This window comes from Heptranchias perlo, chromosome 5 (assembly GCF_035084215.1).
Source record: "Heptranchias perlo isolate sHepPer1 chromosome 5, sHepPer1.hap1, whole genome shotgun sequence".
Taxonomy (NCBI): Eukaryota; Metazoa; Chordata; class Chondrichthyes; order Hexanchiformes; family Hexanchidae; genus Heptranchias; species Heptranchias perlo.
In genome coordinates, this window is record NC_090329.1 from 25820337 (window position 1) to 25964515 (window position 144179).

General features: G+C 46.1%; 1 protein-coding gene across 1 annotated transcript; it reads left to right on the top strand.

The window, feature by feature from the left end:
* The first annotated feature begins 5744 nt into the window (after window positions 1–5744).
* Window positions 5745–79287, top strand: LOC137322140 (sialin-like). Its single transcript, XM_067985254.1, has 7 exons — window positions 5745–6032; window positions 25386–25619; window positions 35319–35406; window positions 50066–50152; window positions 50690–50808; window positions 54493–54639; window positions 79120–79287. Exons 1-7 carry the CDS (start codon window positions 5745–5747, stop codon window positions 79285–79287), a joined length of 1131 nt encoding a protein of 376 aa, XP_067841355.1.
* Window positions 79288–144179: the final 64892 nt, after the last annotated feature.

Here is a 144179-nt window from a genome sequence, read left to right on the forward strand (position 1 = left end):
CATTGTGAAGATGGTTAATGATAGTATAAGCTCACCGGGGATTGGAGGCCTCAACCGAACACATTCAAATTCTACGGCTCAACATTACTTCAAGAAGGTACGTGAATGGGCTAAGGGACAGAAAGCAGACAGTAATGGTGAACAGTTGTTTTTCAGACTGGAGGGAAGTCCATAGTGTTGTTCCCCAGGGGTCGGTATAGGACAACTACCCTTCTTGATACTAATGACTTTGACTTGGGTATAGGGGGTATAATTTCAAAGTTTGCAGATGACACGAAACTTGGAAATGTAGTAAACAATGAGGAGGATAGTAACAGACTTCAGGAGAACATTGACAGACTGGTGAGATGAGCAGACACATGGCAGATGAAATTTAACGCAGAGAAGAGTGAAGTGATACATTTTGGAAGGAAAAATGAGGAGAGGCAATATAAACTAAATGGTACAATTTTAAAGAGGGTGTAGGAATAGTGAGACCTGGGGATGTAGGTACCCAAATCTTTGAAGGTGATAAGGCTGTTAAAAAAGCATACGGAATCCTTGGCTTTATAAATAGAGGTGTAGAGTACAAAGGCAAGGAAGTTATTGTAAACCTTTATAAAACGCTGATTAGGCCTCAGCTGGAGAATTATGTCCAATTCTGGACACCGCATTTTAAGGAGGATGTCAAGGCCTTGGAGTGGGTGCAGAGGAGATTTACTAGAATGGTACCAGGGATGAGGGACTTCAGTTATGTGTAGAGACTAGAGAAACTGGGGTTGTTCTCTTTAGAGCAAAGAAGGTTAAGGGGAGATTTGATAGAGGTGTTCAAAATCATGAATGGTTTTGATAGAGTAAATAAGAATTCTGCTGTTTCCAGTGGCAGAAGGGTTGGTAACCAGAGGACACAGATTTAAGGTAATTGGCAAACAATCTAGGGGAGAAATGAGGAAATTTTTTTTATACAGCATGATGTTATGATCTGGAATGCACTGCCTGAAAGGGTGGTGGAAGCAGATTCAATAGTAACTTTCAAAAGGGAATTGGATAAATACTGGAAGGGGAGAAATTTGCAGGGCTATGGGGAAAGAGCAGGGGAGTGGAACTAATTGGATTGCTCTTCCAAAGAGCCGGCACAGGTACGATGGGCCGAATAGCCTCCTTCTATATTGTAAGATTCTATGAACTGTCAGTAGCACCTTTAAGGACTGATGCTGAAACTCACGCTTTCGGCAGAGAATAGTGCTGGAATTGTGGGCACACACTCACTGTTTGGCTGAGATTACTAGTTTGGCATTAATAATGCTGAATTGTGAGCAGTTTTGTGGTAAATTTGTGCGCACTGGAATTGGACTGATATTATCAAACATTTTGTACTCAGGGCCCTTACAATCAACAGACTTTTATCCAGGCACTGTGACTGGGCTCCAATCCAGCTCTCTTACCCATGCCCAGGCAGTGTGACTGGGCTCCAATTTTAGCTGGTATGGAGTGCACACTCTCTCCCAAAGAGCTCAGGTGCAGGCTGGAAGGAGCCAAGGTTTGGGGAAATCTAAATGTGTGCATGAATACTGCTGAAGTTTAACCTGCTAAAACCAGGCCTCTTACCAACACAGAACACATGTCACAATCATCCTTCCCATTGCAGAATCCCAACCACTCCAATTCCCATAATCCCATTAGTGAGCTAGGCTGGTTGGTCAATCACTAAAGATACCCTGAAGTACTGTGGACCTGATTAGCTCAGTATTAGATTACCAAGTCTGTCACAGACTCAGTTCCAAACTTCCATCAACAGGCACACCATTTGGGAGCCATCTCAACTCTAAAGAGACCCACCTATCTCTCAGGAGGATGGCCATTGGACAATTGACAAGTGTGAATTTGAGCTCTCGCTGGGTAGACCGGGAACTCCTGATAAGTGGTTTGGTAAATGTGTGAATGAATTGCCAATTTCCTCCTGACCACAGCATGAACACATCTGCCTTAGATCTACCATCTGGACCATCTGCAGAATCCAAGTAGACCTCCTAAATATTTATAGCTTTACATCAATAATTCCTTTCAAAATAAGGCAGTCAATTATTATCAAAGCAACAATATCACAGATTCTCATCATATTAAATTACAATATTATGAAAACGATCTCTTGGAATGTTAATGAAAAGGTAAACACACAGGGGGCTAAATTGGGCCGCACAGCACCAGTTTTGAAGGTGCTATGCGGATTCCTAAGGACCCAAAATGGCGTCCGGAATGCACGCACACACTTCTAGCGTGATGTGTGCTGGACGCCATATTGATAAAGGCATTTGCGCATATGACGAATGCTGGCAGCATGTAAAGTAGGGAGATTATGCGGTAGATCAGTGTGCAAGACTGATTTAAAGGGACAGATGCGATTTTGGAACTCAATGGTCCAGCCAACGCACTGTCTTAACCTCGCACAGTTGAGCAGGTCTTAAACAGCATGGAGGACTGTAAGAAATACAATTTCTAGATCAAATTATAATCATGTATCCCATCCTGCAAAGCTAACAGGACTAGACAGACTAGATGCAGAGAGGATGTTCCCGATGGCTGGGGAGTCCAGAACCAGGGGTCACAGTCTCAGGATACGGGATATGCCATTTAGAACCAAGATGAGGAGAAATTTCTTCACTCAGAGGGTGGTGAACCTTTGGAATTCTCTACCACAGAAGGCAAGTCATTAGATGTATTCAAGAAGGCAATAGATATATTTCTTAATGCTAAAGGGATCAAGGGATATGGGGAAAAAGCGGGAACAGGATACTGAGTTAGATGATCAGCCATGATCATTTTGAACGGCGGAGCAGGCCCGAAGGGCCGAATGGCCTACTCTTGCTCCTATTTTCTACGTTTTCTATGTTCCTATGCTTCAGGCGCTTGGCTAAAAAGCGAGGCTGTGGACAGACCTTGGGTCTGTGAGAATACAAAGGGAGCCAGCATTCCTCAGGGAATGATTATCTGACATCAGGCAAAATTATTGGGAATATTGCAGAGACAATAGAAGTGTGAAACAGACACATTGAAGACCAATTGTCAGAAACAAATAACAAGGAATCCCAAAGACTCAGGACCTGGACAAAGACTAATCCTGTTATGTTAATTGCAGGAGTTTTGTGCAGATAATTAGGTAACCTTCGTGATTGGCATATACAGGATGGGTCATCTTAAATGTCTGCATCCGAACAATCCAAATACCCAGAAAGATAAGGACAGGTCCCTCCTCCATAAGCTAGATAGGATTGACAACAGTTAACACCATAGAATGGACATCGGAAAGGTGTCTGGGATAATGGGCACCCTGAGGGGAAGTTATCCGGGACAGATGACATCATGAGACTAATGTCGTTAAGCTACTAGAAGCAACTATGCTTCAGAAAGATATATAAACTGGGACACCATCCCACTAAAAGGCAGAAGCAGCTTCTCTGGATGGCAGAGGCCCAGACACCCTACGAACCAGGTCTGATCAGCTTGAGATTTCCTAAGGACAGGTTGTACCATCCTCGTTTATTTGATATAACTATATTAGAAAGTTGTTATATAAATACTTTTGTTTGATATGACCGCATTAGAACGTTGTTCTTGTGTCTATAATAAAGCTTCAGGTTCGGTCACACTCGGGCCCGAATCATCGTGGGAGTTATTATTAAGAAGGATTACCAACACTTGGTAGCATTAAAATAGCATATTTCCAACATTTCTGGCATCCCTGGGTGGGCCCGAGTTTTAAGTGATTGTAATATGTGAGATTTATTATAAGATGACTCTGTGATAAATTAGATGTCTCAGAGGAGTGTACGGTTGTAGCCGATTCCTCTGGGGGAGTGTACGGTTGGAACCGATTCCTCTAGGGGAGTGTACGGTTGTAGTTGATTCCTCTGGGGGAGTGTACGGTTGTAGCCGATTCCTCTGGGGGAGTGTACGGTTGGAACCGATTCCTCTGGGGGAGTGTACGGTTGGAACCGATTCCTCTGGGGGAGTGTACGGTTGGAACCGATTCCTCTGGGGGAGTGTACGGTTGGAACCGATTCCTCTGGGGGAGTGTACGGTTGGAACCGATTCCTCTGGGGGAGTGTACGGTTGGAACCGATTCCTCTGGGGGAGTGTACGGTTGGAACCGATTCCTCTGGGGGAATGTACGGTTGGAACTGGGAAGCGGTGACCGATTCTTCGGTTAAGATATAGATATATACATATATCTTTACGGAAACCATGGCAAAGATTCAAAACGGTTTGGTGTCGACACTTCAGAAACTTGTTGACGGTGAATTTGGGTTATGTGGAACCCTGGTAAAAGATATTGATAATATTGAAGACTTGGAGGTCCTGGTACGGACCCTCACTAAGGAAAGGAAACTTAAGAAAGGTAGTTGGAAAGCTGTCCTCTTGCTGTGGCAAACTCTGCAGAGAAGCAAGTTAAAGACAGAATCAAATAAACGTGAAGTAGAAGCGGAAAAATGTCAGAAATTACAAGCTGACAAATCCTTGTGTTGTGAAACTCTGACGGCCTCAGTATCCTGGTTGCAGACAGATCGTAGTTATAAGGCACAAAAACTAGTATACCAGGCAGCCCTAGAGGAGAAAAACGGAGCTAGCGGAGAAACCCGAGGTGAAAGTGGAGGAATTAGGGCCGCGCTGCGAGGGACACTTAGTCAGAATCAAGAAGATCAGCATAAGGCAATCAGGGGCAATGTCAAAAAGAGATTAGTGAATTAAAAGAGCAATTGAAACAACATAAGGGTATAATGTTTGCAGTAACCAAAAGGCAAATTAGTCCCGATAATAGTGGGAGTGGGTCCCCCTGAAAGGAGATACACTATAAGGATTTGGCTGAGGCAGTTTATGAGTATGAGAACAGGCAGGGGAAAGAAAGAGGGAGGGAGCCACTGTACAAGGGAGAAACTGGCCGAGGTCCCAAGGCTAGAATGATGCCGATAAAGGCACTTAAGCTGAGTAGGAGAGGGGGGCCCTTTGGGGAAATGACCATCCCATACGATAGCCGGCAGTTAAAAGAGATGGCACCTGACATCCCGATAATAAAGAGGGTCCTGGTATCAGCCTGGCTACGATCAAGCAAGCCTCCAATCTACCCCAACATGATAACAAGGAAAGGATAATGTTATTACTTCATGTATGTCACCCCAAGGTATATAAGGCACTACCAGGAGACCTTAAAAATGGGAAAGGTACCCGGGAGGAAGCAAGTGGAAGGGTATGGGCAGCCACAGGGCACGGAACAGATTCAAACCAGACAGCCTTGAAAGAGTTACTGGAACGTAGGCAGGAAAATAACAAAAGGCCAGAGGCTTTTGCAGACATGTTATGAAACCATTATAAAGGTGCCTTCCCAGGGGAAGACCGTCCCGGCACAAGGCAGTGGGTCCAGAATCTCCTAGAGGCATAAAATGATAAATATGGGACCATTAACAACATTTATGATCCCACGGTAGCAGCCCATGATGATGCATGGGTAGTGGAGGGGATGAACCGCAAACGGGAACAGTATAAGGCGGGGCAGCCAAGATATATGCGGTACAACCCCAGAGAGGCCTATCGGCCCCACCCTGGAGGAACGAGGGAAGATGCCAGTCCTGTCCTGCCCCATCGGTCCCACTCTGGAGGAACGAGGGAAGATGCCAGTCCTGTCCTGCCCCATCGGTCCTACCCTGGAGGAACGAGGGAAGATGCCAGTCCTGTCCTGCTCCATCGCTCCCACCCCAGAGTAACGAGGAAAGATGCCAGTCCTGTCCTGCCCCATCGCTCCCACCCCGGAGGAACAAGGGAAGATGCCAGTCCTGTCCTGCCCCATCGGTCCCACCCCGGAGGAACAAGGGAAGATGCCAGTCCTGTCCTGCCCCATCGGTCCCACCCCAGAGGAACGAGGGAAGATGCCAGTCCTGTCCTGCTGCATTGGTCCCACCCTGGAGGAACGAGGGAAGATGCCAGTCATGTCCTGCTGCATCGGTCCCACCCTGGAAGAACGAGGGAAGATGCCAGTCCTGTCCTGCCCCAACCAGAGACCGGTCAGGACCAGAGTGTTGGTGTTGTGGTCAGGCAGGTAATTTGTCCCGGCAATGTCCTAAGAAGGTGGCGGGTGCAGCTTGCCCACGCAGAAATAGTAAGTAAGGGGAGTCAGAGATAGAATGCTGGAGGAAAAAGGTGGAGGAACTGGAAAGGCATATGGGTAATTCTGGAAAAGGGAGCCGGATAGACAGCACCCAGCTGATCAATACAGATGATCATGGCCAGCAGACAAGTTGACAATCCTTGGCCTCGCTGGTAGAGGGTCCATTAGTCGATTGCATATGTACCCCTGTGGTAGGCTCCATGTAGATGCATAGGTAGGAGGCCGTCCCAGAGTATTACTAGTCGATAATGGGGTACCTCACACGTATCTGTGGAGAGACAGACCACAACAGTTTGGTTTGGAAATCAAGGGATAGGGGGATCGGGCAGGAAAGTGGAGGTCAAAGATCAACCATGATCTTATTGAATGGCGGAGCAGGCTCAAGGGGCCATGTAGCCTACTCCTGATCCTATTTCTTATGTTCTTATGTTTTAAGGGATTTATAGAATTAGGAGGATTTGGAGGAGGTGGAGAGAAAGGGGAAATAGTGGAAACAGGCCTAATCATAGGAAATATGACGACGTGTCATTATATAGTGCACAGTAGAATGCAGGGAGAGCCAGAGGATGGTAAATTGGGAGTTTATTGGCTGGGTAGCCATGACATTATGGTGAATCTGGTTAACCGCTGACTGTGGCAAGTGGAAAAAAGGGCAAAACAAAGAGGAATAGTTATCAAACGAATGTATGACGTGGGGAGCGTTTTACGAAATGAGTGGGTGGACATTGAGACCATATTGAGGAATGTGGGTTGCTGGGCTACACATAAGAACGTGTGCAGTAGGGTGGATCGCGAGGTCCAGATATCAGGACCTCATCCCCCGCGGCCGGTGTGGCAATACCGCTTCCCAAGGGAGGCGGAAGGGCCAGTCAGGATCAGAGTACACTCCCTTGTTGAGCAGAGCGTACGAAGCAAAACAGCCAGCACCTGCAATTCCCCAATCTGGCCAGTCAAAAAACCTGACGGTTCATGGGGTTTGACCATAGATTACAGGGAGATTAATAAATACACCCCGGCCATAGCCCCAACACTTGCCTCATCCCCCGAGATCCTCATAAAGACCTCAGCGGAATCAGCCGTCTTCTCAGTGCTGCAGGTTTCAAATGAATTTTGGTCCATTCCACTGACCCAAGAGTGTCAGTATAAGTTCACTTTTCCCTAAAGCGAGCAGCAATATATATGGACCTGTTCACCTCAGGGATTTCAGAACTACCCATCCACCTTTCATCAAATTTTGTGAGATCAATTGTTAAACTTCTGGCGACCACGAGCCCTAGTCCAGTATGTAGATGACCTTCGACTCCACACCGAAACCTTACAGGACCATGTGGAACTGCTGCAAGAACTATTAGTCATAATGGGGGAAAAATTCGCTAAGGGTCAGTTTTGGGCGGTGGTAACGCGATGTGCTAACACCCCGCGCCCGACGGACCCTGCGCAGGCAGGACACAAGACCTTCCGTTCCAGGCCTTGCACGTGGAATCAATGCAATTCACACTTTCCACCACCAGAGGGAGCTCAATCTCTTAAAGGGAGGATGTTTCTTAGAAATTTCTTAAAGGTAGCATGTACCTGTTATTTGCTGAAAATAATAGTCTACTGTCTGCACGGAGTCTGAACAGAGATCAGACATTGCACATGTAAAACACAGATGCAGGTCCCATCCCTATGTTTACACACTGATGAGTTATGTTAAAACATTGAATAAAGGTTGCGCACTACTAATTCCCACATCCTCCAATCTGCACACCAGACCTCACCAATCTGCCGATCTGAGTTAGTACCAGGCCTGCGAGAGTGCATGCACCAAGGTTCTCTGCCGATGCACTAGAGACCTTGGGTGCAAGAGGTGCACAGAAGGAGGGACATCCTATATCCACAGGGGGGTGGGGCAAGAGGCCCTCCAGACATATACTTAAAAGGCAGTGGGAGGCAGCGGGGGATGAAGTCAATGCCAGGCGCACAGCATCATGAACATGGATGCAGTGCAGGAAGAAGTTCAATGCTTTGTCATGAGTGGTCAAGGTGAGTGAGGTCAACTGTCAAGTGGCGTCTCCTACCAACTGCACCACGCACTACACCCCCCCATCCCCCACATACCAATAAACTCTTTCCATCAGTACTCAACTCTTCCAATCAGATGCTTCCTCTCACCCTTACACATTACCACTGTTTCAAGCCGTCCACCCACAACTTACAGGCCACACACACTGCCAGCTATTCAACTATGACAGGCATATCACCCAGGCACATGTCCGCTTTCTTGCAGGAGAAGGTGGCGCATATCAAGAGGCAGCAAGTGGCTGTGGCATTTAGCCCCTCGAGCCTGTTCCACCATTCAATGAGATCATGGTGGACCTGTGACCTAACTCCATATACCCGTCTTAGCCCCATATCCCTTAATACCCTTGGTTCACAGAAATCTATCAATCTCAGATTTAACATTCACCCTTTGTGTGTAGATGCAGTTCCTAACTTCACTCCTGCACGTCCTGGCTCTAAATGTTAGGCTATGTCCCTGTGCCCTAGTATTGAAGTCTAGGAGACCTCCAAAAACAGTTACAAATGTCTTGGCAGCATTGGGAATAATCCAGCCACTAACCTGTAAATCCTGCATGGTCCCTTTAAATAGCATTGGCGGGGCTCCTCCAGGCAATCTAAGGCACGTTCAGATGGTCGGGGGTTAAGACTGTGCGTTGAGTTGAGCGTTAAGTGCCAAAATGGTGTCTATCACTTTAAATCAGCGTTGCACACTGATTGAAGCCATTTTCTCCCTACTTTACGTGATTCCAGCGTTCATTATCTGCGCCTGCGCAAACTCCTATACCAAGATGGCGTCTGGCGCACGTCACGCAGGAAATGTGCGTGCGCATCCAAGACGCCATCTTGGATGTCGAAGATGCCGTGTAGCGCCAAAACAACGGGCACTCCACGGCACAATTTAGCGTCCAATAACTCAGAGTGGATTAAGATTAAGCCCACATAAGGCGCAGGTTGCTCGACCGCAGTTAACCTTCTTGGGGATAAAAATAAGCATGGGATGCTGTCAAATCACAGAGGAAAAATAGCCGCAATAAAAAACATCCCTACCCAGCCAATATCCCCTCCCTAAGGTTGTTTTTAAGGATGATGGGATACCACAGGCAGTTTGTGGAAGATTTCGCAGCCCGATCTGCCCCATTATACGCGCTATTAAAAAAGGGGCCCCATGGGAATGGGGACGCCAACAAGATCAAGCGGTGAGAGCTATGAAGCAAGCACTTTGCCTAATGTTAGATAATCATTCCCTGTGGAATGCTGGCTCCCTTTCTATTCTCACAGACGCAAGGTCTGCCCACAGCCTTGGACTTGGCCAATCCACTTTTTGGCCAAGTGCCTGAAGCTTTGCAGGATGGGATACATGATTATGATTTGATCGAGAAATCGTATTTCTTACAAGGATTCTCCCCCAGCACTATTTAAAGGGATCATGCAGGAGTTACAAGTTAGTTGCTGGATTATTGCTTCTGGCTGCTGATGCATTTGTACATGTTTTTGGAGGTCTCCTATACTTGAATACTGGGACTAGGGGACATAGCCTAAAAATTAGAGCCAGAACTTTCAGGAGTGAAGTTAGGAAACGCTTCTACACACAAAGGGTGGTGCAACTTTGGAACACTCTTCTGCAGATGACAGTTGATGCTAGCTCAATTGTTAATTTTCAATCTGAGATTGATAGATTTTTGTTAACCAAAGGTATTAAGGGATATGGGGCTAAGGCGGGTATATGGAGTTAGGTCACAGATCAACCATGATCTCACTGAATGGTGGAACAGGCTCGAGGGGCTAAATGGCCTCCTCCTGTTCCTATCTGTCTATGTTCCTATAATAAAGTTTCAATACTCTACAGGGAGTGGGCTGGCTGGCTGACAGGCAACAGAAAGGGCACTGGCAGAGTGGCAGGGATGGGACAGGAATGCTGTCATCCTGAGAGAGGACAGCAGGTTCATGTTCCATGGAGCCACTGCCACTTGCTGCCTCCTGTTATGCGCCACCTTCTCCTGCAAGAAAGTGGGACGTATGTCGGTGAGTGTCCTGCAGGATGTTTGGGTGATATGCCTATCATGGTTGAATAGCTGCCAGTGTGCGTGACCTTTGAGTTGTGGGTGTGTGGCTTGCAACAGTGGTAATGTGTGAGGGTGAGAAGAAGCATCTGACTGGAAGAGTTGAGTACTGATGGAAGGAGTTTGTGGTAGATGGGTGATGGGGGTGTAGTAAATGGAGCAGTGGATGCGGCTAGTGGTGCAGTTGGTAGGAGATGCCACTTGACAGTTGACCTCACTCACCTTGACCACTCGTGTCAAAGCATTGAACGTCTTCCTGCACTGCATCCATGTTCATGGTTTATGCGCCTGGCATTGACTGTATCCCCCACTGGCTCCAACTCCCTTGGGAGTATATGTCTGGAGGGCCTCTTGCCCCACTGCAGACATAGCATGTCCCTCCTTCTGTCCACCTCTTGCACCAAGGCCTCTAGTGCATCAGCGGAGAACCTTGGTGCACGCTCTCTCTCAGGCCCGCTACAAACTCAGATCAGCAGATTGGTGAGGTCTGGCGTGCAGATTGGAGAATGTGGCATTTAGTAGTGCACAACCTTTATTCAGTGTTTTAATATAACTCAACAGTTTGTAAACATAGGGACGGGACCTGCATCTGTGTTTTATATTTGTGATTTCTGATCTCCGTTCAGACTCCGTTCAGACCTGTATCTTATATTTTTCAAATATCAGAGTCCCGCAAACTTAGAGCAGCCAAGTTGTTGCTCATTAAAAATTCCAGAAGTCCATCATCACCGTGCTGCACTATATTGCAGCACAGATTCACTCCCCAATTCACTTCCATCACTTCCTGCAGCCACAGTGCACCTTCCCTTTAAGAACTGCAGGCTGCCTTAAAATGGTGATAACCACTCGTGATATCTGGGCCGCCTGCTGGTGAGCAGCTACTCAGCAGTGCAGGTAGCACTGGCCGCACGCAGCAATAAGGTAAATCACCAGGTAGCACGAATGTTTTCATCTGGCCCTCCCATCCAGCTGGTCAGCCATTAATGAAAATTAGAAGTGTGGTAGACTATTAAAATAAAGTGAGAAAAAATTATTTAAGTGGCAGGATGAGGGTTTTTCACTTATTGGTGAAGGATTAGTAGAATCACGAAATATCACCGAACAGTAAAGGCCCTTTCCCCATCAAGTCTGCACTGGGAGTTTTCCTCTACATGAACAACCCAGTCTAATCTGACACACTGTATCCTTTAATATCCCATCCAGTCTATTCCCACTCTCCTGCTCACTCCCCATACCGTTTAATATCCCACCCAGTCGAATTCCACTCTCCTGCTCACTCCCCATCCCCTTTAATATCCCACCCAATCTAATCCACTCTCCCCTCACTCCCCATACCCTTTAATATCCCACCCAGTGTAATCTTACTCTCCCACTCACTTCCCATACCCTTTAATATCATAACAGCACTGTGGGAGAATCTTCACCACACGGACTGCAGCGGTTCAAGGAGGCGGCTCACCACCACCTTCTCAAGGGACAACTAGGGATGGGCAATAAATGCTGGCCTTGCCAGCGATGCCCACATCCCATGAACAAATAAAAAAGAACTCACTTCCCATACCCTTTAATATCCCACTGAGTGTAATCTTACTCTCTTGCTCACTCCCCATACCCTTTAATATCCCACCTGGCCTAATCCCACTCTCCTACTCATTCTCCGTATCTTTTAATATCCCACCTAATCTCATCCCATTTTCTTGCTCATTCCCTGTAACCTTTAAGTCTAATTCCACTCTTCTGTCATGCTCCGTACCCTTGTATGGATATCGTAATTGGAAATAAGGAAATGGTAGACTTACTGAATAGCTACTTTGTATCAGTCTTCACAATAGAGGAAGAGGGCGAAATATCAGAGATACACGGAAAACTAAAAATAAATCAAGGGGAGGAACTAACTAGGTTCAATATTAGTAAACAAATGGTGATGCAGAAACTAATGCTATTAAAGATACACAAATCTCCAGGACCTGATGGTTTCCACCCCAGGGTATTAAAAGAAATAGGTGAGGAAATTATAGATGCTCCACTCATGATCTTCCAAAACTCTCTCAATTCAGAAATTGTCCCCTTGGATTGGAAAATTGCCAATGTCACTCCATTATTTAAGAAGGGTATGAGAGATAAAGTAGGAAATTATAGGCCTATTAGTCTAACGTCAGTTGTGGGGAAGTTACTAGAATCCATTATTAGGGTAAGAGACTGTGCATTTGGACAAATATGAGCTGATCAGAGAGAGCGAGCATGGATTTGTAAAGGATAAGTCATGTCTAACGAACCAATTTTTTGAGGAGGTAACAAACGTGATAGATACGGGAATGTCTATGGATGTTATTTATATGGACGTCCAGAAGGCATTCGATAAAGTTCCATGTAAGAGACTATTAACAAAAATGAAAGCACATAGAATTGGAAGCAATCTATTGGCTTGAATAGGGAATTGGTGAAGAGGTAGGAGACGGACAGTGGGGATAATGGGTATGTACTCAAATTGGCAGGATGTGACAAGTGGTGTCCCCCAGGGATCTGTACTGGGGCCTCAGCTTTTCACTATATTGATAAATGACTTGGATAAGGAATAAAGAGCTGTATTTGCAAGTTTGCTGATGACACTAAGTTAGGTGGTACTGTAAATAGTGTAGATGGGAGCAGAAAGTTGCAACATTGATAGATTAAGTGAGTGGGAAAAACTGTAGCAAATGGAGTTCAATGTGGGGAAGTGTGAGATCATCCATTTTGAACCTAAGAAAAATAGATCAGAGATTTTTCTAAATGGCGAAAAGCTAGGAACTGTGGAGGAGCAGAGAGATTTAGGAGTCCAAGTACAGAAATCATTAAAAGCTAGTGGATAGGCACAAAAAGGAATTAAAAAGGCGAATGGAATGTTGGCCTTTATCTCAAGAGGGCTGAAATACAAAGGGGTGAAAGTTATGTTACTGCTGTAAAGAGCTCTCCTGCTCTGCGTTCAGTTCTGGGCACCCCACTTCAGAAAGGATATATTGGCCTTAGAGGGGGTGCAGCGCAGATTCACCAGAATGATACCAGGGCTAAAAGCTTAAATTATGAGGACAGGTTGCGTAGACCAGACTTGTATTCCCTTGAGTTTAGAAGATTAAGGGCTGATCAAATCGAGGTTTAAGATGATTAAAGGATGTGATAGGGTAGATAGAGAGAAACTATTTCCTCTGGTGGTGGAGTCCAGAACAAGGGGGCATAATCTTAAAATTAGAGCTAGGCTGTTCAGGAGTGATGTCAGGAAGCACTTCTTCACACAAAGGGGAGTGGAAATCTGGAACTCTCTCCCCAAAAAGCTGTTGAGGCTGGGGGTCAATTGAAAATTTCAAAACTGCGATTGATAGATTTTTATTAGGCAAGGGTATTAAGAGTTACAGAACCAAGGTGGGTAGATGGAGTTAAAATACAGATCAGCTGTGTTCTAATTGAATGGCAGAACAGGCTCGAGAGGCTGAATGGCCTCCTCCTGTTCCTATGTTCTTCCTATGTTCCTTTAACATCCCACCCAGTCTAATCCCACCCTCCTGCTCACTCCCCACACACATTAATATCCCACCCAGTCTAATCCCACCCTCCTGCTCACTCCCCATACCCTTTAATATCCCACCCAGTCTAATTCCACTCTCCTGCTCACTCCCCACACCCATTAATATACCATCCAGTCTAATCCCACTCTCCTGCTCACTCCCCACACCCTTTAATATCCCACCCAGTCTAATCCCACTCTCCTGCTCACTCCCCACACCCTTTAATGTCCCACCCAGTCTAATTCCACTCTCCTGCTCACTCCCCACACCCATTAATATAACATCCAGTCTAATCCCACTCTCCTGCTCACTCCCCATACCCTTTAATATCCCACCCAGTCCAATCCCACTCTCCTGCTCACTCCCCACACCCTTTAATATCCCACCCAGTCTAATTCCACTCTCCTGCTCACTCCCCACACCCATTAATATAACATCCAGTCTAATCCCACTCTCCTGCTCACTCCCCATACCCTTTAATATCCCACCCAGTCTAATCCCACTCTCCTGCTCATCTCCCATATCCTTCAATATCCCATCTGGTTCACTAATGTCCTTTAGGGAACAAAACCTGCATTCCTTACCCGGTCTGGCCTATATGTGACTCCAGACCCACAGCAATGTGGTTGATTCTTAATCGCCCTCTGAAATGGCCTAGCAAGCCATTCAATTGTACAATCTCACTCCAGAAAGTCACTATGATTAAAACCAGATGGACCACCCGGCATTGGACCACGAGGCACCGGACACGACAAAGGCAAACCAAGCCCAGTCGACCCTGCAAAGTCCTCCCAGCTAACATCTGGGGACTTGTGCCAAAATTGGGAGAGCTGTCCCACAGACTAGTTAAGCTACAGCCTGACAAAGCCATACTCACAGAATCATATCTTTCAGCCACCGTCCCAGACTCTTCTATCACCATCCCTAGGTATGTCCTGTCCCACCGGCAGGATAGACCCACCAGAGGTGGCGGTACAGTGATATACAGTCAGGAGGGAGTGGCCCTCGGCGTTCTCAACATTGACTTTGGACTCCATGAAATCTCATGGCATCAGGCCAAACATGGGCAAGGAAACCTCCTGCTGATTACCACCTACCGCCCTCCCTCAGCTGATGAATCAGTCCTCCTCCATGTTGAGCACCACTTGGAGGAAGCACTGAGGGTAGCAAGGGCACAGAACGTACTATGGGTGGGGGACTTCAATGTCTATCACCAAGAGTGGCTCGGTAGCACCATCACTGACCGAGCTGGCCGAGTCTTGAAGGACATAGCTGCCAGACTGGGCCTGCGGCAGGTGTTGAGCGAACCAACACGAGGGAAAAACCTACTTGACCTCGTCCTCACCAATCATTTTTTTTATTTGTTCATGGGATGTGGGCGTCGCTGGCGAGGCCAGCATTTATTGCCCATCCCGAATTGCCCTTGAGAAGGTGGTGGTGAGCCGCCTTCTTGAACCGCTGCAGTCCGTCTGGCGAAGGTTCTCCCACAATGCTGTTAGGAAGGGAGTTCCAGAATTTTGACCCAGCGACGATGAAGGAACGGCGATATATTTCCAAGTCGAGATGGTGTGTGACTTGGAGGGGAATGTGCAGGTGGTGTTGTTCCCATGTGCCTGCTGCTCTTGTCCTTCTAGGTGGTAGAGGTCGCGGGTTTTGGAGGTGCTGTCGAAGAAGCCTTGGCAAGTTGCTGCAGTGCATCCTGTGGATGGTACACACTGCAGCCACAGTGCACCGATGGTGAAGGGAGTGAATGTTTAAGGTGGTGGATGGTGTGCCAATCAAGCGGGCTGCTTTGTCCTGGATGGTGTCGAGCTTCTTGAGTGTTGTTGGAGCTGCACTCATGCAGGCAAGTGGAGAGTATTCCATCGCACTCCTGACTTGTGCCTTGTAGATGGTGGAAAGGCTTTGGGGAGTCAGGAGGTGAGTCACTCACCGCAGAATACCCAGACTCTGACCTGCTCTTGTAGCCACAGTATTTATATGGCTGGTCCAGTTAAGTTCATGGTCAATGGTGACCCCCCAGGATGTTGATGGTGGGGGATTCGGTGATGGTAATGCGTTGAATGTCAAGGGGAGGTGGTTAGACTCTCTCTTGTTGGAGATGGTCATTGCCTGGCACTTGTCTGGCGCAAATGTTACTTGCCACTTATGAGCCCAAGCCTGGATGTTGTCCAGGTCTTGCTGCATACGGGCTCGGACTGCTTCATTATCTGAGGGGTTGCGAATGGAACTGAACACTGTGCAATCATCAGCGAACAATCCCATTGATGGAGCAGGTGAAGATGGTTGGGCCTCGGACACTACCTGTCGCAGATGCATCTGTCCATGACAGTATTATTAGGAGTGACCACCGCACAGTCCTTATGGAGATGAATCCCGTCTTCACACTGAGGACACCATCCAACGTGTTGTGTGGCACTACCACTGTGCTAAATGGGATAGATTCAGAACAGATCTAGCAGCTCAAAACTGGGCATCCAAGAGGCTCTGTGGGCCATCAGCAGCAGCAGAATTGTATTCCAGCACAATCTGTAACCTCATGGCCCGACATATTCCTCACTCTACCATTACCAACAAGCCAAGGGATCAACCCTGGTTCAATGAGGAGTGTAGAAGAGCATGCCAGGAGCAGCACCAGGCATACCTAAAAATGAGGTGCCAACCTGATGAAGCTACAACACAGGACGACATGCATGCTAAACAGAGGAAGTAACATGCTATAGACAGATCGAAGCGATTCCACAACCAAAGGATCAGATCAAAACTCTGCCATCCTGCCACATCGTGTCGTGAATGGTGGTGGACAATTAAACAACTAACGGGAGGAGGTGGAGCATTTGGAACCCCCTTCAGCCAGAAGTGCCGAGTGAATGATCCATCTCGGCCTCCTCCAGATATCCCCAACATCACAGAAGCCAATCTTCAGCCAATTCAATTCACTCCTCATGATATCAAGAAACGGCTGAGTGCATTGGATACAGCAAAGGCTATGGGGCCTGACAACATCCCGGCCGTTGTGCTGAAGTCTTGTGCTCCAGAACTAGCCGCGCCTCCAGCCAAGCTGTTCCAGTACAGCTACAACACTGGCATCTACCTGACAAGGTGGAAAATTGCCTAGATATGCCCCATCCACAAAAAGCAGGACAAATCCAATCCGGCCAATTACCACCCCATCAGTCTACTCTCAATCATCAGCAAAGTGATGGAAGGTGTCGTCGACACTGCTATCAAGCAGCACTTTTTTTTCATTCGTTCACGGGATGTGGGCGTCGCTGGCAAGGCCGGCATTTATTGCCCATCCCTAATTGCCCTCGAGAAGGTGGTGGTGAGCCGCCTTGTTGAACCGCTGCAGTCCGTGTGGTGACGGTTCTCCCACAGTGCTGTTAGGAAGGGAGTTCCAGGATTTTGACCCAGCGACAATGAAGGAACGGCGATATATTTCCAAGTCGGGATGGTGTGTGACTTGGAGGGGAACGTGCAGGTGGTGTTGTTCCCATGCGCCTGCTGCCCTTGTCCTTCTAGGTGGTAGAGGTCGCGGGTTTGGGAGGTGCTGTCGAAGAAGCCTTGGCGAGTTGCTACAGTGCATCCTGTGGATGGTGCACACTGCAGCCACAGTGCGCCGGTGGTGAAGGGAGTGAATGTTTAGGGTGGTGGATGGGGTGCCAATCAAGCGGGCTGCTTTATCTTGGATGGTGTCGAGCTTCTTGAGTGTTGTTGGAGCTGCACTTATCCAGGCAAGTGGAGAGTATTCCATCACACTCCTGACTTGTGCCTTGTAGATGGTGGAAAGGCTTTGGGGAGTCAGGAGGTGAGTCACTCGCCGCAGAATACCCAGCCTCTGACCTGCTCTCGTAGCCACAGTACTTATATGGCTGGTCCAGTTAAGTTTCTGGTCAATGGTGACCACCAGGATGTTGATGGTGGGGGATTCGGCGATGGTAATGCCGTTGAATGTCAAGGGGAGGTGGTTAGACTCTCTCTTGTTGGAGATGGTCATTGCCTGGCACTTATCTGGCGCGAATGTTACTTGCCACTTATCAGCCCAAGCCTGGATGTTGTCCAGGTCTTGCTGCATGCAGGCTCGGACTGCTTCATTATCTGAGGGGTTGCGAATGGAACTGAACACTGTGCAGTCATCAGCGAACATCCCCATTTCTGACCTTATGATGGAGGGAAGGTCATTGATGAAGCAGCTGAAGATGGTTGGGCCTAGGACACTGCCCTGAGGAACTCCTGCAGCAATGCCCTGGGGCTGAGATGATTGGCCTCCAACAACCACTACCATCTTCCTTTGTACTAGCTATGACTCCAGTCACTGGAGAGTTTTCCCCCTGATTCCCATTGACTTCAATTTTACTAGGGCTCCTTGGTGCCACACTCGGTCAAATGCTGCCTTGATGTCAAGGGCAGTCACTCTCACCTCACCTCTGGAATTCAGCTCTTTTGTCCATGTTTGGACCAAGGCTGTAATGAGGTCTGGAGCCGAGTGGTCCTGGCGGAACCCAAACTGAGCATCGGTGAGCAGGTTATTGGTGAGTAGGTGCCGCTTGATAGCACTGTCGACGACACCTTCCATCACTTTGCTGATGATTGAGAGTAGACTGATGGGGCAGTAATTGGCCGGATTGGATTTGTCCTGCTTTTTGTGGACAGGACATACCTGGGCAATTTTCCACATTGTCGGGTGGATGCCAGTGTTGTAGCTGTACTGGAACAGCTTGGCTAGAGGCGCAGCTAGTTCTGGAGCACAAGTCTTCAGCACTACAGCTGGGATGTTGTCAGGGCCCATAGCCTTTGCTGTATCCAGTGCACTCAGCCGTTTCTTGATATCACGTGGAGTGAATCGAATTGGCCGAAGACTGGCTTCCGTGATGGTGGGGATATCGGGAGGAGGCTGAGATGGATTATCCACTCGGCACTTCTGGCTGAAGATGGTTGCAAACGCTTCAGTCTTGTCTTTTGCACTCACGTGCTGGACTCCGCCATCATTGAGAATGGGGATGTTTGCAGAGCCTCCTCCTCCCGTTAGTTGTTTCATTGTCCACCACCATTCACGACTGGATGTGGCAGGACTGCAGAGCTTTGATCTGATCCGTTGGTTGTGGAATCGCTTAGCTCTGTCTATAGCATGTTGCTTCCGCTGTTTAGCATGCATGTAGTCCTGAGTTGTAGCTTCACCAGGTTGGCACCTCATTTTTAGGTACGCCTGGTGCTGCTCCTGGCATGCTCTTCTACACTCCTCATTGAACCAGGGTTGATCCCCTGGCTTGTTGGTAATGGTAGAGTGAGGAATATGCCGGGCCATGAGGTTACAGATTGTGCTGGAATACAATTCTGCTGCTGCTGATGGCCCACAGCGCCTCATGGATGCCCAGTTTTGAGCTGCTAGATCTGTTCTGAATCTATCCCATTTAGCACGGTGGTAGTGCCACACAACACGTTGGATGGTGTCCTCAGTGCGAAGACGGGATTTCATCTCCACGAGGACTGTGCGGTGGTCACTCCTACCAATACTGTCATGGACAGATGCATTTGCGACAGGTAGATTGGTGAGGACGAGGTCAAGTAAGTTTTTCCCTCGTGTTGGTTCGCTCACCACCTGCCGCAGGCCCAGTCTAGCAGCTATGTCCTTCAGGACTCGGTCAGTAGTGGTGCTACCGAGCCACTCTTGGTGATGGACATTGAAGTCCCCCACCCAGAGTACATTTTGTGCCCTTGCTACCCTCAGTGCTTCCTCCAAGTGGTGTTCAACATGGAGGAGGACTGATTCATCAGCTGAGGGAGGACGGTAGGTGGTAATCAGCAGGAGGTTTCCTTGCCCATGTTTGACCTGATGCCATGAGATTTCATGGGGTCCAGAGTCAATGTTGAGGACTCCCAGGGCCACTCCCTCCTGACTGTATATCACTGTACCGCCACCTCTGGTGGGTCTGTCCTGCCGGTGGGACAGGACATACCCAGGGATGGTGATGGAAGAGTCTGGGACGTTGGCTGAAAGATATGATTCTGTGAGTATGGCTATGTCAGGCTGTTGCTTGACTAGTCTGTGGGACAGCTCTCCCAATTTTGGCACAAGTCCCCAGATGTTAGTAAGGAGGACCTTGCAGGGTCGACTGGGCTTGGTGTTTTGCCGTTGTCGTGTCCGGTGCCTAGTGGTCCGATGCCGGGTGGTCCGTCCGGTTTTATTCTTATTATGACTTTTCGTAGCGAGATTTTACAACTGAGTGGCTTGCTAGGCCATTTCAGAGGGCAATTAAGAATCAACCACATTGCTGTGGGTCTGGAGTCACATATAGGCCAGACCGGGTAAGGGCGGCAGGCTTCCTTCCCTAAAGGACATTAGTGAACCAGATGGGTTTTTACGACAATCCGGTAGTTTCATGGCCATCATTACTGATACTAGTATTTTAATTCCAGATTTTTTTTATTTAATTAATTGAATTTTTTTCACCAATAACCTGCTCACAATGCTCAGTTTGGGTTCCGTCAGGACCACTCGGCTCCAGACCTCATTACAGCCTTGGTCCAAACATGGACAAAAGAGCTGAATTCCAGAGGTGAGGTGAGAGTGACTGCATTTGACTGAATGTGGCACCAAGGAGCCCAATTAAAATTGACGTGAATGGGAATCAGGGGGAAAACTCTCCAGTGGCTGGAGTCATACTCCTGCTCACTCCTCACATCCTTTAATATCCCACCCAGTCTATTCCCACTCTCCTGCTCACTCCCCACACCCTTTACTATTTCTATTTTTCACGTAACCACAATTCCCTTTTAAAAGAGCCTATATACTCTGCTTCAGCAACGGTTTCATAGAATCATAGAATCCGACAGCTCAGAAGGAGCTGTCTTTGAAAGAGCTGTACACTTTATTCCCGCAACCCAGCTTTTTCCCTGTAGCCCTGCAAATTAATCCTCTTCAAGTACATGTCCAATTGCCTTTCGAACATTCCTTTGCAATCTGTCTCCACCACCCTTTCAGGAGGAGCGTCCCAGGTCTTATCAACCATCCCTGTGTAAACATTTCTCCTCATTTCCCCTCTTGTTCTTTCCCACTTATTTTAAATATGTGACTTCTGGTTAGCGACCCAATTGCCAGAGAAAACAGTCTCTCCCCATTTGCTCTATCAAAACCCCTCATAATCTATTAGGTTCCCCTTAACCTTCTCTGCTGTAAGGAGAACAATCCCAGCTTCTCCAATTTCTCCACATAACTGAAGGCCCTCATCCCTGGCGCAAATAGCCACATGGGAATACGATGACGTGGCGATAACGGAGACCTGGCTTAAAAAAGGGCAGGAATGGGTACTAAATATTCCTGGATACAAGGTGTTCAGGAAAGGTAGAGAAGGAAGGAAAGGAGGTGGGGTGGCAGTATTGATTACCGAGAATATTACAGTGCTGGAGAGCGAGGATGTCCCGGAGGGGTGAAGGACAGAATCTATTTGGTTAGAGTTAAGAAATAAAAGAGGTGCCACTACACTACTGGGTGTATTCTATAGGCCACCAACTAGTGGGAAGAATATAGAGGAGTAAATTTGCAGGGAAATTACAGAGAGGTGCAAAAGCTATAGAGTAGTGATAATTGGGGACTCCAACTTTCCTAAAATAGACTGGGATAACAATAATAAGGGGCACAGAAGGGGAGGAATTTTGGAAATGTGTTTAGGGTAACTTTCTTAACCAGTACGTTTCCGGCCCAACGAGGATGTAGATATTGCTGGACTTGGTTCTAGGCAATGAGGCGGGCCAACTGGAGCAAGTGTCAGTGTGGGAGCATTTAGGGAGCAGCGATCATAGTATCATAAGGTTTAGAACAGCTATGGAAAAGGACACTGACGACGCTAAAGTAAAAATACTCAATTGGAGGAGGGCCAATTTAAGTGGGATGAGAACAGGTCTGGCCTGGGTAAATTGGAATCATAGATTGGCAGGCAAAACTGTAATTGAACAGTGGATGGCTTTTAAGATGGAGATGGTTCGGGTACAGTCGAGGCACATTCCCACGAGGGAGAAAGGGAGGGCAACTAAAGCCAGAGCTCCCTGGATGACAAAAGAGATAGTGAGAAAGATGAAATGGAAAAAAGAGGCGTATGACAGATGTCAGGTTGATAACACAAGTGAGAACCAGGCAGAATATAGAAAGTTCAGAGGGGAAGTGAAAAAGGAAATAAGAGGGGCAAAGAGAGAGTATGAGAATAGACTGGCAGCCAACATAAAAGGGAATCCAAAAGTCTTCGACAGACATGTAAACAGTAAACGGGTAGTAAGAGGAGGGGTGTAGTCGATTAGGGACCATAAAAGAGATCTATTTATGGAGGCAGACAGGATGGCTGAGGTACTAAATGAGTACTTTGCATCTGTCTTTACCAAGGAAGAAGATGCTACCAGAGTCTCAGTAAGGGAAGATATAGTTGAGATACTGGATGGGCTAAAAATTGATAAAGAAGAGGTACTTGAAAGGCTAGCTGTACTTAAAGTAGATAAGTCACCCGGTCCGGATGGGATGCACCCTAGGGTGCTAAGGGAAGTAAGGGTGGAAATTGCTGAGGTACTGGTCATAGTCTTCCAAACATCCGTAGATACGGGGGTGGTGCCAGAGGACTGGAGAATTGCAAATGTTACACCCTTGTTCAAAATAGGCTGTAAGGATAAACCCAGCAACTATAGGCCAGTCAGTGGTGGGGAAACTTTTAGAAACGATAATCCAGGATAGAATTAACAGTCACTTGGACAAGCATGGATTGATTAGGGAAAGCCAGCATGGATTTGTTAAAGGCAAATCGTGTTTAACTAATCTGATAGAGTTTATTGATGAGGTAACAGAGGGTAGATGAGGGCAATTCAGTTGATGTGGCGTATATGGACTTTCAAAAGGCGTTTGATAATGTGCTGCACGCATCAAGATTGCGGCCCATGGAATAAATGGATCAGTAGCAACATGGATACAGAATTGGCTAATAACAGGAAACAGAGAGTGGTGGTGAACGGTTGTTTTTTGGATTGGAGGGACGTGTACAGTGGTGTTCCCCAGGGGTCAGTGCTGGGACCACTGCTTTTCTTGATATATATTAATGACTTGGACTTGGGTATACAGGGCACAATTTCAAAATTTGCAGATGACACAAAACTTGGAAGGCTCGTAAACAGTGAGAAGGATAGTGATAGACTTCAAGAGGATATGGATAGGCTGGTGGAATGGGCAGACATATGGTAGATGAAATTTAACACAGAAAAATGCAAAGTGATACATTTCGGTTGGAAGAATGAGGCAAGGCAATATAAACTAGAGGGCACAACTCTAAAAGGGGTACAGGAACAGAGAGATCTGGGGGTACATGTGCATAAATCGTTGAAGGTGGTAGGGCAGGTTGAGAAAGCAATTAAAAAAGCATACAGGATCCTGGGCTTTATAAATAGAGGCATAGAATACAAAAGCAAGGAAGTCATGATGAACCTTTATAAAACACTGGTTTGGCCACAACTGGAGTATTGTGTCCAGTTCTGGGCACCGTACTTCAGGAAAGATGTGAAGGCCTTAGAGAGGGTGCAGAAGAGATTTACTAGAATGATTCCAGGGATGAGGGACTTTAGTTATGTGGATAGACTGGAGAAGCTGGGGTTGTTCTCCTTGGAACAGAGACGGTTGCGAGGAGATTTGATAGAGGTATTCAAAATCATGAAGGGTCTAGACAGAGTAGATAGAGAGAAACTGTTCCCATTGGCGGAAGGGTCAAGAACCAGAGGACATAGATTTAAGGTGATTAGCAAAAGAACCAAAGGTGACATGAGGAAAAACTTTTTTACACAGTGAGTGATTAGGATCTGGAATGCACTGCCTGAGGGGGTGGTGGAGGCAGATTCAATCATGGCCTTCAAAAGGGAACTGGATAAGTACTTGAAAGTAAAAAATTTGCAGAGCTATTTGGAAAGGGCGAGGGAGTGGGACTAGCTGGATTGCTCTTGCATAGAGCCGGCGCAGACTCGATGGGTCGAATGGCCTCCTTCCGTGTTATAACCTTTCTATGATTCTATCATCCTGGTAAACCTCCTCTATACCCTCTCCAAGGCCTTGACATCCTTCCTAAAGTGTGGTGCCCAGAATTAGACACAATACACCAGCTGAGGCCTAACCAGTGATTTGTAAAGGTTTAGCATGATTTCCTTGTTTTTGTATTCAATGCCCCTATTTACAAAATCCCATATGCTTTCTTAACCGCCTTATCAACTTGCCCTGCCACCTTCAAAGATTTGTGAATATACACCCCCAGGTCCCTCTGTTCTTGCATCCTCCTCAAAATAGTACCATTTAGATTAGATGCCTCTCCATGTTGTTCCTCCCAAAGTGCATCACTTCACACTTATCTGCATTAAATTGCAACTGCCATGTGTCTGCCCGTTTCACCAGTCTGTCTATGTCCTCCTGCAGTCTGCTACTTTCCTGCTCACTATTTATTTCTTTGCCAAGTACTGGATTAGGAGAAATTTCCTCCAACTAAACATTGGGAAGACCGAAGTCTTTGTCTTCGGTCCCCGCCACAAACTTTGTTCCCTAGCCACCAACTCCATCCCTCTCCCAGTCCACTGTCTGAGGCTGAACCAGACCGTTCGCAACCTTGGCGTCCTATTTCACCCTGAGCTGAGCTTCCGACCCCTTATCCTCTCCATCACAAAGACCGCCTACTTCCACCTCCATAACATCTCCCGTCTCCGCCCCTGCCTCAGCTCATCTGCTGCTGAAAATCTCATTCATTGCCCCAGCCTTTGTTACCTCTCGACTTGACTATTCCAATGCTCTCCTGGCCGGCCTCCCATCTTCCATCCTCCATAAATTTGAGCTCATCCAAAACTCTGCTACCCTTATCCTAACTCACACCAAGTCCCGTTCCTCCATCACCCCCTTGTGCTCACTGACCTACATTGGTTCCCGGTCCGGCAACACTCGATTTAAAATTCTCATCCTTGTTTTCAAATCCCTCCATGGCCTCGCCCCTCCCTATCTCTGTAACCTCCTCCAGCCCTACAACCCTCCGAGATCTCTGCGCTCCTCTAATTCTGGCCTCTTGCGCATCCCCGATTTTCATCACTCCACCATTGGCAGCCGTGCCTTCAGCTGCCTAGGCCCTAATTCCCTCCCTAAACCTCTCCACCTGTCTCTCCTCCTTTAAGATGCTCCTTAAAACCTACCTCTTTCCTGTCTGGATATCTCCTTATGTGGCTCTGTATCAAATGTTGTTTGATTACGCTCCTGTGAAGTGCCTTGGGACGTTTTACTATGTTAAAGGTGCTTAGAAATGCATGTTGGTTGTTGTTGTTGTTGTTGTTGTTGTTGTTGACTTCCACCTTCTTACTACACCCTCTTTATTGCCCTTCAATTCTAATTGCATTAATACTAAATTCACTTTACTGGATAAAAGCATTAATGGCCCTGAGTACCAAGTTAACAACCAACTATTTCATGCAAAGTAAATCAATTTTAAAAGTCCTTGAAACAAAGCACTTCCATCTGTCTCAGGGTCTCCATTTGGGGATCTCAGGGCCCAGAAGGCACAGTGTACCAGAACATAAGTAAAACCTCTAAAACTTTCTGAGTTACCTTTGTTTCAGGGTAAGGTCTACGACTGGAGTTTTGATACCCAGGGATGGATCCTAAGTGCCTTCTTCTATGGCTATCCTGTTTTCCAAATTCCCGCTGGGTTCTTTGCTGACAGAGTCGGAGGGAAGCTAATAGTTGGTGTTGGAGCACTTGTCAGTGCAGTTTGTACACTTCTGATTCCCCTGGCAGCAGACCTGGGAGCTTCCTACGTCATTGCACTGAGATTCCTAGCAGGTCTCGCAGAGGTACGTTGTATGCCATTATATTTACCTTTCTCTTCAATTGAACTTTGAATTAAGGTCAGCAATTTTGGGCCCCAATTCAGCAACTGTTTAGAGGTTAGATGTGTTGTTTTCAATGGGTGTTTGTAAATATTTTCCAGACACCCAGATTGTTCCCATCACTGCGATTTGGGCGTGTGGGGATTGGGGAACTGGGTGCTGGTGATCTCAGCTGGTCCCGCAAGTATCCCTCTACCCCCTCAACATGCGATTGTCTATTTGCCCTGAACGCCCGAGTAGATTACTCCAGTGCAAGGCCGGGACCCAGAGTAAGTGGGAGCGTCCTTGAAGGGCCACAGATATTTGGGGCCACAGTGAGTGAGAAAGCTTTTTTGAGCAAGAAATTATCTGCTCCCCCCAGTCTCAGTACCCTTCCCCCCCTGAATACCCACAATAATTTCTTTAGAAAAGAGAAGGCTGAGGGGTGACCTGATAGAGGTCTTTAAGATAATGATAGGGTTTGATAGGGTAGACATAGAGAAAATGTTTGCACTTGTGGGGAATCTAAAACTAGAGGTCATAAATATAAGAGAGTCACTATTAAATCCAATAGGGAATTCAGGACTTTACCAGAGAGTGGTGAGAATGTGGAACTCGCTACCACAAAGAGTGGTTGAGGCGAATAGCATAGATGCATTTAAGGGGAAGCTAGATGAACACATGAGGGAGAAAGGAACAGTTGATGGGGTTAGATGAAATAGGGAGAGAGGAGGCTCGTGTGGAGCAAAATCACTGGCACAGACCTGTTGGGCCAAATGTCCTGTTTCTGTGCTGTACATTCTATGTAATTACTCAATGCCCATTATACAGCTCCAACTATACACTTTCCCCAAGATGAAGAAGGACTAAGGGGGGGGAGACATCTAACCCAAAAGGTTGTAGCTGTTGGATGGAGCGACATGAAGAAACTAGCCCCACGAGGCCAGATGTTGGGGTGACCACAATAGTGCCAGCGTGATTTTAGCTATTTTAAATCTCACTGTGTTGACTCCCGCCTGAAGACAGTGGGGGTGACGTGGAGGCTGGTGGGATTTCAGGCAGCAGGAGGCTGCCACTGGGGTCCAGAGGGAACAGCACTCCCCTTGTGGGGAGGGGGGTGATCCAAGCAAATCGTGGCTGGGGAAGGAGGGGGAAGCCCATGGCAGAGGAAGCTCAAGATTTCCTTCTGGGGCCAGGAGGTGCATTCTTGCACGTCTTGGACCACAGGAAACTTTTTTTAAAAATGTAAACAACTACTTACCTGGGCCTCTTCTGGCCCTCGACCCTGTGAGCTGCCAGCTTCCCTCAGTGTCTTCAGCATTGCAGCAGCAATCCCCAGTTAAAATCACGTCCAAGTCCGAATAAAGTCATCAGAACCCAATATATTAATGTCGCCGTCAGCTTGTGGCAGGCAGTCTCGACACTTTCAAAAACACGGAGTTAAAATTGCAGGGAGTGTGAACACAGTGGGAACATGTTCTACCATCCTAAATATTAAAGAGAGGAATCACTGCTGGATCTATTAACGGGACATGAATCAGAGCAGATAAGAGAAGTCAGCGTAGGGGAACATCCAGGCAATAGTGATCATAATATAATAAGGTTTAAAATAATGATTGAGAACGATATAAGTAACACAAAGAACAAAGTAATAGATCGGAAAAAGCTAATTTTGAGGGGATGAGAAGGGAACTAGGGAAGATAAACTGGAAAAAAATTTTGACAGTCAAACAGAGCAATAGTGGGAAATATTTAAAACGGTGAACAATAGAGTTAAGGAGAAATATATTCATCTAAAAAACAAGAACAAACTAGCCAATAATGAAACACCATGAATGCATAAAGAGATAAGGGTAAAATTGAAACTAAAGATAAAGGCATACACTAAGTACACACACAGTAAAGGAGAGGATGACAAAGGGAATACGGAGAGGTTAGGAAAGAAGTCAAAAAAACAATTAGGAAAGCAAAAAGGAACTATGAAATTAAATTATCATAAATATAAAATTAAATAGTAAAGTATTCAACAGACACATAAATAATAAAAGAAAAATCAGGATGGGGGAAAGGGCCACTAAGGAATACACAAGATAAACTCACAAGTAAAGACAGCGAAATGGCAGAAATATTAAATAATTACTTTGCTTCATATTTACCAGGGAGACTGACAAGGTGGGCATCACATTAGAAGAAGAGATCAAAAGAGAAATAAAGACTTTTAAGGTAGAAAGCGGGGAGATAATTGATAAACTAATCAAACTTAGGGAGGATAAAAACCCTGGTCCAGATGGACTGCATCCACCCAAATTAAAAGAAGTTCGGGAAGAGATAGCAGAAGCACTATTACAGATATATAAAAATTCATCAGAAAAGGGAATAGTGCCAGAGGATTGGTGGACAACTAATGTGATTCCTATATTTAAAAAGGGAGATAGATCAGTTATCATAACGTCAGTGGTAGGAAAGATCATGGAATCTTTACTCAAAGATGTAATAGAAAAACATCTAGAAATCGAAAATATAATACAGAATAGTCAGCACGGATTTCAAAAGGGATTTCAGAATGTTTGACCAAACTTATTGAATTCTTTGAACAAGTAACAGAAAGAGTAGACAAGGTTAATGCAGTAGATGTAATATATTTGGATTTTCAAAAGGCTTTCGATAAGGTACCACATTGTAGACTCATGACTAGGGTCAGAGCATGTGGAGTCAGGGGACAGGTAGCAGAATGGACAGCAAGCTGGCTAGAAAACAGAAAACAGAGAATAGGGATTATGGGTAGGTACTCAGACTGGCAAAAGGTGGGAAGTGGTGTTCCACGGGGATTGGTGCTGGGACCACTGTTCACAATTTATATCCACGATTTGGACTTGGGAATTGGAAGTATAATTTCAAAGGTAGAGGAGCAAAGGGATCTCGAGGTACAGATACACAAATCACTAATAGTGAGTGAAAAAGACAAGGCTGAAGCAAAAGACAAGGCTGAAGTGTTTGCAACCATCTTCAGCCAGAAGTGCCAAGTAGATGATCCATCTCGGCCTCCACCTGATATCCTCACCATCACAGAAGCCAGTCTTCAGCAATTCCATTCACTCCACGTGATATCAAGAAACGGCTGAGTGCACTGGGTACAACAAAGGCTATGGGCCCCGACAACATCCCGGCTGTAGTGCTGAAGACTTGTGCTCCAGAACTAGCCGCGTCTCTAGCCAAACTGTTCCAGTACAGCTACAACATTGGCATCTACCACAAAGTGGAAAACTGCCCAGGTATGTCCTATCCACAAAAGCAGGACAAATCCAATCCGGCCAATTACTGCCCCATCAGTCTACTCTCAAACACCAGCAAAGTGATGGAAGGTGTCGTCGACAGTGCTATCAAGCGGCACTTGCTCACCAATAACCTGCTCACCGATGCACAGTTTGGGTTCCGCCAGGACCACTCGGCTTCAGACCTCATTACAGCCTTGGTCCAAACATGGACAAAAGAGCTGAATTCCAGAGGTGAGGTGAGAGTGACTGCCCTTGACATCAAGGCAGCATTTGACTGAGTATGGCACCAAGGAGCCCTAGTAAAATTGAAGTCAATGGGAATCAGGGGGAAAACTCTCCAGTGACTGGAGTCATAGCTAGCACAAAGGAAGATAGCAGTGGTTGTTGGAGGCCAATCATCTCAGCCCCAGGACATTGCTGCAGGAGTTCCTCAGGGCAGTATCCTCGGCCCAACCATCTTCAGCTGCTTTATCAATGACCTCTCCATCATATGGTCAGAAATGGGGATGTTCGCTGATGATTGCACAGTGTTCAGTTCCATTTGCAACCCCTCAGATAATGAAGCAGTCCATGCCCGCATGCAGCAAGACCTGGACAACATCCAGGCTTGGGCTCATAAGTGGCAAGTAACATTCACGCCAGACAAGTGTCAGGCAATGACCATCTCCAACAAGAGAGAGTCTAACCACCTCCCCTTGACATTCAATGGCATTACCATTGCCGAATCTCCCACCATCAACATCCTGGGGGCACCATTGACCAGAAACTTAACTGGACCAGCCACATAAATACTGTGGCTACAAGAGTAGGTCAGAGGCTGGGTATTCTGTGGCGAGTGATTCACCTCCTGACTCCCCAAAGCCTTTCCACCATTTACAAGGCACAAGTCAGGAGTGTGATGGAATACTCTCCACTTGCCTGGATGAGTGCAGCTCCAACAACACTCAAGAAACTTGACACCATCCAGGACAAAGCAGCCTGCCTGATTGGCACCCCATCCACCACCCGAAACATTCACTCCCTTCACCACTGGTGCACCGTGGCTGCAGTGTGTACCATCCACAGGATGCACTGCAGCAACTCACCAAGGCTTCTTTGACAGCAGCTTCCAAACCCGTGACCTCTACCACCTAGAAGAACAAGGACAGTAGGCACATTGGAACACCACCACCTGCACGTTCCCCTCCAAGTCACACACCATCCCAACTTGGAAATATTTTGCCGTTCCTTCATCGTCGCTGGGTCAAAATCCTGGAACTCCCTATCTAACAGCACTGTGGGAGAACCGTCACCACACGGTCTGCAGCGGTTCAAGAAGGCGGCTCACCACCACCTTCTCAAGGGCAATTAGGGTTGAGCAATAAATGCTGGCCTTGCCAGCGATGCCCACATCCCATGAATGAATTTTTTTAAAGTAGCGACGCAGGTTAATAAGGTCATTAAAAAGGGCAGACCAAGCAATGGGGTTCATTTCTGGAGGGATAGAATTGAAAAGCAGAGATGTTATGTTAAACTTGTATGGAACCTTGGGTAGACCACACTTGGAATATTGTGCACAGTTCTGGTCTCCATATTATAGAAAGGATATAGAGGCACTGGAGAAGGTGCAAAAAAAATTCACAAGGATGATACCAGAACTGAGAGGATATAATCATCACAAAAGGCTGAACAGGCTGGGGCTCTTTTCTCTAGAAAAAAGGCTGAGGGGTGACCTGATAGAGGTCTTTATGATAATGAAAGGATTTGGTAGGGTAGACGTGGAGAAAATGATTCCACTTATGAGGGAATCCAAAAATGGAGGTCATAAATATAAGATGATCACTAATAAATCCAATCGGGAATTCAGAAGAAATTTTACCCAAAGAGCGGTTAGAATGTGGAATGCGCTACCACAAGGAGTAGTTGAGGCAAATAGCATAGATGCATTTAAGGGGAATGTAAGAACATAAGAAATAGAAGCAGGAGTAGGCCATACAGCCCCTCGAGTCTGCCCCCCCCCACCTCGAGCCTGCCCCCCCCCCCCCCCCCATTCAATGATCGTGGCTGATCTTCGACCTCAACTTCACTTTCCCGTCCAATCCCCATGTCCCTTGATTCCCAAAAATCTATTGCTCTCAGTCTTGAATATATTCAATGACTGAGCAGCCACAGCCCTCTGGGGTAGAGAATTCCAAAGATTCACATCCCTCTGAGTGAAGAAATTTTTCCTCATCTCAGTCCTAAATTGCCGACCCCTTATCCTGAGACTGTTGTACGATTTATATCAATTGGTGTTACTTATATTCATGTGGTGGGTATCAATTGGGGACTCTCTTGTATCTATTTTATAGGAGAGCTTATCTAGGATGTGGTGTGTGTGCAAGAGGAAACTCTGTGAATAAAGGCTTGGAAGCAACTAAAGCTCAGGCTCTAGTATTCCTTCCTTCACCACACAGTTATCCAGTTTTAACAGAGGCGATGCCCCCTAGTTCTAGACTCTCCAGCCAGGGGAAGAAGCTTCTCAGCATCTACCCTGTCAAGTTCCCTCAGAATCTTGTGTTTCAATGAGATCACCTCTCATTCTTCTAAACTCCAGAGAGTATAGGCCCATTCTACTCAGCCTCTCCTCATAGGACAACCCTCTTATCCCAGGAATTAATCTAGTGAACCTTCATTGCACCCCCTCTAAGGCAAGTATATCCTTCCTTAGATAAGGAGACCAAAACTATACGCAGTACTCCAGGAGTGGTCCCACCAAAGCCCTGTACAATTGCAGCAAGACTTCCCTACTCTTGTACTCCAACCCCTTACAATAAAGGCCAACATACCATTTGTTTTCCTAATTGTTTACTGTACCTGCATGTTAACTTTCTGTTTCGTGTACAAGGACACCCAAATCCCTCTGAATATCAACAGCTAAGAGTTTCTCGCCATTTAAAAAATATTCTTTTCTATTCTTCCTACGGAAGTGAATAACCTCACATTTCCCCACATTATACTCCATTTGCCACCTTCTCACCCACTCACTTAACCTGTCTATATCACTTTGCAGATTTTTTGTGTCCTCCGCACGGCTTACTTTCCCACCTAGCTTTGTATCATCAGCAAACTTGGATACATTACACTCGGTCCCTTCATCTAAGTAATTAATATAGATAGTAAATAGCTGAGGCCCAAGCACTGATCCTTATGGCACCCCAGTAGTTACAGCCTGCCAACCTGAAAATGTCCTGTTTATTCCTACTCTCTGTTTTCTGTCCATTAACCAATCCTCTATCCATGCTATAGTATTACCCCTAACCCCATGAGCTCTTATCTTGATATGCTACATAAGCACACGAGGGAGAAGGGAATAGAAGGATATGCTGATAGGGTTAGATGAAGAGGGGTGGGAGGAGGCTCGTGTGGAGCATAAACACCGGCAGAGACTAGTTGGGCTGAATGGCCTGTTTCTGTGCTGTAGACTCGATGTAACTCGATATAACTTGATATAAGTAATAGTCCCTTCCTGGATTTTTTTTTGTCCCCATTTGAAGCACGTTACATTTCTCTACATTGAATTTCATCTGCCATCTGTCTGCACAATTCCCAAGTATATTCGAATCCTTCTGTAGTTATCCCGTTCAGCTTTGGCGCCTCCCACCTTCATTAGCTTTGCATCATCTGCAAATTTAGCCACTGTGCTTGTGACTCTTAACTCCAGATCATTTATAAAGATATTAAATAAAAGAGGCCCCAAAACAGACCCCTGTTGGACCCAACTGGTAACATTCTCCCCGGCTGATGACAATAAGAACATAAGAACATCAGAAATAGGAGCAGGAGTAGGCCATACGGCCCATTGAGCCGTATGGCCTACTTCGCCATTCAATCAGATCATGGCTGATCTTCGACCTCAACTCCACTTTCCTGCCCGATCCCCATATCCCTTGATTCCCCTAAAGTCCAAAAATCTATCAATCTCAGCCTTGAATATACTCAACGACTAAGTATCCGCAGCCCTCTGGGGTAGAGAATTCCAAAGATTCACCACCCTCTGAGTGAAGAAATGCCACCTTATCTCAGTCATAAATGGCCGACCCCTTATGCTGTGATGATGCCCCCTAGTTCTGGACTCTCCAGCCAGGGGAAACAACCTCTCAGCCTCTACCCTGTCAAGCCCCCTCAGAATCTTATATGTTCCAATGAGATCACCTCTCATTCTTCTAAACTCCAGAGAATATAGGCCCATTCTACTCAATCTCTCCTCACAGGACAACACTCTCATCCCAGGAATTAATCTAGTGAACCTTCGTTGTACCGCCTCTAAGGCAAGTATATCCTTCCTTAGATAAGGAGACCAAAACTGTACGCAGTACTCCAGGTGAGGACTCACCAAAGCCTTGTACAATTGTAGTAAGACTTCCTTACTCTTGTACTCCAACCTCCTTGCAATAAAGGCCAACATACCACTTGCCTTCCTAATTGCTTGCTGTACCTGCATACTAACTTTTTGTGTTTCTTGTACGAGGACACCCAAGTCTCTCTGGACACCAACATTTAACAGTTTCTCACCATTTAAAAATATTCTGTTTTTCTATTCTGCCTACCAAAGTGAATAACCTCACATTTCCCCACATTATACTCCATCTTCCGCCTTCTTGCCCACTCACTTACCCTGTCTATATCCCTTTGCAGACTCTTTGTGTCCTCCTCACAGCTTACTTTCTCACCTAGCTTTGTATCATCAGCAAACCTGGATACATTACACTTGGTTCCTTCATCTAAGTCATTAATGTAGATTGTAAATAGCTGAGGCCCAAGCACCGATCCTTTCTGTACCCCACCAGTTACAGCTTGCCATCCTGAAAATGATCCGTTTATCCCTACTCTCTGTTTTCTGTCCGTTAACCAATCCTCTATCCATGTTAATATATTACCCCCAACCCCATAAGCCCTTATCTAATGTAACAACCATTTATGTGGCACCTTATCGAATGCCTTTTGAAAATCCAAATATACTACATCCACTGGTTCCCCTTTATCTACCCTGCTACTTACATAGAATCATAGAAGTTACAACATGGAAACAGGCCCTTCGGCCCAACATGTCCATGTCGCCCAGTTTATAACACTAAGCTAGTCCCAATTGCCTGCAATTGGCCCATATCCCTCTATATCCATCTTACCTCAAGAATCCTCAAGAAACCCTAATAAATTTGTCAAACACGACTTCCCTTTCATAAAACCATGTTGACTCTGCCTAATCATATTATGATTTTCTAAATGCCCTGTTACCACTTCCTTAATAATGGATTCCAACATTTTCCCAACAACCAATGTCAGGCTAACCGGCCTGTAGTTCCCTGTTTTCTCTCTCTCTCCTTTCTTGAATAGTGGGGTAACATTTGCTACCTTCCAGTCCACTGGAACCCTTTCAGAATCTAGAGAATTTTGGAAGATCAAAACCAATGCATCCACTATCTCTGCAGCCACCTCTTTTAGAACCCTAGGATGTAGGCCATCAGGTCCTGTGGATTTATCGGCCTTTTAGTCCATTAGTTTCTCCAGTACTTTTTCTCTACTGATATTAATTACTTTAAGTTCCTCACTCTCATTAGACCCTTGGTTCCCCACTATTTCTGGTTTGCTTTTTGTGTCTTCTACTGTGAAGACAGATACAAAATAATTTGTTTAACATATCTGCCATTTCCTTATTCCCCATTATAATTTCTCCTGTCTCAGTCTTTAGGGGACCAACGTTTACTTTTGCTACTCTTTTCCTTTTTACATACTTGTAGGAGCTCATACAATCTGTTTTTATATTTCTTGCTAGTTTACTTTCATATTCTATTTTCTCCCTTTTTATTAATTTTTTGGCCATCCTTTGCTGGTTTCTAAAATTCTCTGATAGAGGCTGGTGGTACAATCCTTGGACCACCACCCTCTATTGATCAACCAATTACGTATCCATTGGAAAGTATTTCCACTCATTCCCGCTTTCTTGATTTTCAGTACCAACCTATCCAGAGGAACTATATCAAAGGCCCTACTGAAATCCAAGTACAACACATCCACTGCCTTACCCCTATCAAGCCCGATTTCCCCGCCCTCCCAGAACCGGTGATCTGCAGTGGGATGTCTGCTCAACACCCCCAGCTCACCGGCACCATGCTCGGGCCTCACGGTGGCGAGAACAGGCACCTATCGCCCGCCCGTTCTCACTGGTAGGTCAAATGGTCCCTGCGGTATTCTGGCAATGAGCAGATGCAACACCGGTATTATAACATTAGTACTGGCAGCACCTCTTGGGCTTGTGGGATGCAGAACAGAAGCAAAGTATATTCTGAGCATGATCCAGGTATCATTAGGACTTGGTTCATGATGTTTCAATTGTTTAACAGGGTTGAAAGGTTTGCAATTTTCTAATGTTTGTTTTAAATGTCACCAGAGTACAATCCTTCCCGCTGTAACTGCTGTGTGGTCAAAATGGGCTCCTCCGCTTGAACGCTCCACACTCCTCGGTATAGTGTTTTCAGGTGAGTGAGCGCATTCTGTGGCATGGGAATCATCCCGAGTTTGTGAGCTCATTTTAATTATGTGAACATATTTAAGAAACATTTCTGCTTTTCCATCCCAGGGTTTTGAAGGAAGTGGGTGAGAACATTGCAGATGCCTTAACTATAATCTTCCAAAGTTCTCTCGATTCAGGAACCGTTCCTTTAGATTGGAAAATTGTACTTGTCACTCTGCTGTTTAAGAAGAGAGAGGGAAACCACGGAGATATAGACCAGTTAGTCTAACATCTGTTGTCGGGAAATTACTAGAGTCTATAATTAAGGATAGAGCGACTGAACACCGTGAAAATGTTCAGCTGATCAGAGAGAGCCAGCATGGATTTGCAAAGGTTAGGTCATGCCTGATGAGCCTGATTGAATTTTTTGAAGTGGTGACTAATGTAGTGGACAGGAGAATGTCTATGGATGTTGTTTATATGGACTTCCAGAAGGCATTCGATAAAGTCCCTCATAAGAGACTGTTAGCTAAAGTTGCAGCTCATGGAATTGAGGGCAAATTATTGACCTGGTTAGGAAACTGGCTGAGCGGCAGGAGACAGAGTAGGGATAATGGGCAGGTACTCAAATTGGCAGGATCATAGAATCATAGAAAATTTATGGCACAGAAGGAGGCCATTCAGCCCATTGTGTCCGCGCCGGCCAAAAATGAGCCACCCAGCCTAATCCCACTTTGCAGCTCTTGGTCCATAGCCTTGTAGGTTATGGCACTTCAAGTACATATCCAAATGTACTTCTTAAAATGTGATGAGGGTTTCTGCCTCTACCACCCTGTCAGGCAGTGAGTTCCAGAACCCCACCACCCTCTGGGTGAAAATATTTTTCCTCACCTCCCCTCAAATCCTTCTATGAATCACTTTAAATCTATGCCACCTGGTTATTGACCTCTCTGCTGGGGGCAATAGGCCCTTCCTATTCATTCTATCTAGGCACCTCATAATTTTATACACCTTAATTAAAACTCTCCTCAGCCTCCTTTGTTCCAAAGAAAACAACCCCAGCCTATCCAATCTTTCCTCATAGCTAAAATTCTCTAGTCCTGGCAACATCCTCATAAATCTCCTCTGTACCCTCTCTAGTACAATTACATCCTTCCTGTAATGTGGTGACCAGAACTGAATGCAGTACTCAAGCTGTGGCCTAACTTGTGTATATACAGTTCTAGCATTAGCTCCCTGCTTTTATAGTCTATGCCTCGGCTAATGAAGGAAAGTATCCCGTATGCCTTCTTAACCACCTTTTCTACCTGTCCTGCTACCTTCAGGGATCTGTGGACATGTACTCCAAGGTCCCTCTGTTCCTCTACACCTCTCAGTATCCTCCCATTTATTGTCTATTTCCTTGCCTTGTTTGCTCTCCCCAAATGCATTACCTCACACTTCTCCGGATTGAACTCCATTTGCCACTTTTCTGCCCACCTGACCAGTCCATTGATATCTTCCTGCAGTCTACAGCTTTCCTCCTCACTATCAACCACACGGCCAATTTTTGTATCATCTGCAAACTTCTTAATTATGCCTCCTACATTTAAGTCCAAATAATTAATATATAGCACAAAAAGCAAGGGATCTAGTACTGAGTCCTGCGGAACCCCACAGGAAACAACTTTCCAGTCACAAAAACACCCATCAACCATTCCCCTTTACTTCCTGCCATTGAGCCAATTTTGGATCCAACTAGCCACTTTCCCTTGGATCCCACAGGCTTGTACTTTTATGACCGGTCTGCCATGTGGGACCTTGTCAAAAGCCTTGCTAAAATCATATAGACTACATCAAATGCACTACCCTCATCGACCCTCCATGTAGACTATATCAAATGCACTACCCTCATTGACCTCCTCAAAAAATTCAATCAAGTTAGTCAGACACGACCTTCCCTTAACAAATCAGTGCTGACTGCCCTTAATTTCTCTGTGCCTTTCTAAGTGACGTTTATCATGTCCCTCAGAATTGATTCCAATAATTTGCCCACCACCAAGGTTAGACTGGCGTGTAATTACTCGGTCTATCACTCTCTCACTTTTTAAACAGTCCTCCAATCCTCCAGCACCTTGCCTGTACCCAGGGAGGATTGGAAAATAATGGTCAGAGCCTCTGCTATTTCCTCCCTTAACAGCCTGGGATACATTTCATTCATGCCTGGCAATTTATCTACTTTCAAAAATGTGAAACCCCTTAATACTTCCTCTCTCACTATGTTTATCCCATCCAATATTTCACACTCTTTCTCTTCCTTAACTACAATCTCTGCATCGTCCCTCTCTTTTATGAGGATAGACTAAGGGCTCGATATTAGCAGGACGGCGGGTAACGCGCCCAGTGAAATCAGGGTGCTCCGCACGGGATTGCAGCTTGATTGGAGCCACTTACTTTTGCTTCTGGGTTTCACGCTGGAAAGCTGCGCAGCGGGTGGACTGCGCATGCGCAGCATAGGCTGTCAGCTGGAGGAGCCCTATTTAAAGGGGCAGTCCTCCACTGACTGATGCTTCAGGAAATAGGAAAAATTACAACATGGAGCAGCCCAGGGGGAAGACTGCTCCCAGGTTTAATGATGCCTCACTCCAGGTATTACTGGATGGGGTGAGGAGGAGGGGGAGGACAGAGATTCCCCCCCCCCCACAGGCAGGCGGGAGGAGGCGGCCTGCCTCTGCCACCAAGAAGGCCTGGCTCGAGGTGGCAGAGGAGGTCACCTGCACCACCAACATATCACCCACCTGCATACAGTGCAGGAGGCGCTTCAATGACCTAAGTAGGTCAGCCGAAGTGAGTACACTTACTCATTCCCCTACACTCCGTCTGCCACATCACAGCCCCCACCCCACATCTCCTTCTGCACTGCCAACACTACTCTATCACATCACTCCTCACACCCACTCAAAGCTCATCCTCATCTTATCTGCACTTACTCACCTCGCCAGTACTCATCCCGCCACTACCACTCAACCCAATCCTCATACAATCTCATGGCTCTATCTCTTATGCACCCTCTCGTGCATCTCTTTCACGGTCAGCCTCACTCAACCTGCCACTACCTGTGCTGCAGCCACGGGGCATGCATCACATATGTGCAGTAGGAAGCGTAAGGCAAACGTGTTGTGAGCATGAAGGGGATGCACAAGGGTGTTTGAGGGTTTGTCTATATTTGAGTGTTTACCTATATTTAATCTCTGATCAACTCACATTACATATTATATTGTCACCACTACTGCCACGTCTCTGCGAATCTTGTCTGGTTTGTGCAATAATGCCCTTTCCTGAGGATCACAATGAAGACCCACAACTGATGCCACCCATTGTGTCACTGCAGAGTGGGTGTAGGTGTATTTGCAGGGCTCTTTTGTGCAGACGGCTGAGAGACGTCGGCAATGTCCCCGGTGGCACCCTGGAAGGATGCGGAGGAGAAGTTGTTGAGGGCAGTGGTGACTTTGACAGCGACAGGTAAGAAGATGGTGCTCGGGCCAGCTGGGAGCAGCTCGGCATGAAGGAGGCTGCAGATGTCCACAACTACATGTCGAGTTACTCTGAGCCTCAGTGTGACTGCTGCTCAGTGAGGTCCAGGAAGCTGAGCCTCGGTCTGTAGACCCTGTGGCGAGGGTAGTGCCCTCTGTGACTCATCCCTCTCTGCGGTTGCCCTCCCTCCTGCTGTGCAGGTGGATGTGTCACAGCACTGTGTTGTGGAACTCCATGTGTCAGAGGTGGCCGGCGAGGCTGGTGATGCTGTTCGCCCTCCGAGGAGGTCATGACTGCAGCTACAGCGGCCCCCATCCGGAAGATGTATATCTGAGGGGGTCCGCAAGGTAGGTAAATGTGTCTGGACACCGGGGAAGTGTGCAAGTTGGTGAATTTAATTGTTAGCAGGAGGGTGGTGGAGGTCAAACTTTGTCCAAAGTGACAGAGTGGCCTCCTACAATGTGTGAGGGTCTCCCCCTCCCACCTGTCAAATGGACCTTTGCAGCTGCCACAGGCTGATGGCTGCAACACGTCCATTTGAACTGGGAATGTTTCCCCCAGTACGGGAAACAGCCTCAGTTAATTTCAAAATCCCACCCCTCCTAAAATATCAGGTCTCTAAACGACCTGAAGTACCTGTTTAAGTACTTAAAGTGGCACCCCGCCGGCTTTAATTGCCGGCGGGAGTCCCACATGCGGGGCCTGAGCGCGCATGTCAGCGCGTCAGTGGGGAACCCGGAAGTGGGCGGGTTGGAGCCGGGCTCCAGACCCGCCCCGGGAATCCCCAATTTTCACAGCCCCCCCGCCACGAACGCACCCGATCGGGGGTGCGAAAATCGAGCCCAAAGTGTTCATTAAGAACCATACCCACATCTTCCCCCTCCACACACAGGTTACCTCTTTGATCTCTAATAGGCCCTACTCTTTCCTTAGTCACCCTCTTGCTCTTAATGTATTTATATAACATCTTTGGGTTTTCCTTGATTTTACTTGCCAATATTTTTTCATGCCCTCTCTTTGCTTTCCTAATTTCCTTTTTAATTTCACCCCTGCACTTTCTATACACGTCTCGGCTTTCTGCAGTATTGAGCTCTCGGTTTCTGACGTGAGCTTCCCTTTTTTGCACTATCCTACCCTGTATGTTCCTTGACATCCAGGGGGCTCTAGATTTGGCAGCCTCACCCTTTTTCTTTGTGGGAACATGTTTATTGGGATGTGACAGAGATCTGTGTTGGGGCCTCAACCATTCACTGTATTTATTAACAGATCAGATGACTCGATAGAGAGCCACATATCCAAGTTTGCCAATGACACAAAGATAGGCAGCATTATAAGCAGTGTAGATGGAAGCATAAGATTACAGAGATATTAATAGATTAAGTGAATGGGCAAAACTGTGGCAAATGGATTTCAATGTCGGCAAGTGTGAGGTCATCCACTTTGGACCTAATAAGGACAGAGCAGAGTATTTTCAAAATGTGAAAAGCTCGAAACAGTGGAAGTTCAGAGAGACTTAGGGGTCCATGTACATAGATCATTAAAATGTCATGGACAGGTACAGAAAATAATCAAAAAGGCTAATGAAATGTTGGCCTTTATATCTAGAGGACTAGAATACAAGAGGATAGAAGTTATGCTACAGCTATACAAAACCCTGGTTAGACCACACCTGGAGTACTGTGTTCAGTTCTGGGCACCGCACTTTAGGAAGGATATATTGGCCTTGGAGGGAGTGCAGTGTAAATTTACTAGAATGATACCTGGACTCCAAGGGTTAAATTAGGAGGAGAGATTAAACAAACTAGGGTTGTATTCCCTAGAATTTGGAAGATGAACATTTACCTGAGGAAGGAGGAAGTCTCCGAAAGCTTGTGAATTTAAAATAAAATTGCTGGACTATAACTTGGTGTTGTAAAATTGTTTACAATTGGAAGATGAAGGGTGACTTGATCGAAGTTTTCAAGATATTAAGGGGAACTGATAGGTTAGATAGAGAGAAACTATTTCCGCTTGTTGGGGAGTCTAGGACTAGAGGACATAGCCTAAAAATTAGAGCCAAGACTTTCAGGAGTGAAGTTCTACATGCAAAGGGTGGGAGAAGTTTGGAACTTTCTAAGCTTTCAGTAATCATTTCCAATGTCACTTCATGGTGGAAATAGATAGAGGAGCAGGTGCTGGGTCATGCAGGGAGAGACTGGGAGTGGTGGATTTTGGTGGAAAGATGGATTTTAAGTAGGCAATTCAAGGTGGAGAGAGACGTTCATTGTTCCTATGCTGATGATGTCAGATGTCTCTACTCACACCTAAACAATCAGTAGAAGGTGAGTCGGAGGAGGTTATACTCAAATAGGACAGTGCTCTAGTCAGACCACGCCTGCAAACTGTGTCCAGTTCTGGTGACTGAGACACAAGAGCAGACATTCAATGGCTGGGAAGGGTTATGGGGCTGAACCCCGGCACTAGAGAACTGAAGTATGAGGACAGATTGGAGAAAGAGCTGAAAGAAAGCAACTGAAGGAGGACTTTAGCTAAGTATGGGAAAGGTCCGCTGGGTATGATAGTGTAGTGGTTACTTACTGGACTAGTAATCCAGGACCCTGGACTAATAATCCAGAGTTTGAATTCAGTTTGAAGTAAAAAGCTGGTATCAGTACAAGTGACCATGAAGCTGTCGGATTCCCGTAAAATGTCATATATGTGCCTCCAATGTCGGACACCAATGTGGTTCACTCTTAACTGTCCTCTGAAGTGGCCGAGCGAGCCCCTCAGTTGTATCAAACCTCTACCAGCAGTTTAAGAAGAAGGCCCACCACCACATTCTCAGGGTAACGAGGGTTGGGCAATAAATGCCGGCCTTGCCAGCAACGGCCACATCCCGAGAATGAATTTTTTTTTGAAGTGTTAAATGCTAGAGAAATGTTAAATGCTAGAGAAAAGTTAACACAATGCCCCAGGGCATTGCTGCAGGAGTTCCTCAGGGCAGTGTCCTAGGCCCAACCATCTTCAGCTGCTTCATCAATGACCTTCCCTCCATCATAAGGTCAGAAATGGGGATGTTCGCTGATGATTGCACAGTACTCAGTTCCATTTGCAACCCCTCAGATAATGAAGCAGTCCGAGCCCGCATGCAGCAAGGCCTGGACAACATCCAGGCTTGGGCTCATAAGTGGCAAGTAACATTCGCGCCAGACAAGTGCCAGGCAATGACCATCTCCAACAAGAGAGAGTCTAACCACCTCCCCTTGACATTCAACAGCATTACCATCGCCGAATCCCCCACCATCAACATCCTGGGGGTCACCATTGACCACAAACTTAACTGGAACAGCCACATAAATACTGTGGCTACAAGACCAGGTCAGAGGCTGGGTATTCTGCGACGAGTGACTCACCTCCTGACTCCTCAGAGCCTTTCCACCATCTACAAGGCAAATGTCAGGAGTGTGATGGAATACTCTCCACTTGCCTGGATGAGTGCAGCTCCAACAACACTCAAGAAGCTCGACACCATCCAGGACAAAGCAGCCCGCTTGATTGGCACCCCATCCACCACCCTAAACATTCACTCCCTTCACCACCGGCGCACTGTGGCTGCAGTGTGCACCATCCACAGAATGCACTGCAGCAACTCGCCAAAGCTTCTTTGACAGCACCTCCCAAACCCGCGACCTCTACCATCTAGAAGGACAAGAGCAGCAGGCACATGGGAACAACACCACCTGCACGTTCCCCTCCAAGTCTCATACCATCCCGACTTGGAAATATATCGCCGTTCCTTCATCGTCGCTGGGTCAAAATCCTGGAACTCCCTTCCTAACAGCACTGTGGGAGAACCATCACCACATGGACTGCAGCGGTTCAAGAAGGCGGCTCACCACCACCTTCTCAAGGGCAACTAGGGATGGGCAATAAATGCCGGCCTCGCCAGCGACGCCCACATCCCATGAACGAATAAAAAAAACTGAGTAAACCAAGACAAGGAGACAGGTTCAAACTGGTGAAAGGGTTACTGAGGACTTTTGCCAGGAAGAATATCTTCATAGTTCCAGGAAGCTTCGATATTAACCTAAGCTGCTGGTGAGAATGGGACGCGTTCGGGTTGGATGCCTGTTTTACATTCCGTCTGATCTTACTCTCCCATCCTCGCCGGACGGGTTAGGTTGAAATCGGGGCACTAGAGTCATTCAAGAGCCTGGTTGATGGTGTATTGGGGGCACTGCGGGTAGATGGAGTTAAGATACAGATCAGTCATGATCTAATTAAATGGCGGAACAGGCTCGAGGGGCTGAATGGCCTCCGCCTGTTCCTATGTTCCACTGGAGGGCTCTTGGTTGAGCCAAGTTAGCCTTCCTCATTTTAAAATATGTTTAGAAAAAGACAAGCTTTAGGACATGTTATTCTTGTCATTCCCTTCGTAATGCGAAGAGCACAGCACAGGAATATTGGTGCAATCAAATCAGGTCAGTGGAGGAGGGACATCCATAGCGGCAAACTCCCATAGCCACAACCCTCGGAGAAATCCTTGGATAAGCTGTGGTCAAGGATCAGCACATACACCCACACACAATACCTTAGGAAGGAGATCGACACACTTGGGAGCATTGAAGGGAATAGGTAATCTCCAATTGGGCTATCTGTCAGAACGCTTGACCCATTGATTGTCCAATACTAAAGAGCTGATGGAGTAATACAGTAAACACAGCAGATCGATTGAATGGGCCACATTGGAGTTGGGGCTACAAAAAACCCCAGCAAATTTAGGAAGTCTGAAGTAATAACAGATAATGCTAGAAATACACAGCAGTCCAGTGAGCATCGGAAAAGAGAAAAGATGGGCTGTTGTTTAGTGTGTAGGCCCTTCATCAGACGCTCACTGGGAGATCAAAACACAGTGGGAGCTAAATTGGGCCGTGTAGTGCCCGTTGTGTAGGCGCTACTCAGACTCCTAAGCCCCGAAAATGGCGTCCGAGATGCATGCGCACACTTCCGGCGTGATGTGCGCAGGACGCCATTTTGGTAAAGGCGTTTGCGCACGTGCAGCTAACGAACGCCGGCAGCATGTAGAGTAGAGTGAGTATGACCTCGCACAGCTGAACAGGAGTTAAAGGGCATGAAGGACCTCCCCCACCAGCGCTATTTAAAGGGATCATCCAGGAATTACAGGTTAGTTGCTGGATTAGTTATTCTGGCTGCTGGTACAATTGTGGGTGTTTATGGAAGTTTCCTATACTTGGAGAAAGTTGCAGTATTCTATAGTGTGGCCTGGCTGGTCGTGCAGTACTGTTAGTGGTGTGTAAAATAGTGTGCTGTACATGGTTGCTGCCAGACATGGGTGGCCTGCTAGGGGTTCCTCTGGAAATTGAATATGACTGGGAGCGGAGAGGCCACACAGAGCAGGACAAGCTGCCAGAAGAGGGAGGAAGAGGAAGAGGAGGAGCAGGGCACTCAGCAGGAAGCCATATCCAACGAGGGTCTTCAGGGAACCAATTCTCTTACCGCAACTTCAGTGACGGCCAGTGTATCCGACTGCTGCAGTTCACGAAAGAAGTCGTGACGGAGATTTGTCAACTGCTGCAGCCACAACTGCAGCATCAGAGCAGGGCAAGGACAGCATTGCCTGTGGCTGTCAAGGTAACCGTGGTGCTTAATTTTTACGGCTCTGGCTCCTTTCAGACTGCTGCTGGCGAGGTAAGCAATATTTCGCAGTTTGCAGTGCACTGCTGTATAAAGGGAGGCCACGGAGACTCTGTACACACTCAGAAACAGATTCATCTCATTCCCTCTGGACAGAGACAAGCAGCAGGAATGAGCACGAAGGGTTTGTTCCCATTGCAGGCTTCCCCATGGTGCAGGGAGCCATTGACTGCACGCATATTGCCATGCATGCTGCTCATCTCAACTCGGCCATATTCATCAACAGAAAGGGATTCCGCTCCCTCAGTGTGCAGCTGGTGTGCGACCACAGGCAGCGCATCATGCAGGTCAATGCCCTCTATCCTGGCAGCAGTCATGATTCCTTCATCCTGCGGCAGTCCAACATGCCAGCTATATTTCAACCAGCACGGCAAATCAGAGGCTGGCTATTGGGCGACAAGGGTTATCCCCTCATGAAATGGCCCATGACTCCAGACCGGAACACATGCACATGTGCACAGCAGGCATACAACGGCAGCCATGCTGCCGCAAGGAACATAATCGAGCACACCATAGGCGTCCTCAAATAATGCTTCTGCTGCCTGGACTGCTCTGGAGGAGCCCTGCAGTACTCAGCTGAACAGGTATTAAGATTTGTCGTTGAATGCTGCATGCTGCACAACCTCGTCATTATGAGGGAACAGTCCTTGCCACCGTCTATTGGGCGAGAACCTGAGCAAGAGGTGGAGGAGGGAGTGGAGGAGGAGGAAGAAGTGCAGCAGGAAGTGGAGGAGGGAGGGAGGGAGGGAGGCAGTAAGGTAGACAGGCCCTGTCTGCCAGGGCTCTGCGTGATCACGTTATTAATGAGCGATATCAGTAACCTCAACGACGCCTCCCCATTCACCGTCAGTCCCACAATCATCTTTCCTCTCTCACTGACCATCACATCATCCTCCTGATGATTACGCATTGCTTCGTCCCTCAGCCCATCGCAGAAATGAAAACCAACACCAAATGCAAATTCAAATGTCATAATTTAAACAAACTGATACTATTCACCCTTGTGCATTCCCTTGGTGCTTTTTGTTCATGTGCCTTTACCTATCCTAGTGTTCTTATGAGGTGCTTCCCCAGTGGCTGGAGCCTGGGTAGTGGGAGGCTGCTGACCAGCTGGTTGGGACTGCGCTCGCCTGGTTCCATTCTTATCTACCCAGTCATAGCCATGGAATCACCTGCAATGACTTCTCTTCCCATTCCCACACCGTTACCTCTGGAGTCCCCCCAAGGATTTATCCTTGGCCCCCTCCTATTTCTCATCTACATGCTGCTCCTCGGTGACATCATCTGAAAACACAATGTCGGGTTCCACATGTACGCTGACGACTCCCAACTCAACCTCACCACCACCTCCCTTGACTCCTCCACTGTCTCTCATTTGTCACATTGCTTGTCTGACATCCAGAATTGGATGAGCAAAAATTTTCTCCAATTAAATATTGGGAAGACCGAAGCCATTGTCTTCGGTCCCCAACACAAACTCCGTTCCCTCGCCACCGACTCCATCCCTCTCCCTGGCCCCTGTCTGAGGCTGAACCAGAACGTTCACAACTTTGGCATCCTATTTGACCCTGAGATGAACTTTCGATCACATATCAGCTCCATCACCAGGACCGCCTACTTCCACCTCTGTAACAGCGCCCGTCTCCGCTCCTGCCTCAGTTCATCTGCTGCTGAAACCCTCATTCATGCCTTGGTTACCTCTAGACTCGATTATTCCAATGCTCTCCTGGTGGCCTCCCATCTTCCATCCTCCATAAACTTGAGCTCATCCAAAACTCTGCAGCCTCTATCCTAACTTGCACCAAATGCTGTTCTCCCATCACCCCTGTGCTCGCTGACCTACACTGGCTCCCAGTCCGGGAACATCTCGATTTTAAAATTCTCATCTTTGTTTTCAAATCCCTCCATGGCCTCGCCCCTCCCAATCTCGATAACCTCCTCCAGCCCTACAACCCTCCGAGATCTCTGCATTCCTCCAATTCCTGCCTCTTGCACATCCCCAATTTTAATCACTCCACCATTAGTGGCTGTATCTTCAGCTGCCTAGGCCCTAAGCTCTGGAATTCCCTCCCTAAACCCCTCCGCCTCTCTACCTCTCTTTCCTCCTTTAAGACACTCCTTAAAACCTACCTCTTTGACCAAGCTTTTGGTCACCTGTCCTAATATCTCCTTATGTGGCTCGGTGTCAAATTTTGTTTGATAATCGCTCCTGTGAAGCACCTTGGGACCTTTTACTAGTTAAAGGTGCTGTATAAATGCAAATTGTTGTTGGCCTTCAATGGAGGAGCGTGCAGACAGCCTCGAGCAGCTCTGGGTTGGGAGGGCACGGCTTCAGAGTGCACCATCTCGGCCTGGGCTGCAGCAGTCTGGCCTGACTGGCTGACAGGCAACAACACTGGCGGAGTGGAGGGTTGGGAGCAGGAATGCTGTCGCCCTGAGAGAGGACAGCAGGTCCGCCTGCCATGGTGCCACTGCCATTCTCCCGGGGCAACGCCTCAGCAATCCTGGTGATCAGCTGGAGAACAGATTGCTGGAGTGCTGTGACGCCCTGGAAGCCCCGTTCCACAGTGGTCCCCAGAGATACAATAGCAGCAGTCTGAGCTTCCAAGCCAGCAGTCTGAGCTCCAAATGCAGCAGTCTGAGCTTCCAAGGCAGCAGTCTGAGCTCCAAATGCAGCAGTCTGAGCTCCAAACACAGCAGTCTGACCTTGGATGCCAGATGTTTGTGCTGCAATGGATGCTGTGACATCGGTCATCGGACACTGCATCATGGTGGGTTCCACAGGTGCTCTGATGGAGGTGACCGCCTGTTCCATGTTGGAAATGATGGGCTCCAAGCTATGCTCAAAGCCATGTGCCGAGTTGGAGCTGGACTCCTCCAGGCCCCTTCTCATTGTGCGCAGGCTTTCTGGCAGGCTTTCCAGTGCTCCAAGCATTTGGTGGTGTACGCCCATCAGCCGTCTTCTGTAGCCTGGCCCATTGCAGTCATCATCTGACTCCTCAGTAACAGAACTAGTGAGCGACCTCACCCTCCGGCGAGCTGGCACCTGTGGTATCCATTCCTCCCGCCCCGGCTCCTGCGCACTTGTGCTCGGTGTCTCAACATGTGCAGATCCCTCCTCTAACCTAACCTCTAAAGTACGTGCAGTGTCAGTCTCTGAGCTGGTGGCTGTGAGTGTAAGATCAAGGTGATGTTGTGTCTGTATCATCACTGTCTTCTTCCTCTGCCTCCCCTGATGATGTCGATTCCAGTTCTTGGGTGTCTGCAGTGACAAAGGGACAAGGGTTGAGTTGTGGTGAGGTGAGAGGAGAAAGTAAGACGTGCGAGCTCGCACCATCTGCAGCACGTGAGTCAGAGAAGATCGTGGGCTGAGGGAGAAGTGGGAAACGAGGAGGATTCGGTATATAGAGACCCTTATTGTCGATCCCTTCAGCACCGTCAGTGACCATGGCCGCAGCGACGGACCACCCAATGATAGCCAGAACCGTCTCCTTCATGGGGGTGAGGACATGTAGGCGAGCCTGTCCTCCTTCAGATCTTTCCTGCTGCCAAATCATTGAACTTCTTCCTGCACTGCATCCATGTGTGTGGTGCGATGCTCCTTCCATTTACCTCATCCGCCATTGCCTCTCACGGCCTCTTCAGCACATATCTGGAGGGCCTCCTGCCCCTACTGCGGGTAAAGGATTCCCCTCCGTGCATTCATCTCTTGCATCAAGGCATCTAGTGCATCATCGGAGAACCTTGGTGCAGATTCTCTCGCAAGGCCAGCCATTCCTCAGTATATTCCAGCACAGAGTTAGTTGCCACACCAATTCCAGCTCTCCCTGCAGCACGGTGCACCTCCCCTTTAAGAGTTGCACGCTACCTTTAAGAGGCGCGAGCCACTCCCGATATCGGGCTCCCTGCTGGTACGTGCAGCCAATCAACAGCGTAGGTAGCGCTGGCTGCACGCAGCAATCACAGAAATCACCAGGCAGCACGAATGTTACTGCTGCCTGCATCTCAACGACCGGGCACGGGACAGTTGTGCACCGTGATCCTAGTGCCCGTTTTTGGGGGTTAACCAATATAACCCCCAGAGAGCCCCCCCAGGGACTGGAGTAAACTGTATCAGGAAAATAGTCTGATAATTCTGGAGCTGAGCATGTGAGCAAAATATGGGGGAGAGCCTGATCTCATCACAGTCCCTCCAATACGTGGCTGACATTTCGAGGATTGAAGTTCTTCCACACAGACTAGATACAGGGAGGATGTTTCCGATGGCTGGGGAGTCCAGAACCAGGGGTCACAGTCTCAGGATACGGGGTATGCCATTTAGAACCGAGATGAGGAGAAATTTCTTCACTCAGAGGGTGGTGAACCTGTGGAATTGTCTACCACAGAAGGCAGTGGAGGCCAAGTCATTAGATGTATTCAAGAAGGAGATAGATATATTTCTTAATGCTAAAGGGATCAAGGTATATGGGGAAAAAGCGGGAACAGGGTACTGAGTTAGATGATCAGCCATGATCATTTGAATAGCGGAGCAGGCCCGAAGGGCCGAATGGCCTACTCTTGCTCCTATTTTCTATGTTTCTATGTTTCTATGTTTCTAAAGCAGAGAAAACACAGTTGCTTTTCAGCCCGTGTTTGTGAAGAATGTTGCTGGTCATGTTTTAATCTGTTTTTAAAGTATAACAGTAGGACTCTCAAAAGGTGATTGCTTGGTAACTCCCTGAAGTTGCTGCAAGTTGCAGGAGCCATTCCTTCACTCAGGGTCCCAGTGGGAGAAACTTTCTGTCCTCACAGCCACAATGATCCTGTCACCCAGTTGGCCTGGGGAAACAAATGTAATCACAGCAGATCAGCTCAAAAATGTACATTCCTCTCCTGGAGGTGACTCACGCTGGGAATAACTCCAGCCCTGGCCCGAGGCACCATTCTTCATGTGTAAAACTGGGCTGTAGGGGTAATGTTAAGAGACTCTGCTTCCAGCGAGTGTGGGTTGGAAAATTGAGGCTACCATCTCCACTACCATGCGCGCTGTTGGTAAGGTTCCAGGGAAAAGAACCCCCTATCTGTCAGCAAGGTGAGGCAGGCAGAGGCAATCCCAGTCTTCATCTGACATGCAAATATATGCACTTTCCAGCAGGGGCCCGTGGACAAGGGCCCAAACAGTAGGCCTGGCTGATCATTTCATCCTTTCTTAGGTCAGTGGAGTTGAGGCCCACGGAATGCCTCCATCAGCCAACTCAGACCAAGACCCTTCTCAGACCTTCCTGGGCTGCATGGCTCAGTGCCACACCATCTGCCCTGTGAACTGCTTTACTCGCAGCTACTGGGCAAGCCTCCAATGTAGGGGTTTTGTTAGCTGTGGCTGGAGTCCTTGTTTAAGGAGAGACACAGGGCCACACAACCTGATTATAACCTGGCTTTAAGGATGCTGCGTCTCCGGTTCAGTGCAATAAGATATTTTCCTTATTTTGTCTTCCTAGGCACATTCTTTGGAGTTGCTGTCTCCCTGCCTCTATCTGGGACAATTTGCTATTACCTGGGATGGACGTACTCATTCTACATAATTGGTCAGAGTTTAAATCAGTTTTCCCTAAATATTTGAGCTCATCAAGGTGAGGTTGTTAAAGGACACCCAGTGTCAGCATCGAGTACTCCCAGTGCACATACAGTACAGCTGGGGACCCAGATACAGACCCCGACTGTACCAGCAAGGCATCATATTCTATCTCCTTGGTCACTGAGTGAGATTGCAATCAGTGTCAGTTTGTGCTGGGGGCTCATACCTACGAGGAACTGGGCTGAGACTGACCAAACTTGTCTCACCTAGGACCCTGCACACAGAGGGCATTTTCAGCCCATCGTTCTGGGCTGGGTTTGAACTCAGGACCCCACAGTGAAAGGCCAGCGTCTAACACACTGTGACACCTAGTTCCTTTTGAATAATTTATTATTGAAGATATACAGTTTGGAGATGATAATTATATTTGAAAGTTCTGTTTTATGTACTGTAATAATGTATGCATTTCCTTTCTGAACATAAATTTTCAAGATTTACTTTTCACCATTTCTCTGTTGAATTGTTGTTGAATATTTCCTTATTTTAGGTGCGTGTGGTGTGGCCTGGTGCCTGCTGTGGTTCGGGATGGCGAGTGACACGCCAGAAACCCACAGGACCATTTCTGATGTTGAGCGGGAATATATCATCACTTCACTTCATGGTCAGGTCAGTGAGGCTCTGAAGACAGATACAGTAGATGATGAATTAACAAGCACAGGGTCAGTCCCCTGGAATGGAGATCCTAAAGTTTTAACTGTCGATCTGAAGGATAGCACACAGGTCCCAGTGTGATAGGACATTAGCAGCTTTTTAAAAATGGAACAATTTGATTGCTCCCTTTGTCTGCTGTATATTTATTCCTTATTGCTACTTAGCTGAATCAAACTCCTTTTGATCTGTTCCATGTTTACTCAGTTGGATATCTGATTGATTACTTAAATCCTCACTAATTTTTGCCAACAGATGTGTGATGTCGTGAAGTTACATAGAATTACACAGAAACAGGCTGTTTGGCCTAACTAGTCCGTGTTGGTGTTTATCCTCTATACGAGCTCGCTAATCCATGTGTCTGCTCTGTGCCCAGATCCCTTTATTCCCCTTTCTTTCAACCACCTATCTAACCCATTCGTAAATGTTGACATGGTCTCTGCTTCAATCACTAACTCCAGTAGTTCATTCCACAGCCTCACAACCCTCTGTGTAATAAGAGTTTCTCCTGTTCTCTGTCCTAAATCTCTTACATTTAATCCCATACATTATACGGCTGAATTCCTGCCCAGCTGGTGGAAACTGGGAGACAGGCAGTTCATGTGGCTAGTGTGATTTACCCACACCCATCCCATGAGTAGGCAAGAGGGACACCAGCCATGCCCCAGATGGAAACCTAGGGCCTCCCCTTCCCTCTAACCACTTCCCTGAGTGTTGGGGACCAGGCTGTGCCCTCCTCCTGCTCCCGCCTGCTCCCACCCGCTGGCCAGCTGACACTTCCTGCCGGGTTTCACTGATGGAGTCCATGCAGATGCACGACTCCCACCAGGAGTTAAAATCACCCTTTTATCAGTATCCTCGTTCTAGACCGTCAACCACTGCCAGCCCTTCGTAATGTTAAGCATGTCTATCAAATTACCCTGTAATCTCCTCTTAAAAAAACAGCCCCAATTTTTCAAGTCTTTATTTATATTTTTTTCCCTCAGATCAGGCAGCACCCTGGTGAATCCGCACCATATTCTCTCTATTGCCTCAACAACCTTCCTATAAAGTGGAGTCCAAAACTGCACACAGAACTCCAACTATGGTCTTACTAAAGATTTTATATAGATTTACCATTACATTGCAACTTTTACATTTCGACACCACTTGCCATAAATTCTAGAATTCATTAGCTTTTTATATGCTTTTATCTACTTGAGGTGCTGCTTTTAAATCCCTCCTCTTTTCCATATCACCCAACTGTACCCCATTCAATGGATAAATGTTTCTTTAATTTTTTTACTAACATGTACCACCTCACATAACTGACATTGATCATCAATATCTCTTTGCAGTTTCCTTTGGTCCACAGAATTATTAACTGTGCCTCCTAATTTAGTATCATCTGCAAATTTGGACATCACTCCCTCTAAACCCAATATCTGAATCATTGATGTACACAGTGAACAGAAGCGTTTCCAGAACAGCACCCTGAGGGACACCACCACCGACTTCCACCCACTCTATACAGTCTTTTATCGCCCTTTGACTCCTAACGTAACTCAAAAAAAAGATTTTCCTATTGTTGCTGCAGTTATCCACCACCTCCTTCTCCAATAATCTTTTGGCCGCTCTGTCAGCAGCTTTGTTTGCTTTTGGCTGAGCTTAATACCTATCCCTGTTCGCCTGAGAATTATTTCCTTTTAGTCTGTAAAAGTATTTTTTTTAATTCTGGTTTGTCCTTGCCCTTGACCAGTTTTACTAGGTGCCCTTCTTTTGACTCTCAGGAAGTGCATTTTGCATTAAGATTGTTTTAAAGGTATTTCATTTTTCTTCAGTGTTGGTAATTTCCTTGCCTGGTAGGACTGTCTCCCTTCCTGTTAACACAGTGTCTCCTCTCAGAACCAGTTGGTGCTTTACCTGAGAGGCTCGAGCGTTTGTTGCAGACTCTCCTCATGTCCAACCTTTGCCTCTAAATATAAGAACAGTGTGGATAGTGGCAGAGTGAATTGGACATTTCAAATTCAATCCAATTTTTAGAAGCTGCAAGAGCTGATGAGTTTCATACACAGGAGCACAGAAGTGTTTGATCATCTCACACAATACCTATCCCTATCGAGGGATCAACATTGGCATCGTGAAGCCATTCAACGCAAAGCACGTGAACTGGTATGGAAGCCTGTTGGGGACAGTGAACTTAGTCGCTTGAATTTCTTTCAGTTATTTGCTGAGGGTTTGAGTACAATTCAGTATCAGTTTACAGTAAAAGATTTCATGAATTCAGTTTTATAAATTCTCATCAGTGTTAGTGTTTAATATCTATCTTTATTTATTTCTCAAAACTGTTCGAAGTCAAAGATGGTGAAATTTGTCTTGGGAAACAGCAAATGGGCACCAGTAAATGGGCACCAGTAAATGGGCAACAGTAAATGGGCATCAGTAAATGGGCAACACCGCAAAATGGGCACCAGTAAATGGGCACCAGGGCAAAATGGGCACCAGTAAATGGGCACCAGTAAATGGGAAACACCGCAAAATGGGCACCAGTAAATGGGCAACAGTAAATGGGCACCAGTAAACGGGCACCAGTAAATGGGCAACACTACAAAATGGGCACCAGTAAATGGGCAACAGTAAATGGGCAACACCGCAAAATAGGCCACAACAATTGGGCACCAGTAAATGGGCAACAACGCAAAATGGGCAAAAGCAAATGGGCAACACCGCAAAATAGGCCACAACAATTGGGCACCAGTAAATGGGCAACAACGCAAAATGGGCACCAGTAAATGGGCAACACCGCAAAATAGGCCACAACAATTGGGCACCAGTAAATGGGCAACAACGCAAAATGGGCAAAAGCAAATGGGCAACACCGCAAAATAGGCCACGGCAAATGGGCACGAGTAAATGGACACCAGAAAATGTGCAACACCGCAAAATAGGCCACAGCAATTGGGCACTATTAAATGGGCAACAGTAAAATGGGCAACAGAAAAACGGGCAATCCATTTTACACTCCTCCTAATGTTCTCCCATTTTACACTCTGCCTAATGTTCTCCCATTTTAAACTCCTCCAATGTTCTTCCATTTTACAATCTGCCTAATGTTCTCCCATTTTACACTCCGCCTAATGTTCTCCCATTTTACACTCTGCCTAATGTTCTCCCATTTTACACTCTGCCTAATGTTCTCCCATTTTACACTCTGCCTAATGTTCTCCCATTTTACACTCCGCCTAATGTTCTCCCATTTTACACTCTGCCTAATGTTCTCCCATTTTACACTCTGCCTAATGTTCTCCCATTTTACACTCTGCCTAATGTTCTCCCATTTTACACTCTGCCTAATGTCCTCCCATTTTACACTCTGCCTAATGTTCTCCCTTTTAACACTCCGCCTAATGTTCTCCCATTTTACACTCTGCCTAATGTTCTCCCATTTTACACTCTGCCTAATGTTCTCCCATTTAACACTCCGCCTAATGTTCTCCCATTTTACACTCTGCCTAATGCGCTGCCGATTTGCTATCATCCATTTGTCGTACTGCCCCAGACGGATTTCACCCCCTCAACGTCACATTAAGATTCACGATATTATTAGTGTTAGATTTTACTGATGTGTCCAACCTCTAACTCCCACAGATTTCTCCTACTAAGCATGATATACCCTGGAGATTCATGATGAAATCTTGTGCAGTGTGGGCTATAGTTATGACTTATTGGTCTTGCTGCTGGACCTTTTTTACATTTATGACACTATTGCCAACGTACATGAAGGAAGTTCTGCAATTTGGTGTTCAGAAGGTAAGATAAGAATATAAGAACATAAGAAATAGGAGCAGGAGCAGGCCACCCAGCCCCTCAAGCCTGCTCCGCCATTCAATAAGACCATGGCTGATCTTGTACCTCAACTTTGCTTTCCCGCCCAATCCCCATATCCCTTGACTCCCTTAGTGTCCAAAAATGAAGCGATTTCTGTTTTGAATATACTCAACGACTCAGCATCCACAGCCCTCTGGGGTAGAGAATTCCAAAGATTCACAGCCCTCTGAGTGAAGAAATTCCTCCTCATCTCGGTCCTAAATGGTCGACTCCTTATCTTGACTCTTAGTTCTAGACTCTCCAGCCAGAGGCAACAGCCTCTCAGCATCTACCGTCAAGCCCTCTAAGAATTTTATACGTTTCAACAAGATCACCACTCATTCTTCGAAACTCCAGAGAATATAGGCCCATTCTACTCAATCTCTCCTCATAGGACAACCCTCTCATTCTGTGTAATGGCCCAGAATTTCCTGAAATGGTATAAGTGGCAAGTCACGTAGAAATATACGCCAATCTTTGTGTTGGATAGATATGTCTAAATATACACTGATCTTTGCATTGGAAAGATATGTCTAAATATACAATACACCGATCTTTGCATTGGATAGATATGTCTAAATAGACACTGATCTTTGCATTGGATAGATATGTCTAAATATACACCGATCTTTGCATTGGAAAGATATGTCTAAATATACACCGATCTTTGCATTGGAAAGATATGTCTAAATATACACCGATCTTTGCATTGGATAGATATGTCTAAATATACACTGATCTTTGCATTGGATAGATATGTCTAAATATGCGCCAATCTTTCCATCGGTAAGTTATGCTGAAATATACGCCGACCTTTCCATTGGAAAGTTACATCAAAATATACACTGATCTTTCCATCTGCAGGATACTCCTAAATATACATTGACCTTTCTATTGGCAAGTTATACCGAAATATATGACGATCTTTCCGTCGGCAAGTTACTCCGAAATATACGCTGAAATATTGGCCGCAGATGTGATTCCAGGATGGTCTGCTGCCTCCCTGGTGCCAGGGTCAAGGATGTCACTGAGCGGCTGCAGAACAATCTGAAGGGGGAGGGTGAACAGCCAGAGGTCGTGGTCCATATCGGTACCACCAATATAGGTAGAAAGAGGGATGAGGTCCTGCAGGCAGATTTTAAGGAGTTCGGAAAGCGATTAATAAGCAGGACCTCAAAGGTAGTAATCTCCGGATTACTGCCAGTGCCACGCGCTAGCGAGTATAGAAATAGGAGGATAGAGCAGATGAATGCATGGCTGGGGAGATGATGCAGTGGGGAGGGCTTTAGATTCCTGGGGCATTGGGGGAGGTGGGACCTGTACAGGCCGGACACCTCAACAGAGCTGGGACCAATATCCTTGTGGGGAGGTTTGCTAGTGCTGTGGGGGGGGGGGGGTTTAAACTAGCTTGGCAGGGGGATGGGAACCTGAGCATAGATTCAGAAAGGAGAGAGCAGAGCTGGAAATGGAAGGCAGAAAATTAGTAAGTGAGTTTGGAAGGCAGAGGAAACGAATGTTAGAAACTAGACAACAAAGGAGTTTGGCAGTGCTTAATGCAAGGAGTCTAGTGAATAAGGCAGATGAGCTGAGGACACAGATAGACACGTGGAAATATGATTCATAGCTATTACTGAAACATGGCTTAACCAGGGGCAGGAATGGCAGCTCAACGTTCCTGGTTGCAGAGTTTTCAGACGAGATAGAGAGGGGGATAAAAAAGGAGGAGTTGGCAATATTGGTTAAAGGAACAATTACAGCTGTGAGGAGGGATGATACGTTAGAAGGATCATCAAATGAGGCCATATGGATTGAACTGAAGAACAAAAAAAAGGGCAGTCACACTGCTAGGAGAGTACTATAGACCCCCAAACAGTCAGAGGGAGATAGAAGAGCAAATATGTGGGCAAATTTCTGAGAAGTGCAAAAACAATAGGGCAGTAATAGCAGGGGATTTCAACTACCCCAATATTAACTGGGATACAATCAGTGTAGAAAGTATAGAGGGCGCAGAATTCTTAAATTGCATTCAGGAGAATTTTTTTAGCCAGCAAGCCCAACAAGAGAGGGGCAGTTCTGGACTTAGTTTTAGGGAATGAAGCTGGGCAGGCGGAAGGAGTATCAGTGGGAGAGCATTTTGGTGGCAGTGATCATAATTGAGTTAGATTTAGCATAGTTATGGAAAAGGACAAAGATAAAACAGGAGTGAAAGTTCTCAATTGGGGAAAGGCCAGTTTTACTAAGCTGAGACGAGATTGAGCAAAAGTGGACTGGAAACAGCTACTTGAAGGTAAATCAGTGTCAGAGCAGGGAAAGGCATTCAAGGAGGAGGTAGGGAGGGTTCAGAGCAAATATATTCCCACAAATGTAAGGGGCATCATTAAGAAGTTTGCAGATAATACAAAAATTGGCCGTGTGGTTGATTGTGAGGAGGAAAGCTGCAGATTGCAGGAAGATATCAATGGACTGGTCAGGTGGGCAGAAAAGTGGCAAATGGAATTCAATCCGGAGAAGTGTGAGGTTATGCATTTAGGGAGGGCAAACAAGGCAAGGGAATACACAATAAATGGGAGGATACTGAGAGGTGTAGAGGAACAAAGGGACCTCAGAGTGCATGTCCACAGATCCCTGAAGGACAGGTAGATAAGGTGGTTAAGGAGGCAAACAGGATACTTTCCTTTATTAGCTGAGGCATTGAATATAAGAGCAGGGAGGTTAAGCTAGAACTGTATAAAATATTAGTTAGGCCATAGCTAGACCGCTGAGTACAGTTTTGGTCACCACATTACAGGAAAGATGTGATTACACTAGAGAGAGTACAGAGGAGATTTACGAGGATGTTGCCAGGACTGGAGAATTTTAGCGATGCGAAAAGATTGGATAGGCTGGGGTTGTTTTCTTTGGAACAGAGGAGGCTGAGGGGAGATTTAATTGAGGTATATAAAATTATGAGGGGCCGAGATAGAATGGATATGAAGGACCTATTTCCCTTAGCAGAGAGGTCAATAACCAGGAGGCATAGATTTAAAGGATTAGAACGGAGTTGGTGGGGGTCTGGAGCTCACTGCCTGAAAGGGTGATAGAGGCAGAAACCCTCATTGCATTTAAAAAGTACTTGGAAATGTACTTGAAGTGCCATAACCTACAAGACTACAGACCAAGAGCTGGAAAGTGGGATTGGGTTGAATAGCTCTTTTTAGGCAGGCACAGACATGATGGGCCAAATGGCCTCCTTCTGTGTCGTAAATTTCTATGATTCTATGAATATGATCTTTCCATCGGCAAGTTATTCCAAAACATACAGTTATCTTTCCATCGGCAGGTTATTCCGAGATATACAGTTATGTATCCATCGGCAAGTTATTCCGAGATATACACCGATCTATCCATCGGCAAGTTATTCCGAAATATACACCGATCTTTCCATCGGCAAGTTATTCCGAAATATACACCGATCGTTCCATCGGCAAGTTATTCCGAAATATACACCGATCTTTCCATCGGCAAGTTATTCCGAAATATACACCGATCTTTCCATCGGCAGGTTATTCCGAAATATACACCGATCTTTCCATCGGCAAGTTATTCCGAAATATACACTGATCCTTCCATCGGCAAGTTATTCCGAAATATACACCGATCTATCCATCGGCAAGTTATTCCGAGATATACACCGATCTTTCCATCGGCAAGTTATTCCGAGATATACACCGATCTTTCCATCGGCAAGTTATTCCGAAATATACACCGATCTATCCATCGGCAAGTTATTCCGAAATATACACCGATCTTTCCATCGGCAAGTTATTCCGAGATATACACCGATCTTTCCATCGGCAAGTTATTACGAGATATACACCGATCTATCCATCGGCAAGTTATTCCGAAATATACACCGATCTATCCATCGGCAAGTTATTCCGAAATATACACCGATCTATCCATCGGCAAGTTATTCCGAAATATACACCGATCTTTCCATCGGCAAGTTATTCCGAGATATACACCGATCTATCCATCGGCAAGTTATTCCGAAATATACACCGATCTATCCATCAGCAGGTTATTCCGAGATATACACCGATCTTTCCATCGGCAAGTTATTCCGAGATATACACCGATCTATCCATCCCCAGGTTATTCCGAGATATACAACGATCTATCCATCGGCAAGTTATTCCGAGATATACAACGATCTATCCATCGGCAAGTTATTCCGAGATATACAACGATCTTTCCATCGGCAAGTTATTCCGAGATATACACCGATCTTTCCATCGGCAGGTTATTCCGAGATATACACCGATCTATCCATCGGCAGGTTATTCCGAGATATACACCGATCTATCCATCGGCAAGTTATTCCGAGATATACACCGATCTTTCCATCGGCAGGTTATTCCGAGATATACACCGATCTATCCATCGGCAGGTTATTCCGAGATATACACCGATCTTTCCATCGGCAGGTTATTCCGAAATATACACCGATCTTTCCATCGGCAAGTTATTCCGAGATATACACCGATCTATCCATCGGCAAGTTATTCCGAAATATACACCGATCTATCCATCGGCAAGTTATTCCGAAATATACACCGATCTTTCCATCGGCAAGTTATTCCAAGATATACAGCGATCTATCCATCGGCAAGTTATTCCGAAATATACACCGATCTTTCCATCGGCAAGTTATTCCCAGATATGCACCAATCTATCCATCGGCAAGTTATTCCGAGATATACACCGATCTTTCCATCGGCAAGTTATTCCGAGATATACACCGATCTTTCCATCGGCAAGTTATTCCGAGATATACACCGATCTATCCATCGGCAAGTTATTCCGAGATATACACCGATCTATCCATCGGCAGGTTATTCCGAAATATACACCGATCTATCCGTCGGCAAGTTATTCCGAAATATACACCGATCATTCCATCGGCAAGTTATTCCGAGATATACACCGATCTTTCCATCGGCAAGTTATTCCAAGATATACAGCGATCTATCCATCGGCAAGTTATTCCGAAATATACACCGATCTTTCCATCGGCAAGTTATTCCCAGATATGCACCAATCTATCCATCGGCAAGTTATTCCGAGATATACACCGATCTATCCATCGGCAAGTTATTCCGAAATATACACCGATCTATCCATCGGCAGGTTATTCCGAGATATACACCGATCTATCCATCGGCAGGTTATTCCGAGATATACACCGATCTATCCATCGGCAAGTTATTCCGAAATATACACCGATCCATCCATCGGCAAGTTATTCCGAGATATACACCGATCTTTCCATCGGCAAGTTATTCCGAGATATACACCGATCTTTCCATCGGCAAGTTATTCCGAGATATACACCGATCTATCCATCGGCAAGTTATTCCGAGATATACACCGATCTATCCATCGGCAGGTTATTCCGAAATATACACCGATCTATCCGTCGGCAAGTTATTCCGAAATATACACCGATCATTCCATCGGCAAGTTATTCCGAGATATACACCGATCTTTCCATCGGCAAGTTATTCCAAGATATACAGCGATCTATCCATCGGCAAGTTATTCCGAAATATACACCGATCTTTCCATCGGCAAGTTATTCCCAGATATGCACCAATCTATCCATCGGCAAGTTATTCCGAGATATACACCGATCTATCCATCGGCAAGTTATTCCGAAATATACACCGATCTATCCATCGGCAGGTTATTCCGAGATATACACCGATCTATCCATCGGCAGGTTATTCCGAGATATACACCGATCTATCCATCGGCAAGTTATTCCGAAATATACACCGATCCATCCATCGGCAAGTTATTCCGAAATATACACCGATCTATCCATCGGCAAGTTATTCCGAGTTATACACCGATCTATCCATTGGCAAGTTATTCCGAAATATACACCGACCTATCCATCGGCAAGTTATTCCGAAATATACACCGATCTTTCCGTCGGCAAGTTATTCCGAGATATACACCGATCTATCCATCGGCAAGTTATTCCGAAATATACACCGATCTATCCATCGGCAAGTTATTCCGAAATATACACCGATCTTTCCATCGGCAAGTTATTCCGAGATATACACCGATCTTTACATCGGCAAGTTATTCCGAGATATACACCGATCTATCCATCGGCAAGTTATTCCGAAATATACACCGATCTATCCATCGGCAAGTTATTCCGAAATATACACCGATCTATCCATCGGCAAGTTATTCCGAAATATACACCGATCTATCCATCGGCAAGTTATTCCAAAATATACACCGATCTTTCCATCGGCAAGTTATTCCGATATATACACCGATCTTTCCATCGGCAAGTTATTCCGAGATATACACCGATCTATCCATCGGCAAGTTATTCCGAAATATACACCGATCTATCCATCGGCAAGTTATTCCGAAATATACACCGATCTATCCATCGGCAAGTTATTCCGAAATATACACCGATCTTTCCATCGGCAAGTTATTCCGAGATATACACCGATCTATCCATCGGCAAGTTATTCCGAAATATACACCGATCTATCCATCGGCAGGTTATTCCGAGATATACACCGATCTTTCCATCGGCAAGTTATTCCGAGATATACACCGATCTATCCATCCCCAGGTTATTCCGAGATAAACAACGATCTATCCATCGGCAAGTTATTCCGAGATATACAACGATCTATCCATCGGCAAGTTATTCCGAGATATACAACGATCTATCCATCGGCAAGTTATTCCGAGATATACACCGATCTTTCCATCGGCAGGTTATTCCGAGATATACACCGATCTATCCATCGGCAGGTTATTCCGAGATATACACCGATCTATCCATCGGCAAGTTATTCCGAGATATACACCGATCTTTCCATCGGCAGGTTATTCCGAGATATACACCGATCTATCCATCGGCAGGTTATTCCGAGATATACACCGATCTTTCCATCGGCAGGTTATTCCGAAATATACACCGATCTTTCCATCGGCAAGTTATTCCGAGATATACACCGATCTATCCATCGGCAACTTATTCCGAAATATACACCGATCTATCCATCGGCAAGTTATTCCGAAATATACACCGATCTTTCCATCGGCAAGTTATTCCGAGATATACACCGATCTATCCATCGGCAAGTTATTCCGAAATATACACCGATCTATCCATCGGCAGGTTATTCCGAGATATACACCGATCTATCCATCGGCAGGTTATTCCGAGATATACACCGATCTATCCATCGGCAAGTTATTCCGAAATATACACCGATCCATCCATCGGCAAGTTATTCCGAAATATACACCGATCTATCCATCGGCAAGTTATTCCGAGATATACACCGATCTATCCATTGGCAAGTTATTCCGAAATATACACCGACCTATCCATCGGCAAGTTATTCCGAAATATACACCGATCTTTCCGTCGGCAAGTTATTCCGAGATATACACCGATCTATCCATCGGCAGGTTATTCCGAAATATACACCGATCTATCCATCGGCAAGTTATTCCGAAATATACACCGATCTTTCCATCGGCAAGTTATTCCGAGATATACACCGATCTTTCCATCGGCAAGTTATTCCGAGATATACACCGATCTATCCATCGGCAAGTTATTCCGAAATATACACCGATCTATCCATCGGCAAGTTATTCCGAAATATACACCGATCTATCCATCGGCAAGTTATTCCGAAATATACACCGATCTTTCCATCGGCAAGTTATTCCGAGATATACACCGATCTATCCATCGGCAAGTTATTCCGAAAAATAAACCGATCTATCCATCGGCAAGTTATTCCGAGATATACACCGATCTATCCATCGGCAAGTTATTCCGAAATATACACCGATCTTTCCATCGGCAGGTTACTCCGAGATATACACCGATCTTTCCATCGGCAGGTTACTCCGAGATATACACCGATCTTTCCATCGGCAAGTTATTCCGAAATATACACCGATCTATCCATCGGCAGGTTATTCCGAGATATACACCGATCTTTCCATCGGCAGGTTATTCCGAAATATACACCGATCTATCCATCGGCAGATTATTCCGAAATATACACCGATCTTTCCATCGGCAAGTTATTCCGAGATATACACCGATCTTTCCATCGGCAGGTTATTCCGAGATATACACCGATTTTCCATAGGCAGGTTATTCCGAGATATACACCGATCTTTCCATCGGCAGGTTATTCCGAAATATACACCGATCTATCCATCGGCAAGTTATTCCGAGATATACACCGATCTTTCCATCGGCAAGTTATTCCGAGATATACACCGATCTATCCATCGGCAAGTTATTCCGAGATATACACCGATCTATCCATCGGCAAGTTATTCCGAGATATACACCGATCTTTCCATCGGCAAGTTATTCCGAGATATACACCGATCTTTCCATCGGCAAGTTATTCCGAGATATACACCGATCTATCCATCGGCAAGTTATTCCGACATATACACCGATCTATCCATCGGCAAGTTATTCCGAATTATACTCCGATCTTTCCATCGGCAAGTTATTCCGAGATATACACCGATCTATCCATCGGCAAGTTATTCCGAAATATACACCGATCTTTCCATCGGCAAGTTATTCCGAGATATGCACCGATCTATCCATCGGCAGGTTATTCCGAGATATACACCGATCTTTCCATCGGCAAGTTATTCCGAGATATACACCGATCTTTCCATCGGCAGGTTATTCCGAAATATACACCGATCTATCCATCGGCAGGTTATTCCGAGATATACACCGATCTTTCCATCGGCACGTTATTCCGAAATATACACCGATCATTCCATCGGCAGGTTATTCCGAGATATACACCGATCATTCCATCGGCAGGTTATTCCGAAATATACACCGATCATTCCATCGGCAGGTTATTCCGAGATATACACCGATCTTTCCATCGGCACGTTATTCCGAAATATACACCGATCTTTCCATCGGCAGGTTATTCCGAGATATACACCGATCTTTCCATCGGCAAGTTATTCCGAGATATACACCGATCTATCCATCGGCAGGTTATTCCGAGATATACACCGATCTATCCATCGGCAAGTTATTCCAAAATATACACCGATCTTTCCATCGGCAGGTTATTCCGAGATATACACCGATCTATCCATCGGCAAGTTATTCCAAAATATACACCGATCTTTCCATCGGCAGGTTATTCCGAGATATACACCGATCTATCCATCGGCAAGTTATTCCGAGATATACACCGATCTATCCATCGGCAGGTTATTCCGAGATATGCACCGATCTTTCCTTCGGCAAGTTATTCCGAGATATACACCGATCTATCCATCGGCAAGTTATTCCGAAATATACACCGATCTAACCATCGGCAAGTTATTCCGAGATATACACCGATCTTTCCATCGGGAGGTTATTCCGAGATATACACCGATCTTTCCATCGGCAAGTTATTCCGAAATATACACCGATCTTTCCATCGGGAGGTTATTCCGAGATATACACCGATCTTTCCATCGGCAAGTTATTCCGAAATATACACCGATCTTTCCATCGGCAGGTTATTCCGAGATATACACCGATTTTTCCATTGGCAAGTTATTCCAAAATATACACGGATCTATCCATCGACAAGTTATTCCGAAATATACACCGATCTATCCATCGGCAAGTTATTCCGAAATATACACCGATCTTTCCATCGGCAGGTTATTCCGAGATATACAACGAACTATCCATCGGCAGGTTATTCCGAAATATACACCGATCTTTCCATCGGCAAGTTATTCCGAGATATACACCGATCTATCCATCGGCAGGTTATTCCGAAATATACACCGATCTTTCCATTGGCAAGTTATTCCGAGATATACACCGATCTATCCATCGGCAGGTTATTCCGAGATATACACTGATCTATCCATCGGCAAGTTATTCTGAAATATACACCGATCTATCCATCGACAAGTTATTCCGAAATATACACCGATCTATCCATCGGCAAGTTATTCCGAAATATACACCGATCTTTCCATCGGCAAGTTATTCCGAGATATACACCGATCTATCCATCGGCAAGTTATTCCGAGATATACACCGATCTTTCCATCGGCAAGTTATTCCGAGATATACACCGATCTATCCATCGGCAAGTTATTCCGAGATATACACCGATCTTTCCATCGGCAAGTTATTCCGAGATATACACCGATCTTTCCATCGGCAAGTTATTCCGAGATATACACCGATCTATCCATCGGCAAGTTATTCCGAAATATACACCGATCTATCCATCGGCAAGTTATTCCGACATATACACCGATCTATCCATCGGCAAGTTATTCCGAGATATACACCGATCTATCCATCGGCAAGTTATTCCGAAATATACACCGATCTTTCCATCGGCAAGTTATTCCGAGATATACACCGATCTATCCATTGGCAGGTTATTCCGAGATACACACCGATCTGTCCATCGGCAGGTTATTCCGAAATATACACCGATCTTTCCATCGGCAAGTTATTCCGAGATATACACCGATCTATCCATCGGCAGGTTATTCCGAGATATACACTGATCTACCCATCGACAAGTTATTCCGAAATATACACCGATCTATCCATTGGCAAGTTATTCCGAAATATACACCGATCTTTCCATCGGCAAGTTATTCCGAGATATCCACCGATCTATCCATCGGCAGGTTATTCCGAGATATACACCGATCTATCCATCGGCAGGTTATTCCGAAATATACACCGATCTTTCCATCGGCAAGTTATTCCGAGATATACACCGATCTATCCATCAGCAGGTGATTCCGAAATATACACCGATCTTTCCATCGGCAAGTTATTCCGAGATATACACCGATCTATCCATCGGCAAGTTATTCCGAGATATACACCGATCTATCCATCGGCAGGTTATTCCGAAATATACACCGATCTATCCATCGGCAGGTTATTCCGAAATATCCACCGATCTTTCCATCGGCAAGTTATTCCGAGATATACACCGATCTATCCATCGGCAGGTTATTCCGAGATATACACCGATCTATCCATCGGCAGGTTATTCCGAAATATACACCGATCTTTCCATCGGCAAGTTATTCCGAGATATACACCGATCTATCCATCAGCAGGTGATTCCGAAATATACACCGATCTTTCCATCGGCAAGTTATTCCGAGATATACACCGATCTATCCATCGGCAAGTTATTCCGAGATATACACCGATCTATCCATCGGCAGGTTATTCCGAAATATACACCGATCTATCCATCGGCAGGTTATTCCGAAATATCCACCGATCTTTCCATCGGCAAGTTATTCCGAGATATACACCGATCTATCCATCGGCAGGTTATTCCGAAATATACACCGATCTTTCCATCGGCAAGTTATTCCGAGATATACACCGATCTATCCATCGGCAGGTTATTCCGAAATATACACCGATCTTTCCATCGGCAAGTTATTCCGAGATATACACCGATCTATCCATCGGCAGGTTATTCCGAGATATACACTGATCTATCCATCGGCAAGTTATTCCGAAATATACACAGATCTATCCATCGACAAGTTATTCCGAAATATACACCGATCAATCCATCGGCAAGTTATTCCGAAATATACACCGATCTTTCCATCGGCAAGTTATTCCGAGATATACACCGATCTATCCATCGGCAAGTTATTCCGAGATATACACCGATCTTTCCATCGGCAAGTTATTCCGAGATATACGCCGATCTATCCATCGGCAAGTTATTCCGAAATATACACCGATCTTTCCATCGGCAAGTTATTCCGAGTTATACACCGATCTTTCCATCGGCAAGTTATTCTGAGATATACACCGATCTATCCATCGCAAAGTTATTCCGAAATATACACCGATCTATCCATCGGCAAGTTATTCCGAGATATACACCGATCTATCCATCGGCAAGTTATTCCGAGATATACACCGATCTATCCATCGGCAAGTTATTCCGCGATATACACCGATCTATCCATCGGCAAGTTATTCCGAAATATACACCGATCTTTCCATCGGCAAGTTATTCCGAGATATACACCGATCTATCCATCGGCAGGTTATTCCGAAATATACACCGATCTTTCCATCGGCAAGTTATTCCGAGATATACACCGATCTATCCATCGGCAAGTTATTCCGAAATATACACCGATCTTTCCATCGGCAAGTTATTCCGAGATATACACCGATCTTTCCATTTGCAAGTTATTCTGAGATATACACCGATCTATCCATCGCAAAGTTATTCCGAAATATACACCGATCTATCCATCGGCAAGTTATTCCGAGATATACACCGATCTATCCATCGGCAAGTTATTCCGAGATATACACCGATCTATCCATCGGCAAGTTATTCCGAGATATACACCAATCTATCCATCGGCAAGTTATTCCGAAATATACACCGATCTTTCCATCGGCAAGTTATTCCGAGATATACACCGATCTATCCATCGGCAGGTTATTCCGAAATATACACCGATCTTTCCATCGGCAAGTTATTCCGAGATATACACCGATCTATCCATCGGCAAGTTATTCCGAGATATGCACTGATCTATCCATCGGCAAGTTATTCCGAGATATACACCGATCTATCCATCGGCAGGTTATTCCGAGATATACACCGATCTATCCATCGGCAAGTTATTCCAAAATATACACCGATCTTTCCATCGGCAGGTTATTCCGAGATATACACCGATCTATCCATCGGCAAGTTATTCCGAGATATACACCGATCTATCCATCGGCAAGTTATTCCAAAATATACACCGATCTTTCCATCGGCAGGTTATTCCGAGATATACACCGATCTTTCCATCGGCAGGTTATTCCGAGATATACACCGATCTATCCATCGGCAGGTTATTCCGAGATATACACCGATCTATCCATCGGCAAGTTATTCCGAGATATACACCGATCTTTCCATCGGCAGGTTATTCCGAGATATACACCGATCTATCCATCGGCAGGTTATTCCGAGATATACACCGATCTTTCCATCGGCAGGTTATTCCGAAATATACACCGATCTTTCCATCGGCAAGTTATTCCGAGATATACACCGATCTATCCATCGGCAACTTATTCCGAAATATACACCGATCTATCCATCGGCAAGTTATTCCGAAATATACACCGATCTTTCCATCGGCAAGTTATTCCGAGATATACACCGATCTATCCATCGGCAAGTTATTCCGAAATATACACCGATCTATCCATCGGCAGGTTATTCCGAGATATACACCGATCTATCCATCGGCAGGTTATTCCGAGATATACACCGATCTATCCATCGGCAAGTTATTCCGAAATATACACCGATCCATCCATCGGCAAGTTATTCCGAAATATACACCGATCTATCCATCGGCAAGTTATTCCGAGATATACACCGATCTATCCATTGGCAAGTTATTCCGAAATATACACCGACCTATCCATCGGCAAGTTATTCCGAAATATACACCGATCTTTCCGTCGGCAAGTTATTCCGAGATATACACCGATCTATCCATCGGCAGGTTATTCCGAAATATACACCGATCTATCCATCGGCAAGTTATTCCGAAATATACACCGATCTTTCCATCGGCAAGTTATTCCGAGATATACACCGATCTTTCCATCGGCAAGTTATTCCGAGATATACACCGATCTATCCATCGGCAAGTTATTCCGAAATATACACCGATCTATCCATCGGCAAGTTATTCCGAAATATACACCGATCTATCCATCGGCAAGTTATTCCGAAATATACACCGATCTTTCCATCGGCAAGTTATTCCGAGATATACACCGATCTATCCATCGGCAAGTTATTCCGAAAAATAAACCGATCTATCCATCGGCAAGTTATTCCGAGATATACACCGATCTATCCATCGGCAAGTTATTCCGAAATATACACCGATCTTTCCATCGGCAGGTTACTCCGAGATATACACCGATCTTTCCATCGGCAGGTTACTCCGAGATATACACCGATCTTTCCATCGGCAAGTTATTCCGAAATATACACCGATCTATCCATCGGCAGGTTATTCCGAGATATACACCGATCTTTCCATCGGCAGGTTATTCCGAAATATACACCGATCTATCCATCGGCAGATTATTCCGAAATATACACCGATCTTTCCATCGGCAAGTTATTCCGAGATATACACCGATCTTTCCATCGGCAGGTTATTCCGAGATATACACCGATTTTCCATAGGCAGGTTATTCCGAGATATACACCGATCTTTCCATCGGCAGGTTATTCCGAAATATACACCGATCTATCCATCGGCAAGTTATTCCGAGATATACACCGATCTTTCCATCGGCAAGTTATTCCGAGATATACACCGATCTATCCATCGGCAAGTTATTCCGAGATATACACCGATCTATCCATCGGCAAGTTATTCCGAGATATACACCGATCTTTCCATCGGCAAGTTATTCCGAGATATACACCGATCTTTCCATCGGCAAGTTATTCCGAGATATACACCGATCTATCCATCGGCAAGTTATTCCGACATATACACCGATCTATCCATCGGCAAGTTATTCCGAATTATACTCCGATCTTTCCATCGGCAAGTTATTCCGAGATATACACCGATCTATCCATCGGCAAGTTATTCCGAAATATACACCGATCTTTCCATCGGCAAGTTATTCCGAGATATGCACCGATCTATCCATCGGCAGGTTATTCCGAGATATACACCGATCTTTCCATCGGCAAGTTATTCCGAGATATACACCGATCTTTCCATCGGCAGGTTATTCCGAAATATACACCGATCTATCCATCGGCAGGTTATTCCGAGATATACACCGATCTTTCCATCGGCACGTTATTCCGAAATATACACCGATCATTCCATCGGCAGGTTATTCCGAGATATACACCGATCATTCCATCGGCAGGTTATTCCGAAATATACACCGATCATTCCATCGGCAGGTTATTCCGAGATATACACCGATCTTTCCATCGGCACGTTATTCCGAAATATACACCGATCTTTCCATCGGCAGGTTATTCCGAGATATACACTGATCTTTCCATCGGCAAGTTATTCCGAGATATACACCGATCTATCCATCGGCAGGTTATTCCGAGATATACACTGATCTATGCATCGGCAAGTTATTCCAAAATATACACCGATCTTTCCATCGGCAGGTTATTCCGAGATATACACCGATCTATCCATCGGCAAGTTATTCCAAAATATACACCGATCTTTCCATCGGCAGGTTATTCCGAGATATACACCGATCTATCCATCGGCAAGTTATTCCGAGATATACACCGATCTATCCATCGGCAGGTTATTCCGAGATATGCACCGATCTTTCCTTCGGCAAGTTATTCCGAGATATACACCGATCTATCCATCGGCAAGTTATTCCGAAATATACACCGATCTAACCATCGGCAAGTTATTCCGAGATATACACCGATCTTTCCATCGGGAGGTTATTCCGAGATATACACCGATCTTTCCATCGGCAAGTTATTCCGAAATATACACCGATCTTTCCATCGGGAGGTTATTCCGAGATATACACCGATCTTTCCATCGGCAAGTTATTCCGAAATATACACCGATCTTTCCATCGGCAGGTTATTCTGAGATATACACCGATTTTTCCATTGGCAAGTTATTCCAAAATATACACGGATCTATCCATCGACAAGTTATTCCGAAATATACACCGATCTATCCATCGGCAAGTTATTCCGAAATATACACCGATCTTTCCATCGGCAGGTTATTCCAAGATATACAACGAACTATCCATCGGCAGGTTATTCCGAAATATACACCGATCTTTCCATCGGCAAGTTATTCCGAGATATACACCGATCTATCCATCGGCAGGTTATTCCGAAATATACACCGATCTTTCCATTGGCAAGTTATTCCGAGATATACACCGATCTATCCATCGGCAGGTTATTCCGAGATATACACTGATCTATCCATCGGCAAGTTATTCTGAAATATACACCGATCTATCCATCGACAAGTTATTCCGAAATATACACCGATCTATCCATCGGCAAGTTATTCCGAAATATACACCGATCTTTCCATCGGCAAGTTATTCCGAGATATACACCGATCTATCCATCGGCAAGTTATTCCGAGATATACACCGATCTTTCCATCGGCAAGTTATTCCGAGATATACACCGATCTATCCATCGGCAAGTTATTCCGAGATATACACCGATCTTTCCATCGGCAAGTTATTCCGAGATATACACCGATCTTTCCATCGGCAAGTTATTCCGAGATATACACCGATCTATCCATCGGCAAGTTATTCCGAAATATACACCGATCTATCCATCGGCAAGTTATTCCGACATATACACCGATCTATCCATCGGCAAGTTATTCCGAGATATACACCGATCTATCCATCGGCAAGTTATTCCGAAATATACACCGATCTTTCCATCGGCAAGTTATTCCGAGATATACACCGATCTATCCATTGGCAGGTTATTCCGAGATACACACCGATCTGTCCATCGGCAGGTTATTCCGAAATATACACCGATCTTTCCATCGGCAAGTTATTCCGAGATATACACCGATCTATCCATCGGCAGGTTATTCCGAGATATACACTGATCTACCCATCGACAAGTTATTCCGAAATATACACCGATCTATCCATTGGCAAGTTATTCCGAAATATACACCGATCTTTCCATCGGCAAGTTATTCCGAGATATACACCGATCTATCCATCGGCAGGTTATTCCGAGATATACACCGATCTATCCATCGGCAGGTTATTCCGAAATATACACCGATCTTTCCATCGGCAAGTTATTCCGAGATATACACCGATCTATCCATCAGCAGGTGATTCCGAAATATACACCGATCTTTCCATCGGCAAGTTATTCCGAGATATACACCGATCTATCCATCGGCAAGTTATTCCGAGATATACACCGATCTATCCATCGGCAGGTTATTCCGAAATATACACCGATCTATCCATCGGCAGGTTATTCCGAAATATCCACCGATCTTTCCATCGGCAAGTTATTCCGAGATATACACCGATCTATCCATCGGCAGGTTATTCCGAAATATACACCGATCTTTCCATCGGCAAGTTATTCCGAGATATACACCGATCTATCCATCGGCAGGTTATTCCGAAATATACACCGATCTTTCCATCGGCAAGTTATTCCGAGATATACACCGATCTATCCATCGGCAGGTTATTCCGAGATATACACTGATCTATCCATCGGCAAGTTATTCCGAAATATACACAGATCTATCCATCGACAAGTTATTCCGAAATATACACCGATCAATCCATCGGCAAGTTATTCCGAAATATACACCGATCTTTCCATCGGCAAGTTATTCCGAGATATACACCGATCTATCCATCGGCAAGTTATTCCGAGATATACACCGATCTTTCCATCGGCAAGTTATTCCGAGATATACGCCGATCTATCCATCGGCAAGTTATTCCGAAATATACACCGATCTTTCCATCGGCAAGTTATTCCGAGTTATACACCGATCTTTCCATCGGCAAGTTATTCTGAGATATACACCGATCTATCCATCGCAAAGTTATTCCGAAATATACACCGATCTATCCATCGGCAAGTTATTCCGAGATATACACCGATCTATCCATCGGCAAGTTATTCCGAGATATACACCGATCTATCCATCGGCAAGTTATTCCGCGATATACACCGATCTATCCATCGGCAAGTTATTCCGAAATATACACCGATCTTTCCATCGGCAAGTTATTCCGAGATATACACCGATCTATCCATCGGCAGGTTATTCCGAAATATACACCGATCTTTCCATCGGCAAGTTATTCCGAGATATACACCGATCTATCCATCGGCAAGTTATTCCGAAATATACACCGATCTTTCCATCGGCAAGTTATTCCGAGATATACACCGATCTTTCCATTTGCAAGTTATTCTGAGATATACACCGATCTATCCATCGCAAAGTTATTCCGAAATATACACCGATCTATCCATCGGCAAGTTATTCCGAGATATACACCGATCTATCCATCGGCAAGTTATTCCGAGATATACACCGATCTATCCATCGGCAAGTTATTCCGAGATATACACCAATCTATCCATCGGCAAGTTATTCCGAAATATACACCGATCTTTCCATCGGCAAGTTATTCCGAGATATACACCGATCTATCCATCGGCAGGTTATTCCGAAATATACACCGATCTTTCCATCGGCAAGTTATTCCGAGATATACACCGATCTATCCATCGGCAAGTTATTCCGAGATATGCACTGATCTATCCATCGGCAAGTTATTCCGAGATATACACCGATCTATCCATCGGCAGGTTATTCCGAGATATACACCGATCTATCCATCGGCAAGTTATTCCAAAATATACACCGATCTTTCCATCGGCAGGTTATTCCGAGATATACACCGATCTATCCATCGGCAAGTTATTCCGAGATATACACCGATCTATCCATCGGCAAGTTATTCCAAAATATACACCGATCTTTCCATCGGCAGGTTATTCCGAGATATACACCGATCTATCCATCGGCAAGTTATTCCGAGATATACACCGATCTATCCATCGGCAGGTTATTCCGAGATATGCACCGATCTTTCCATCGGCAAGTTATTCCGAGATATACACCGATCTATCCATCGGCAAGTTATTCCGAAATATACACCGATCTAACCATCGGCAAGTTATTCCGAGATATACACCGATCTTTCCATCGGGAGGTTATTCCGAGATATACACCGATCTTTCCATCGGCAAGTTATTCCGAAATATACACCGATCTTTCCATCGGCAGGTTATTCCGAGATATACACCGATCTTTCCATCGGCAAGTTATTCCGAGATATACACCGATCTTTCCATCGGCAAGTTATTCCGAGATATACACCGATCTTTCCATCGGCAAGTTATTCCGAGATATACACCGATCTATCCATCGGCAAGTTATTCCGAAATGTACACCGATCTAACCATCGGCAAGTTATTCCGAGATATACACCGATCTATCCATCGGCAAGTTATTCCGAGATATACACCGATCTATCCATCGGCAAGTTATTCCGAAATATACACCGATCTTTCCATCGGCAAGTTATTCCGAGATGTACACCGATCTATCCATTGGCAGGTTATTCCGAGATACACACCGATCTGTCCATCGGCAGGTTATTCCGAAATATACACCGATCTTTCCATCGGCAAGTTATTCCGAGATATACACCGATCTATCCATCGGCAGGTTATTCCGAGATATACACTGATCTACCCATCGACAAGTTATTCCGAAATATACACCGATCTATCCATCGGCAAGTTATTCCGAAATATACACCGATCTTTCCATCGGCAAGTTATTCCGAGATATACACCGATCTATCCATCGGCAGGTTATTCCGAGATATACACCGATCTATCCATCGGCAGGTTATTCCGAAATATACACCGATCTTTCCATCGGCAAGTTATTCCGAGATATACACCGATCTATCCATCAGCAGGTGATTCCGAAATATACACCGATCTTTCCATCGGCAGGTTATTCCGAAATATACACCGATCTATCCATCGGCAGGTTATTCCGAGATATACACCGATCTTTCCATCGGCACGTTATTCCGAGATATACACCGATCTTTCCATCGGCAAGTTATTCCGAGATATACACCGATCTTTCCATCGGCAAGTTATTCCGAGATATACACCGATCTTTCCATCGGCAAGTTATTCCGAAATATACACCGATCTTTCCATCGGCAGGTTATTCCGAGATATACACCGATCTTTCCATCGGCAAGTTATTCCGAAATATACACCGATCTTTCGATCGGCAGGTTATTCCGAAATATACACCGATCTATCCATCGGCAAGTTATTCCGAAATATACACCGATCTTTCCATCGGCAGGTTATTCCGAGATATACACCGATCTTTCCATCGGCAGGTTATTCCGAGATATACACCGATCTTTCCATCGGCAGGTTATTCCGAAATATACACCGATCTTTCCATCGGCAGGTTATTCCGAGATATACACCGATCTATCCATCGGCAGGTTATTCCGAGATATACAACGATCTATCCATCGGCAGGTTATTCCGAGATATACAAGGATCTATCCATCGGCAGGTTATTCCGAGATATACACCGATCTATCCATCGGCAAGTTGCGCCAAAATTTTCTGAGAATCTCATTAGTATACACAGGAAAGCAAAATAATCGTGTTAATCAAGTGAAAATCAGCATCGAGAATCGGAGCCCCAAGAAAGCACTGAACTAACACAATATTCCTCCTTTAAGCCCTCTCTTTATGCATGAAAGTTAAAGTTTGAAGCCAGTACTTATGCACATTAGCCACAGCAGGTTTAAGAAAATGCAATCGTGGAAGTTTTTCAGTTTTTAATGCAAATCATTCTGATGCCAGAAAGATTCATTTCGTATTTTCTCCATCTCAGCGAGGGCCCCCTTTGCCTCCTTCTAGACTGTACAGCTTAAGAATTGCATAGCTCTCTGGTTCTCATAGTTCTCATAGCATGGTTGGCCTTCCAATACCTGGTATAACTGCCTGTGTGAGGCAAGCAGTTTTCATTTCATGGCTGGGCGCCTGACATTAGCACTGACCCTCTCAGCCACCTCTGTTCCGTCCTGCAGGGTAGTGGCCGCGGTGTTGCTGCTGCAGAATCTGGGGACTAGTGCCTCCCTCCTCTCCCTGACCTCTTCCACCAGGACCTGCAGGGAGGCATCTGTATACCTGGGGGAAGCCCTATGACTCATTACTGAGAAAATAATTGTCTTCACACTGATCCAATTAAATCTTGGAGAAGGGAATGCAACCCCAATTTAAATAGGCCTCAGGAAGCCACCGGAAATTACATGGAGAAAATGGGCAGACTGCCTGTGTCATGATGCAATCTGATGGGAAGCCCAGTAGACATATTAAAATAAGGACGGTGAGTTAAATTTCCCAGGGCCTCATGCTGGCTTCATCATGAGGCTTGCTGCAGGCCCTGCTCCTCACTCATCTGATTTACACCCTGATTTCAAATCATGGCTTCTGTTTCTGTTCCAACCTTATCCTCGCTCCCTCTATAACCTTGTCACAGACGTTTTTCATTGTGCTGCCTGTCTCTCCCCAGGTCCTGTATCTCTCCCCATGGCATGTATCGCCCTGGGTCCTATATCTCTCCCCGTGGCATGTATCTCCCTGGGTCCTATATCTCTCCCCAGGTCCTGTATCTCTCCCCGTGGCATGTATCTCCCTGGGTCCTATATCTCTCTCCAGGTCCTGTATCTCTCCCCGTGGCATGTATCTCCCGGCGGTCCTATATCTCTCCCCAAGTCCTGTATCTCTCCCCGTGGCATGTATCTCCCTGGGTCCTAGATCTCTCCCCAGGTCCTGTATCTCTCCCCGTGGCATGTATCCTGCTGGGTCCTATACCTCTTCCTGGGTCATGCATCTCTCCCCGCGGCTTGTATCTCCCTTGGTCCAGTGTATCTCCCCGGGCCCTGTGTGTCTCCCTGAGTCCTCTGAATATCCCTGTGGCTTGTATCTCTCCAGGTCCTGTATATCTCCCCAGGTCCTGTATATCTCCCCGTGGCCTGTATAACCCCGGGTCCTGTGTATCTCTGCGGGTCCTGTGTATCTCTGCGGGTCCTGTGTATAACCCCGGGTCCTGTGTATCTCCCCAGGTACTGTGTATTCCAGGTTCCTTTCTCTCCCCGGGCCCTGAGTATCTCCCCAGGTCCTATGTCTCCACCCCCCCACGGGTCCTTTATCTTCCCGGGTCCCGCGTCTCTCCCCGGGTCCCGCGTCTCTCCCCGGGTCCCGCGTCTCTCCCCGGGTCCCGCGTCTCTCCCCGGGTCCCGCGTCTCTCCCCGGGTCCCGCGTCTCTCCCCGGGTCCCGCGTCTCTCCCCGGGTCCCGCGTCTCTCCCCGTGGCCTGTATCTCCCCAGGTCCTTTCTACCTCCCCGGGTCCGGTGTCACTCCCCGGGTCTTGTCTCTCCCTGAGTCATAGAAACATAGAAACATAGAAAATAGGAGCAGGAGTAGGCCATTCGGCCCTTCGGGCCTGCTCCGCCATTCAGTATGATCATGGCTAATCGTCTAACTCAATACCCTGTTCCTAATTTTTCCCCATATCCCTTGATCCCTTTAGCATTAAGAAATATATCTATCTCCTTCTCGAATTCATCTAATGACTTGGCCTCCACTGCCTTCTGTGGTAGAGAATTCCACAGGTTCACCACCCTCTGAGGGAAGAAATTTCTCCTCATCTTGGTTCTAAATGGCATACCCCATATCCTGAGACTGTGACCCCTGGTTCTGGACTCCCCAGCCATCGGGAACATCCTCCCTGCATCTAATCTGTCTAGTCCTGTTAGAATTTTATATGTTTCGATCAGATCACCTCTCATTCTTCTAAACTCGAATGAATATAGGCCTAGTCGACCCAATCTCTCCTCATACCTGTGTCTCTCCCCGGGTCCTGTGCATCTCCCCGTGTCCTGTATATCCATAGATCCTGTGTCTCACCCGGGTCCTGTATCTCTCCCTGGGTCCTGTATCTCTCCCTGGATCCTATGTATCTCCCCGGGTCGTGTATCTCTCCCCGGGTCCTGTGTCTCTCCCCGGGTCCTGTGTCTCTCCCCGGGTCCTGTGTCTCTCCCCGGGTCCTGTGTCTCTCCCCGGGTCCTGTGTCTCTCCCCGGGTCCTGTGTCTCTCCCCGGGTCCTGTGTCTCTCCCCGGCTCCTGTGTCTCTCCCCGGCTCCTGTGTCTCTCCCCGGCTCCTGTGTCTCTCCCCGGCTCCTGTATCTCTCCCCGGGGCCAGTATCTCTCCCCGGGGCCTGTATCACTCCCCGGGGCCTGTATCACTCCCCGGGGCCTGTAACTCTCCCCAGGTACTGTATCACTCCCCGGGTCCTGTAACTCTCCCCGGGTCCTGTAACTCTCCCCAGGTCCTGTATCACTCCCCGGGGCCTGTATCTCTCCCCGGGTCCTGTAACTCTTCCCGGGTCCTGTAACTCACCCCGGGTCCTGTATCACTCCCCGGGTCCTGTATCACTCCCCGGGTCCTGTATCACTCCCCGGGGCCTGTATCACTCCCCGGGGCCTGTGTCTCTCCCCGGGGTCCTGTGTCTCTCCCCGGGGTCCTGTGTCTCTCCCCGGGGTCCTGTGTCTCTCCCCGGGGTCCTGTGTCTCTCCCCGGGGTCCTGTGTCTCTCCCCGGGGTCCTGTGTCTCTCCCCGGGGTCCTGTGTCTCTCCCCGGGGTCCTGTGTCTCTCCCCGGGGTCCTGTGTCTCTCCCCGGGGTCCTGTGTCTCTCCCCGGGGTCCTGTGTCTCTCCCCGGGGTCCTGTGTCTCTCCCCGGGGTCCTGTATCTCTCCCCGGGGTCCTGTATCTCTCCCCGGGTCCTGTAACTCTCCCCGGGTCCTGTAACTCTCCCCGGGTCCTGTATCACTCCCCGGGTCCTGTATCACTCCCCGGGTCCTGTATCACTCCCCGGGTCCTGTATCACTCCCCGGGTCCTGTATCACTCCCCGGGGCCTGTCTCACTCCCCGGGGTCCTGTGTCTCTCCCCGGGGTCCTGTGTCTCTCCCCGGGGTCCTGTGTCTCTCCCCGGGGTCCTGTGTCTCTCCCCGGGGTCCTGTGTCTCTCCCCGGGGTCCTGTGTCTCTCCCCGGGGTCCTGTGTCTCTCCCCGGGGTCCTGTGTCTCTCCCCGGGGTCCTGTGTCTCTCCCCGGGGTCCTGTGTCTCTCCCCGGGGTCCTGTGTCTCTCCCCGGGGTCCTGTGTCTCTCCCCGGGGTCCTGTGTCTCTCCCCGGGGTCCTGTATCTCTCCCCGGGGCCGGTATCTCTCCCCGGGGCCTGTATCTCTCTCCGGGGCCTGTATCATTTCCCGGGGCCTGTATCTCTCCCCGGGGCCGGTATCTCTCCCCGGGGCCTGTATCTCTCTCCGGGGCCTGTATCATTTCCCGGGGCCTGTATCTCTCTCCGGGGCCTGTATCTCTCTCCGGGGCCTGTTATCTCTTCCCAGGACCTGTATCCCTCTATCCCCTGCTGTTCTACTTTGTCTTATTCCCTTTTTTTGAAAATTATCCTTGCCTCCACTGTAGGATTTAATTGCGAGTAAAACAAAACAAATTCTCTTCAATTAATTGGATCAGCATTGTGTGGAGGTTGGTTTTAAATTTTAACAGGTGATTTACTGTCTCTCTGCAGAGTGGCCTGTCATCTGCCCTCCCATTTCTTGCCAGCTGGTTTTCTCAGACTGTTGTTGGACGATTTGCAGACTATCTGACGGAATCGCAAAACTTCTCCGTTACTGCAGTCCGTAAAGGATGTATTGTGATAGGTACGTTGTATTCTGATAGGTACGATGTATCGTGATAAGTACGATGTATTGTGATAGGTACGATGTATTGTGATCAGTACAATGTATTGTGATAGGTACGATGTATTCCAATCGACACGGTGTATTCTGATAGGTGTGATGTATTCTGATAGACACGACGTATTCTGATAGGTACGATGTATTGTGATCAGTACGATGTATTCTGATAGGTGCGACGTATTCTGATAGGTGTGATGTATTCTGATAGGTGCGACGTATTCTGATAGGTACGATGTATTCTGATAGGTACGATGTATTCCGATCGACACGATGTATTCTGATAGGTGCGATGTATTCTGATAGGTGCGATGTATTCTGATAGGTGCGACGTATTCTGATAGGTACGATGTATTCTGATAGGTGCGATGTATTCTGATAGGTGCGATGTATTCTGATAGGTGCGATGTATTCTGATAGGTGCGATGTATTCTGATAGATGCGATGTATTCTGATAGGTACGACGTATTCTGATAGATGCGATGTATTCTGATAGGTACGATGTATTCTGATAGGTGCGACGTATTCTGATAGGTGCGACGTATTCTGATAGGTACGACGTATTCTGATAGATGCGATGTATTCTGATAGGTACGATGTATTCTGATAGGTGCGATGTATTCTGATAGGTACGACGTATTCTGATAGGTACGACGTATTCTGATAGGTACGACGTATTCCGGTAGGTACGACGTATTCCGATAGGTACGACGTATTCCGATAGGTACGACGTATTCCGATAGGTACGACGTATTCCGATAGGTACGACGTATTCCGATAGGTACAACGTATTCTGATAGGTACGATGTATTCTGATAGGTACGATGTATTCCGATAGGTACGACGTATTCCGATAGGTACGATGTATTCTGATAGGTACAACGTATTCTGATAGGTACGATGTATTCTGATAGGTACGATGTATTCTGATAGGTGTGATGTATTCCGATAGGTACGACGTATTCCGATAGGTACGATGTATTCCGATAGGTACGATGTATTCTGATAGGTACAACGTATTCTGATAGGTACAACGTATTCTGATAGGTACGATGTATTCTGATAGGTACGATGTATTCTGATAGGTGTGATGTATTCTGATAGGTACGATGTATTCTGATAGGTACGATGTATTCTGATAGGTACGATGTATTCTGATAGGTACGATGTATTCTGATAGGTACGATGTATTCTGATCGGTACGATGTATTCTGATCGACACAATGTATTCTGATCGGTGCGATGTATTCTGATCGGTACGATGTATTCTGATCGACACAATGTATTCTGATAGGTGTGATGTATTCTGATCGGTACGATGTATTCTGATAGGTGTGATGTATTCTGATAGCCATGATGTGGAGATGCCGGTGATGGACTGGGGTTGACAATTGTAAACAATTTTACAACACCAAGTTATAGTCCAACGATTTTTATTTGAAATCTACAAGCTTTCGGAGGCTTCCTCCTTCCTCAGGTAAATGTTCAGGAGCTCCTTGAAGCCTACGCATTTATACATCACAGAACAATACATGGTGTTTACAGACTGCCCCTGCAACTGCCCGTTGCCAAGGCAATCACCGTGTTCAGACAGAGAGGTGTTACCTACAGAACCCCCGAATACATATTCAACAAAAAAACAAACAGGAAAAAAAAGAGAGAGGCAGAAACATCCGGAAGGCAGAGAAAGCCAGCAAATGACCCATTATATTAAAAACAGATAGCTTTTGTTCGCTGGTGGGGTAACGTGTAGCGTGACATGAACCCAAGATCCCGGTTGAGGCCGTCCTCATGGGTGCGGAACTTGGCTATCAATTTCTGCTCGACGATTTTGCGTTGTCGTGTGTCTCGAAGGCCGCCTTGGAGAACGCTTACCCGAAGATCGGTGGCTGAATGTCTCTGACTGCTGAAGTGTTCCCCGACTGGGAGGGAACCCTCCTGTCTGGCGATTGTTGCGCGGTGTCCGTTCATCCGTTGTCGCAGTGTCTGCATGGTCTCGCCAATGTACCATGCTCCGGGGCATCCTTTCCTGCAGCGTATGAGGTAGACAACGTTGGCCGAGTCACAGGAGTATGAACCATGCACCTGGTGGGTGGTGTCCTCTCGTGTGATGGTGATATCTGTGTCGATGATCTGGCATGTCTTGCAGAGGTTACCGTGGCAGGGTTGTGTGGTGTCGTGGACGCTGTTCTCCTGTATTGTTCTCCTGTATTGTATTGTTCTCCTGTATTGTTCTCCTGTATTGTTCTCCTGTATTGTATTGTTCTCCTGTATTGTTCTCCTGTATTGTTCTCCTGTATTGTTCTCCTGTATTGTTCTCCTGTATTGTTCTCATGTATTGTTCTATATGTATAAATGCGTAGGCTTCAAGGAGCTCCTGAACATTTACCTGAGGAAGGAGGAAGCCTCCGAAAGCTTGTAGATTTCAAATAAAAATCGTTGGACTATAACTTGATATTCTGATAGGTGTGATGTATTCTGATAGGTGCGATGTATTCTGATAGTTATGGTGTATTCTGATAGGTGCGATGTATTCTGATAGGTGCGATGTATTCTGATAGTTACGGTGTATTCTGATAGGTGCGATGTATTCTGATAGGTGCGGTGTATTCTGATAGGTGCGATGTATTCTGATAGGTGCGATGTATTCTGATAGTTACGGTGTATTCTGATAGGTGCGATGTATTCTGATAGGTGCGATGTATTCTGATAGGTGCGGTGTATTCTGATAGGTGCGATGTATTCTGATAGGTGCGATGTATTCTGATAGTTACGGTGTATTCTGATAGGTGCGATGTATTCTGATAGGTGCGATGTATTCTGATAGTTACGGTGTATTCTGATAGGTGCGATGTATTCTGATAGGTGCGGTGTATTCTGATAGGTGCGATGTATTCTGATAGTTACGGTGTATTCTGATAGGTGCGATGTATTCTGATAGGTGCGATGTATTCTGATAGGTGCGATGTATTCTGATAGGTGCGATGTATTCTGATAGGTGCGATGTATTCTGATAGGTGCGATGTATTCTGATAGGTGCGGTGTATTCTGATAGTTACGGTGTATTCTGATAGGTGCGATGTATTCTGATAGGTGCGATGTATTCTGATAGGTGTGGTGTATTCTGATAGGTGTGATGTATTCTGATAGGTGCTATTCAAAAATGGGGAGATGGATAAACCCAGCAATTACAGGCCAGTCAACTTAATGTCGATGGTGGGGAAACATCTAGAGACAATAATCCGGGACAAAAATAATTGGCACTCGGAAAAGTATGGGCTAATAAATGAAAGTCAGCACGGATTTGTTAAAGGCAAATCGTGTCTGACAAACTTGATTGAGTTCTTTGATGAAGTAACGGAGAGGGTTGATGAGGGTAGTGCAGTTGATGTTGTGCATATGAACTTTTAAAAGGCATTTGGTAAAATACCACATAATAGACTCGTTAGCAAAATTCAAGCCCATGGGATTAAAGGGACAGTGGCAGTGTGAATACAAAATTGGCTAAGGGACAGAAAGCAGAGAGTAGTGATGAACGGTTGTTTTTCAGACTGGAGGGAGATATACAGACGTGTTCCTCAGGGGTCAGTATTAGGACCACTGCCCTTTTTGATATATATTAATGACCTGGACTTGGGTATACAGGGTATAATTTAAAAGTTTGCAGATAACTATGGGGAGAGAGCAGGGGAGTGGGAATAATTGCATAGCTCTCTCAAAGAGCCGACACAGGCATGATGGGCCGAATGGCCTTCTTCTGTGCTGTAGCATATGATTAAATTGAATAGCGATGTGGTGAAGGATAGAATACTAGAGCCTGGTCTTTAGTTGTTTCCAAGCCTTGATTCACATAGATTCCCCTTACTCACACGCCGCACCATAGATAAGCTCTCCTATAAATGGATACAAGACAGTCCCCAATTGATACCCACCACTGAATATAATTAACACCAATTGATATAAATCATACAATTAATAGATTCCCTTCTCTCTAAATAAAAAAAAAACTTTATATATGTAATACAAACAAAAACTTCAAAAATCAAAAACTTCCATACTCTGTACAACTTCCATTCTCTGCTGTGAGGTGACCCTTCTCCAGGACCCCTAATAATTTCTTCATAGATGTATTTCTGTTAGTAAAATAATCTGGCTTGAATCCACCCATTTAATTTTAGAGATTTCCTTTCTCTCCAGCATTTGTTTCAAGCCAGCAAGGTCAATCCATAATCATTTCCCAGTCACATTTTTCGTAGAGTGTACATTATCCCACAGTGAACAATTGTCTACATAACATTTAATGGGTATTTCTTTTTTTATTCGTTCATGGGATGTGGGCGTTGCTGGCGAGGCCGGCATTTATTGCCCATCCCTAATTGCCCTTGAGAAGGTGGTGGTGAGCCGCCTTCTTGAACCGCTGCAGTCCGTGTGGTGAAGGTTCTCCCACAGTGCTGTTAGGTCGGGAGTTCCAGAATTTTGACCCAGCGACGATGAAGGAACGGCGATATATTTCCAAGTCGGGATGGTGTGTGACTTGGAGGGGAACGTGCAGGTGGTGTTGTTCCCATGTACCTGCTGCTCTTGTCCTTCTAGGTGGTAGAGGTCACGGGTTTGAGAAGTGCTGTTGAAGAAGCCTTGGCGAGTTGCTGCAGTGCATCCTGTGGATGGTACACACTGCAGCCATGGTGCCCCGGTGGTGAAGGGAGTGAATGTTTAGGGTGGTGGATGGGGTGCCAATCAAGTGGGCTGCTTTATCCTGGATGGTGTCGAGCTTCTTGAGTGTTGTTGGAGCTGCACTCATCCAGGCATGTGGAGAGTATTCCATCACACTCCTGACTTGTGCCTTGTAGATGGTGGAAAGGCTTTGGGGAGTCAGGAGGTGAGTCACTCGCCACAGAATACCCACTCTCTGACCTGCTCTTGTAGCCACAGTATTTATGTGGCTGGTCCAGTTAAGTTTCTGGTCAATGGTGACCCCCAGGATGTTGGTGGTGGGGGATTCGGTGATGGTAATGCCGTTGAATGTCAAGGGGAGGTGGTTGGATTCTCTCTTGTTGGAGATGGTCATTGCCTGGCACTTATCTGGCACGAATGTTACTTGCCACTTATGAGCCCAAGCCTGGGTGTTGTCCAGGTCTTGCTGCACGCGGGCACGGACTGCTTCATTATCTGAGAGGTTGCGAATGGTACTGAACACTGTGCAATCATCAGCGAACATCCACATTTCTGACCTTATCATGGAGGGAAGGTCATTAATGAAGCAGCTGAAGATGGTTGGGCCAAGGACACTGCCCTGAGGAACTCCTGCAGCAATGTCCTGGTGCTGAGATGATTGGCCTCCAACAACCACTACCATCTTCCTTTGTGCTAGGTATGACTCCAGCCACTGGAGAGTTTTCCCCCTGATTCCCATTAACTTCAATTTTACTAGGGCTCCTTGGTGCCACACTGCAGCCTTGATGTCAAGGGCAGTCAGTCTCACCACACCTCTGGAATTCAGCTCTTTTGTCCAAGTTTGGACCAAGGCTGTAATGAGGTCTGGAGCCGAGTGGTTCTGGCGGAACCCAAACTGAGCATCTGTGAGCAGGTTATTGGTGAGTAAGTGCCACTTGATAGCACTGTCGATGACACCTTCCATCACTTTGCTGATGATTGAGAGTAGACTGATGGGGCGGTAATTGGCCGGATTGGATTTGTCCTGCTTTTTGTGGACAGGACATTGTCGGGTGGTTGCCGGTGTTGTAGCTGTACTGGAACAGCTTGGCAAGAGGCGCGGCTAGTTCTGGAGCACAAGTCTTCAGCACTACAGTCAGGATGTTGTCGGGGCCCATAACCTTTGCTGTATCCAGTGCACTCAGCCGTTTTTTGATATCGCGGGGAGTGAATTGAATTGGCTGAAGACTGGCTTCTGTGATGGTGGGGATATCGGGAGGAGGCCGAGATGGTTCATCCACTCGGCAGTTCTGGCCAAAGGGGGTTGCAAACGCTTCAGCCTTGTCTTTTGCACTCACGTGCTGGACTCCGCCATCTTTGAGGATGGGGATGTTCACGGAACCTCCTCTTCCCGTTAGTTGTTAAATTGTCCACCACCATTCACAACTGGATGTGGCAGGACTGCAGAGCTTTGATCTTTGTTTGTGAAATCGCTTGGCTCTGTCTATAGCATGTTGCTTCCGCTGTTTAGCATGCATGTAGTCCTGTGTTGTAGCTTCACCAGGTTGGCACCTCACTTGTGCTGCTCCTGACATGCTCTTCTACACTCCTCATTGATCCAGGGTTTATCCCCTGGCTTGTTGGTAATGGTGGAGTGAGGGATATGCCGTGCCATGAGGTTACAGATTGTGCTGGAATACAATTCTGCTGCTGCTGATGGCCCACAGCGCCTCATGGATGCCCAGTTTTGAGCTGCTAGATCTGTTCTGAATCCATCCCATTTAGCATGTTGGATGGTGTCCTCAGTGTGAGGACGGGACTTCGTCTCCACAAGGACTGTGCGGTGGTCACTCCTACCAATACTGTCATGGACAGATGCATCTGCAACAGGTAGATTGGTGAGGACGAGGTCAAGTAAGTTTTTCCCTCGTGTTGCTTCGCTCACCACCTGCCGCAGGCCCAGTCTGGCAGCTATGTCCTTCAGGACCCGACCAGTTCGGTCAGTAGTGGTGCTACTGAGCCACTCATGGTGATGGACATTGAAGTCCCCCACCCAGAGTACATTCTGTGCCCTTGCTACCCTCAGTACTTCCTCCAAGTGGTGCTCAACATGGAGGAGGACTGATTCATCAGCTGAGGGAGGACGGTAGGTGGTAATCAGCAGGAGGTTTCCTTGCCCATGTTTGACCTGATGCCATGAGATTTCATGGGATCCGGAGTCAATGTTGAGTACTCCCAGGGCCATTCCCTCCTGACTGTAAACCACTGTGCTGCCACCTCTGGTGGGTCTGTCCTGCCGGTGGGACAGGACATACCCAGGAATGGTGACGGAAGAGTCTGGGATGTTGGCTGAAAGGTATGATTCTGTGAGTATGGCTATGTCAGGCTGTTGCTTGACTAGTCTGTGGGACAGTTCTCCCAATTTTGGCACAAGTCCCCAGATGAGGAGGACTTTGCAGGGTTGACTGGGCTTGGTTTGCCTTTGTCGTGTCCGATACCGAGAGGTATTCTTATTGTGACTTTCTGTAGCAAGATTGTACAACTGAGTGGCTTGCTAGGCCATTTCAGAGGGCGATTAAGAATCAACCACAATGCTGTGGGTCTGGAGTCACATATAGGCCAGACCGGGTAAGGACGGCAGGTTTCCTTCCCTAAAGAATATTTGTGAACCAGATGGGTTTTAACGACAATCTGGTAGTTTAATGGTCACTATTACTGATACTGTTTTTTTCATTCCAGATTTTTATTTAATTAATTGAATTTAAATTCCCCAGCTACTGTGGCAGAAGATTTGAACTCATGACTCCGGATTATTAGTCCAAGGCCTCTGAATTACTAGTCCAGTAACATAACCACCATGCCACCGTACCCTCCGTACTATAGTAACTTAACCACTATACTACCATACCGATTTACTATCTTCAATACTCCCATTGTACAGTATGTCACTCAAAATATTTGCCAAATAGAATCCCATATCCACTGCGTCTACAAGAGCCAGGGTTTCAGCAGCCAGAGTACTTTTAACAACCCTTTTTATTTTCTTAGCTTCCCAAGCTAAAGGACAACATTTCCAATTCTGACCCATAAGAAACTCTAGAGGTGCACTAGAATACCCATCAGGAAGATTAGCATGTGAAGCATCGCTGAAGATAACTAGCTTCACCTAAGGATGGGAACTTAAGTACGCGTTTATCTATATTTAATATTCGTAATGTTTTATTTGCCCTGAAAACATTCTCTACTATGGGATGTTTCATTGAAGTTCTTAACTCCAACACATCAAATCTAGCATCTAGTCTAGTCTGAGTGCACAACCAGTTCAACTGACCAATCAAGCTTCGTAATTGCTCTGTCTCTTCTTTAGACATGACATCACCTTTCTGTGATGGCCTCGTATGATTCACCAGGACGGGAGTAACACTCTCTAAATAGGACTGTTGAATTAAAATTATACCAGGCCCACTCTGCTTAACATCTAAACCAATATATTTAAAAGCCCCACAGGCCTGACTCCCAATTTTAAATACTATTAATGACAAATTTCTCAAATTCCACAGTATCACCCCATAAGAAATCATCATGAAGATGCCTGAAAGTTTGCCTTTATGGTACCAATAAAACATTGTGGGATCTGATTTAGTTGAACACAACTTATTTTCAGCAAAACAGATCTCGCCAAAAAATACCATATCCTGGAAGCATCATTCAGGCCACTGATGCATTTGTTTAGTTTCCATAGTTTTCCTTCCGCATCTGCTGCCTCTTTAGGCTGTTCCAGAAAAGTATCGCCCTGCAGAAATGCGGCTTTTATGTCAATTGAGCTACACTCCCGTGAATATGTTGTCAAAAGAGCCAAAAAGATTTTTAAGATTACCTTTCCAGCAGTGGGAGAATCCACTCGAACATCTGTATCACCCAGTTTCTCTTCAAAACCCCGAGCTACCAGCCTCACTTTAGCCTTATAGGTCCCATCTGCAAGGACTTTTTCAGTACAAACCCATTTATGTGACAAAGCTGGTTGACCCTTATCTGTTACCTCAGAATAAAGTTCAAATTCTTTCCAACTATCTAGCACCCTTTGTTTTGCCTCTTACTCGTTTATCCTCAAGTTTATTGGCAGCCACCAGAACTTCACAATCATGAGGACTTCTGCTTCTAGTTCTGTTACGTGACTGTTCTGTGGTCTTTGTTTCATTTTGTCTGACCTAGTCAAGCTACGTCTGCTGCTTCAACTTCTATGTCTGTAGGGACTACTACTGCAAGATCTCCCTCTTCCAAGTCTAATTCGGGATCATTTTCTGATGTGAGATTCACTTCTGGACTCCCTATCATTACTTGTACTCCATTTTTGTACTCTCCACTCTTTTACCCCATTCTGCCAGTCCATGGACCTCGATTCTTGGCCATCATCCTGAACATTCAACCAATATTTCATCCTACCAGTTGCTTTGCCTGCATGCCACAATTTGGTGCATCCCTCCATTCATTATATCCTCCTGGAACATATGTCACCCGTGCACCCACTTTGGGTAATTGTTCTGTGAATGTGATAGCTCTGTCATGTGTTTCTTGATCACTGACATTACCACTGTCCGGACCTTGATCTACCTCACTCTGTACCTCAGGAACCTCATCAAAAAAATCATGAACATCCGAGGCACAAGATGCCTCGTTTACTTCTATTAATTGCTCAGAGTCTGAGATTTTATAATTAATTCCAATTATTCGTGAGGAATGAACCATAACAGTTTGATTGCCGTATTGGACATGTATGTCTTACCATTACAACCTCTTACCTTTCCAGGGCCTTTCCATTCCCTATGACCCTCTCTTTTATAGTATACCAAATCTCCTGCATTAAACTCTGCTCAAATGGTCTAATACGATGCCTCAGTGCTCTACAAATTTTCTCTGATTTCTCAGTCTTGATAAAAGTCTGTCTTCCTGCGTGCATAGCATTTAAATGCTCAGAAAAAATGGCACTAATTGTCGTACCTTCTAGAGCAGGAGGATTTTCACAAAGAACAGAAGGTAATTTGGGATTGCGCCCATAGACTAGTTGGTAAGGATTATATCCTCCAACCATCTGAAGAGAATTCTTTGCATGAACTGCCCATGCTAGGGCAGTTGATAATTTACACTCCGGTCGATCAGCCAAAATGTTATGCACCATGCTATCAATCACAGCACGATTCCTTTCACATTGCTAAAAGGGCTCTCAGCTGCTGTATTCATGACAATTATATTCATATTCTCATACATATGTCTGAACTCCGCATTGGCAAATTCACCTCCATCATTGGTCAAAAACTTTGCTGGTGTCCCATGTCCAGTCCCTATCCATTTTTCCATAATTTTATCTAGAATAACCTCCTTCTCCTCACTATATATGTGTAGAAATACTAAATCTCATAGCCAGGTCAATAAAATGTAAGATGAAACCATTTCTGACTTTGTCCCATACCTTTAGATCCATGGCAACAAACTCGTTAAAGTCACGTGCTAATGGAAGACTTACAATGGGACGTCTATACTTCTTACAGATTTCACAGTTCTCACTAATCACGTCCATTAGCCTCATATACTCCTCATCAACTATACCTGCATCATTTAGCAGGATTTTTAAACATTGACAAGTAGGGTGGGCAAGTTGTCTTTGTAACTTTAAGGCAATTTGTTTTTTTTCTCTCTTATCCTCATCTCCTGATGCCATTAATACTTGTGTAATATGCTGACGAGAAACATCAGGTTTTACTAAGGGGATACAATGATGCCCTGATTGGGTAAACTGCAAATCAACCGATTTCCCAAAAATGATAGCCTCATCGTGTTCCATGTCAAGTTTCATTTTTGCCTTTTTCATGGAAGGTTTACCCAAAAATATAGGAATCTCGCTGGAGACTACATCCATACTTATAAAATGGCTTACTCCAGTTATCTTACATGGAATTACCACTCTCTCCTGTGACCTGAAGGTGTTGTCGTTGCCAAACCTAAAACATGTAGAACTTTTACATTCCTTAACCTTGCGTTGATCCTCACTACTTAGTGAATCAAGATTGAACCATTTTAACCAATCTACCCCACATATAGTTGAAGTACATGCACTAACACTGCCCAATTAAAGGAATCCACGACTAATACATTCATCACAGGATTAAAACTCCTTGTGACCGGTGCAATCTGTTCAGATTCATCATTATCTTCATCCTCTTCCTTAGAACTACTTTCTTCATGCGTCATTTCAAAGACCCTTACAATGGGACGTCTATACTTCTTACAGATTTCACAGTTCTCACTAATCTCGTCCATTAGCCTCATATACTCCTCATCAACTACACCTGCATCATTTAGCAAGATTTTTAAACATTGACAAGTCGGGTGGGCAAATTGTCTTTGTAACTTTTAAGGCAATTTGTTTTTGTTCTCTCTTATCCTTATCGCCTGATGCCACTAATACTAGCCTAATCAGTTGATTTGCAGTTTACCCAGTCAGGGCATTATTGTATCCCCTTAATAAAACCTAATGTTCTCATTAGCCTGTTAGGCAATTCGCCTCATAATAATATTTAGAGTCACATCCAAAGCATCTCCTGGTTTTTCCTTGGACATTCCTGGAATTCATTCGCTCGTTATTACTGTCCCAATTGTGTCTTCTGTTGATATAACTGGATTTGCTGTACCTGCTTTCATCACCAATCTGTCTACCTTTAATCCTTCCGTCATATTGACGCCTGTGTCAGGTCTCTTGAAAATTTTGAAACCTGGTCTGGCGCTTGTGTTCAGTATCTGAAACATTTTGAAACCTGGTAACCATCGAATCTTCTATTCTTTGTGTCAAAGCGGAAAACCCCATTTGTTCCACGAAGGCTGAAGGGAATGACTGTTTCCCCAGGAATTTTTTTTAAGGCAGTAGACATTTGATCCAACAGAGTCTCTTATCCGAGAACTGGACGCCAGTTAGGACCAGTTGCCTGTCCATATGAGACACCTTAGTACAATCAAGTACTTTAAATGCTAATACCGATCCAGGGATTCCCAATTTGAACTTTGTCAACCTTTTGTACAATTTGATAAAGTCCATGATATACTCTTCCATTGAATGACCGTCCATTTTCCAAAATTCATCAAATGCTGACAAGGCCTCATAGGCACTTAACAGGTCATCTTTCTTGTAGATTTTATTCAGAAATTCTATTAGAAAGGTAAAACCTTCATCATTATCCAAAAGATCTGCATCCATCAGAAAATACCTTACTTCTGATTTTACTTCGTTCAGGAAGCGACAGCGCCTAGGCCATTCCTTGATTTCTCTTTGGCAAAGTAGTGACCCGTGTCCACATATCAACCTCATTCATCCACTGGTCATACAGTTCAAACTCCGAGAACATCGGTGGAACTTTGTACCTTGAAGATTTAAACTTGCTCTCTGCTATTTTCCACAATGGCCACTAGGCTTCCAAGTTTTGTTTTATATGTCTAAAAAAAATCATAGTTTCCAACCTCCACCTTTAGGCAGCCATTCTCTGCTGCCATGTTAAAATTGGATAGCCATGTGGTGAAGGATAGAATACTAGTGCCTGGTCTTCAGTTGCTTCTAAGCCTTTATTCACAGAGATTCCCTCACACAAACACCACACCCTAGCTAAGCTCTCCTATAATTTTTTTTCAATTCATTCATGGGGTGTGGGTGTTGCTGGCGAGGCCAGCATTTATTGCCCATCCCTAATTGCCCTTGAGAAGGTGGTGGTGAGCCACCTTCTTGAACCGCTGCAGTCCGTGTGGTGAAGGTTCTCCCACAGTGCTGTTAGGAAAGGAGTTCCAGGATTTTGACCCAGCGACGATGAAGGAACGGCGATACGTTTCCAAGTCAGGATAGTGTGTGACTTGGAGGGGAACGTGCAGGTGTTCCCATGTGCCTGCTGCCCTTGTCTTTCTAAGTGGTAGAGGTCGCAGGTTTGAGAGGTGCTGTCAAAGAAGCCTTGGCGAGTTGCTGCAGTGCATCCTGTGGATGGTACACAGTGCAGCCACGGTGCGCGGTGATAGAGGGAGTGACTGTTTAAGGTGTTGGAAGGGGTGCCAATCAAATGGGCTGCTTTGTCCTGGATGGTGTCGAGCTTCTTGAGTGTTGTTGGAGCTGCACTCATCCAGGCAAGTGGAGAGTATTCCATCACGCTCCTGACTTGTGCCTTGTAGATGGTGGAAAGGCTTTGGGGAGTCAGGAGGTGAGTCATTCGCCACAGTATACTCAGCCTCTGACCTGCTCTTGTAGCCACAGTATTTAGGTGGCTGGTCCAGCTTAGTTTCTGGTCAATGGTGACCCCCAGGATGTTGATTGGGGTGGGGGGGGGGATTTGGTGATGGTAATGCTGTTGAATGTTAAGGGGAGGTGGTCATTGCCTGGCACTTGTCTGGTGCGAATGTTACCTGCTACTTATCAACGCAAGCCTGGATGTTGTCCAAGTCTTGCTGCGTGCGGGCATGGACTGCTTCAATATCTGAGAGGTTGCGAATGGAACTGAACACTGTGCAATCATCAGCGAACATCCCCATTTCTGACCTTATGATGGAGGGAAGGTCATTGATGAAGCAGCTGAAGATGGTTGGGCCTCGGACACTGCCTTGAGGAACTCCTGCAGCAATGTCCTGGGGCTGAGATGATTGGCCTCCAACAAACACTACCACCTTCCTTTGTGCTAGGTATGACTCCAGCCACTGGAGAGTTTTCCCCCTGATTCCCATTGATTTCAATTTTACTAGGGCTCCTTGGTGCCACACTTGGTCAAATGCTGCCTTGATGTCAAGGGCAGTCACTCTGACCGCACCTCTGGAATTCAGCTCTTTTGTCCATGTTTGGACCAAGGCTGTAATGAGGTCTGGAGCCAAGTGGTCCTGGCGGAACCCAAACTGAGCATCGGTGAGCAGGTTATTGGTGAGTAAGTGCTGCTTGATAGCACTGTCGACAACACCTTCCATCACTTTGCTGATGATTGAGAGTAGACTGATGGGGCGGTAATTGTCCAGATTGGATTTGTTCTGCTTTTTGTGGACAGGACATACCTGGGCAATTTTCCACTTTATTGGGTAGATGCCAGTGTTGTAGCTGTACTGGAACAGCTTGGCTAGAGGCGCAGCTAGTTCTGTAGCACAAGTCTTCAGCACTACAAGCGGGATGTTGTCAGGGCCCATAGCCTTTGCTGTATCCAGTGCATTCAGCCATTTCTTGATATCACTTGGAGTGAATCGAATTGGCTGAAGACTGGCTTTTATGATGGTGGGGATATCGGGAGGAGGCCGAGTTGGATCATCCACTCGGCACTTCTGGCTGAAGATGGTTGCAAACGCTTCAGCCTTGTCTTTTGCACTCACGTGCTGGACTCTGCCATCATTGAGGATGGGGATGTTCACAGAGCCTCCTCCTCCCGTTAGTTGTTTAATTGTCCACCACCATTCACGACTGGATGTGGCAGGACTGCAGAGCTTTGATCTGATCCGTTGGTTGTGGAATCACTTAGCCCTGTCTATAGCATGTTGCTTCTGCTGTTTAGCATGCATGTAGTCCTATGTTGTAGCTTCACCAGGTTGGCACCTCATTTTTAGGTACGCCTGGTGCTGCTCCTGGCATGTTCTTTTACACTCCTCGTTGAGCCAAGGTTGATCCCCTGGCTTGTAATGGTGGAGTGAGGAATATGCTGGGCCATGAGGTTACAGATTGTTCTGGAATACAATTCTGCTGCTGCTGATGGCCCACAGCGCCTCATGGATGCCCAGTTTTGAACTAAATGGATACAAAAGAGTCCCCAATTGATACACACCATCGGAATACAATTAACACTAATTGATATAAATCATACAATTAACTACATACAATGATACTATGATACCATTCTGATCAGTACAATGTATTCTGCTAGGTACGATGTATTCTAATTGGTAGGATGTATTCTGCTAGGTACGATTTATTCTGCTAGGTACGATTTATTCTGATAGGTATGATGTATTGTGATAGGTTCGATGTATTGTGATAGGTTCGATGTATTGTGATAGGTTCGATGTATTCTGATAGATACGATGTATTCTGATAGATACGATGTATTGTGATCGGTACGATGTATTGTGATTGGTACGATGTATTGTGATTGGTACGATGTACTGTGATCGGTACAATGTAATCTGTACATTTTTGTCTTTAGGACTGGCTGGATCCACCATCTTTATGGTCGCTACTGGGTATGTGGAAGATGACTATAGGCTCGCTATGGCTTTTGTAACAATTTCTATTGCACTATTGAGCTGCTCTTTATCAGGGATCTACATCAATTGCTTGGACATCGCGCCAAAGTAAGTGTTTTGAATTAAAAGTTGAATGATTTTCCATTGGTTTGAAATCACTCAGTACTGTGCCCTCTATCTGCCCGGTTAGGTCGGGTTTTTATAGGTGTGGGGTTACGCCATCTCACAGCTAAATATAGGACAGTGTGAGTCCCATAAAAACTACAAAGCTCAGACTGCTTGAGGGACGGCAGACCCTAGACGTAACGATAATGACCACTAGAACCCCAGTGCTCCAAGTTACTAATTGGCTTTTGGCAGGCTGCTAAATATTAAACCAACTGTTAATTTTCACAGGTTTCTCACTGTAGTTATTATATGAGGCAGAGTCATTTCAAGGGAAAAGACAAACACCTGCTCTTGGGCTCCGCGGCAGTCAAAGCTTTATTCAGAGGCAACAGGAGGCTGCTTGGTTACCTCCAGGGATGGCCTCGAGTTGTATGATTGAGAAGTCATTATCAATATCTGACACCCAAGAGGTGTCCACTGTGTCTCGTTTGACTTTTCTAGAGAAACACTAAAATGAATGGCTTCAGCAATGTTTTACAAGTTTTCTTTCAAGGTTTATTGAACTAAGCTAGGTGCTTAACTTTTAACAGGTATGGTGGGATTATATACGGAATCACAAACACATTTTCCACAATCCCAGGGATGGTGGGACCAGTTATGGTTAAACATTTAACACAAAATGTAAGTACTAGCTCTTCTATAATTTGGTACAGGGTACAGCAGAAAGATACTGGAATCCTTACTCAAAGATGTAATAGAAAAACATCTAGAAACCGAAAATATAATAAAGAATAGTTAGCACGGATTTCAAAAGGGAAGGTCATGCCTGACCAGCCTTATTGAATTCTTTGTAGAAGTAACAGAAAGGGTTGACACAGGTAATGCAGTAGATGTAATATATTTGGATTTTCAAAAGACCTTCCATAAGATACCGCATAGTAGACTCATGACTAAGGTCAGAGCGTGTGGAATCGGGACAAGCAGCAGAATGGACGGCAAGCTGGCTACAAAACAGAAAGCAGAGAGCAAGGATTAAGGGTAGCTACTCAGACTGGCAAAAGGTGGGTGGTGGTGTTCCATAGGGATCGGTGCTGGGACCACTGTTGATCAACAATTAAATAAACAATTTGGACTCGGGAATTGGAAGTACAATTTCAAAATTTGCAGATGACACCAAATTGGGAGGCATAGTTAATACTGAGGAGGACTACGACAAAATACAGGAAGACATTAATAAACTTACAGAATGGGTGTGTAATTGGCAAAATGAATTTCAATGTAGATAAGTGTGAGATGGTACATTTTGGTAGGAATAATAAGGAGGCCACATATTAGTTGGAAAAGAAGTGTCTAAATGGGATAGAGGAGCAGAAGGATCTGGGGGTACAGATACACAAATTACTAAAAGTAGCGACACAGGTTAATAAGACAATAAAAAAGGCAAACCAAGCACTGGGGTTCATTTCTAAAGGGATAGAATTGAAAAGCAGAGCAGTTATGTTAAACTTGTATAGAACCTTGGTTAGATCACACTTGGAGTACTGTGAATAGTTCTGGTCTCTGTATTATTAAAAGGATATACAGGCACTGGAGAAGGTGCAAAAAGGATTTACTGGGATAATACCAGAACTGAGAGGTTATAACTATCAGGAAAGATTGAATAGGTTAGGGCACTTTTCTCTAGAAGAGAGAAAACTGAGAGGTGACCTGATAGAGGTATTTAAGATTAGAGTAGACATAGAGAAAATGTTTCCACTTGTAGGGTAGACCAGAACTAGGGACCATAAAAATAAGATAGTCACTAATAAATCCAACAGGAAATTCAGGAGAAATTTCTTTACCCAGAGAGTGGTTAGGATGTGGAACTCGGACCACAAGGAGTAGTTGAGGCGAATAGCATAAATGCATTTAAGGGGAAGCTAGATAAACACATGAGGGAGAAGGGAATAGAAGGATATGCTGATAGGGTTAGATGAAGAAGGGAGGAAGGAGGCTCACCTGCAGCATAAACACTGGCATGGACCTGTTGGGCCAAATGGTCTGTTTCTGTGCTACACATTCTGTGTAATTCTTTGTAAGCGCATCAAACACAATTCTCCTCATCTCCCCTCTGGTTCTTTTGACAATTATCTTAAACCTGTGTCCTCCAGTTACTGACTCCTGCCAGTGGAAACAGTTTCTCCCTATTTACTCTATCAAAACCCTTCATAATTTTGAACACCTCTATTAAATTTCCCCTTAACCTTCTCTGCTCTAAGGAGAACATAAAAACATAGAAAATAGGAGCAGGAGTAGGCCATTCGGTCCTTCGAGCCTGCTCCGCCATTCAATATGATCATGGCTGATCCTCTATCTCAATACCATAGTCCCGCTCTCTCCCCATACCCCTTGATGCCTTTTGTATCTAGAAATCTATCTAGCTCCTTCTTAAATATGACTTGACCTCCACAGCCTTCTGTGGTAGAGAATTCCACAGGTTCACCACCCTCTGAGTGAAGAAATTACTCCTCATCTCGGTCCTAAATGTCCTACCCCGTATCCTGAGACTGTGACGCCTCGTTCTAGACCCCCTCCAGCCAGGGGAAACATCCTCCCTGCTTCCAGTCTGTCTAGCCCTGTCAGAATTTTATATATTTCAATGAGATCTCCTCTCATTCTTCTAAACTCGAGTGAATACAGGCCGAGTTGACCCAATCTCTCCTCATACGACAGTCCTGCCATCCCAGGAATCAGTCTGGTGAACCTTCGCTGCACTCCTTCTATGGAAAGTATATCCTTTCTTAGGTAAGGAGACCAAAACTGCACACAATACTCCATGTGTGGTCTCACCAAGGCCCTGAACAACTGCAGTAAGACATCCTTGTTCCTGAAATCAAATCGTCTTGCAATGAAGGCCAACATACCATTTGCCTTCCTAACTGCTTGCTGCATCTGCATGTTTGCTTTCAGCGACTGGTGTACAAGGACACCCAGGTCCCTTTGTACATCAACATTTCCCAATCTATCACCATTTAAATAATATTCTGCCTTTCTGTTTTTCCTTCCAAAGTGGAATCCCAGCTACTCCAGTATCTCCACGTAACTGAAGTCCCTCATCCCTGTCGCCATTCTAGTAAATCTCCTCTGCACCCTTTCCAAGGCCTTGACATCCTTCCTGAAGTGTGGTGCCCAGAATTGGACACAATACTCCACCTGAGGCCCAACAGTGATTTGTAAAGGTTTAGCATAACTTCCTTGCTTTTGTACTCTGTGCCTCTATTAAGGATGTAGTAGCAGGGCACTTAGAAAATCGCAATATGATTAGGTAGAGTCAATACAGTTTTATGAAAGGGAAATCATGTTTGACAAATCTGTTGAATTTTTTGAGAGTATAACTAACAGAGTAGATAAAGTGGAACAAGTGGATGTAGTATATTTGGATTTTCAAAAGGCATTCGATAAGGTGCCACATAAAAGGTTGCTACACAAGATAAGGGCTCATGGGATTGGGGGTAATATATTAGCATGGAGAGAGGATTGGTTAATGGACAGAAAACCGAGAGTTGGAATAAATGGATCATCTTCGGATTGGCAGGTTGTAACTTGTGGGGTGCCGCAAGGATCGGTGCTTGGGCCTCAGCTATTTACAATCTATATTAATGATTTAGATGAAGGGACTGAGTGTAATGTATCCAAGTTTGCTGATGATACAAAGCTAGGTGGGAAAGTAAGCTGTGAAGAGGAGGCGAAGAGGCTGCAAAGTGATATAGACAGGTTAAGTGAGTGGGTAGAAGGTGGCAGATGGAGTATAATGTGGGGAAATGTGAAATTATCCACCTTGGTAGGAAGAATAGAAAAGCAGAATATTTTTTAAAAGGTGAGAGACTAAGAAACGTTGGTATTCAGAGGGATTTGGGTGTGGTACATTAATCACAGAAAGTTAACATGCAGGCACTGCAAGCAATTAGGAAGGCCACTGGTATGTTAGCCTTTATTGCAAGGGGGTTGGAGTATAAGATTAAGGAGGTCTTGTTGCAATTATATAGGGCTCTGGTGAGACCACACCTGGAGTACTGTGTACAGTTTTGGTCTCCTTAACTAAGGAAGGATATACTTGCCTTAGAGGGGGTACAACAAAGGTTCACTAGATTGATTCCTGGGATGAGAGGGTTGTCTTATGAGGAGAGATTGAGTAGAATGGACCTATACTCTCTGGAGTTCAGAAGAATGGGAGGTGATCTCATTGAAACATATAAATTTCTTAGAGGGCTTGACAGGGTAGATGCTGAGAGGCTGTTTCCCCTGGCTGTAGAGTCTAGAACTAGGGGTCATAGTCTCAAGACAAGGGGTCGGCCATTTAAGACCGAGATGAAGAAACATTTCTTCGCTCAGGGGGTTGTGAATCTGTGGAATTCTCTACCCCAGAGGACTATGGATTCTCAGTCGTTGAGTATATTCAAGATTGAGATCGATAGATTTTTGAACTCTAAGGGAATCAAGGGATATGGGGATCGGGCTGGAAAGTGGAGTTGAGGTCGAAGATCAGCCATGATCTTATTGAATGGCGGAGCAGGCTCGAGGGGCCTTATGGCCCACTCCTGCTCCTATTTCTTATGCTCTGATAAAGCCCAAGATCCCATATGCTTTTTTAACAGCCTTATCTACTTGTCTTGCCACCTTCAAAGATTTGTGTACATGCACCCCCAGGTCATTATTTCACTGTTCATTTCACGATCACATTACTGACTCTAGAATATTAATACACGTCCTGATTTCAAAACACTGAGCTGATACTCAATGAACTCCTAGAAAATCAAATTCTTGGGAAGTAACTAGACTCTGACCTGGGCCTGAATTTTCCCAGGGTGTTCTCCTGATCAGCAGTTGGAAAGCCTGTTTAGGTTGCGCCGAAGTTACAGCAGCTGATCGGGAGAATTCTCAAGGAAATTCCCAGTTGTAATATGGGACCGAAGTAGTTTTGCCCCTTTCTTGCAACAAGATAAGTGGGTCTGAAATGGGGCTTTTAATATTTGGAATTTTCATTTTGTGTTGACAACACCACAGCACTAGTCAAAAAGAAATACTTGCAGTGGCTATACTCATAGTTTCATTCCCAGAATACTGTATCTTCTCTTTAAATTACATTTTAGCTGCAGTAGGCACAAAGCTGTTTGGTCTTCCTGCTTATTTCCTCCCCTTTTTGTTTAGGGGCCTCTGAGTACTGACTAGAACTAAGGATTCCTCAAATTGTATCTCATGCAAATTGGACAGCAGCCAGAGCAGCAAAACCTCGTGAGTTTTTGGCAGACAAATCTGTCCGTCTACTGTCCAGTCAGTGGCTATCACCAGGCCGAACACATGGGCCCCATAATGAGTGGAACGCTCCTGTCATTGTCATTCCCTGGCTGGTAGGGATTCAGAACAAAGAACATTTGTGTAACTAGTGATTCCACCCAGAACTTAGCAAGCAGCCGTGCAGTGTTACCTGCAGTTCAAGACTGTGTAGCCACAATGCTCCATATCATAGGTGATCACAGTCAGCAGTCAATCACAGAATGGGCCCAAGAATCCTTGCTGTCATGTGGTGGAGTGGTGCCAGCACTCTGAGCCCACCGTGCATTAACGGCAACAAGAAAAAATACAGCAGGGCTACAGTTTACATTTCAGGCCCGGTCCCCACATCCATTGAGGACATTGGGAAATCCTTGTGTTTGGAGATAGATCAGAAACCGAGGAGAGCGATCATGAATGTGTTTCTAACCATGAGATCTGTACCTACAGGCAAATTCCAAAAACAGTACAAAATGTTTAATGTAGTTCAATTGGCTACAAATTACCAGCATGCTTGCAGGTCCTCTACAGTTGGGAAAACACTGAAGCTATTGGAAGGAAAGGCTTCCACTTATGTTTGTGTCTCTAAGTGTTTCACGCAGAGTGAACTACTTTGAAGTATAGTGATTGTTTTATAAGGAAACATGGCAGCCATTTTGCACAGAATAAGATTCCACAAAAAGCAACAACATGAATGACCAAGTGGTGGTATTGGTTGGGAGATGAACGTTGGCCAGGGCATCAAGAGAACTCCAGCTCTTCCAATAGGGCCTTGGATCTTTAACACCTCCCTGAACCATCAGAAGAGGCAAACAGATTAGACTCCCTTTAACATCTCATCTGGAAGGACGGCACCTCCAACAATGCAGGTAATGTTGGTGTGTCCGTTTAGATTATGTGCTCAAGTCCTGGATTGGGGTTTGAGCCCACAATCTCTTGACTTAAAGGCAAAAGAGCTACCACTGAGCCAAGCAGACACAATAAGAGCATTTTCGATATATATTAATGACTTGGACTTGGGTGTACAGGCACAATTTCAAAATTTGCAGATGACACAAAACTTGGAAGTGTAGTAAACAATAAGGAGGATAGTGATAGACTTCAAGAGGATATAGACACTTTGGTGGAATGGGCAGACATGTGGCAGATGAAATTTAACGCAGAGAAGTGCAAAGTGATATATTCTGGCAGGAAGAACGAGGAAAGGCAATATAAACTAAATGGTACAATTTTATAAAAGGGGTGCAGGAACAGAGAGACCTGGGGGTGTATGTACACAAATCATTGAAGGTGGCAGGGCAGTTTGAGAAAGCGGTTAAAAAAGCATATGGGATCCTGGGCTTTATAAATAGAGGCATAGAGTACAAGAGCAAGGAAGTTATGATGAACCTTTATAAAACACTGGTTCGGCCAATTGTGTCCAATTCTGAGCACCGCAATTTAGGAAGGATGTGAAGGCCTTAGAGAGGGTGCAAAAAAGATTTACTAGAATGGTTCCAAGGATGAGGGATTCTAGTTATGTGGATAGACTGGAGAAGCTGGGATTGTTCTCCTTAGAGCAGAGAAAGTTGAGAGGAAATTTGATAGAAAATTTTCAAAATCATGAAGGGTTTAGGTGAAGTAAATAAAGAGAAACTGTTCTGATTGGCAGAAGGGTTGAGAACCAGAGAACACAGATTTAAGGTGATTGGCAAAAGAACCAGAGGCGACATGAGGAAAAACTTTTTTACGCAGCGAGTGGTTGGGATCTGGAATGCGCTGTCTGAAAGGGTGGTGGAAGCAGATTCAATCATGGCTTTTAAAAAGGAATTGGATAAATACTTGAAGGGAAAAAATTTGCAGGGCTAAGGGGAAAAACCGGGGAATAGGACTAATTGGATTGCTCTTACAAAGAGCCGGCACAGGCTCGATGGGCTGAATGGCCTCCTTTTGTGCTGTAACCGTTCTATGATTCTATGACTGTATGAAGGTAGTTACTCCCAGGCAAGGTGGGCTTATGGAAGGATTAGAACACGGGACCGGCAGGGGTCAGAGCACAGGACCGGCAGGGGTCAGTGCACAGGACCGGCAGGGGTCAGAGCACAGGACCGGCAGGGGTCAGAGCACAGGACCGGCAGGGGTCAGAGCACAGGACCGGCAGGGGTCAGAGCACAGGACCGGCAGGGGTCAGAGCACAGGACCGGCAGGGGTCAGAGCACAGGATTAGCACGGGTCAGAGCACAGGACCAACAGGGTTCAGAGGACAGGACCGGCAGGGGTCAGAGGACAGGACCGGCAGGGGTCAGAGAACAGGACCGGCAGGGGTCAGAGCACAGGACCAACAGGGTTCAGAGGACAGGACCGGCAGGGGTCAGAGGACAGGACCGGCAGGGGTCAGAGGACAGGACCGGCAGGGGTCAGAGGACAGGACCGGCAGGGGTCAGAGGACAGGACCGGCAGGGGTCAGAGGACAGGACCGGCAGGGGTCAGAGGACAGGACCGGCAGGGGTCAGAGGACAGGACCGGCAGGGGTCAGAGCACAGGACCGGCAGGGGTCAGAGCACAGGACCGGCAGGGGTCAGAGCACAGGATTAGCACGGGTCAGAGCACAGGACCAACAGGGTTCAGAGCACAGGACCTTCAGGGGTCAGAGGACAGGACCAGCAGGGGTCAGAGGACGGTGGGGGGGGAACACTGCGGCTGGAAATTTAAAGTGCTGATCTCCCGGGCTGCTATCGACAGCGTTGGGAGAGGAATCAACGAGTGAGAGTTCAGTGTGAATTAGAGGTACCAAACAGAATGCTGCGTGCGTCTTACTACAGGATCCATCCTTTATAGGAGCCTGTCTGCAGGCAGGAAAGTGCAGTCTCTCATTCACAACAATCCAAACAGGATCCCTAGACAGGCTGATTCCACCCGAGGGATTTAATGCTCTCACCATGAACATGATTTATTCAGAGTCAAGTGCTGAGTTTAACACATTTTTTCCTTGAACTCCGCAGCACACAAGCAAAGAATGGCAAAAAGTGTTCTGGATATTTGGTGGCTTTAACCTATTTGGCAGTCTGTTTTTTGCAATATTTGGCAAAGCTGAGGTCCAGCCATGGGCAGCTGAGAAGAACTGACCTTTTGGACTCTTGGAATTCAGAATGCCGATCTTCTGAGCTGGAAGTCCTCTCACTGTAACCACTTTCCAATCATCTGGTGCCTGCCTGATCTTTCATTTAATTGCTATGTAAATCTGTGGTGTTTCTTTGCCTAATCTGATCCAGTTATGTAGTGCATCCAGCTGGTGTCCCTCCAATTCACATCCCCGTATTCGTGCTGCAACTGGGAATTTCTGTCTGAATCCAAGAACAGTCAGCCCCCAGTCCGTGCTTCACCCATCATGCTGTTGGCCCACATACGCTACATAGAAACATAGAAAATAGAAACATAGAAAATAGGAGCAGGAGTAGGCCATTCGGCCCTTCGAGCCTGTTCCGCCATTCAGTATGATCATGGCTGATCCTCTATTTCAATGCCATATTCCCGCCCTCTCCCCATACCTCTTGATGCCTTTTGTGTCTAGAAATCTAACTAGCTCCTTCTTAAATATATTCAGTGACTTGGCATCCACAGCCTTCTGTGGTAGAGAATTCCACAGGTTCACCACCCTCTGAGTGAAGAAATTTCTCCTCATCTCAGTCCTAAATGTCCTACCCCGTATCCTGAGACTGTTAACCCTCGTTCTGGACCCCCCAGCCAGGGGAAACATCCTCCTTGTATCCAGTCTGTCTACCCCTGTCAGAATTTTATACATTTCAATGAGATCCCCTCTCATTCTTCTAAACTCGAGTGAATACAGGCCGAGTCGACCCAATCTCTCCTCATACAACAGTCCTGCCATCCCAGGAATCAGTCTGGTGAACCTTCGCTGCACTCCCTCTATGGCAAGTATATCCTTTCTTAGGTAAGGAGACCAAAACTGCACACAATACTCCACGTGTGGTCTCACCAAGGCCCTGTATAACTGCAGTAAGACATCCTTGCTCCTGTACTCAAATCCTCTTGCAATGAAGGCCAACATACCATTTGCCTTCCTAATTGCTTGCTGCACCTGCATGTTTGCTTTCAGTGACTGGAGTACAAGGACACCCAGGTCCCTTTGTACATCAATATTTCCCAATCTATCACCATTTAAATAATATTCTGCCTTTCTGTTTTTCCTTCCGAAGTGGATAACTTGACATTTATCCACATTATACTGCATCTGCCATGTATTTGCCCACTCACTCAACTTGTCTAAATCACCTTGAAGCCTCTTTGCATCCTCCTCACAACTCACAATCACACCTAGTTTTGAGTCATCAGCAAACTTGGAAATATTACATTTGGTTCCCTCATCCAAATAATTGATATATATTGTGAATAGCTGGGGCTCAAGCACTGATCCCTGCGGTACCCCACTAGTCACCGCCTGCCATCCCAAAAAAGACCCATTTATTCCTAGTCTCGATTTCCTCTCTGTTAACCAATTTTCAATCCATGCCAGTATATTACCACCGATCCCATGTGCTTTAATTTTGCACACTAACACCTTATGTGGGAGTTTATCAAAGACCTTCTGAAAATCCAAATAAACCACATCCACTGGTTCTCCCATGTCTATTCTACCAGTTACATCCTCAAAAAACTCCAGTAGGTTTGTCAAACATGATTTCCCTTTCATAAATCCATGTTGACTTTGTCTAATCCTGTTGATATTTTCCAAGTGTCCTGTTATCACATCCTTTATAATAGACTCTAGCATTTTCCCTACTACTGATAGGCTAACCGGTCTGTAGTTCTCTGTTTTCTCACTCCCTCCTTTTTTAAATAGTGGGGTTACATTTGCCACCCTCCAATCTGCAGGAACTGTTCCATAATCTATAGAATTTTGGAAAATGACAACTAATGCATCCACTATTTCCATGGCTACCTCTTTAAGTACGCTGGGATGCAGATTATCAGGCCCTGGGGATTTATCGGCTTTCAGTCCCATTAATTTCTCCAGCACTATTTTTTTACTAACACTAATTTCCTTTAATTCTTCCCTCTCACTAGACCATTGGTTCCCTAGCATTTCTGGGAAGTTATTTGTGTCCTCTTCCGTGAAGACAGAACCAAAGTATTTGTTTAATTGCTCTGCCATTTCCTTGTTCCCCATTATAAATTCTCCCATTTCTGACTGTAAGGGATCCACATTTGTCTTCACTAATCTTTTTCTTTTTACATATTGTAGAAGATTTTGCAGTCCGCTTTTATGTTCCTTACAAGTTTATTCTCATACTCTATTTTTCCCCTCTTAATCAATCCCTTGGTCCTTTTTTGCTGAATTCTAAACTGCTCCCAATCCTCAGGCTTGCTACTTTTTCTGGCAACTTTATATGACTCCTCTTTGGATCTAGTACTATTCTTAATTTCTTTTGTTAGCCATGGTTGGGCCACTTTTCCCTTTGTGTTTTTGTGCCAGAAAGGAATGTATAACTGTTGCAATTCATGCATTCGTTCCTTAAATGTTAGCCATTGCCTATCCACCCTCATGCCTTTTAATGAAGCTCCCCAATCTATCATAGCCAACTCACTCCTCATACCTTTGTAGTTTCCTTCGTTTAGATTTAGGACTCTAGTTTCTGATTGGACTACTTCACTTTCCATCTTAATGAAGAATTCTATCATGTTATGGTCACTCTTCCCTAAAGGACCCCACACACTAAGATTATTAATTAACCCCTTCTCATTGCACAATACCCAATCTAGGATAGCCTGTTCCCTGCTTGGCTCTTCAACATACTGGTCTAAAAAAACATCTCGTACACACTCCAGGAAGTCATCATCCACAGTATCATTCTAATTTGGTTTGGCCAGTCTATATGTAGATTAAAGTCACCCATGATTACTGCAGTATCCTTGTTACATGCATCTCTAATTTCCTGTTTGATCCCATCCCCTACATTACCACGACAGTTTGGTGGCCGATAGACAACTCCCACCAGTGTTTCCTGCCCCTTGGTGATTCTTAACTCCACCCAGACTGATTCTACATCTTGATTTTCTGAGCCAATATCCTTTCTCACTGTTGCTCTGATTTCATCCTTTACTAACAATGCCACCCCACCTCCTTTTCCTTTTTGCCTGTTCTTCCTAAATATCGAATACCCTTGGATATTCAGCTCCCAGTCTTGGTCACTCTGCAGCAATGTCTCTGTAATCACAATTATATCGTATCCGTTTACATCTATTTGCGCTGTTAATTCGTTTACCTTATTACGAATGCTTCGTGCACTCAGGTACGGTGCCTTTAGATTTGTCTTTTTAACATTTTTAGACATCTTAACTTTTTTTTGTACTGTAGCCTATTTGTCTTATTATCATTTTTTCTTAGCTGGACCCTATTTGTTAGTGCACACTTTTGTTTGTACGCTCTGTCCCTTCCTGGTTATCCTTACTCAATCACTTTCCTGCACTGCTTCCTTGTCTTTTCTCTTTGGCATTCTAGATTTCTCTCCACCGGGACCTCCCCCCACTTATTTGGTTTAAATCCCTATCTGCCTCATAAGAACATAAGAACATAAGAAATAGGAGCAGGAGGAGGCCAATCGGCCCCTCGAGCCTGCTCCGCCATTCAATAAGATCTTGGCTGATCTGATCCTAACCTCAAATCTAAATTCATGTCCAATTTCCTGCCCGCTCCCCGTAACCCCTAATTCCCTTTACTTCTAGGAAACTGTCTATTTCTGTTTTAAATTTATTTAATAATGTAGCTTCCACAGCTTCCTGGGGCAGCAAATTCCACAGAACTACTACCCTCTGAGTGAAGAAGTTTCTCCTCATCTCAGTTTTGAAAGAGCAGCCCCTTATTCTACGATTATGCCCCCTAGTTCTAGTTTCACCCATCCTTGGGAACATCCTTACCGCATCCACCCGATCAAGCCCCTTCACAATCTTATATGTTTCAATAAGATCGCCTCTCATTCTTCTGAACTCCAATGAGTAGAGTCCCAATCTACTCAACCTCTCCTCATATGTCCGCCCTCTCATCCCCGGGATTAACCAAGTGAACCTTCTTTGTACTGCCTTGAGAGCAAGTATGTCTTTTCTTAAGTATGGACACCAAAACTGTATGCAGTATTCCAGGTGCGGTCTCACCAATACCTTATATAACTGCAGCAATACCTCCCTTTTTTTAATAATCTATCCCCCTAGCAATAAAAGCCAACATTCCGTTGGCCTTCTTGATCACCTGCTGCACCTGCATATTACCTTTTGATTTTCTTGCACTAGGACCCCCAGATCCCTTTGTACTGCAGTACTTTCCAGTTTCTCGCCATTAAGATAATAACTTGCTCTCTGATTTTTCCTGCCAAAGTGCATAACCTTACATTTTCCAATATTGTATTGCATCTGCCAAATCTCCGCCCACTCACCCAGCCTGTCTATATCCCCCTGTTGGTTTTTTATGTCCTCCTCACTCTCCACTTTCCCTCCCATCTTTGTATCATTTACAAACTTTGATATGTTGCACTCGGTCCCCTCCTCCAAATCGTTAATATAGATTGTAAAGAGTTGGGGACCCAGCACCGACCCCTGCGGAACACCACTGGCTACTGGTTGCCAGTCCGAGAATGAACCATGTATCCCAACTCTCTGCTTCCTGTTAGATAACCAATCCTCCACCCATGCCAGAATATTACCCCCAATCCAGTGATTCTTTATCTTGAGCAATAATCTTTTATGTGGCACCTTGTTGAATGCCTTCTGGAAGTCTAAATACACTATGTCCACTGGTTCCCCTTTATCCACCCTGTACATTATGTCCTCAAAGAACTCAAGCAAATTTGTCAGACATGACTTCCCCTTCATAAAGCCATGCTGACTTTGTCCTATTAAATTATGTTTATCCAAATGTTCTGCTACTATCTCCTTAATAATAGACTCCAAAATTTTACCCACCACAGATGTTAGGCTAACTGGTCTAAAATTTCCAGCCTTCTGCCTACTACCCTTTTTAAATCAGGGTGTTACATTAGCAGTTTTCCAATCTGCCGGGACCTTTGCCGAGTCCAGAGAATTTTGGAAAATTATTACCAAAGCATCCACAATCCCCATTGCCACTTCCCTCAAGACCCGAGGTTGTAAGCCATCAGGTCCAGGGGATTTATCCGCCTTGAGTCCCATTAATTTACTGAGTACCAATTCCTTAGTGATTTTAATCGTATTTAGCTCCTCCCCCCCCCCCTAGAGCCCCTTGTTTGTCCAGTGTTGGGATATTCTTAGTGTCCTCTACCGTAAAGACTGAAACAAAATATTTGTTCAGCATTTTTGCCATCTCCATGTTTCCCACCATTAATTTCTCGGTCTCATCCTCTAAGGGACCTACGTTTGCCTTAGCCACCCTTTTTCTTTTTATATAACTGTAGAAACTCTTGCTATCTGTTTTTATATTTTTTGCTAATTTATTTTCATAATCTATCTTCCTTTTCTTAATCAATCCTTTAGTTACTTTTTGCTGTCTTTTGAAGACTTCCCAATCTTCTATCCTCCCACTAAGTTTGGCTACCTTATATGTCCTTGTTTTTAATCGGATACTATCCTTAATTTCTTTACTTAGCCACGGATGGCTGTCATTTCTTTTACACCCTTTTTTCCTCAGTGGAATATATATTTTTTGAAAGTTGTAAAATAACTCCTTGAATGAACACCACTGCTCATGTACCATCTTACCCTTTAATCTATTTTCCCAGTCCACTTTAATCAATTCCGCTCTCATACCATCATAGTCTCCTTTATTCAAGCTCAGTACGCTTGTTTGAGAACCAACCTTCTCACCCTCTAATTGGATATGGAATGTAACCATGTTATGGTCACTCATTCCAAGGGGATCCTTAACTAGGACATTATTAATTAATCCTGGCTCATTACACAGGACCAGGTCCAAGGTTGCTTGCCCCTTGTAGGATCAGTTACATACTGCTCAGGAAATCCATCCCTAATACACTCAATAAACTCTTCCTCAAGGCTGTCCTGCCCTATTTGATTTGTCCAGTTAATATGATAGTTAAAATCCCCCATAATTATAGCTGTTCCCTTATTACATGCCCCGACTATTTCCTGATTAATACTTCTTCCAGCAGAGTTGCAACTATTAGGAGGCCTATATACTACGCCCACTAGTGTTTTTTTCCCCTTATTATTCCTTATCTCTACCCAAACTGTTTCATTGTCCTGATCCTTTGTCCCAATATCATTTCTCTGTATTACAGTGATTCCTTCCTTTATTAACATAGCCACCCCACCTCCCCTTCCTTCCTGCCTGTCCTTCCTGATTGTTAAATACCCTGGCATATTTAATTCCCAGTCGTTGTCACCCTGCAGCCACGTTTCTGTAATGGCCACAAGATCATACCCATACGTAGTTATTTGTGCCGTTAACTCGTCCATTTTGTTACGAATGCTACATGCATTCAGATAAAGAACTTTCAAATATGTTTTGTGACACTTAGTTCCTGCTTTTTCCTTTTTTAACACTTCACCTTTTACTCCATACCTTCTGTCCCTTCCTGACACGCTTTCCTCTGTCTCCCTACTCAGGTTCCCAACCCCCTGCCACAGCTTTGATGCTGGGTTAATCGCCTTACGCCTTCTAGTTTTTATTTTATCTGTCGTGCCTAAAGTACACTTTCTTTCCGCTGCTCTACGTTTTTCCCTCTCACTTGTTCTTGAACAACTGTTTGTACTATTTGTATTGTAGATTTCCCCTGGGTCTTCCCCTCTCTTGCTGCTCTCAATTTTATTCCCTTCTGACTCCCCGCTCAGGTTCCCATCCCCCTGCCACTCTAGTTTAAACCTTCCCCAACAGCACTAGCAAACACCCCCGCGAGGACATTGGTCCCGGTCCTGCTCGGGTGTAACCCGTCACGCTTGTACAGGTCCCACCTTCCCCAGAACCGGTCCCAATGTCCCAGGAATCTAAATCCCTCCCTCCTACACCATCCCTGCAGCCACGCATTCATCCTGTCTAGTCTCTTGTTCCTATACTCACTAGCACGTGGCACTGGTAGTAATCCTGAGATCACTACCTTTGAAGTCCTGCTTTTTAATTTATCTCCTAACTCCTTAAATTCACCTTGCAGGACCTCATCCCTTTTTTTACCTATGTCGTTGGTACCAATATGGACCATGACTACTGGCTGTTCACCCTCTCCCTCCAGAATGCCCTGCAGCCGCTCCGTGACATCCTTGACCAGGGAGGCAACATACCATCCTGGAGTCACGTTTGCAGGCTCAATAGTTTTTCGATTCGCTAGAACTCTGGTCCCAGCATCGTTCAGGTGTAGTCCATCCCAACAGAACAGCTCCCTCTTTCCCCAGTACTGGTGCCACTTCTCCCACACCAATCTTTGAGCCACGCATTCATCTCTCTGATCTGATTTAACCTGTGCCAATTTGCTCGTGGCTCAGGTAATAATCCAGAGATTATTACCTTTGTGGTTCTGCTTTTTAATTTAGTCCCTAGCTGCTCAAACTCTCTTAGCAGAACCTCTTTCTTAGTCCTACCTATGTCATTGGTACCTATTTGGACCACGACATCTGGATTCTCACCCTCCCACTCCAAGTTCTTCTCCAGCCCAGAAGAGATGTCCTTAACCCTGGCACCAGGTAGGCAACACAGCCTTCGGGACTCATGCTCCTGGCTGCAGAGAACAGTGTCTATCCCCCTAACTATACTGTCTTCTAAAAAAGAACCACTTTCCTTTTTACTCCCCCCATTTGAACGGCTTCCTGTACCACGGTGCCGTGGTCAGTTTGCTCGTCCCCCCCGCAGTCCCCACACTTGTCCACAAGGGTTGCAAGAACCTCGAATCTGCCCCAATCTAGTCATACAACTGTTGTCTGGTTAAAGGTAAAGGCAAAATGATATTCAAAGCCATTAAAGAAAATCACCAACTAACATAACAATTGAGGAAAATGGTTACCGTCATGTTTTGTAACTAGCTCCTCTGCCATTTGGTAACCTGCCGAACATGGGTTGTCCAATTATTGTCTGTAATAAATGTCAAACATTTGTTATTATCCAGTTGATAAGCCCCAATTCATGATGTATCCATTAGCAGCAAGCTAATGCAATATGTGTTTCATTATTAGCCTGTTGCTGTAACTGGACGGTTAATTTTGTCGATGAATAATCACGATGACCATTGTTAGCTTCCTCAGGAGATATTTTCATCACATTAAACTGTCAACACACTCATGGGGAAACTTGGAATCATATTATTGTGAATTAATGCTATTAATGCCATCTGAACATGGACCAACATCATGAAGAAATGAATCCAAATATTTTGTGTGGCATTTACTATTTTAATAAAGATTCAATTAATTTTGCCAAAATGTAACACAGAATTAAAAATAAAACACTAATGTAGAGTGTTACAAATTTTGGGTGCACTCTACATATTCTTTCAGGTTCAGTGTCGCTGGCCTCTCATGAACGGATCCCATATGCCTTATAATCAGGAGGTTGCCCTCACTGCCCCAATCTAGTCATACAAGAGTGTGACTTGGGGCAGTAAGAATGAAGCCCCCTTATTATGTGAACTGGATACAGTAATCTTGCCCATATCGCTATGTCTTTCTCCTATCTTCACCAGCCAGACTTGAAAGGTTTTGACTGTGAAATTCCTTGATGGGACCTGCCATGACTGGTGGAACCCTTTGGAAAGTAGTGCAGACTAGATCTGTGGGTCTTTACCATTTCCAGGAGTTTTCTTAGTGCCTTGTAAGGTTGAAACTTCTGCCTGCCCCTCATAGGATAAATGAGGGGCAGGGGTGGGGATTCCCTAAGTTGGAGTCCCTGTTCCTGCATCAGTCGGGACCTGGCATCGAAGTGGCGGCCGATAATGTGAGACGTACCGGTCTCCCTAAGGGCACATGTGGGCTCCATGGATGGGTCCAGGCCTGGATCCTCGAAGAGAGAAAAATTTAAAAATAATCCTGGAACAGCCTCCTTCCTCAGAGGCTGATTGGAGCAGTGCTAGGGTTGGGGGTGGGGGGGGGGCAGGGGACGCTGGCCCACACCCCTTCTCCCCTACGGGAGTGAACTGAAATGGGGCAGGCGGGTGTCAAAGACACACCTGTAGTGGGGCGTTTTTGCACCTGTCCGATGCAGGTGAGGTGACCTCCCACTGACCCCCACTCACTCCAGCATGGATCAATATTAGAGGATATTGGTGGAAACACTCCTCGTGAAACTGCTGGGATCCTCGTCTTTGACTTTAGTGGTCAGTGTAACATTTTAACTGTATATCAATAGGCCCGACCTCTTACCGTTTTCTCCCGGTTAATTATTGGCAGCCTTTCCTTACTTGGTTTTAACTTATTGCAGATGGGTTCATTTAAATATCTTTTAATTATATTTAAAATTAAACCGACAAAGTTAATAATTGAAGTTTAAACATAAAACACTGGAAATTCACAGCGGGCCTGTCAGTGTCTGTAAAGAGAAAAAAAAGAGAAGGAAAGAATCAACAGGCAGCCCAGTCAAGGAGAGGGAGTTAATGGGGTGGATTACCTGCAAACTGCTTGATAAGGAAGTGCTAGATGATAGAAAAGATAGTAAAAGATGGAGAGGTGTGAACAGGACAAAATAATTTGTAAATAATGGAGAGTGGAAAGGCAGGAAAAGGAGGGAAATAGAGATTGAGGATGAAGACCTCGCAACTGAAACAGGTGTGAAATGAAACAGTACAGAGTGGATCGAATTCCACAGAGAGAAAAAAGAGACAGGCCAACACCCTGGGCACACAACTCCCACCCGCCCTGTGATTTGATGAAGTGATTATACCCCAAATGTCAACCAGTGACCCCTCTCCCGGACGCTGACTGACTTGTATTTAAAAATTAATAATTCAACTGTTTTGGCAATTGGTAAATGGCAATTGCTGACCAATAAGGAAGTAGTTCCATGAACCTTGGTGCATCACACAACAGTAATGCACAGCTTGTGTGCAAACTGTACACATGGAGACAGTGACAAGCGCAAGATAGCAATAACTGTCATGTCAAACTATCTGGGACCTCTCAACCACATTCCACGGAGCAGGTGCAAGGGCTTTCCACTCCAGATGCTGACTGCAGTTTGCCATTTCAGTATGCTCACTATATCACTGCACAGTGTCTGTACCCAGCATGTTACTGTATAGTGTCACTGTGCAATGTCAATGTACAGTGTGTCATTAGACACCAACAACTTGCATTTATATAACACCATTAATGTAGTAAAACTTCCCAAGGTGCTTCACATGAGCATAATCAAACAAAAATTGACACTGAGTCACATAAAGAGCTATTAGGACAGGTCACCACAAGCTTGGTCAAAGAGGTAGTTTCTAAGGGGGGTCTTCAAGGAGGAGAGAGAGGTCGAGAGGCAAAGAGATTTAGGGAGGGAATTCCAGAGCTTAGGGCCTAGGCAGCTGAAGGCACGGCCGCCAATGGAGGGGCGATTAAAATTGGGGATGCGCAAGAGGCAAAAATTGGAGGAACACTGAAATCTCGGAGGATTGTAGGACTGGAGGAGGTTACAGAGATAGGGAGGGGTGAGGCCACGGAGGAATTTGAAAACAAGGATGAGAATTTTAAATTCGAGACATTGTCAGACTGGGAGCCAATGTCGGTCAGCGAGCAGCAGAGTTTTAATTGAGCTCAAGTTTATGGAGGATGGAAGGTGGGAGGCCGGCCAGGAGAGCATTGGAATAGTCCAGTCTTAAGGTATCAAAGGCATGGATGAGGGTTTCAGCAGCAGATGAGCTGAGGCAGGGGCGAGACAGGTGATGTTACAGAGGTGGAAGTAGGCGGTGATGGAGAGGATATGGGGTTGGAAGCTCATCTCAGGGTCAAATAGGACACCAAGGTTGCGAACGGTCTGGTTCAGCCTCAGACAGGGGCCAGGGAGAGGGATGGAGTCGGTGGTGAAGGAACGGAGTTTGTGACAGGGACCGAAGACAATGGCTTCAGTCTTCCCAATATTTAATTGGAGGAAATTTTTTCTCATCCAGTACTGGATGTCGGACAAGCAATGTGACAAATGAGAGACAGTGGAGGAGTCGCGGGAGGTGGTGGTGAGGTAGAGCTGGGAGTCGTCAGTGTACATGTGGAACACGACATTGTGTTTTCAGATGATGTCACTGAGAGGCAGCATGTAGATGAGAAATAGGAGGGGGCCCAGGATAGACCCTTGGGGGACTCCAGGGGTAACAGTGTGGGAATTTGAAGTGAAGTCATTGCAGGTGATTCTCTGCCTATGACTGGATAGATAAGAATGGAAGCAGGCGAGGGCAGTCCCACCCAACGGAGGAGAGGAGTTGGAGGAGGATGGTGTGGTCAACCATGTCAAAGGCTGCAGACAGGTTGAGAAGGATGAGGAGAGATAGTTTACCAAAGTCACAGTCACATAGGATGTCATTTGTGAATTTGATAAGGGACGTTTCAATACTGTGGCAGGGGCGGAAACCTGATTGGAGGGATTCAAACATGGAGTTGCGGGAAAGGTGGGCATGGATTTGGGAGGCGACAACACGTTCAAGGACTTTGGAGAGGAAAGGGAGGTTGGAGATGGGGTGGTAGTTTTCAAGGACAGAGGGGTCAAGGGTGGGTTTTATGAGGAGGGGGGTGATGACAGCAGATTTAAAGGGGAGGGGGTCAGTACTTGAGGAGAGGGAATCGTAAACAATATCAGTTAATATGGGGGCCAGGAAGGGAAGTTGGGTGATCAACAGTTTAGTGGGAATAGGGTCAAGGGAGCAAGAGGTGGGTCTCATGGTCAAGATGAGCTCGGAGAGGGCATGAGGGGTGATAGGAAAGAAACTAGAGAAAGATGCAAGTTCAGAGCTAGGGCAGGGTGGGGCCGTAGGGGAAGTTTGGCTTGGTGGGCGAGGGGAAGGGAGAGAAGCGGCAGAGGCAGCTGAACGGATAATCTCAATCTTAGTGACAAAGTAGTCCATGAGCTCCTTGCATTTGTTGTTGGAGGGGAGGGTGAAGGAGGCAGGGGAGAGGGGTTTAAGAAGATGATTTGTAGTGAAGAGAAGCCGGGGGTTATCTTTGCATTCCAGGATGATCCTGGAATAGTGAGCAGTTTCGGCAGAGGAGAGCAGGACCCGACAGTGCTTTATGTAGTCCAGCCAGGTCTGGCGATGAATAGCTAAACCAGTTGGTCGCCATAAACGTTCAAGTCTGTGTCCCGTAGACTTAAGGGAGCAGAGGCAAGGGTCATAACAGGGGGAACGACCAAAGTGAGAGAGAGTAATGGTTTTAATAGGGACAAGGGCATCAGAGATGGAGGTGATGGTGTGATTGAGCAGTTCGGTAGCTGCAGATATATCGTGATGAATGGAGGACCAAAGACTAGGCAGTTTGGAATTTGAAAGTCCTGTTGTAAGTGGCTTGGGGGAAGAGTTTTTTTTCCAGCGACGAACACAGAGGAAGTGGGATTAGGAGGGGGAAGGGTGATGTGGGTGGAGAGGGATATAAGGAAGTGATCAGAGATGGTGTTATGTGTGATTGACACAATGGGAGTAGAGAGGCAACGTGAGATGGCAAGATCAAGGGGGTGGCCGTGAATATGGGTTGGGGAGTTTATATGGAGAGAGTTAAAGGAGGTTAGGAGGGGAGTGAACTCATAGGAGAGAGAGCATGATAAGTTGAGATGGAGGTTGAAAACACCGAGGATGTGAAATCGCTCAGTGAAGAGGTTATGGGAGGAAAGCAGTGAAGATATCTCGGTGAGAAACTTGCAGTGGTACTTGGGTGGGTGGTAGAGAATGAGGATTTTAAAGGAGAGGTGAGAGGAGTGGAACAAGGTGAGATGCTCAAAGGAGGAGAAGGTGCCAGAGGAATAGGGGGACAGATCAAGGTAAAATTTGGTGCTAATCACCATTGCAGCGGTTTAGGTGGGGCAGGTGGTGGAAGGTCTAGCCAGGTGGGGAGGCTTCTGTAAGGGGGAAGGTGTCATCACCTGTGAGCAAAGTTTCATTGTATGGTGTGTCACTGTATGGTGTGTCGTTGTACTGTATTTCTTTTTATGGTGTGTCATTGTACGGTGAGTCATTTTACAGAGTTTCATTGTACAGTGTACATTTTACGGTGTATCATTGTACGGTGTGTCATTGTACAGTGTGTCATTTTACGGTGTGTCATTTTACGCTGTGTCATTGTACGGTGTGTCATTTTACACTGTGTCATTTTACGGTGTATCATTGTATGGTGTGTCATTTTACGGTGTGTCATTTTTCGGTGTATCATTGTACGGTGTGTCATTTTACGATGTGTCATTTTATGGTGTATCATTGTATGGTGTGTCATTGTACGGTGTGTCATTGTATGGTGTGTCATTTTACGCTGTGTCATTGTATGGTGTGTCCTTTTACGGTGTATCATTGCATGGTGTGTCATTTTACGGTGTATCATTGTATGGTGTGTCCATTTACGGTGTATTATTTTATGGTGTATCATCGTACAGTGTGTCATCGTACGGTGTATCATTGTACGGTGTATCATCGTATGGTGTGTCATTGTACGGTGTATCATTGTATGGTGTGTCATTGTACGGTGCTTCATTGTACGCTGTATCATTGTAATGTGTCATTTTACGGTGTATCATTGTACGGTGTATGTTATATCATTGTACAGTGTTACATTGTGTGGTGCGTCATTGTACAGTGTATCATTGTACAGGATATCATTGTACAGTGTATCATTGTACAGTGTATCATTGTACAGTGTTACATTGTATGGTGTGTCACTGTACGGTGTGTCATTGTATGGTGTGTCATTTTACGCTGTGTCATTGTACGGTGTGTCATTTTACGCTGTGTCATTGTACGGTGTGTCATTTTATGCTGTGTCATTGTACGGTGTGTCATTGTACGGTGTGTCATTGTATGGTGTGTCCAGTTATGGTGTATCATTGTATGGTGTGTCCATTTACGGTGTGTCATTGTATGGTGTATCATTGTACGGTGTGTCATTGTACGGTGTGTCCTTTTACGGTGTATCATTGTACGGTGTGTCATTGTACGGTATGTCATTGTATGGTGTGTCCATTTACGGTGTATCATTGTATGGTGTGTCATTTTACGCTGTGTCATTGTACGGTGTGTCATTGTATGGTGTTTCATTGTACGGTGTGTCATCGTACGGTACATCATCGTGCGGTGTATCACTGTACGGTGTGTCATTGTATGGTGTGTCATTTTACGCTGTGTCATTGTACGGTGTGTCATTGTACGCTGTGTCATTGTACGGTGTGTCATTTTATGCTGTGTCATTGTACGGTGTGTCCTTTTACGGTGTGTCCTTTTACGGTGTATCATTGTACGGTGTGTCATTGTACGGTGTGTCATTGTATGGTGTGTCCATTTATGGTGTATCATTGTATGGTGTGTCCATTAACGGTGTGTCATTGTATGGTGTGTCATTGTACGGTGTGTCATTGTACGGTGTATCATTGTACGGTGTGTCATCGTGCAGTATGTCATTGTATGGTGTGTCCATTTACGGTGTATCATTGTACGGTGTGTCATTTTATGCTGTGTCATTGTACGGTGTGTCATTGTACGGTGTGTCATTGTACGGTGTGTCATTGTATGGTGTGTCCATTTACGGTGTATCATTGTATGGTGTGTCATTGTACGGTGTGTCATTGTACAGTGTATCATCGTATGGTGTATCACTGTAAGGTGTTTCATTGTACGGTGTGTCATTTTACGCTGTGTCATTTTACGGTGTGTCATCGTGCGGTGTATCATCGTACGGTGTGTCATTGTACAGTGTGTCATTGTATGGTGTGTCATTTTACGCTGTGTCATTGTACAGTGTGTCATTGTATGGTGTGTCATTTTACGCTGTGTCATTGTACGGTGTGTCATCGTACGGTGTGTCATTGTATGGTGTGTCATTTTACGGTGTATCATTGTATGGTGTATCATTTTATGGTGTATCATTGTAGGGTGTTTCATTGTATGGTGTGTCATTTTACGCTGTGTCATTTTACGGTGTGTCATCGTACAGTGTATCATTGTACGGTGTGTCATTTACGATGTGTCATTTTATGGTGTATCATTGTATGGTGTTTCATTGTACGGTGTGTCATTGTACGGTGTGTCATTTTACGGTGTGTCATCGTACGGTGTATAATTGTACGGTGTGTCATTGTACACTGTATCATTGTATGGTTTGTCATTTTATGGTGTATCATTGTACGGTGAATCATTGTACAGTGTTACATTGTATGGTGTATCATTGTACAGTGTATCATTATACGGTTTGTCATTGTAGCATGTTTCATTATATGGTATGTCACTGTACGATGTATCATTGTACCATGTGTTTTTGTACTGTGTGTCATTTTACGGTTGTAAACAGTTTTACAACACCAAGTTATAGTCCAGCAATTTTATTTTAAATTCACAAGCTTTCGGAGGCTTCCCCCTTCGTCAGGTGAACGATGTGAAATGAAATCCTCGAAATGAAATCGCATTTATAATTCACAGAACAATGCTTGGTGAGTACAGACAGTTTTTTCAACTGCCCGTTGCCAAGGCAATCAGTGTGCAGACAGACAGGTGTTACCTGCCAGGTCTCACAGAATATACAAATCACCAAAAAAAAACAACAAACAAAAAAAAACAGAGATAGAGAGGTAGAAACATAGAAAAGACAGCAACTGACCCGTTATATTAAAAACAGATAACATTTGTTCCCCGGAGCGGAGAAACTACGCCATGTTCTCCGCAGCCTTCAACATGTCATCAATGAGGACAAACACCTCGCTATGGCCATCCCCACACCTCCACTACTCGCCTTTAAACAGCCACCCAACCTCAAACAGACCATCGTTCGCAGCAAATTACCTAGCTTTCAAGAGAACAGCGTCCACGACACCACACAACCCTGCCACGGTAACCTCTGCAAGACATGCCAGATCATCGACACAGATACCACCATCACACGAGAGGACACCACCCACCAGGTGCATGGTTCATACTCCTGTGACTCGGCCAACGTTGTCTACCTCATACGTTGCAGGAAAGGATGCCCCAGAGCATGGTACATTGGCGAGACCATGCAGACGCTGCGACAACGGATGAACGGACACCGCGCAACAATCGCCAAACAGGAGGGTTCCCTCCCAGTCGGGGAACACTTCAGCAGTCATGGACATTCATCCACCGACCTTCGGGTAAGCGTTCTCCAAGGCGGCCTTCGAGACACACGACAACGCAAAATCGTCGAGCAGAAATTGATAGCCAAGTTCCGCACCCATGAGGACGGCCTCAACCGGGATCTTGGGTTCATGTCACGCTACACGTTACCCCACCAGCGAACAAATGTTATCTGTTTTTAATATAACGGGTCAGTTGCTGTCTTTTCTATGTTTCTACCTCTCTATCTCTGTTTTTTTTTTGTTTGTTGTTTTTTTTTGGTGATTTGTATATTCTGTGAGACCTGGCAGGTAACACCTGTCTGTCTGCACACTGATTGCCTTGGCAACGGGCAGTTGAAAAAACTGTCTGTACTCACCAAGCATTGTTCTGTGAATTATAAATGCGATTTCATTTCGAGGATTTCATTTCACATCGTTCACCTGACGAAGGGGGAAGCCTCCGAAAGCTTGTGAATTTAAAATAAAATTGCTGGACTATAACTTGGTGTTGTAAAATTGTTTACAATTGTCAACCCCAGTCCATCACCGGCATCTCCACATCATTTTACGGTGTATCATTGTACGGTGTATGAATGTATGGTGAATGATGTACGCTATGTCATTGTACTGTGTGTCGTAAGGTGCGTCATTGTAGGATGTATCATTGTACGGTGTGTCATCGTACTGTGTATCATTGTACGGTGTGTCATCGTACTGTGTATCATTGTACGGTGTGTCATCGTACTGTGTATCATTGTACGGTGTGTCATCGTACTGTGTATCATTGTACGGTGTGTCATCGTACTGTGTATCATTGTATGGTGTATCATTGTACTGTGTGTCGTAAGGTGCGTCATTGTACGATGTATCATTGTACAGTGTGTCATTGCACGGTGTATCATTGTATGGGGTACAACTGTGCTGTGTATCATCGTTTGGTGAGTCATCATACGGTGTGTCTTTGTACAATGTATCATTGTACATTGCATCATTGTACAGTGTTACATTGTATGGTGTGTCATTGTACGGTGTATCATTGTACGGTGTGTCATTATACGGTTTGTGATTGTACGGTGTATCATTGTACGGTGTATCATTGTACGGTGTGTCATTGTACGGAGTGTCATTGTACAGTGCATCATCATATGGTGTGTCTTTGTACAGTGTGTTATTGTTTGGTTTATCATTGTATGGTGTGACATTGTACGGTGTGACATTGTACGGTGTGTCACTGAACAGTGTGTCCTTGTACGGTGTATCATTGTACGTTGTATCATTGTACAGTGTTACATTGTATGGTGTATCATTGTACAGTGTTACATTGTGTGGTGTATCATTGTACGGTGTGTCATTATACGGTTTGTCATTGTACCATGTTTTATTATATGGTATGTCACTGTACAATGTATCATTATAGGGTGTGTGACTGTACGATGAATGATTGTACACTGTGTCATTTTACGGTGTATCATTGTATGGTGTGTCCATTTACGGTGTATTATTTTATGGTGTATCATTGTACAGTGCGTCATCGTATGGTGTGTCTTTGTACAGTGTGTCATTGTTCGGTTTATCATTGTATGTTGTATCATTGTACAGTATTACATTGTATGGTGTGTCATTGTACAGTGTATCATTGTACAGGATATCATTGTACAGTGTATCATTGTACAGTATTACATTGTATGGTGTATCATTATACATTGTATCATTGTCCGGTGTATCATTATAGAGTGTGTCTCTGTACGGTGTATCATTGTATGGTTTATTACTGTATGGTGTACCATTATGCATTCTCTCAATGTACCTTGTGTCATTGCAAAGTGTGTCATTGTACGGTTTGTCATTGTACAGTGTGACATTGTACAGTGTGTCATCGTTCAGTGTGACATTGTACAGTGCGTCTTTGTTCAGTGTGACATTGTACGGTATATTATTCTATGGGGTATCATTGTACGGTGTATCAATGTACCGTGTTTCATTATATGGTGTATCATTGTACGATGGGAATCAGGGGGAAAACTCTCCAATGGCTGGAGTCATACCTAGCACAAAGGAAGATGGTAGTGGTTGTTGGAGGCCAATCATCTCAGCCCCAGGACATTTCTGCAGGAGTTCCTCAGGGCAGTGTCCTAGGCCCAACCATCTTCAGCTGCTTCATTAATGAACTTCCCTCCATCATAAGGTCAGAAATGGGGATGTTTGCTGATGATTGCACAGTGTTCAGTTCCATTCACAACCCCTCAGATAAAGAAGCAGTCCGTGCCTGCATGCAGCAAGACCTGGACAACATCCAGGCTTGGGCTGATAAGTGCCAAGTAACATTCCCACCAGACAAGTGCCAGGCAATGACCATCTCCAACAAGAGAGAGTCTAACCACCTCCCCTTGACATTCAATGGCTTTACCATCGCCGAATCCCCTACCATCAACATCCTGGGGGTCACCATTCACCAGAAACTTAACTGGACCAGCCACATAAATACTGTTGCAACAGGAGCAGGTCAGAGGCTGGGTATTCTGCGGCGAGTGACTCACCTCCTGACTCCCCAAAGCCTTTCCACCATCTACTAGGCACAAGTCAGGAGTGTGATGGAATACTCTCCACTTGCCTGGATGAGTGCAGCTCCAACAACACTCAAGAAGCTCGACACCATCCAGGACAAAGCAACCTGCTTGATCGGCACCCCATCCACCACCCTAAACATTCACTCCCTTCACCACTGGTGCATCATGATTGCAGTGTGTACCATCCACAGGATGCACTGCAGAAACTCACCAAGGCTTCTTCGACAGCACCTCCCAAACCCGTGACCTCTACCACCAAGAAGGACAAGGGCAGCAGGCACATGGGAACAACACCACCACCTGCACGTTCCCCTCCAAGTCACACGCCATCCCGACTTGGAAATATATCGCCGTTTCTTCATCGTCACTGGGTCAAAATCCTCGAGCTCCCTACGTAACAGCACGGTGGGAGAACCTTCACCACACGGACTGCAGCGTTTCAAGGCGGCGGCTCACCACCACCTTCTCAAGGGCAATTAGGGATGAGCAATAAATGCTGGCCTCGCCAGCGATGCCCACATCATATGAATGATTAAAAAAAAATGTATCATTGTACTGTGTATCGGTGTAAGGTGCCTCATAGTATGATGTTTCTTTGTAAGGTGCCTCATACCCCTTGATGCCTTTTGTAACTGGAAATCTATCTAGCTCCTTCTTAAATATATTCAGTGACTTGGCCTCCACAGCCTTCTTTGGTAGAGAATTCCACAGGTTCACCACCCTCTGAGTGAAGAAATTTCTCCTCATCTCAGTCCTAAATGTCCTACCCTGTATCCTGAGACTGTGACCCCTCGTTCTAGACCCACCAGCCAGGGGAAACATCCTCCCTGCATCCAGTCTGACTAGCCCTGTCAGAATTTTATATGTTTCAATGAGATCCCCTCTCATTCTTCTAAACTCGAGTGAATACAGGCCGAGTCGACCCAATCTCTCCTCATACGGCAGTCCTGCCATCCCAAGAATCAGTCTGGTGAACCTTCGCTGCACTCCCTCTATGGCAAGTATATCCTTTCTTAGGTAAGGAGACCAAAACTGCACACAATACTCCAGGTGTGGTCTCACCAAGGCCCTGTAAAACTGCAGTAAGATATCCTTGCTCCTGTACTCAAATTCTCTTGCAATGAAGGCCAACATACCATTTGCCTTCCTAATTGCTTGCTGCACCTGCATGTTTGCTTTCAGTGACTAGTGTACAAGGACACCCAGGTCCTTTTGTTCATCAACATTTCCCAATCTATCACCATTTAAATAATATTCTGCCTTTCTGTTTTTCTTTCCGAAGTGGATAACTTCACATTTATCCACATTAAACTGCATCTGCCATGTATTTGCCCACTCACTCAACTTGTCTAAATTGCCTTGAAGCCTCTCTGCATCCTCCTCACAACTTACAATCCCACCTAGTTTTGTGTCATCAGCAAACTTGGAAATATTACATTTGGTTCCCTCATCCAAATCATTGATATATATTGTGAATACCTGGGCCCAAGCACTGATACCTGCGGTACCCCACTAGTCACTGCCTGCCACCCCGAGAAAGAACCATTTATTCCTACTCTCTGTTTCCTGTCTGCTAACCAATTTTCAATCTATGCCAGTATATTACCACCAATCCCATGTGCTTTAATTTTGCACTTTAACCTCTTATATGGGACTTTTATCAAAGGCCTTCTGAAAATCCAAATAAACCACATCCACTGGTTCTCCCATGTCTATTCTACCAGTTACATCCTCAAAAAACTCCAGTAGATTTGTCAAACATGATTTCCCTTTCATAAATCCATACTGACTTTGTCTAATCCCGTTGATATTTTCTAAGTGTCCTGTTCTCACATTGTTACTGTACGGTGTGTCATTGTACAGTGTATATTGTGTGGTGTATCATTGAATGGTGTATCACTGCGCAGTGTATCATTGTACGGTGTGTCATTGTACGGTGTGTCATTTTACGGTGTATCATTTTACGGTGTATCTTTGTGCGGTGTATCTTTGTGCGGTGTATTATTGTACAGTGCATCATTTTACGGTGTATCATTGCACAGTGTATCATTGTATGGTGTATTAGAGTTGGTTACAGAAATGAAACGTTAACTTATTTTTTCTTTCTACATATGCTGCCTGACCTGCTGAGTATTTCTAGCTTGTTTTGAGTTGGTGTGATGAAAACAGATTTGCCTGGTCTGCCTTTTTCACAGTACAATGTGCGAACCATGTCCAAGGCAGGAGTAGAGTGTCAATTGGTCATTTAACGACACCTGAATCTTTAATACTACAAGGCACATGACACAGAGGCAATCTACATCATGACATCCCACACAATGAGCAGTTCACCTGCACATCCATCCAGCGTTTTCAACTATAATGAAAGAGATTTCATCCTCTCCATCGACAAATCTCAGAAAAGTGGTTCTTTTGTTCTTTAATTCGCGGGGGAAGGGTTTGAAATTCTGCTTTAGTTCAGAAAATGTGTTAGAAATTGTAATCTCACTGCAGTAATCCACTGCTTGGAATGGTGCGATTCCTACGAGATCAATGCCTGTAAGAAATCTTACAACACCAGGTTATAGTCCAACAGTTTTATTTGACGATCACAAGCTTTCGGAGGCTTTCTCCTTCGTCAGGTGAGAGAGAATGACCAGTTGTATTGAAAACAGATAACTCTTTTTTCGCTGGTGGGGTTACGTGTACGCTACTGGTCATTCTCTCTCTTTCTCTTCCTTTCGGATGTTTCTCTCTCTCTCTCTCTCTCTTTGGGTTCGGACCTTTTGTATATTCAGTAGTCCTGTAGGTACTGTCTCTCTGTCTGATTACTTTGACAACGGGCAGTTGGAAAGATTATCTGTAATCACCAGGCATTGTTCTCTGACTATATATGCGGTAACCTTCAAGGAATTCCACACTCACCTGACAAAGGAGAAAGCCTCCGAAAGCTTGTGATTTTCAAATAAAACTGTTGGACTATAACCTGGTGTTGTAAGGTTTCTTACATTTGTCCACCCCAGTCCATCACCGGCATCTCCACATCATATAGAATTCAAATAAGTACAACTGACGGGCCGTTTGGTGAACTCCTGCTCAGCTACTTGTTAAGCATCAAATAGATATCTTAGCCAGCATGAACTGAACATAGTCTGTGAATGCAGCTGTTTTGTGAGCAATGTTGTACATTAATGGAGCAGAAGAGAAAGGGAAGGAAAAGGAAAGGAAGGGGCCCTGGTCGATGGCATCGTGGATCAGTGAAATATCTTCTTCTGAGTGTAGGGCCATCTAATCAGTTGGCAGAGAGGACCCACACATGAGAGGAAGTCACAGTGTGTCAACTATCTACCAGACATGGCAGCAAGTTCACAAAAAGAAGTGCCTCCACTGGGGGTAGAGTGTGATTATAATGTGATACGTTTACATAGGCAGTCTCCATTATAAATGAAGTGGAGATGCCGGTGATGGACTGGGGTGGACAAATGTAATGACAAACGTAGACACAGGAATTTCTAATGGAATAGTTAACAGGGAGTGGAAGCAGTTGTAAGATTTTTCATATTTTATAGTCAGAAAAATTGAAATACATTGTAATTCATGACATTTTATGTAGTCATTGGCTAATCTTATATTTTTTAATTCCTTTTATTTGGACAGTGTCTTATTTCCTGCTGCTTGTCAGATTCTTATTTCCATTTAATGTACAGATATGACAACTGCAGCACCTGGTCTGTGCATCTGTTTTTCTGTGGGCACTCATGCTGTTAATGCATTCACATAAACGATGCCCTGCCTTACAGCAGCTGCAAGACAGAAATTGTTTTCTCCACAAAACAGGTGAAAATGGCAAACTTCCCATAAGCCTTAGTCGAGAAAAATGCACATATATAATTGAGGCAACCTTAGTGCGGGGTTGAGTGTACAGTTAGTGGAGACACGTCTAGTGCACTATATACACAGTCGAGTGTAGTTAGTGGAGACACGTCGAGTGCACTATATACACAGTCGAGTGTAGTTAGTGGAGACACGTCTAGTGCACTATATACACAGTCGAGTGTACAGTTAGTGGAGACACGTCTAGTGCACTATATACACAGTCGAGTATACAGTTAGTGGAGACACGTCGAGTGCACTATATACACAGTCGAGTGTACAGTTAGTGGAGACACGTCTAGTGCACTATATACACAGTCGAGTATACAGTTAGTGGAGACACGTCGAGTGCACTATATACACAGTCGAGTGTAGTTAGTGGAGACACGTCGAGTGCACTATATACACAGTCGAGTGTACAGTTAGTGGAGACACGTCGAGTGCATTATATACACAGTCGAGTGTACAGTTAGTGGAGACACGTCGAGTGCACTATATATACAGTCGAGTATACAGTTAGTGGAGACACGTCTAGTGCACTATATACACAGTCGAGTGTAGTTAGTGGAGACACGTCGAGTGCACTATATACACAGTCGAGTGTACAGTTAGTGGAGACACATCAAGTGCATTATATACACAGTCGAGTGTACAGTTAGTGGAGACACGTCTAGTGCACTATATACACAGTCGAGTATACAGTTAGTGGAGACACGTCTAGTGCACTATATACACAGTGGAGTGTACAGTTAGTGGAGACACGTCGAGTGCACTATATACACAGTCGAGTATACAGTTAGTGGAGACACGTCGAGTGCACTATATACACAGTCGAGTATACAGTTAGTGGAGACACGTCGAGTGCACTATATACACAGTCGAGTGTAGTTAGTGGAGACACGTCTAGTGCACTATATACACAGTCGAGTATACAGTTAGTGGAGACACGTCGAGTGCACTATATACACAGTCGAGTATACAGTTAGTGGAGACACGTCTAGTGCACTATATACACAGTGGAGTGTACAGTTAGTGGAGACACGTCGAGTGCACTATATACACAGTCGAGTATACAGTTAGTGGAGACACGTCGAGTGCACTATATACACAGTCGAGTGTAGTTAGTGGAGACACATCTAGTGCACTATATACACAGTCGAGTATACAGTTAGTGGAGACAAGTGTAGTGCACTATATACACAGTCGAGTGTAGTTAGTGGAGACACATCTAGTGCACTATATACACAGTCGAGTGTAGTTAGTGGAGACACATCTAGTGCACTATATACACAGTCGAGTATACAGTTAGTGGAGACAAGTGTAGTGCACTATATACACAGTCGAGTGTACAGAGAGTGGAAATAAGTGTCATGCTCCACGTACACAGTCGAGTGTGGCAGTCGGAGGAGGAAGTAGAGATGCTAACAGTGAAAATGTTAAAATGCTGGAATTTTGGTCCTGTAAAAGCGGTGTTCCTCCTTAAAGGAAAAATGAAGTAAATACTTAAAAATGCACAGCCTGATGATTCCAAATACAGAGCAGATTTGTGGTAAATTGTTGCCTTAGCTCTGTGCTCAGTCCATTCAGTAAGATGAGTCAGTGGAGCAGATGATATCAAACTGCAAGGGCAGGTGCCCTGCTCCTGACTCCACCAACATCTTCCATCCACGCTCCCCACCCTCCCCCTGTCGCTGCTTCCCAACCTATTTGAGGATAACATTTCCTTTTATTGCAGTCCAGAAACTTTCTAATTTATTGTCCTTGCCCTTGTGATATTCCCCTTTAATTGTCCCCATCCCATTAAATTCAACTTGCACACTATTTTAGTCTCCTACCAGCGAGGTCATCATAGATCTAGCACAGTTTGTACCTGGAGATATGAATAATTAAGGCTAGACATGAAGGTTGTGTGTTATTAACACTAGAAATTCTGGTTGGTTTTAAAGCAGCACAAATGAACACAGAACTGTTTGCACCAGAGAGGATTATTCCCCACTGGGCTCTCAATGGCTAATGCAGCTGGTCAGTTTTCCTGTGTACAGAACAAGAAGCTCCAGGGGCCATTTACAGCCTTGCCAGAGACCAGTTAGAGGCATCTTAAACCATCCAAGGTAAAGGGTGATTGTGTGTCAATTCTCTGAAGCCCAGTTCCCAGAGGTGAAAGACCACTGTCAATACTCTGAGGCCCAGTTCCCAGAGGTGAAAGACCAGTGTCAATACTCTGAGGCCCAGTTCCCAGAGGTGAAAGACCAGTGTCAATACTCTGAGGCCCAGTTCCCAGAGGTGAAAGACCAGTGTCAATACTCTGAGGCCCAGTTCCCAGAGGTGAAAGACCAGTGTCAATATGCTGAGGCCCAGTTCCCAGAGATGAAAGACCAGTGTCAATACTCTGAGGCCCAGTTCTCAGAGGTGAAAGACCAGTGTCAATATGCTGAGAGATCCAGTTCTCAGAATTGAAAGACCAGTGTCAATACTCTCAGGCCCAGTTGCCAGAGGTGAAAGACCAGTGTCACTATGCTGAGATCCAGTTCTCAGAATTGAAAGACCAGTGTCAATACTCTCAGGCCCAGTTCCCAGAGGTGAAAGACCAGTGTCAATACTCTGAGGCCCAGTTCCCAGAGGTGAAAGACCAGTGTCAATACTCTGAGGCCCAGTTCCCAGAGGTGAAAGACCAGTGTCACTATGCTGAGATCCAGTTCTCAGAATTGAAAGACCAGTGTCAATACTCTCAGGCCCAGTTCCCAGAGGTGAAAGACCAGTGTCAATACTCTGAGGCCCAGTTCCCAGAGGTGAAAGACCAGTGTCAATATGCTGAGGCCCAGTTCCCAGAGGTGAAAGACCAGTGTCAATACTCTGAGGCCCAGTTCCCAGAGGTGAACAGCCAGTGTCACTATGCTGAGAGATCCAGTTCTCAGAGTTGAACAGCCAGTTTCTAAGCCAGTGTCTCACCAGCTCCCCCAACATGCACAACAAAACTTGTGTTGGTCCCCCATAGCTCTACAGTAAACATCCTGCAATACACAAAGGCTACTGGACTCATTTCATGCTTCTTCCCCAAGTCACCAGTTGTAATGCAACCTGCATTCCCCTCGCCCTCTGGAGGTTGTTTGGAAGTCTGTCCAGCAAAGGACTGTTGGGGATTTAATGCAGAACAAGGATTCACTCAGCACCCACTTACTTTCCATTCAGGGATATCACCCTGAATGCTCGCCCCCCAGCATTATGTCCTCTTATTGGCTTCCACACTGTGCAGTATTAGCCCTAAGGCAGTGTGAGACCCACCCCTTCAATGGTTCATCACTGCTCTCTTACTAATTTGCCAACCATATAAAATCTCTAAAACTTTCCGAGTTACATTTCTTCCAGGACAAGGTCTACAACTGGAATTCCGAAAGCCAGGGATGGATCTTAGGAGCCTTCTTCTTCGGCTGTCTTGTTTCCTGAATTCCTGGTGGATATTTGTCCATCAGAGTTGGACCAAAACTGATGATTGGCATTTCGATAATAAGCAATGCAGTTTCTACACTTTTAATTCCATTGGCTGCAGATCTAGGTGCCCCTTATGTCATCGCATTAGGGTTTTGGCAGGTGTATTGGAGGTACCTTGTGGTTATTTCATAAAATTCAGTATTCAAACTGCATTGGGTAATTCTTCGAGGATTGGAGCCTGCAGAGAGCACGGGTAAAAGATAGGGCTACAACATTAAAGCTCTATTCCCTGACCCACATTGCCTGTGAACACCACTTCCCACTGGGGCCATAGGTCCTAATCACAGAATTACCCCTCATATACAATAGGAGATTGTCATTACCCCACGTGTGGTGTCTGCTCGTATTGATGCTGAAATCAGGCTGAATGGCAACACCTCGTTCAGTTAGTGCACCCCAGCACCATCAGCTCTTCCTTGTGGGCCACAGATCTCAGGAATTATGAATCTGTTAGTTAGACTGTGGAGAGCAGGTCTCCCAGTCACACAGCTTGAAGGGAATAAATTTGCATGGCTACGGGGAAAGAGAGGGGAAATGGGACTAACTGGATTTTTTTTACTATTCCTTCATGGGATGTGGGCATCGCTGGCAAGGCCACCATTTATTGCCCATCCTTAATTGCCATTGAGAAGGTGGTGATGAGCCACCTTCTTGAACCACTGTAGTCCGTGTGGTGAAGGTTCTCCCACAGTGCTGTTAGGAAGCCTAGTATTTATGTGGCTGGTCCACTTAAGTTTCTGGTCAATGGTGACTCCCAGGATGTTGATGGTGGGGGATTCGGTGATGGTAATGCCATCGAATGTCAAGGGGAGGTGGTTAGACTCTCTCTTGTTGGAGATGGTCATTGCCTGGCACTTGTCTGGTGCGAATGTTACTTGCCACTTATCAGCCCAAGCCTGGATGTTGTCCCATTTGTGTGACTGGCTAATAGCTGCACATTAATGGAGTGGTATTGTTTTCATAGAATCATAGAAGTTACAACATGGAAACAGGCCCTTCGGCCCAACATGTCCATGTCGCCCAGTTTATACCACTAAGCTAGTCCCAATTGCCTGCACTTGGCCCATATCCCTCTATACCCATCTTACCCATGTAACTGTCCAAATGCTTTTTAAAAGACAAAATTGTACCCGCCTCTACTACTGCCTCTGGCAGCTCGTTCCAGACACTCGCCACCCTTTGAGTGAAAAAATTGCCCCTCTGGATCCTTTTGTATCTCTCCCCTCTCACCTTAAATCTATGCCCCCTCGTTATAGACTCCCCTACCTTTGGGAAAAGATTTTGACGATCTACCTTATCTATGCCCCTCATTATTTTATAGACTTCTATAAGATCACCCCTTAACCTCCTACTCTCCAGGGAAAAAAGTCCCAGTCTGTCTAACCTCTCCCTATAAGTCAAACCATCAAGTCCCGGTAGCATCCTAGTAAATCTTTTCTGCACTCTTTCTAGTTTAATAATATCCTTTCTATAATAGGGTGACCAGAACTGTACACAGTATTCCAAGTGTGGCCTCACCAATGCCCTGTACAACTTCAACAAGACATCCCAACTCCTGTATTTAATGTTCTGACCAATGAAACCAAGCATGCCGAATGCCTTCTTCACCACCCTATCCACCTGTGACTCCACTTTCAAGGAGCTATGAACCTGTACTCCTAGATCTCTTTGTTCTATAACTCTCCCCAACGCCCTACCATTAACGGAGTAGGTCGATTGATGAATGTTCCTGGCTGGTGTTGTGGTACACTAATGGCAATATGTGTGCAGATAATGATGTCATGCTCACCGGGGGAGCCAGCTACTGCTGCAAATCTCAAACTCCCTCCTATTGGTAGTTAAAGTTAATGGGGAAGGCAATGGTGAACAGGCCATCAATGACCTACTTATTGCAGCTGTGTACTGCAGACTGGGAGATGGGGCTGTATCAGACTGAAAGGGGCCAGTGGTGAAGAAGTTAAGGGCTGAGGTGACTTGGCCTGTACACCCTGCGTGCTGGTACGGCCGCCTAGGAGCAGCTCTCCTCACCCGCTGTCTCCTGATAGGTGCTGGTTGCTGAGGTCGCTGCTGCTCCTCTCCTGCCAAGTGTTCATCCATCCAGAAACAAGTTGCAACGATGGCACCCATCATAAACAAAGGAAACTGTCGGAGGGTGAGAAGGCAAAAAAAGTGGGAAAGAAGTGATCTGGAAGCTGGAAACTCTCCTGGCAATGCAGACAGCAAAAAGATCCATTAGTCCACTGACCTGTAAATGAGTGCCCCTCAGCGACTGACACAGCAAGGTTTTACTGGCAGGTTGGTCACTGGCTGGCACTCCCGTGGCTTTGATTTAACATCACCTCGGGGTCCAAATGACATCGCCAGAGCATGACTGAGTGGTCATGAAGTGCCCGCCTCCCTGTGGCCGGTGCCTTTCCCGCAACAAAAAACCGTGGGGATAAAATGGCTGGGGTCAGGAATGTGTCTGGAACACTGCGGGAATCGTTCCCACTGGGCAGCTGGGCGTTATGACTTTAAAATGGGGATTGAATGACCCCTGCTCCAATTATCCCCACCTCTAAATCAAAAGCAAAATATTGCAGATGCTGGAAATCTGAAATAAAAACAGAAAACGCTGGAGAAGCTCAGCAAGTGAGGCAGCTTCTGTGGAGAAAGAAACAGAGTTAATGTTTCAGGTCAAAGACCTTTCGTCAGAACTGGATGTTACTGAAATCAATGTTGAGTCCGGAAGGTTGTAAAATGCTTAAACGAAAGGAACAGCACCTCATCTCTCGTTTAGGCACTGTATTGATTTCAATAACTTCAGACCATAACCACTGCTCCCATTTTTTCAGTTAGCTAGTGCTGGTAATGGTTCTGCAGCTGCCATTTACAGCTACTCCTGATCAATCTTTTGTTTCTTAACCTGTCCCATTACCACCTTCCTTGCCTTGCAATCATCATCCCTTTTGTCATTTAATCACTCCTAAACCCTACCCTATCACAGACCTTCCCTTTTGTTCTTTCCTCCCCTCCCCCCTTTCCCTGGCTCTGTACTTGTTCAAAAACTTTAACTCTTTTAACATCTTCCAGTTCTGACGAAAGGTCTTCGACCTGAAACATTAACTCTGTTTCTTTCTCCACAGATGTTGCCTGATTCGCTGAGCTTCTCCAGCATTTTCTGTTTTTATCCCCTGCCTCTAACCCCACTTCACCTGAAGATGACACTTGACTCCCCTTGGTCTATGTGTGAGTCTGTCTATTTACAGCAAATATTATGTGAACCAGCTACTTGAATGGAAACAATAAATGGTTACAATCTATACGGCCAGGTACTATTTTGTAGCTGACTTTCCTTGTACTTCTCTCCAACTGCAAGAGTTATCAGGCGCTAAATTGGGCCGTGTAGCGCCCATTGTTTCGATGCTACACGGCCTCCCCAACATCCAAGATGGCGTCTTGGATGCGCACACGTGTTTCCTGCATGACATGCGCCAGACGCCATCTTGGTATAGAAGTTTGTTCAATGTTTTAACATAACTCATCAATGTGTAAACATAGGGATAGGATCTGCATATGTGTTTTACGTGTGCGATGTCTGATCTCTGTTCAGACTCCATGCAGACAGTGGACTGTTATTTTCAGCAACCAACAGGTACAAGCTACCTTTAAGAGATTTCTAAGAAACATCTTCCCTTTAAGAGATGGAGCTCCCTCTGGTGGTGTAAAGTGCAAATTGCATTCATTCCGCATGTAAGGCCGGTAAGTGCTCCCTTGTGACCAAACTTGCGTCTTGCCTGCCCAGGGTCCGTCGGGCGCGGGGTGTTGCGCTAACATTGCGCAGAATGGACCCTTAACCAACTTTTCCCCCATCTAGTCTGATCTATTAAGGATACAACCGATTCAACTCATAGAATTACATAGAATCAACAGCACAGAAACAGGCCTTTTGGCCCATCTGGTCCATGCTGGTGTTTATACTCCTCAGGAGCTTCCCCCCACCCTAATGACCTCTTCACACCCTGTCACCGTTTCCCTCTACTCCCTCATGTATTCATCAAGCCTCCCCTTAAATCCTGCAATGCTCTCTGCTTCAACCACCCCACGTGGCAGTGAGTTCCACATTCTCACCACTCTCCTAAATTCTTTATTTGATCTGTTAATGACTATCTTATATTTATGCCCCCCTGTTCTGGACTCGCCCACAAGTGGAAACAGTTTCTTCACATTCACCCAATCAAGCCTCTTCATAATTTCAAAGACCTCTATTAGTCTTCTCTTTTCCTGAGAAAAGAGCCCCAGTCTGCTCAATCTTTCCTGATTGTTGCATCCTCTCAATTCGGGTAATGCCCTTCGAAATATTTGCTGCACTTTCTCCAGTGTTTCAATATCCTTTTTGTAGTATGGAGACCGGAACTGCATACAATACTCCAAGTGTAGTCCAACCATGGTTTTATATAAATTTAACATAACTTCTCTGCTTTTGTATTCTCTAGTTCTTCAGTTTGTGGGGGATGAGGCTCAGGTGGGTGGGGGACGAGGTTGGCGGGGGCTGAGGCCGAGGTTGGGGCCGAGGCGGGCGGGGGCCGAGGTTGGGGCCGAGGCGGGCCGGGGCCGAGGTTGGGGCCGAGGCCGAGGTTGGGGCCGAGGCGGGCCGGGGCCGAGGTTGGGGCCGAGGCGGGCCTGGGCCGAGGTTGGGGCCGAGGCGGGCCGGGGCCGAGGCGGGCGGGGGCCGAGGTTGGGGCCGAGGCGGGCGGGGGCCGAGGCGGGCCGGGGCCGAGGTTGGGGCCGAGGCGGGCCGGGGCCGAGGTTGGGGCCGAGGCGGGCCGGGGCCGAGGTTGGGGCCGAGGCGGGCCGGGGCCGAGGTTGGGGCCGAGGCGGGCCGGGGCCGAGGTTGGGGCCGAGGCGGGCCGGGGCCGAGGTTGGGGCCGAGGCGGGCCGGGGCCGAGGTTGGGGCCGAGGCGGGCCGGGGCCGAGGTTGGGGCCGAGGCCGAGGTTGGGGCCGAGGCGGGCCGGGGCCGAGGTTGGGGCCGAGGCGGGCCTGGGCCGAGGTTGGGGCCGAGGCGGGCCGGGGCCGAGGCGGGCGGGGGCCGAGGTTGGGGCCGAGGCGGGCGGGGGCCGAGGCGGGCCGGGGCCGAGGTTGGGGCCGAGGCGGGCCGGGGCCGAGGTTGGGGCCGAGGCGGGCCGGGGCCGAGGTTGGGGCCGAGGCGGGCCGGGGCCGAGGTTGGGGCCGAGGCGGGCCGGGGCCGAGGTTGGGGCCGAGGTTGGGGCCGAGGCGGGCCGGGGCCGAGGTTGGGGCCGAGGCGGGCCGGGGCCGAGGTTGGGGCCGAGGCGGGCCGGGGCCGAGGTTGGGGCCGAGGCGGGCCGGGGCCGAGGTTGGGGCCGAGGCGGGCCGGGGCCGAGGTTGGGGCCGAGGCGGGCCGGGGCCGAGGTTGGGGCCGAGGCGGGCCGGGGCCGAGGTTGGGGCCGAGGCGGGCCGGGGCCGAGGTTGGGGCCGAGGCGGGCCGGGGCCGAGGTTGGGGCCGAGGCGGGCCGGGGCCGAGGTTGGGGCCGAGGCGGGCCGGGGCCGAGGTTGGGGCCGAGGCGGGCCGGGGCCGAGGTTGGGGCCGAGGCGGGCCGGGGCCGAGGTTGGGGCCGAGGCGGGCCGGGGCCGAGGTTGGGGCCGAGGCGGGCCGGGGCCGAGGTTGGGGCCGAGGCGGGCCGGGGCCGAGGTTGGGGCCGAGGCGGGCGGGGGCCGGGGCGGGCGGGGGCCGGGGCGGGCGGGGGCCGGGGTCCAGGTGGGGGGGGGCCGGGGTCCAGGTGGGGGGGGGCCGGGGTCCAGGTGGGGGGGGGCCGGGGTCCAGGTGGGGGGGGGCCGGGGTCCAGGTGGGGGGGGGGGGGCTGGGGTCCAGGTGGGGGGGGGGGCTGGGGTCCAGGTGGGGGGGGGGGGCTGGGGTCCAGGTGGGGGGGGGGGGCTGGGGTCCAGGTGGGGGGGGGGGGCTGGGGTCCAGGTGGGGGGGGGGGCTGGGGTCCAGGTGGGGGGGGGGGCTGGGGTCCAGGTGGGGGGGGGGGCTGGGGTCCAGGTGGGGGGGGGGGCTGGGGTCCAGGTGGGGGGGGGGGGCTGGGGTCCAGGTGGGGGGGGGGCTGGGGTCCAGGTGGGGGGGGGGCTGGGGTCCAGGTGGGGGGGGGGCTGGGGTCCAGGTGGGGGGGGGGCTGGGGTCCAGGTGGGGGGGGGGCTGGGGTCCAGGTGGGGGGGGGGCTGGGGTCCAGGTGGGGGGGGGGCTGGGGTCCAGGTGGGGGGGGGGCTGGGGTCCAGGTGGGGGGGGGGCTGGGGTCCAGGTGGGGGGGGGGCTGGGGTCCAGGTGGGGGGGGGGCTGGGGTCCAGGTGGGGGGGGGGCTGGGGTCCAGGTGGGGGGGGGGCTGGGGTCCAGGTGGGGGGGGGGCTGGGGTCCAGGTGGGGGGGGGCTGGGGTCCAGGTGGGGGGGGGGCTGGGGTCCAGGTGGGGGGGGGGCTGGGGTCCAGGTGGGGGGGGGGCTGGGGTCCAGGTGGGGGGGGGCTGGGGTCGAGGTGGGGGGGGCTGGGGTCGAGGTGGGGGGGAGCTGGGGTGCTGTGTACAGTTTTGGTCTCCTTACCTAAGGAAGGATATTCTTGCCTTAGAGGGGGTGCACCAAAGGTTCACTAGATTGATTCCTGGGATTAGAGGGTTGTCCTATGAGGAGAGATTAAATAGAATGGGTCTATATTCTCTGGAGTTTAGAGGAATGAGGTGATCTCATTGAAACGTCTAAATTCTTAGAGGGCTTGATAGGGTCGACGCTGAGAGGCTGTTTCCCCTGGCTGGAGAGTCTAGAACTGGGGGTCATAGACTTAAGATAAGGGGTTGGCCATTTAAGACTGAGATAAGGAAAGATTTCTTCACTCAGAGGGTTGTGAATCTTGGGAATTCTCTACCCTAGAGGGCTGTGGATGCTGAGTTGTTGAGTATATTCAAGACTGAGATCAATGGATATTTGGACACTAGGGGAATCAAAGGATATGGGGATAGGGCGGGAAAGTGGAGTTGAGGTCGAAGATCAGCCATGATCTTATTGAATGGTGGAGAAGGCTTGAGGCCTTATGGCCTACTCCTGCTCCTATTTCTTATGTTCTTATGGTCTTGAAATAGCAAGGGATGAAGTTGAAAGAGACCTAAGGGAGTCTTAATAGACTCAATGTTCAACATGTCCAACCAGTGCAGGCAGCAAACTATAAAACCAATAGTTTGTTGAACTACAGAGCCAAAACAAAAGTCAGAGGAGGTAGTGATCAAACTGCACAATGCTCTGGTCAGTCCAACCTTGAGGACATGTCCAGTTTTGGTCACCGAGACATAAGAGGGACATTTAAGTGCTGGAGGAAGTACAGAGAAGAGCCACAAGGCTGATTCATTGTGTCAGGGGTCTGAGTTATGATTAGAGATTGGAGAAACTTGGGCTTTTCAGCCTTGAAAGGAGGTGTCTGACAGGTGATCTTATAGAATGATATAAGATCGTAAACTGTATGGAAAAGGAAAGGCCAGATAGAGAAGTGAAGGCGAAAACCCTAAAATCATCCAAATGGGGGGAGGGGCTTTAAGAACATAAGAACATAAGAAATTGGAGCAGGATTAGGCCAATCGGCCCCTCGAGCCTGCTCCGCCATTCAATAAGATCATGGCTGATCTGATCCCAACCACAAATCTAAAGAACACAAGAAGTCGGAGCAGGACCCGGCCACATAGCCCCTGGGCCCTCTCCGCCACCCACAGGGCATTGACCGATCCGAACTCAGCTTCATGTCCAATTTCCTGCCCGCTCCCCATAACCCCTAATTCCCTTTACTTCTAGGAAACTGTCTATTTCTGTTTTAAATTTATCTAATGATGTAGCTTCCACAGCTTCCTGGGGCAGCAAATTCCACAGACCTACCACCCTCTGAGTGAAGAAGTTTCTCCTCATCTCAGTTTTGAAAGAGCAGCCCCTTATTCTAAGATTATGCCCCCTAGTTCTAGTTTCACCCATCTTTGGGAACATCCTTACTGCATCCACCCGATCAAGACCCTTCACAATCTTTAGGGGCATTCCAGATGGATGAACTAAGATGGGCTGAAAAATCTTCCTCATCCGTCATTATTAAATGTTAAAAAAGCATACGGGATCCTGAGTTTTATAAATAGAGGCATAGAGTACAAAAGTATAGACGTCATGATGAAACTTTATAAAACACTGGTTCAGCCACAACTGGAGTATTGTGTCTTTAGAAAATATGTGAAAGCCTTAGAGATGGTGCAGAAGAGATTTACTAGAATGATTCCAGGGATGAGAGTTACATGGATAGACTGGAGAAGCTGGGGTTGTTCTCCTTAGAGCAGAGACGGTTGCGAGGAGATTTGATAGAGGTATTCAAAATCATTGAAGAGTCTAGACAGAGTAGATAGAGAGAAACTGTTCCCATTGGCGGAAGGGTCGAGAACCAGAGGACATAGATTTAAGGTGATTGGCAAAAGAATCAAAGGTGATATGAGGAAAACCTTTTTACACAGCGAGTGGTTATGATCTGGAATACACTGCCCGAGGGAGTGGTGGAGACAGATTCAATTGTGGCTTTCAAAAGGGAATTGGATAAGCACTTGAAGGAAAAAAATTTGCAGAGCTACGGGGAAAGGACGGGGGAGTGGGACTAGCTGAATTACTCTTGCAGAGAGCCGGCATAGGCTCAAAGGGCCGAATGGCCTCCTTCTGTGCTGTAACCATTCTATGATTATCTTGTGATCTTTATTTGAACATAGTGAGGTAGATAGAGCATATTTTGAGCTTATGAAGAACAAAAGGGAAATTTCAGAGAAGCAATGACCATAGTAGGATCAACAAAATAGGGAAAGATAGGAAAGACTGGAATGGAGAGAGGGTAGAAACAAATGATGAGAGTTACCTATCAGAAAACAAACTTAGCAAATTTCAAGGTTTGTTGAATTAAATTTTATGTTTAATTATTAACAGCTACAGTGGAATTTTATATGGAATCACGATAACATTTTCCACAATATCTGGAATTGTGGCACCCAGTACAATGAAAGCCTTAACAAGCAATGTAAGCATAAGTTCCTGTATAATTTAGTGTGTGCAAAGCTTAAAGCCACTCAGTGGAACTTCCCCCTCGTGTAGCCTAAGCAACTGAGATATTTGTTCCCAACTAGAGCTTGTGGGGTTTATGGTAGTACAGATTCCCTATCCTCAACCCCTGGAAAGTCGAGGTGTGAGTCAAGCCCAGACCAAGTATGTAAGAGAGTAGGGGGGCTAAATTTGGCCATGTAGCGTTGTGTAGGTGCTACACGGACTCCTAAGCTCCAGAAATAGCATCCGAGAGGCATACAGACACTTCCGGCGTGATGTATGCGGGACGCCATCTTGGTAAAGGTGGCCGCGCACGCGCACCCAATGAACACGGGCAGCATGTGTAAAGTAGGGAGATTATGCGGTAGATCAGTGTACAACACTGATTTAAAGGGACAGATGCGATTTTAGAACTCAACACTCCAGCCAACGTACAGCTGAACAGGTCTTAAACGGCATGGAGGACCCCCCCACCACTGCTATTTAAAGGGATCATGAAGGAGTTACAAGTTCATTGCTAGATTATTGCTTCTGGCTGCTGATGCATTTGCACCTGCTTTTGGAGGTCTCCTATATTTGAATACTGGGACTAGGGGACATAGCCTAAAAATTAGAGCCAGGACTTTCAGGAGTGAAGTTAGGAAACGCTTCTACACACAAATGATGGTGGAACTTTGGAACACTCTTCCACAAACGGTAGTTGATGCTCGCTCAATTGTTAATTTTAAATCTGAGATTGATAGATTTTTGTTAACCAAAGCTGTTAAGGGATATGGGGCTAAGGCAGGTATATGGAGTTAGGTCACAGATCAACCATGATCTCAACGAATGACGGAACAGGCTCGAGGGGCTAAATGGCCTACTCCTGTTCCTATATTCCTATAATAAAGTTTCAATACTCTACAGGGAGTGGGCTGGCTGGCTGACAGGCAACAGCAAGGGCACTGGCAGAGTGGCAGGGATGGGACAGGAATGCTGTCATCCTGAGAGAGGACAGCAGGTTCATGTTCCATGGAGCCACTGCCACTTGCTGCCTCCTGTTACGCGCCACCTTCTCCTGCAAGAAAGCGGGACGTGTGTCGGTGAGTGTCCTACAAGATGTTTGAGTGATGTGGCTGTCATGGATGAATAGCTGCCAGTGTGTGTGACCTGTGAGTGTGGGTGGGCGGCTTGCAACAGTGGTAATGTGTGAGGATGAGATGAAACATCTGACTGGAAGAGTTGAGTACTGATTGAAAGAGTTTGTTGGTAGGTGGGTGATGGGGGTGTACTGCATGGAGCAGTGGATGCGGCTAGTGGTGCAGTTGGTAGGAGACGCCACTTGACAGTTGACCTCACTCACCTTGACCACTCGTGTCAAAGCATTGAACTTCTCCCTGCACTGCATCCATGTTCATGGTTTATGCGCCTGGCATTGACTGTATCCCCCACTGGCTCCCACTGCCTCAGAAGTATATGTCCGGAGGGCCTCTTGCCCCACTGTGGCTATAGGATGTCCCTCCTTCTGTCCACCTCTTGCACCAAGGCCTCTAGAACATCAGCGGAGAACCTTGGTACAGGCTCTCTCTCAGGCCCGCTACAAACTCAGATCAGCAGATTGGTGAGGTCTGGCGTGCAGATTGGAGAATGTGGCATTTAGTAGTGCACAACCTTTATTCAGTGTTTTAACATAACTCAACAGTTTGTAAACATAGGGACGGGACATGCATCTGTGTTTAATGTTTGCGATTTCTGATCTCCGTTCAGACTCCGTTCAGACCTGTATCTTATATTTTTCAAATATCAGAGTTCCGCAAACTTAGAGCAGCCAAGTTGTTGCTCATTAAAAATTCCAGAGGTCCATCATCACCGTGCTGCACTATATTGCAGCACAGATTCACTTCCCAATTGACTTCCACCACTTCCTGCAGCCACAGTGCACCTTCCTTTAAGAAGTTCAGGCTGCCTTTAACCTATGTTCTCTGCCAGCCTATTCCACACAGCTCTGGAAGAAAACCAATTCCTTTTAAAAGGAATTGGTTTTCTTCCAGAGCTGTGTGGAATAGGCTGGCAGAGAACATAGGTTAAAGGCAGCCTGAACTTCTTAAAGGAAGGTGCACTGTGGCTGCAGGAAGTGGCTTGCTTGAGGCCTGCTACTTTTGTAAGTGGTGCTCGCCACTCCTGATATTGGGCCCCCTGTAGGTGCATGCAGTCATTGAACAGCACAGATAGCACTGGCTCCACGCAGCAATCTCAGAAATCATCAGGCAGCATGAATGTTACGTGCTGCCTGCATCTCAATGACTGGGTGCGGGTTAATCATGCACCGTGATCTCAGCGCCCATTTTCAGGAGTTATCCAATATAAGCCCTAAGGTGTAGTAGGCTCATCAGGTGAATCATCTATATGAAGGGGACAAGTCGGTAAGAAGCAGCTCAAGAACTATCATTTGGCACCCAGTACTCAATTACCTCTCTACAGTCATCTTCATAACCCTTAATCCAAGTCCCACCAGACACTTAACCGACTCTTTATCATAGTTGTTCATCGACTTGCCATGATCTATGTTCTCTGCCAGCCTATTCCATACAGCTGGGTTTGGGGGGTTGGAGGGGGTGGGGGAGAGGGGCAGGGGGACATGGGGTGGGAGGGGGCAGGGGGTTGTGATTGTGAGGGGGAGGGAGCGGGGGTGAGGGGGAGGGAGCGGGGGTGAGGGGGCGGAGGTGAGAGGAGGAGGGGTGGGAGGGGTTGGGGGGCTGGTGGCGGGGGCTAGCCGCTCTGTAATTTAATGGTATAGCCATATGTTTTATCTATGTAGCTCCAATGTTCATTGCCTCACATTAAAATCCATCTGTCATTCCTTCACCCACCCACTTAATTAATTCAGTTCACCCGCGGACTCCCAGCAAGTTAGCTCAGCCTTTTGACTGAAGTCTAACTTGTTTAGTCGGGCCCTTTTCTTCAGTCCAGGGTTGAATTAGGACAGCCTCAGAGCGGGTGGTCTCCATCAGTTCCCTTCATCTGGGGGCACTCCCTTTAACATTCTGTTGACTTCCTGAAGGAGGCAGTGAGCAGTGACTATCAGGAATGGTGCACTTGGTGGGTCCGGATATCCTTGATCCTCCCTCTACTGAGCTCCACTCTTACCTTCATTCTTCACAAATACTGAGCAGCACCAAACCATTGGTGATCCCATCCCCATGGGGCTGGCCAATTAGATGGTGACTGGCAGTGCTTTCCATCAGTGTAGACTAAGCTGATTCCATTTTCTGCTATTAGAATGTCTTGACCAATGAAATTAATGGAGATGAGGAGGAAAATATTGAAGACAAAGAGGAAGAGGAGGAGGATAAGAGTATGCTAAGCATTTAACATTCCAGGGCAAAAAATATAAGTGCAGGGAACCCTCCAAGTACCAATGGACAGAAACCTTGGGCTGCTTTTGTTCATCTTAGAACATCTCAGCTGTGGTCAGTGGCTCAGTTTGACCACACTCTTTTTAGGGGGCAATTTTTACCCCTCTTTAATGACCATTGCAGTCCCTTGTCTCGGTGGCTAAATTTATATTCCATCCTATTTTGATACATCATTTGCCAGGAATTTCCTGAGGGCCTTTCCTGCTCTGTCACTGTAACTTTGGCAGAAGTTCAACAGAAACAGTCACAACTTGCCATGTGGCCCTAGGGGCACTGTTTTATACAGTCAGGTACAGGATGATCCTCCCTGGGATGGATATGGGGCACTCGGGGACTTAATATTCCCTCTGAGAGGACTGCTTCTGTCTCACAGTCGAAGCTTACCTACGGATAGCTTACCTGAGGGGCTTTTGATAGCTACTATCTGCTACAGATCTTAGTGTTTCCCTTAGTGTCTGCTACGGGCCCTTTGGGCAAGTTTACTGAGGCAGTGGTTCCTCCACAAACTCTCTTGTTCATGTGGACAATGCATCTATTTTTAGTGGTGGACTGAGGGAAGCAACATCCTTCTACAGGTTCCCCTTCAGGCAACACCTCCTCAATGAACATCTCTCTCCACCTTGAATTGCCTACTTAAAATCCATCTTTTCGCCAAAATCCACCACTCCCAGTCTCTCCCTGCATGACCCGGCACCTGCTCCTCTATCTATTTCCACCGTGAAGTGTCATTGGAAATGATTACTGAAAGCTTCTTCTCAGCCAGTGGCTGAACTCACTGTTAGGAATGTAGGGACATAGGAACAGGAGGAGGCCATTTAGCCCCTCGAGCCTGTTCCACCATTCAATGAGATCATGGCTGATCTGTGACCTAGCTCCATATACCCGCCTTAGCCCCATATCCCTTAATACCCTTGGTTCACAGAAATCTATCAATCTCAGATTTAACATTCACAGGTGAGCTAGCGTCAACTGTCATTTGTGCAAGGGAGTTCCAAACTTCTACCACCTTTTGTGTGTAGAAGTGTTTCCTAACTTCACTCCTGAAAGTCTTGGCTCTAATTTTTAGGCTACGTCCCCTAGTCCTAGGGCTCAGTTTTAAAAGGGTGGCGGGATGGCAGCGGCAGGGGGTCAATGGGCGCTCGGCAAACCCAAAAAATAAAAACTTATCTTTCCCCACGCGATCGTGAGGTAATTAATGCTCATTAATCTTGTTTACGGGTTTTGCGCCCAGCAGCCAACCTGATTGACAGGCTGGCTGCTGACAGGAGCTGCAAAGTCTAGGGTGGGCAGAGAAAGAGAGAGAGAGAGAGAGAGAGACGTCATCCGGATCTTCAAGAGAAAATGGGGGTGGTGACATAGATAGAATTATAGAATCATAGAAAATTTACACAGAAGGAGGCCATTTGGCCCATTGTGCTGAAAATGAGCCATCCAGCCAAATCCCACTTTCTAGCACTTGGTCCGTAGCCTTGTAGGTCACGGCACTTCAGGTGCACACCCAGGTACTTTTTAAATGAATTGAGGGTTTCTGCCTCTACCACCCTTTCAGGCAGTGAGTTCCAGACCCCCACCACCCTCTGGGTGAAAAAAATTTTCCTCAGCTCCACTCTAATCCTTCTACCGATCACTTTAAATCTATGCCCCCTGGTTATTCACCTCTCTGCTAAGGGAAATAGGTCCTTCCTATCCACTCTATCTAGGCCCCTCATAATTTTGTACACCTCAATTAAATCTCCCTTCAGCGTCCTCTGTTCCAAAGAGAACAACCCCAGCCTATCCAATCTTTCCTCATAGCTAAAATTCTCCAGTCCTGGCGACATCCTCGTAAATCTCCTCTGTACCCTCTCTAGTGCAATCACATTGCGGGGGGGGGGTCTGGAGACAAAGATCGGGGGGGGTGGGGGGGGAGATCCGGAGGGGGATCATTGGACATCAGAGCGGGCGGGGGGGAGACATCAAAGAGGGAGACATCGGACATTGGAGCAGGGACGTGCAGGTGACATTGTTTCAAAGGTAGATTTATTTATTTTTTTACGTTGTGAATTGTTATTTTATTTAATTTATTTACTTTATTTTTGCCTGATCTGGCCCTTTGGAAGTCATTGGAAAGCCACCCAGGTAAGTTGAAAATCATTTTAACTACTTACTATGTAAGAAATAAAGTACCTTAAGTAGCTCAATGAGGTACATTTGCTTCTTTAAATATCGTTCTGCCGGCTGTAATTGTCGGTGGGACTTTCAGGTTCGGGAATGGCTCACAGGTGCGTCTTAGAGAGATGTGGAAGTCGGCGTGTTGGAGCCGGGTTCGTTTCCCGCTCCTCATTTCCCCGATTTTCATAGACCACCCCCCCCCACCCCCAACGCACCCGCACTTCCAAATTAAAATTGAGCCCCTAGACTCTCCAACCAGCGGAAATAGTTTCTCTCTATCTACTCTATCAGTTCCCCTTAATATCTTGAAAACTTCAATCAAATCACCCCTTAATCTTCTAAATTCCAGGTAATACAATCCTAGTTTGTGTAATCTCTCCTCGGAATTTAACCCTTGGAGTCCAGGTATTAATCTAGTAAATCTACACTGCACTCCCTCCAAGGTCATTATATCCTTCCTAAGGTGCGGTGCCCAGAACTGAACACAATACTCCAGGTCTGGTCTAACCAGGGCTTTGTATAGCTGCAGCATAACTTTTATCCCCTTGTATTCTAGTCCTCTAGATATAAAGGTCAGCACTTCATTAGCCTTTTTGCTTATTTGCTGTACCTGTCCATGACATTTTAATGATCTATGTACATGGACCCCTAAGTCGTTTTGAGCTTTTCACCATTTAGAAAGTACCCTGATCTATCCTTTTTAGGTCCAAGCACCTCTCACTTGCCTACATTGAAATCCATTTGCCACTGTTTTGGCCATTCACTTAATCTATTAATATCTCTGTAATTTTATGCTTCCATCTGCACTGTTAATGGGAAACCACCATGCAAATAGGTAGAAGA

What these genes read in the sequence shown, in the direction of transcription:
- LOC137322140 (XM_067985254.1), top strand. Translation starts at nt 5,745, where the DNA reads ATGCCAGTCCTGTCCTGCCCCATCGCTCCCACCCCGGAGGAACAAGGG. An exon ending in CCTGCCCCAACCAGAGACCG is followed by an intron (nt 6,033 to 25,385) that starts GTCAGGACCAGA and finishes CCTTTGTTTCAG; the next exon opens with GGTAAGGTCTACGACTGGAG. An exon ending in TGCAATTTGGTGTTCAGAAG is followed by an intron (nt 54,640 to 79,119) that starts GTAAGATAAGAA and finishes GTCTCTCTGCAG; the next exon opens with AGTGGCCTGTCATCTGCCCT.